At 40.0% G+C, this 144,179-nt stretch overlaps 3 protein-coding genes across 11 annotated transcripts in view; 1 reads left to right on the plus strand and 2 right to left on the minus strand.

Annotated features, from left to right (window-relative positions):
* Window positions 1–13,072, minus strand: part of ZDHHC22 (zinc finger DHHC-type palmitoyltransferase 22) — a 16,368-nt gene extending 3,296 nt beyond the window's left edge. The window contains exon 1 of the mRNA XM_070931425.1: window positions 12,508–13,072. Coding sequence (XP_070787526.1) covers window positions 12,508–13,072 — 565 coding nt within the window. The remainder of the gene's footprint in view (window positions 1–12,507) is intronic.
* A 20,522-nt stretch (window positions 13,073–33,594) lies between these two features.
* TMEM63C (transmembrane protein 63C) lies at window positions 33,595–118,448 on the plus strand. 9 transcript variants are annotated; one of them, XM_070941073.1, is made up of 29 exons: window positions 33,595–33,889; window positions 41,622–41,722; window positions 48,783–48,847; window positions 51,020–51,073; window positions 55,094–55,286; window positions 75,135–75,210; window positions 77,903–78,023; window positions 79,408–79,635; window positions 81,161–81,240; window positions 84,912–84,999; window positions 85,831–85,868; window positions 87,348–87,490; window positions 87,666–87,717; window positions 88,396–88,504; window positions 89,654–89,727; window positions 92,366–92,446; window positions 94,970–95,090; window positions 96,127–96,260; window positions 97,448–97,570; window positions 98,271–98,424; window positions 100,991–101,097; window positions 101,981–102,067; window positions 103,831–103,896; window positions 104,087–104,249; window positions 106,389–106,494; window positions 107,601–107,768; window positions 109,492–109,607; window positions 114,194–114,265; window positions 114,558–118,448. In XM_070941073.1, the coding sequence occupies exons 8-29, from the start codon at window positions 79,438–79,440 to the stop codon at window positions 114,768–114,770; spliced, it is 2,493 nt and encodes an 830-aa protein (XP_070797174.1). In that variant the 5' UTR covers window positions 33,595–33,889; window positions 41,622–41,722; window positions 48,783–48,847; window positions 51,020–51,073; window positions 55,094–55,286; window positions 75,135–75,210; window positions 77,903–78,023; window positions 79,408–79,437; the 3' UTR covers window positions 114,771–118,448. The 9 variants fall into 9 exon arrangements, with proteins under 9 accessions (XP_070797174.1, XP_070797166.1, XP_070797157.1 ...); XM_070941065.1 differs by lacking the exon at window positions 51,020–51,073; XM_070941056.1 differs by lacking the exon at window positions 41,622–41,722.
* A 12,293-nt stretch (window positions 118,449–130,741) lies between these two features.
* NGB (neuroglobin) overlaps window positions 130,742–144,179 on the minus strand; it is a 17,937-nt gene continuing 4,499 nt past the window's right edge. The window contains exons 2-4 of the mRNA XM_070931426.1: window positions 135,713–135,824; window positions 132,797–132,916; window positions 130,742–130,888 (exon numbers count right to left, since the gene is read on the minus strand). Coding sequence (XP_070787527.1) covers window positions 130,742–130,888; window positions 132,797–132,916; window positions 135,713–135,824 — 379 coding nt within the window. The remainder of the gene's footprint in view (window positions 130,889–132,796; window positions 132,917–135,712; window positions 135,825–144,179) is intronic.

Genomic DNA, 144,179 nt, shown 5'->3' on the forward strand with positions numbered 1-144,179 from the left:
CTGCTTGATTGTTTGTCTGGTGTTAATCCCTGCTAATCTTGGTGTTGCCTGGCCTTTTTGTTTCCTTCTTTGCTTTTTTTTTATTGTCTCTTTTGAATGGTGTGTACATAATCCCTACTCATCTGGGTGTTGGCTATTGGATAGGATGTGTTTTGGTCTCTTTATTTCCTACTTAGCTTTTTTTATTGTCTCTTTTGAATGCTGTGTACATGTAGTTAAACCCAGATAAACAGGGATTAGCACCTAACAAACAATCAAGCAGAAAACAATATTCGAATCAAGGAAATACCAAGGAGAAAACCACACTCACACTCACCAGCACCAGTGGTGGGTTTCAAAATTTTTTACTACTGGTTTTGTGGTTGTAGCTTGGTAGGCGTGGCATGGCTTGGTGGGCGTGGCTTGGTGGGCATGGCAGGGAAAGGATACTGCAAAATCCCCATTTCCTCCTGATCAGCTGGGACTCGGGAGGCAGAGAATAGACGGGGGCGGGGCCATTCAGAATTTTTATTACCGGTTCTCCGAACTACTCAAAATTTCCACTACCAGTTCTCCAGAATTGGTCAGCACCTGCTGAAACCCACCTCTGGCCAGCACTGATAATATTACCTAATCAGATAATGAAATGTTGGCAAATAAACAGCCATGCTCCGAGAACACCTAAGACTTCATACTTAGAAATTTTTTTCTTCGCACTTGGCTACCCTAGGGTACTATGTACAGAATCATATTTTACTGTGGACAGTGCTGTATTTAACTTTGTCTTCTTTTAAAACAACTGACTGATCTAAATGGGCATTTTTAAAAAAAGAACCACAAGAAAGAAAATCAGTAATCCTGATTTTTTTTTTTTTTTTTTTTGAGGTTAGCCGCGGGATAGCAGATTCAGCAAAGGGCAATTCTTTGATCACAGTTTAATATTGATACCGATTTAGTTTGTCTTATAGTAATGATTTCTACATTTCGTTATATAATCAAATTCACAACATGAAAACATTCTGCAGTCTTAATGTCCTGACTTTTTAAAGTGATAGGTGTCTTGCTTTTTTTGCATTTCTTTCTTTCCTCCTTCTCTAAAGGATCATTTGAATGGGTAAATAAAGGGGAGAATACCAGATTTACAGATTTTCTACACAAACCCTGTAATCGCTAGAAAGAATTAAATAGAAACGTGTGGCATATGACTTGTTGCAAGCAGCATTATCCCCTTTGAAGCAATCAGGAGATTTTCAATGTTTCTGCATTTAATTCCTCATTTTGGGACTCAGCTAGGTTGCCAGATATGCTAAGCTTTGACAGTTTGAGGTTGAGATATTAATTCTGCTATAGAGACATGTGAGCTAGACTAGAGAGCACAAACAGTTGGGTCTGGAGACATTTTGCACGTTAACACTGAATTATATGTATGGAACAATAAAGATAGAACAGAAATAGACTTTTTCTGCTTGCTTTTGTCATGAAAACCTGTGCTTCAGCATCCTTTCTATGATCTTGCAATAGCTGCATTTCTAATCACTATTTCCACTATTACTGTTGTGGCCCACCGAGCTGGCAGCAGAGCTGGCAGCAGAGTCAGACAGTGAGGAGGTTGGGGAGGAACTTGGGTCAGTCCTGGGGGCTGGGGAAAGCTTGGACAAGGGCTCTGAGTGGGAGGCAGAGAGGGAGTTAGACAGCAGTGAGGCAGAGGAACAGCTGGAGCCCATTCCCAGTGTGTGCATGTGCAGAGCTGCCAGAAGACAAGAACAATTAAGAAAGCAGGGTAGACTCCGGAGTAAGGCCACACCTTGGAGATGATTGGCCCCTCCCATAGGACATAAAAGAGGAGCGAACGGGATGTGAGCTTTTGCAGGAAGCTATTAATTCATCTCGTTTCAAGATTGGAAAGTTCTGTTCGTGACTCTAATAGACTCGGTGCCAAGTTTGGCCTTGCTCTGCATTTGGAAATTGGTTCTCTGGCAGCGTTCCAAGTGAGATAAGGTGGGGGTTGATAAACATTCCTCTGAAAGACTGTTTGTCAAAGCCTTGTTGACTGTGAATGAATGGAATTCACAGTCGTGTTAGTAAAAGAGGTTTTATCGGGTTTAAGACTTTGGTTCATGCTTTCTAAGGAAGCCTAGGTCAGAACAATTACAGCCATTCCAATTCTATCATATGCTGATGCCCCATAGCTCCTTGTTGTTGCACCTTATTTACTATATGTATGCTCTTTTTCTCCCTTCCATACGGGGTGAGTTCTAAAAATTTTTACTACCGGTTCTGTGTGCATGGCTTATTTTGTGGGCGTGGTTTGATGGTCATGTGACAATTCTTTAGGATTTAGCAGAGGTACTGGTCTACCAGGCTTTTAACTGCTTGCAGAGCCATACCGGTCTACCCATTTGTTTCCGGAGCATTCTGGTCTACCTACTTGTTTTTGGAGCGCACCGGTCTACCCATTTGTTTTTGGAGTGCACTGGTCTACCACCACACTGCCTTTTACCGCTGATCAGCTGTAGGGTGGCCATTTGAAGCACCGCGGCAAGAGTTTAAACAGTTTTTTTCCTTCTAGCTGATCAGCTGGGACTCGGGAGGCAGAGAATAGATGGGGGTGGGACCAGGCAGAGGTGGTATTTACCAGTTCTCTGAACTATTCAAAATTTCCACTACCGGTTCGCAAGAACCGGGGAGAACCAGTGGCAACCCACCACTGCTTCCATAGTGAATTAGCTCTTCTTTCAGGTTTCAAGTCTTCTGGAGAACTGTCCTGAGGACTATTCTCCTACACAGAAATTTAAAAGGGAAACTTCACAGTGAAATGTTTTAATTAAGAAGTTTAATTCATTCCATCCAAATTTAAACAGTTATCAAAGTTTCTTGTACCACTATAGCTCTTCATTAATTTAGCAGTGTTTGGAGTACTGTTTTGTGAATGGTCATTTATTTTATCTAAATGGTAACCGATCGTACTGTATATTTTGCAGTCATTTAAATCCTCCTCCCCTTGCCATGATTTTCTCCAAACTATACTCCCAAAATCTTTTCACAAAATCATACTTCTGCCGCCTGATAAAGTCATTAAAGATTACCTCATCTGTCCATAGCTCGAATGGTCTTTTTTGTTTCTTTGATTTTTGCGGTTCTAAACGAACACTGCTGGTAAGGAAACATGTTGTGGTTGGGTACTAACAGAACAGACATAATCAGAATGTCTCTTTTCCCAACCTCATCAGGTCCTGAATATATTTGCTTTGATCAAGGAACATATGCATCTTTCTGAAAGGCATGTAGGCAACAGATCTGATACTTCTATTACAGTAAAAAGGGCAAGCACTATACAACAGGAAATCTCTTTGCACGTGGAAGCTTCCATATCAGTTTAAAACAAAGACTGGGTTAAAATCTGTGCAACCAGAATAGCTATTTGACTAGAATAATATGTTTAAAAAAATTAACATACAGGCCATTCTTGCTTAATGGCCATTCACTCAGCGACCATTTGAATGATGAAGTTATGGCAACCTTGAACAAATGGTAGTTATGGCCAGTCCTCCAAGTTATAGTCGCTGCAAAATGCCTATGGTCACATGATCGGAAATTGGGCACTTGGCAACTGGCCTGCCTTAAAGTATACAGAGTACACTTTAACTCCTCCCACTCACCTATCTGTCCCTCCATACCTGCCTTTTTGGCTGCCTGTTACTCCATTACTGTTGTCTATCCCTGCCACCCAGTTGGCCTGTACCATCTTCTTTCCACCTCTGGCCCAGGATTCAGGAATTGGGTGAGGGTGTGGCTCCAAGATACACATGGTGAGCATGGCAGGGCAGTGGAGCTTCATCTGCTGAAGGGAGCTCAACAGGTCCAACTATGGAGGAGGTAGCAGGATGGAGTTGTCAGAGGAGGCAAGGAAGTGGTATGGACAGCAGCTCCCCAGGCAAAGGCATGGCAGCTGCCACTTCAACCAGACTACCCACACTACCACACTGCCTCCTCCCCAGCTGGGCCCAGAAAGCATCCTTCAGCAAACTAGACTCTGCCACTTTGCCATAGTCACTGCATGCCTGGATCTTCTGGGGCTTTGTCCTTGTTCTTTAATGGATCTTTTTTTATTATTTTGCTAGCATTTGGGGCTAAATTATTTATTTAGTTTATATCCTACTGTTCTTCCAAGATCCCATGGAACCAAGTATATTTTTTCTGTTTACTGGTAATTTCCACAATAATCCATGAGACAGGTTGTGCAGAGGAATAGTAATTGAGATATAGTCATCCAGTGCAGTGGTAGGTTTCAAAATTTTTTACTACCAGTTCTGTGGGCGTGGCTTGGTAGGCAGGGCGTGGTGTGGCATGGCTTGGTGGGCATGGCAGGGGAAGGATACTGTAAAATCTCCATTCCCTCCCCACTCCAGGGGAAGGATACTGCAAAATCTCCATTTCCTCCTGATCAGGTGGGACTCGGGAGGCAGAGAATAGATGGGGTGGGACCAGTCAGAATTTTTACTACTGGTTCTCCGAACTACTCAAAACTTCCGCTACCGGTTCTCCAGAACTGGTCAGAACCTGCTGAAACCTACCTCTGATCCAGTGTAATTCCATGGCTTAATGGGCATTTCAGCCTGTGTGTCTTCTGTCCTACTTCAAACCTCCTCCTGTCACTTGTTCATTTAATAAAGAAATTCACTCAGCCAATAAAGACCTAAAAATTAACAAAAGTGATCTGAAACTTAGGCTCTTAAAAATACAAGGTACACCCTCTCTCGAATAGATGTTCACTGAAATGAAGCTTGATGAAGTATTCATCTTGATGAAGTATTGCTAACTTATGAATATCAAAGCCCCGTATTCTTTCATTCTGGCAAGTACGCCATTTACAAAGACTATGTATCTTTGGTTAAGTAGGATTTTAATTTGATATTTTTGTCCTTGATTATATGAATTCAGTAAAAAATCTCATTTAAGAAAACTGGATGTACAGGGATCAATTGGACGAAGTGAGCTTTATTCACAAAGCTCACACTGACTAAAGATAATAAATTGTCACTTAAAAGTAAAGGTAAATTTCCTCTGTCCAGTCTTGTCCAACTCTAGGGGGCGATAATCATCTCAGTTTTGTAACCTAGGGAGCCAGCATTGTCTGAAGACAGTTCTGTAGTCATGTGGCCAGCATGACTATATGCCAAAGTGCACAAAACGCTGTTACCTTCCCACCAAAGTGGTACCTATTAATTTGTATTTGCATGCTTTTGAACTGATAGGTGGGCAGGAGCTGGGGCAAGTAACAGGAGCTCACCCCATCACACAGCACTTGGATCTCGAACCTGAACTATCAACTTTCTAGCTGACAAACTCAGCATTTTTAACGACTGTCCATCACACACACATCTTCTTTATCACTTTCCTTTCCCTTAGTCTTCCCGGTTATAGAAGAGCAGCATGTACTCATCCATCAATCTGGGGTAAGTGGCATTCCATGCCACCTGCTATCCATGAATATCATGGCAGGGCAGAGAGCAATCTTGTCCCAAACAGCAGTGGGAAAAGCAACATCAAGGAGCCTATTATGTCTACCAAGTCAAATAAATACTCAGCTCTGCCTCCTATTGACAGTTTTCCTGAGTCCAGAGATTAGCACACCTTGGCCACTCAAAGAAAGTATGATCAGTATTGATCACAACAGTTTCTAGATCATTACTCTGCTGTCCCCAAGAAGATCTCATTCTCTTCTTCCCTTTGTCCCACTTCCCTTTTGTATCTTTTCTTTAAAACCCTAAAGCCAAGCTCAACATACCCCCTTCTTTCTCATTAATATCGACCCCTCCAAGAAACAAGTTTTCTGAAAATCTTGATAATATACAGCAGGCAAATCAAAAAGCAATTCCAGGTGTTTTTCCTTATTTGTGATACTTTATATGGATTAGATAAGAATGTGATATTTAAGAATGTAAGCCAGGATGAAATTTAGAGAAATTTAATTATAGCTGCCTTGAATTCCTAAAGGAATAACTGGATATGAATCTAATAAATAAATTATTAAATAAGCATGGAGTAGGATCCCTGATGATTTTCTCTATTAAATGGCACCATAGTAATATAAAAATAGGGAGATCTGGCAGGCAAGTGTGTTAGACTTTGATTTCCACATTTGCCTGGCTGAAATAAGTAGAAAATTATCATTACTTGGACTTTTACCTTTAAAGACATTTTAGTTTAAATTTATGTGCTTTAAGCAACCTTAAGATAACAACCCTGACTGCTGTTTAGAAGGCCAGATCCTGAAGATGAAACTCAAATACTTTGGCCACCTAATGAGAAGGAAGGACTCACTGGAGAAGAGCCTAATGCTGGGAACGATTGAGGGCAAAAGAAGAATGGGACAGCAGAGAATGAGGTGGCTGAATAGAGTCACTGAAGCAGTCGGCGTGAGCTTAAGTGGACTCCGGGGGATGGTAGAGGACAGGAAGGCCTGGAGGAACATTGTCCATGGGGTTGCAATGGGTCGGACATGACTTCGCGACTAACAACAACAACAAGAAGATAACAGAGATTTTTATTCTACTGTGTAGAGTTTTGTGCAATGTTAAAAGTTTCCAATATTCCTCATGAAACTTATAATGATCAAGTAGAGTACCTGCAATTCCTTCAGGGGTTTCTAAAAGGTCCTTTGTAATATTATCATCTCAACCAAAGAAGAGATTGTCAAGAGAATATCAGTAAGAAAGGTCAGAATCAGGCTAATTTAAATTCCTATCTATAAAGGTTGAACCATAAACAGTCTCACTTTCCTCTATGGGCAGAAAGTTCTCTAGAAACGGATGTGTATACTACCTTTTTACTTGTCTGTGGAGATTCTCAGTCATCCAGGTCATGGGAGTCCCAAAGGTGCTTTTTCAAGAGGCAACCAGACTTTCTGGTTTTTCTCTGAAGATGTTTTGCTTTTCATCCAAGAAGCTTCTTCAGCTCTGAAGTAAAAGCTGAAGAAGCTTCTTGGATGAAAAGCGAAACATCTTCAAAGAAAAACCAGAAAGTCCGGTTGCCTCTTGAAAAAGCACCTTTGGGATTATCTTTTTACTTATATCATTTTGGGTACAAGTGACATTTCAATCTCCATGATCTATCTATAAAGCTATTTCTTCAACATTATATCACCAATTTCTATTATTTGTCAGATTGATCTCAAAGGAACAGAAAGAGAAGAGTTATGATGGATGAGATGAAAGTTAAAGCATTTCCCATTTTCCATCTTCTTTTGATGCATCGGATTATAGGCCAGCATATACACAGAGGAAACCCTGCACACAGCAAAAAAAAAAAAAAAAAAAAAAATGACATTTGACATCAAGATCTTGACCTGTTATTTGTGCTCTGTGTTAAGTATTCTGGAATAAAATCAGGGATGAAATCCAGCAGGTTCTGACAGGTTCTGGAGAACCAGTAGCGGAAATTCTGAGCAGTTCAGAGAATCAGCAAATACCACCTCTGGCTGGCCCCAGAGTGGGGTGGGAATGGAGATTTTGCAATATCCTTCCCCTGGAGTGGGGTAGAATGGAAATTTTGCAGTATCATTCCCCTGCCACGCCAAAAAAAAAAAATTTGGATTTCACCACTGGAAAAAATGTCTCTGAACATTAAGTGTCTATTTAGCAAGCATTTCTATCAGTCATTGATGGAATTAGGTAAGAATGAATTTGGAAAATCACATCCTTCTGTCCTTCTACTGATGCTCATCAAGTTTCATCAAGCCCTCTTGTTCCAGTGTCCTCATGAGGGACAGGAGAGTCACACTTTTCATGGTAGCAAACAGCATTCATTAACTGTGACAGCTGTAACAGTGGCAGCTGGCTCCTTCAAAATACTTCTATAAACATGACATTAATTTAACATTTTTTAAAAAATACAGTCTTGTCAGATTGCATCATGAGCAGTTAAGAAAAAAACAGACCAGTCTTTTTTAAAAAGCAAAGAATAGTCGTGTATAATTAGTGTCCTGGAAGATGGATTTGCAGTAGCACATAAGGAATCTGAAGAAAAATATTAATTGGATTCCTGTGCTATCCATTTTCATGCTCAGATTCTATTGGAGGATGTGCAGGCATACTTTCTCCCCAAAAGCTGCAATCTTCATAAGGGGTCATGATTTCTAATCTTCAGCAGCGGGGAAGTCATTTGCTTTGCTACCTCCTCCAAGTACAGTATAAATCTTCTCTACTCCATTTACTGAAAAATACATGCAGCTATTTAATCTTGTTGAAGTAAGCAAATAAACAGATTAATTTTTAAACTGATGACTCATTCTGAGTAAAGTTTATAAAAGCTTGATATGGCATGGTCTGCATAGCTTCCCTACACTTTAATATCAGAATATAATTTTCTTCCAGATGGATACGGGGCGATTTCATGATGATCATAGCAAGTGCTGCTAACAATGGTGTTAGAAATGCCAACTCATGATGATGTCTTTGTATTCCATTCTAAGCTTTGAAATCCATTCTTGGCTACCCAATTTCTAACTCAGCTTTCCTCAGTTTTATGCCCTGCAGTTGAACTGGACTTCAACTCCTACTACTGCAATCTGCAAACAAGGAAATTTTACTTTAGCACATAAGGGGTGTAGGCATTCAGTTGGAGAAAGCTGCTGAAATTTTTCTAATTTTAATTTTCACTTATTGTTTCAGCTGGGTTACTATACAATAAATGCATAAGCATAAGAGATAATGCATAAGCATTATTTCTTTCATTGGATCTAGCTAGTAGAGTGCAGCTTCTCAAGATGTTGCTATTTCTACTATGAAAATGATCTGTATTACTGTTCCTGGAATTTGTCTATGTAGGGAGAAAATCTTGAAAAGTGTGGGCTCTTTTCACAGATTCAACCATTTTCAAGACATTTTTCTGATCATGCCAAGCTTGGAGCTCTGACTTGTGAAAAGTCCCTGGTATGTACTGACAAGGCAGCAATTTATATGGAATTGTTATGGCTGAAGGTGAACAATGTGAAGTCACATGCTAGATTGGATAGTGGAGTGGAATCTCAGTTAGTGAGGTGGATGGCCAGATTAATACATTATTAACATATTATTATGTTAATAATAGTAATGATTCTACAACAACAACAGACAGAGATGCTGTTTGCCCAGAAACCATATCATTCTCATTTGGTTCTGTTATAACTTGGTTAGGCTATCATTCCCTGAAAGAGCAAGTTCATGGTTTCTGGGTCTTTCTAAACTCTTAGCTACTGCTAAATAGGCAATTGAAGACCATGGTTAGGATGGTCTGCATCAGTTGTAGCCCAACCTAAAGCAGGAGGCATGGGTAGCAATTACTCATGTAATTGGTTAGATATCAACTCTTGGTTAGATTACAGCAATGTATCTTGAAGACTATCTAGAATTAGCAATCAGTTAAGAATGCAACATCCTATTTTCTGGTGACTAAGAGTCACTAGAATGATATGAAACCAATGTGGGTGCTACAGTTGCCAATAGACTTCCAAGGGTAAATTGAAATGTTGGTTTTCTCTTATAAAGAACTATATGGTTGGTATCTTAGTATCTTCAGGATTGCATGAGTCATGCAGGGTCAATCACCTAGTGAGTGCTTGCTTCCCTTCTTAGGGATATTAGATATCAGGAGAAAGAATTAGAAATATTTTTCTGTATGTGCTCAATCTCTGTGGGATTGCCGTTCCATGGAATGTGAATGGCACCTTTTGAATGGTACCCTTTCAAAAGGGTACTCAAAATATAATTGTTTCCATCAACATTCAGTCTATGATGTCACTTACAGTGGAGAATTAGAGCAATTGTATTTTATCACAACTGAAGATAAAATAACATGCTTTTCAGATTTTTATAAGTATATAAACAGCCAGAAGCCAAATTGGAACTAATGCTATACAAATACTGTAATAAATGATGACACAATTACATATATTTCTGCATCAGAATAATTCATGTCTCAAATATCAGAGAGAAGGTGCTGTGAAAGAAAGAAGAAACTTTCTAGTGACAGCATAATTTGGTTCTCTTCCCCTGTCAAGGCTCTTCCTGTCATTAGATTCTCGGGGAAGCTACATCATTATTTTAATTAAAGCAGATCCTATAATCTTGCAAGTGTCAGAAAGCACGCTGAAGCCCATAATATGACTAATGCAAGCAGAGGCAACAATAGTGCTATACCGTTCTACCCTCAAGAGAGGTCTGATGAAGAATGGAGAATCACAAGCACTGTATCAGGCAATTACGGTTAAGAAAGATCTCAGAGTAGCCACATGCCCCATTTTGGTAGAAGACATTCCTATTTGAAATAATATGTTTGAAAAGATGTCCGGACCAGCTCCAGTTTATAAACTCTTAACAGGAGAACCAGAGGTCTTGCAGTTGTCCATTAACATTGAGCCCTGGCATTAGATTGAGCAGGCATGCAAGCCATCTGGCCATTATGATAAGATGTATTTACATAATAGTCATAATTTCTAAATTTGCAGGAATATATAACTTGCCTATTTTTTAAGCAAATGTATGATTATTTTGCCTTAAAAATGTAATGGATCATGTCATAGTAAATCTTTGCTTTCTTTTTTCTTCCACTGTGTAAAAGTGAGTAGAGGGAAAACATCACGAAAACTTGGCAAAATGTTAATTTAAGAAACTGATCCATCTTCCTTAAAAAAAGAAAAAGCTTTCTGATCTTCTTTGAGGAATTAACCATAATGCATTCCAGAGTTTACAGAACGGCATGAGTTGGCATGTTAATCAATGTTACATGGGATAGTATAAGGTTCCTACCTTGAACAAGGGGTTAGACTCTGAGGTCACTTCTAGCCCTATGATCATATGATTCAAATGTATTATGGTATCTTAACAACCAGATTGGGACCATTTACTCATGATAAAACAATAAAGAATCCTCATGAACACAAGGTCAATCAGCCAATGGATATCATGTATAATCATGTTATTTCCTGCCATTCTTTATAAGCCTTTCCATTTTCCATCCCTCCGTAAGCTTTAGTAAAATATAGAAAGATTATACAGACAACAAGTCTATCAAAAGAGAAAATATTTTTTTTTACCCAGTTATTTTCAGAACTGAACCAAAATATATTGTGCAAAGTATCCCTTATTCTTCATTATTTTCTGTGCTTTGATTCTTGGAATTTTTTATTAAGAGCCGTGGTTGGAAGAATTTTAGAACAAAATCTGGTACTGGCCATGAAGTTCAAAATCAAAATTTCTTTCATGTTAAAATAGCTGAACACTTCAGTTGATATATGTGCGCTATGCACATCAATCCTGTGCATGTTTATTCAGAAGTTTCACTTTTAAAAAGGTTTAATCCTAACAAATTTATCAAGAAGAGAAACTAAATAATGCCATTCTATATGTACCTCCTCAGTTTAAGTCTTACCAAGTAATTTAGTTAATGGGTTTTAAAGGGCTCATGCAGGTTTATGCTTTTTATTCTTCATTTTTAATACATTTAATTCTGATCGTGTGTAATGGGTAGGTATGAACAGGATATTGCTAGACATTTTGCTATTTGAGGTAATACAATATAATTAGTCTTCACACTCCTCAAGTACATAGTCTCCAAATATTATTGGTATCTGAAGTTAAAAAACACCTCTTATTCCTTTGTAATAATAAAATAAAAACATGTTGCCACGAAGTGGCAGCTGCATGTTGCCTACTTGTATGATAATTCTCTCAATCACACTCTGAGGAACAAGTTCTCCTTGAAAGCAATTATATTGTTAATACTCTTGTCAACATTTGAGTGCTGTGTGGCCATATTTCACCACCTTTCAAAGCTTTCACATGAACAATTGAACGAATACTCATACATTCACCTCAAGGAATTTCATGAAATCTAGGAATTTTCAGTGTTGGCTAAACTTCATTACAAGGTAGTATTATCAAAAGCATAAGAAGAACTCTGAGGGATCAGGCCAACCTTATCCCATCCAGCATTCTGTTGCCATACAGGACAACCAGTGTCTATGGGAAACTCACAGCAGAACATGAGTACAATATCACCTCCTACTCATATTCCCAACCAACTGGTATCAGGAGTTTACTCCTCTGAAACTGAAGGTAGCAAATAGCAATCAGCCTTATCAACCATCAGGAGAAGCTACGAATATTCTTATTCTTCATGAATGGGCCCTTCTTTTTTAACCATCCAAAGTGCTGACTATTACTATAGTTTCTGACTGCAACCATAATTTAACGTCTGAATTATGTCTTCTTTTCTCCATCCTGCATCTCCTGCCATTCAGCTTGATTATATGACTCTGAATGTTATCACTGCAAGAGAGATTGGTGGGAGAAAAAAAACCCCAACATGGTCCTATTCCCTTATCATCCCAATGTGAACATTGCAGATGTGCTCCCCCTTTTTTAAATCCTAAATTTAATAAACAAAGGAACCATGACAATTTTCCATATATTGTTAAAACACACACACACACACACACACTAACCAAGGAATTGTTGCAAGAGGAGAAAAAGGAGTGATGATACTCACCTGAGAAGAACTGGCTAATGGAGTGAGGCAGAAGAGTTAGGAAAGCCAGTGGGCTGGCAAAGGAAGTTGAGAGTGCAGCAGAAATATAAGCCACCCCAGCCACCAGGGAATCAAGGCAAGCCAAGGAGGTGTACAGACAGAACATGATGAAGTTCCGCATATTACTATTCCCAATGCAGTTCCCTGTGAAGAAACAGTGGTGGTCATGCCTCTGGGTGGTTCGGGCACACAGTCTACAGAAGTGAGTGCCAGGCAGGGCTGAAGCAGGGGACCTGTTTCCATCTGGCTGCTCAGCCACCCTTTTGGCTCCTCCAGCCAAACCTGGGCCCTTCCCCAGGTCCTCCTCGGGTGAGTTCTGTATTACCAGGATGTAGTTGCCCAAAGCATTAGCTGAGAGATACAGAAAGAGAGCCCCATGCAGCAGAGCAGAGGAGAAAAGTGGGGTGGTGGAAGGGTCTTTGAACATGCTTGGAATGAAGAGGAAGAGCTGGAGGACGAAGGTCACTAAGGAGATACAGAGGAAGTAGGCTGGAGCGACCACATTGAGAAACCTGAGCACTAGCATTGTGGATTACATTCCTGCAGGGGAGAGCAAGAAGAGAACATGCATTACCACCAGCAACTTCATCCCTCCACTTGCTCTTTCCCAGTCATGTCAGGTTCCACACCTCCTTTGCCAGTTCACTGTTGGGAAGGCAAACCTCTCCCAAAGCCCCTTATTCCCCTTTCCCTCTGCTTGGAGGCCATCCCCTCTCCTGCTTGTCCTCTTCACTCCCCACTCAGCCTGGGGTGCAAAGAGATTCTTTCCAAGGAAAGAAGATCTCTCTGCTATACTTCAGAGATGCCACTGGAGCCTCAGATATGATTCCAGAGTTTGATGGGTAAGACTGGCTCTTCCTCTGTCCCTGCCTATTTTCCTGGCAGCTCCTAGACTTCCTGGCTTGAGTTCTCTCCACAATTGCCTGGAAGTGTATTCCATTGACTAGTGAGCTTACTTTAAGTAGAGACGTGGGGGGGGGATTCATTTCAAAGTCTGTTGTTCCAGAGTCCCTCTTCTGTGCAGGATGTCCTTCTTACTATTACTAATGATTGTGCAATATTATTGAATAATAGTGGGGAGTTGAGGACTATTCTAATCTGCTGCAATAGAGATCATGAACAATGCTCTAATTTAGCATTGAAAGCCACAAATCTTCTCAGCTGCTATCTGGACAGACACATAATTAGGAAATGCTGCAAGCAGCTGCTGAAGTGCTGCCCAGCCTCCAGCAGTGCACGGGGAAGGAACTCCGCCACACAGCCACAAGCTTTTGCTTTCTTCTTTCTGGCTGGCTGGCTGGCTGGCTGGTGTGACTGTGCAGTCAGTTCACATTATAAAATGAAGCTACCAAACGTTCCCTTCCAGACACCCAAACATGGATGCTTTCCTATGACTACTTCTCACCTCCTCCCCACCCCGCCTTTCTTACAGTGTCTCTAGGCTTCGCTCTCTGTTCCAAAACAAATCGATGTACGACACATACATAAAACACTCTATGACAAATCTTTAAAAGACAGGGTTCTTTTTTTTTAAAGAAAAGAAAAAGAATGACTGCAGTAAAGAAACCAATACACAAAGCGTTCTGTTCCCTAGCAGCAGTCCTGGTTTTCATACACGCACACACACACATGCATACTCTCACACACAAACAGACACATGCCACCCGTTCACCATCTCTAGTGAAATGCAAACTTAGGCACTATATTTCTCCAAGAAAAGGTTCTTCTGGCTTTAATTCACGTAGCTTAAAACAGCAAAGAACTTTTCTGAGCCAGCACTTTGATCCTGATGCCAAGTGACTTCCTTCTCCACTTCTGAACTCAGATTCGTCTGGTTACCTGTCTGCCAGGATTATTAAATAACCTTGGAATCCCCTTGCTAGTAGCCTTTATGGATTCCCCCACCCTAACATACAGATACACACGCATACACACACACACACAGAGACACACATAGAAGCCCGCGCACACATTTACACAGACTTACCTAGATGCCTGAAACGAAGCAATAGGTGCTGTCCATTCAGCACCGTCCTCCTTAGATGTTGTGGCGCCCCAGGCCAGTGGCTGCTTTTTTGTCAGCAGTAGCAGCAGCAGCAATGTGAAGAGCGGAAGGACTCAGAGAGCTCCCGTTAGAATCATTGCCGCTGCCACCAGCTCTCCAATGCACAGGGCTCAGTGGGGGTCCTCCCTTTGCAGCCCCCACAGGTTCCTGCTTTGTCTTAACAGGGGAGCTGTCCTCCCCTTCAGCGCCCTGATGTGCGTTCACTTGAGGAGCGCCACAGGGAGCTGTCCCTTCAGCACCACCAACCGCCGCACTCTCGCTCCCTCGCTGGAGAGGCGGGGGTATAAACAGCCGTCTGTGAAAATCCGGAAGAGGTGCACCTCTACCTGGAGCTCTTCCAGGCAGCCTTCTTTGGATATGTAGCTGAGCCTAGAAACTCAGAAAGGCAATGACCTGTAGAATAAGGAAGAAACGACAAGCTTATCACTTGGAGTTCAACTACATTCTCTTCGGTTTCCTCTCAAGCTACATCCGTTTCAACCTCTTTTTTCCTATGAGGGGGGATCAGAGGCTGATGAAAAGCTTCAAGCAGGACATAAGGGCAATCACATTCCAGCAGGGCTGCTGTCTTTAAGTGCCATTTATTATTGAAAGCTTAGTTGTGTTTGTCACTGGGTTTAGCACATATTGTAAATGTCTTCCAGATTGCTTTAAAAAATTAAAGGGATGAGTAATCATTTCTGGACCAAAATAATGACAAAGTTTGAAACTGTATTGTACGATTAAGTCAAATCCAATTTCTGCCTAATAGGGATTGATGAGCACTGAAACACTGTGTGCCTGTACAAATGCTCCTTTCCCAAATTCTAAATATTAGTCCATACTGGATCAGGCAATGCATGGACTTGGCAGTCATGATGGGATTGGATAACTCTCCCTGCACAGAAAACTGATGACTGATGGAGAGACTTTTTCCCTTTAACCTGAATTGAAGCATTCTGAATGTGAATTGCTATATTGCACATACTGTATCTCTTAATTGGTGGTGAAGGCAATTACTGAATTGCAAGGTAATTTTTACATATCATATCTTGGAGTGGAAAACATGAGCATGCTTGGTGTAAAACTGGTTATGCTTGTGATATACTGAACAATACTACTCTTACTATTAGCAAGGAATGCTGCATATACCACAGATATATAGTAACTAAGTTGGGAACCTAGCCTAGACTTTCTCTATTTTTCTAGAAATCATGTATGTATTCATTGACCATGGCAGATTGATGAACAGCAGATTGATGACTATAGTGTATGAAAAATTGCAGCTTGGAATATAAGGGGAGTAAATGTCAAAGAGGAGGAATCTAAAAATGAAATGAAAAAGAAATACAGACACATTGTGTGTCTGTGAAATTAAGAGAAAGGGAAATAATGTAAAAGAGCTGAATAAAGGTTTACGTGGAATGGAGTTGAGTGAAATGTGCAATTAAATATGAATAAAATGGCTAAACCTAAATCAGAAAATATGCAATTGCTATCAGCTGATGGTTGTGAGTATAAATTAAACTAGGAATCCATAAATTGGTGATGGTTGCTTATTATACAAATGAATGGGACAGTAGAATTAAATATCAGTTCTGGTAAAAACTGTAACATTTAAAATGAATGTAATTGGGGTGGGTGGAGAAGATAAAAGTTCTTCTGAGACAGCTATAAATGGATGAATGAGAACAAAGAAAACTGGCCCATTTGTAGACCCAATACTGAATAAAAATTGTGATGTATTTGCTTTAAAAAACTATGCTTATTTTGAATTCATACTTATTGTGGGTCTTTTCATTCTTCACATGGAAAAGGAATAAAGAGAAATCTAAAAACATCATAGAATTGATTGGACACTTGGAAAAACAACAAAACCAAGAGAATTACTGGAATATACAAGGGTGCACAGAATGGAATTGAATGGAATAGAAAATAGAACAGAACAGAACAGAATAGAATTCTTTATTGGCCAAGTGTGATGAGACATACAAGGAATTTGTCTCTGGTGCATAAGCTCTCAGTGTACATACAATAGTGATAGATCATTATCATAGTTATTGTAAAAATACATTCATCATAAAACATTAGATACAACAGTGATAGTCATGGATACTAAATAAGCAATCAACATAAATCATATTATGATACTAAGTAAACAATATAAATTGTAAGATACAAGCAACAAAGTTATAGTCGTAAGAAGATAAGGAGATAGGTAATAGGGAAGATGAGAATAATGATGGTAATTCTGCCTTTCTAAATAGTTTGACAGTGTTGTGGGAATTAGTTGTGTATTGTGTTAGCAGAGTGATGGCATGAGGGAAAAAACTGTCCTTGTGTCTTGTTGTTCTGACTTGCAGTGCCCTATAGCGTTGCAGTGCCCTATAGCGTTGTTTTCAGGGTAGAAGTTGAAACAGTTTATGTTCAGGATGTGAGAGATCTGCAGATACTTTCACAGTCCTCTTTCTGGCTCGTGCAGTATATAGGTCCTCAATGGAAGGCAGATTAGTAGCAATTGTTTTTTCTCCAGTTCTAATTACCCATTGAAGTCTGTGTTTGCCTTGATTGGTTGCAGTGCCAAACCAGACAGTTATAGAGGTGCAGATGACAGACTCAATAATTCCTCTATAGAACTGTATCACCAGCTCCTTGGGCAGCCTGAGCTTTCTGAATTGGCGCAGGAAGAACATTCTTTGTTGTGCTTTTTTGATGATGTTTTTGATGTTAGGTGTCCATTTTGAGTCTTGAGATATTATAGAACCTAGAAACTTTAAGGTCTCTACTGTTGCTACTGTATTGTCTAGTATTGTGAGTGGAGGTAGTGCAGGAGGGCTTCTCTTACAATCTACTATCATTTCTAGTAACAGGTGAATAAAGTTAAAAATAAAAGTGATGAGATTATTTTGGATGAAACTGAAATGAGAAAATGTTGAAAGGAACATTTTATACAGTATATTTGTATAGAAATGATGGTGATTAGTTTTAAGAATGGAATTGAGCTCAGTGGTATAAATGCTATCCAAGGTCCCAAGTAAAAGTGTAGTACTACACTTACCCTGTGATAAGATGGGCAGCCAATAAATTTTATAAATGAAATAAATAAATAAAAGACATGCTGAGAGAATTGAGAAAAATTGTAAGGTTATTGATATAGATTCTAAAATAAATATTATAAAATGGAAAAATGTTTATTTATGGAGTGGCTAGAAGACTCTTTAAATCTGTATAAAGGCTAGATCTATGCCTGCCCCATGAGTAAAATGATCCATTTACAGTAGTGACCAAAATTGTGGAAATCTTTTGGGAAAGGTGTATTTTCTAAAACTAGCTAATAACACCACTTTTTTTAGTAGTACCATAAAATTATATATTAATAGAAAGATAATTTAATCAAGAATGTAATGCAATAACTTTTATGAAGGATTTGCTGTTAGAATAGCAGTTACAGTATAAAGAAGAAAAGTGAAACACATAGAAAAAATGAGATATACAAAAATTATCACGTCAGTTAATACTTAGTTGGGTAACCTTAGCATGAATTACGTACGTCCTTACAACGTCTTCCCATGGAGTGAACCAAGTCTTTTAGTTCTGCAGCTGTTATAATGTGACAGCATAAATGGAGAAGGGCGGCATATAAATTAAATAAATAAAAAAACCCCCAAGATTTAATTATTGCTTCTATTAACTAGGTTTTATTGCTGGGTCGCTTCTGACTAACAAGTTTCTTTAGTCGGCTTCATAGATTTTCAATTGGGTTAAGGTCTGGGCTATTCCCAGGCCATTCCAGCAGTGGAATATGATTATCTTGAAACTCCAAAAAAAGTGATGTTATTAGCCATCAAACCTTAAAAATACACTTTCCCCAAAAGGTTTCCACAATGTTGGGCACTACTGTATATTGTTCATTTGAAACAAAGCATTAACAACTTCACAAGTGTTTGTTGAATAAAATCCTAATCCCATAAATGGTACAAGGGAGATTTCTTTCTCCCTTTTTCATTGTTTCACAAGAAATTTAATCCTAAATATGATGCCTATCAAGTTGGGTTTTGTGATCAATGTCTCTGATGGTTTTATTGCTATTTAGGGACTTTTTACTTCTGAATTGCATGTGGTTTTGCAGTAATTTAATAATAATTTGTCCTCAATTTAATTTTTGCTGTAAGAACCTGCTGTGTTAGGGACATCTTTTGGACATAATATCTTGTAGCTATTCATACAACGCTCTTATATTCTTGATCACTTTGAGAAATTCTATGAATTTTAGATTTATAATCAAATGATCATTTCCTCAATCACCATCTTTCTGTGATGCCTGATAATTGGAAGAATATTACTCTTCTTCCTCTATTTCTAATCATCAAATTCAAAAATCACCAGTTCCTTCCCCCCCCCCCCCCCGCCATTTTCAGCAAAAAAAAAAAGTCCATAAATACCTCACTGGTGTTCCAGTCACTAATAAATGTATTTGTTGTCTTTTCCTTAATCAAACAAATCAATTTGCAAATTCTGTCATATTCACCAGGAATTCCTCCTAGAGGAGGTATATACCCACTGTAGGTAATTCTGAGTCTTTCCATATTTATGCATATAATAATATCTCTTAGGACATGGCTTAAAAGTTTTACATTCTGTTGATAAGGAAGTAATTCAATAAATGGCTGATTTAAGAGAAATTAAAATCAGTAAACTGAACAGAATATATTCATTTTATTTCCATAAGAGGCGCGATGCCTCAGTGGCTTAAACACTCTGGAGAAGGTCTGTGGTCTGGTGGCTCAGGTCCTAGCACCGCATGACAGTTTGAGTCACTTGCTTCAGCTCCTGCCAACCTCGCAGTTCAAAAGCATGCTACATGCAAGTAGATAAATAGGTATCATTCAGTGGGAAAAATAATGGTGCTTTGTGCATAAGTATGAACCCAACTGGTGCCATACCTGCCCAAATGCAATGCCTGACATCGAGATGACATAGATGGAGGGAAAAAGCCCCAGATGATGCTGCAGACTGCTGTTAGCCATTCAGAGTGCAGAGCTAGTTCACCCCGGTAATGCACTTCCGAAGTGCATTTGGTTCATGTGTGAATATGAACTAAGTGGACTAGCAGTTTTGGGCAACCAAACAATTACTCTGTATTAATGCTGTAATCTCTTGGGTAATGTACCATTGTCATACACTGAATATTAATATTTCCACAGTCTCCTCCCTCTCCCTCTCCCTCTCCCTCTCCCTCCTTCTCCCTCTCTCCCTTTCCCCCTCTTTCTCTCTCTCTTCCTCCCTCTCTCCCTCTCTCTCCCCATCTCTCTCTCCCTCCCTCCCCCTCTCCCTCCCTCTCTCTCTCTCCCTCTCCCTCTCCCTCCCTCTCTCTCTCATATACAGCAAATACTCACCAAGATGAACATTCATATAAATCATGTGTGCCATACATACTGTATAACACACACATTAGAAGTAGAAGTTATAATAAAAACCTTTTGCCAACATCATTTGCACATCTGTGCTCATACATCATTCTGGATAAGGTCATGTTAGCAGGCAAAAATACCTCTCTAACCTTGCAAAAGAATACCTATTGTAACAGTTCAAAATAATTCTGGATTAAATGATGATCTAAATCACAAAACAAAAGTGGTAGTAGCTCTAGTCTTCCATCCTGTCCTTTTGACTAAAAATTCTCCAAAATATGCCTTTCAAAATATTACTTTTAAAACCTCTAGAATAGGATTGCTCTACATCTCCATGTAACTTCCTCTTATTATGGCAACATTTTCAGTATGTTTCAATTTTACATGTCTTTTTTCATGCAAGTTCCATTATTTCTATGAATATATTATGGTAAAATGAATGACTGCTTGTTGTTTTTGTTGAATAACTGAAAATTGTTCTTCTCCTATGCAACATAGGATAAGCCTCTGCATGTTGCTTGATTGTTTATTTATTAAAATTTATACCTTCTCAGTTTCCAAGACACCATTGCAGCTACTATAATAGAATGAAAATAACATCTTAAATATTAAAATATGATTAAAATTACATGAGTGGCCGCTGCATGAACCTATGTTCCAAACACTCTACTGAAGACTGGGGTCTTTATGAAGTTGTTACTAAGAAGAAATTTCTTCTGACTTAGAGGCAGTTTACTCCCAAGTGATTTTTAATTTTCTTTTCATTTGGTGGATAATCTATAAACTGTTCAAGCTTATCTTCAAGATATTTAATCTTGAATGTATGTATTCTGAATCTTTCCCAGATTGTCAACGGCTGTATTTTGTCTTCATTATAATAATTCATTATGAAGACTTTATATACAATCTGCCTGGAATGAATGAAAGCTTATCAGAGCAAAGAGAACAATAATTCAATAAATTATAGGAGATAGGTTTTTTAAGAAAGTAAATATATTCCTGGTAGTTACTGGAGAAATTTGCATAATTATATCTATCGTTCTGCTTATATAAACAAGGCAACAAAATGATTTAGGTTTGCAACTTTTCGTGGAAAATTTCTGCTAATAAACTGTAGTACACATTTATGAAGCTTTATAATGAACTCCTACAGAGTGTTGAATATGCAGCACCCAACAGATGATCTTTCATTTTCAGCTTCAAAATGGAAATGACCAATTGCAAAAGATAAAATATTAATTTCCCTTTAACTCTTTCTCCCAAAGGATCTCCTTATAAAACCATCTTCACTTAGATATATCTACAGTAAAACTCTACTCTTCTTTCATAAAGCAGAATCACAAGCTACAAATAAATTCATGTGATAAAAGTTCACCAGCAGTTTCTTCTTGGAAAAAGTAATTTGAAGAGAGGGTGTTTAAACCTCCTACATTTTTCTTTTTTATTTGTATGATTTTTTTTTTCATTTGAATGCTCCATCTTTTGTCTGGAACTATACCATTGAGGGAAATAAGTAGTAAAACAGGAGGTAGTTGAATGATTAAATCCCTTTCCCCTTAATTCTCCTCTTCAAATATCTTATCCCAAAATATTTTTCTCTAGGAAAAAAGCAAACGCGCCAGTTACACTAATCTGCAATGTGAAGTTCTGGCCTTAATTGAAGTTGAAGTAGAAAGGAGTATAAATTCTGCATCAGTCTCAGCCAATTCAGAGACTTGTCTATAATGGCTGCTGTCCTTTAATTACAACAAAAAGTAATTCCTTAGTCCAAAGCATTAACTAACTTTATGATGTCTTGGAGCACCTGACAGTTGGGCACCTGATATTTCAGACTTGTGTAGATTTTTTTACTCAGGCAGTGAGTAAAAAGAGTGTTCCTCTTTGATGAAGGATATAGAAAAGCAGCCATTTGAAGCTGCTATATAAAGCTTCTAAAATGGAAGTATAGCAAAACCATTTTGCCTGTTTTTGGAAGCCTCCTCCAGCAATTATTTTGTGTAGATTATGGAACACCAAAAGCTACTAGAGGGTAAATTTTCAGGTAGTTATGAAAGAACTAGAAGATATTTCTTCACATGCTCAGTGCATAGGTAGAGGCCTTTGAGGGCTATTGCAAAGTGCCTTGTGTAGGCAAATTGTGTCTTTTCAACCAGATGAGAACTATATTTCCCTTAGTGAGCAAGGCACCTTACTGCAATCAGTCCAAGCCACCTAGCACAGGCCTAACATAGACTAAAATCAACTGGAGACTGCTAAATAAACACACAGTGTACATGGATGTAAAGCATTACGAGTCCAAACATCTATTTTGAATGTCAAGATAGAACTCACAATCCTTCCATACAATGAGCTGCTCCTGATTATCCAAGCTTTCTTCATTCCACTGTATATATTTTAAAACCTCATGTTACACAAAGACTAAAATGCGCAAATGAGTTTATAATACAATATTCTATCGTAGTAGCACATCAAACTATCATACTATGTGCTACTTCATTTATAAATACTGCACACATTTGACAGTTTTCACTTTGTATGCAAGTTTGTCATTTGCTTTGCAGCTTTTACATGGCAACCAGTTGAGGGAAACAAACATATAGAACTTGCCTTAGGCACAGGGAAAAAAATATATTTACATACGAGTTTACACTTCAGATGCAGTCTCTGCTAGGTTATTTGTTCTGGTGTATAAAAATTAATAAGAGATTAATTATGAGATTAACTATGAAAAAAATATTGTCAGTTCAAAAGATAATCTTAAAATGATTATGGGAGCGGCGGGGCGCTCCCATATAACACCTCTTTTGTGCGAGCTGCATTGGCTCCCAGTGGTCTTCCGGGTGCAATTCAAGGTGTTGATTAACATCTTTAAAGCACTCCATGGCTTAGGACCTGGGTACTTAAGGGACTGCCTTCTGCTGCCGACAGCCTCCCACCGGCCAGTATGCTACCACAGGGCAGGGCTCCTCGGGGTGCCGTCGGTCAGACAATGTCGACTGGCGACCCCCTGGGGGAGAGCCTTCTCAGTGGGGGCTCCTGCCCTCTGGAACGAGCTGCTCCCGGAGGTACGGAGGATCCCGGACTTGCGCACCTTCCACCGTGCCCTGAAGACCTTGTTATTCCAGCAAGCCGGGCTAGCCTCATTTTAATGGTTTAAATTTTAAATTGGATTTTAATGGGATGTTTTTAATTGTGGGCCAAAGAATTTAATCTGGTTTTAAATTGTTTTTAACTTTTATATTTATATATTTATGTATTTGATCTTGGCTGTTCACCGCCCTGAGTCCTTCGGGAGAAGGGCGGTATATAAATATAATTAATAAATAATAAAAGTACAGTATCTGTTGTACTTGGAGATTTTAAAAAAAGCTAACATGCTGCAAAGCCATGCACTAGCTTAAATGATAAATAATTCTAATTACGCTTCTGAGTACTTAGAGATCCAAGACATTCCAACCATGTCAACATGGTTCAATATGCTTCTCCATTCTGCTGAACCTTTATAGGAAATTATTGGAGAAATAATTCAGAGCTTTATTTCTCCTTGATAACTCCTTGATACCTTAATACTCCATAGAGCTCTTGATACCCTTGGAAGTTGTGTAAGTTTAAAAATGAACTGAATGAGATCAAACTGAAATTTCAGTCCAAACATGATGCAGGTAAGGAAGAACTTAAAATCAAGTTTTAAAACAAAGTATAGTGTTTCCCTAATTTGGGGTGGAGTTTCACTTCCTTTGAAAGAGTACTCTACTGTGTAGATGTGTTTCTTGATAATAAGTTGCAACTGGATCTCTATTTAATAACTGTGGTACATATTGTATATGCATAACTAAAGGTCATGTGCCAACTGTGACCATCTCTGAGGTTGCATTTGGCAACATTATACACATCTTTATTATAGTCCGACAACTGCAATACCTCTACGGAAGGCTACCCTTAAAAAATGTTGAGATGTTTTAGCTGGTACAAAATACAGCATCCAGGTTTTTATTGAAAGATCTATGCTGCTTGTCAATAGCTTTCGAGATACTATTTAAGAGGTTGGCAGTATTAATCTTTAAAACTCTAAACAGCCTTTGCCCTGAGTATCTGAGGACCTGCTCCTACCATTAGGAAACTGTCCAGCTTTTAAGAACTGGAAGAGAATCCCTCCTGACTGTGCTCCCACAAGTTTAAGGCTCATTTATCTGACAAAAGAAGAGAGCTTCTTTGTGTCCTTGTGTAGAATGCCATTCCTTAGGAAAGCTGCTACCTTTGCTGCCTTTTGGACAAGCCACAACGCATATGCCTTTCACCAGATTGTTCTTGTTAATTCACAACACCCTTATTTTCTTTATGTTTTTAATTATATTTTGATTTTTGATTTTTGCTAACTAAACTGTCTCCTCAGCTGACTAGAAAGCTATAGATCAGTGGTGGTGAACCTTTTACTCACTGAGTGCTGAACAGGTCCGTGATTCAGGCATGCACATGCCATCGGTGCTAACGCGCAGCTCCGCCCCATGCACTGCGTGCGCAACTGCACCATCTGTGCTTGCACACACCTTTCACGTGTACCCCCACCGTGCACTGCATGTGCAACCACACCATCTGCGCATGCGTACAGCTTTCGGGTGTGTGCCCCACTGTGCGCTGCACGTGCAATCACACCATTTATGCATGCATGTGGTTTTCACATGTGCAATGCAAGCGTGCGAACGCCACCTGTGCATGCGCATGCTGCGCACCAGTACTCTTGTGCACATGCTCAAATGTGTCGCATGTGCAGGAGAGCTCTGAACACCAGCTGGGTCCCCCGAATTGTGCGCATGCACACCGGAGGCCTGAACACCATCTTGGGGGGGCGCGTATGCACAGCTGCAGTGTAGATATCCATAATATTTTCTCAAAATTCCCAATGTTTCCATCAGATGACAACTGCTGAAGACTCTTACATCTTCTGGCTCCAAGGTATACAATTATGCCTTGGAGCCAGAAGTTATAAAATTCTACATCAACTCCTAAATCAGCTAACATGACTTTAAAGTCATCGGAATTAGTACTTCTTGTAATTATCAATATATCATTGGCACACATCTCTAATAAGGAATTCATCTCCTCCAAAGTAAACATGCACACATTGCATAGTGTCAAGTATGGATTTATGTCCTAATAGAATTACTTACAAATATGTAATTGGAATACACAATAGGACAGGAGAAATTAAAAGCAAAACCCCCGTGATTCATGGTTACAGTGTTGGATTAGGACTGAGGAGTCCTCCTCTTTACCTTCAGCTGACTGTATGAGTCCTCATTGGATGCCTCTCTGGCCAATCTATCCCCCAGGATTACTGTTTTAAAACCAGGAGAAAGAGCAATATATACAGTCTTGAATTCCTGGAGGAAAATGCATCTATGTTTGCACATACACCTGAAATCTAATTATTAGAAATCAATTATGACTTAATTCCCTAGTTATGGAGAATGACAGCTACATCGTTCAAGCAAATCAGACACTAGGTATTACTTTACTCATCAAAAACATTAAACTGGCTTGAAAAAATGAAGAGCTAAAGAGCCGTTTCCAGCCTGGTACACCTGGATCTATTCATATTTCCATGTCCATAATGTGAGAGGGGAAAAATACAGTGAGAAGAAAGTAATTCTCATGGTCCAGGAATTATCAGAAATAAGGAAAAGAAAGAATGAATGGATAGAAGTATCCAAAAAAGTGAGCCTCTGGGGATTGGTTTTTATTTTAGCAATAGCACTTAGACTTATATACTGCTTCATTGTTCTTTATAACCTTCCCTAAGCAGTTTACAGAGTCAGCATATTGCCCCCAACAATCTGGATCCTCATTTTACTGACCTCGGAAGGATGTAAGGCTGAGTCAACCTTGAGCCAGACAGGATCGAACTCCTGCAGTGGGCAGAATTAGCCTGCAATACTGCCTTGTAACCACTGCACCACGATGGCTGTGCAGTTTATATTGATGATCAGATTGCCTTTAGATGGGCAACCATATAGATTTATTCAATAAACAAACAACCCCTCTAGGATGAAATTCAATCCTATTTATTGTCCTGCTTGGGTCTCTATAAATCAAAATGGTACCACTTTAGAAGGTACCAAGCAAAGGTTTAATTTCAACTCTCCCCTCACTGTTTTCATTATCTTCCTCTTTTAATTATTAAATCGCTCACTGAAGAAAAGGTTCCTTTTCAAAAGAATGTATATTGCTTTAGGAATATTGTGTGTATCTAATCTTTTTTTTTCAGTTTCTATAATGGTTATTTCTCACAAATAAACTAAGGGATAGTTAAAGGAAAATAATTTCAAAAATATTTGAAAAACAATTTTAATGATAGAAAAGTAATTTGGAGCATTGGTTGATTAGCCCAGAACTTTCAACACAAGCTGGCAATAATTCTCTCCACGATATCAGGTGGAAAGCTCAGCTTTATTATCTCAAATTTCTGTTTTCTTTCAATGGGACAATCAGAGATAAAACTATTGATGTTTTGCATATGAATCCTAAATTCTGCCTCAATCTATGGCCACTCATCAGAGATGGAAATGCCAAGAGCTCACCTAAAAAGCTTGAGCCATGGGATGAGTGCAGCCAGAAATTCCAGGCAAGATAAATTCTTTGAGGTGAATCATCATTTTCCAGAGTCTAAAGAAAAGCAGTAGATGGCAGTGCTGAATTAACTTTACAAATCAAGTTGTTTTCCTCTTCACAGCCAGCTGCTAATGCTGAGTGTTCAGATATGAAATATGCTGAGGATCATTTCGCTCATGATTTTTTTTTCTTATTTGGGTGGTACTGGAAAGCCACATACAGAGATGCTTTAGGCACAGCCAGATATGAACATTGTAAAAGTGTCAGAACCTGCTGCTTTGATTCTTTCTCCATTTCTCATGTTAAAATAAAAGCATGAGCCATATTGCTTTGAACAATCCCCTCCCACTAATTCTCCTGCATTTTTTTAAAAACCATTTTTTTAAGCCCATTAACAACTTCCTGTTTTTCTTGCTCCCATCCTGCTCCAATTTTTTTTTCTAACCCATGATATTTCGTGGATTTTTACATACATTTTCCTCGCCAGCCTATTTACCACCTTGCTTATAAAGTTTTTCAGGGTTTGCTCATAATCACTAGGACGTGTCATTTAATGGGGTGAACATTTATTTTTGCATTTTTTTTTCAGTGAGGGGTTCTAAAAATATGTGTTTTTATGTCATGAATTCAAATCTGCTGTTATTTTTGCTATTGCACAATGTTTAGCTTGGTATGGTAAATCCATGTCTGATCATATACTGTACCCCACAAATACTCTTAACTTTATCTTCTCAAAATTACACCATGTGCTACAAAAATTTAAAAAAAAATTCTCCATGAATCTTATCTAGCTAAGCAAAAAATAATCCATGCAATCATAAACTAACACCAGAAAGCAATTCTCTGAGTTACAAAAATGTTTAAGCAAGTTTCATCAAGTCTTTTTTGATTCGCTCTTCAACATCAGCCGCTGACTTGCTTCTTGTCCTCTGATATATAACCCTCGTGTTTCTCATGTGTAGACACTCTGCTTGCTGCCTCTGTGACCTGTTTCACACATCTCTCTGTTGCATGACAGAGCCACTGTGGTACTTGCATTGATTCGTCAATGAACTTCTTTATTTTCGCTGTAGTCAGTCTGCACGTCAAAAGTGACTCATATACACCTTCAGACCAGTCAATCAGCTCCAGCAGAGTGGATGCTCTGGCTTGACCTCTACCCAGTACATGGCACCACCTTCACAGCCAGTATTAACATTTGTAGAATTTCCTCCAATGGTCTTCAAGCTTTTGTCAATGCCTTTCTTTTTCATGAAATACATCAGATTATCTGTAATCACTTGAGCAGGTTTTCCTCTTTTTGAGCCTTTCTCTGGAGTGAAATGATAAAGATACCTTCCACCCATTTCACTGCACACAGAATGGTACTGGGTAATTGCTGGTCTGCACATCTAAATTATATTGCTAGTCAAGCATATCTAAATTATATTAAAGGAACCAAAACATCTTTACAATCCCCAAGGCATGTCACACCTTTTGAGCAACCCTAATGTTTGGAAATTGAAAGCTGAAAAATTTGACATGCCCTAATAGTCACTCATACATTGGTCACCTCTCATTGATATTAGTGCAACCAATTGGGATGTGCTTAAGATAATTAAAAGCTGCAGTTGACTCAAGATGCAGCAAGGTGATTATGGTTGCACCACAGGACATTCATGTAGCAGCATCACTATTTTTAGTGGTATAGACTTCTGGAACAATTCAATATTCTGTTTACCACTACAAAGCTCAACATAGGCCAGGCTGTTTGTGGAACTGGCTGTTTTCAGTTATTTTATGCCCATCCCTCATGATCTCACAAGATAGACATGCTCCTGGTCACCTCCTTGAGGCTATGACATCTGATGGGATCTAGAAGGCATGCCCTTTCTGTTGTGTCAACTGCTTTTTGGCACCGTTTCCTCTTTCCCCAGCCCTTTTAGGGTCAGAAAGGCTCCCGGCCTGTTAGTATTTGGAAAACTTTAAAAACTTGGCTTCTTCTCCAGGGGTGTTGGGCCAGGACAATAAATGAGCCCATCTTCTGAGAGATGGAGTATATGTTGTTGATACATTGGTTTATGGATTTATTTTATGTCGGCATTGTAACCAACAATTTATTTGCAATATTGGCTTATTGGAGGAGGGTGTTAATTTGACATACACTAGATTCACAGTTATGTCAGAGGGGCAACTGTATAAATATTTTAAATATACCTAAAAGGGGGTGAAAATTTAGGTGCGTCTTATACACCGAATGTAGCCCCATCCACCCAGTGGCCCCCACCCTTTGGCCTTTGCCTCCCAGCAGTTACCTCCTTGCTGTAAGCAGCAAGAAGAAACAGCTCCTTTCAGCTTCAGCACAGCCTAATTAGCACAAGTTGATTGGATCGGCCTCCCAACTCTCAGCTGTTTTGCTCTCAGCTGTTTTGCCAGGCCTCTGCTGCTTGCTGCAAGGAGGTAAATTGCTGAAGCAGATTTTTTTTTTCTTGTGTTAATCAAGCTATGCTGAAAACGAAAATGAAAGTAAAGCAGGCTGTTTGCTGTTTGCTGCAATGAGGCAACATTGCTGGGAGGCAGAGGTAGATTTCTTTTTCTTGTTTTCCTCACCAAAAAAGGTAGGTGCGTTTTATAGTCCGGTGCGTCTTATACTCTGAAAAATACGGTACACTTTTAACTATTTTAAAATAAAAATAGTATAAAACAACATCATATCCCCTAACCTCAAACCCTAGTTACTATGTTCTTTAATCCAAAAATAGCCCCCAAGTCTATTTTAAAAATTCCGTATATCAGCAATATAACATTCACAAAATATCTAATATTATTTAAGCAAGAGTAATAGAATTTATACTTGCCTACTCTTGCTGTCCTTCAGATATGTAACTACAGCTCCCATTGGCCCTCAGTAATGAACAGTGAATAGTGACAAGTAAGGACAAGCCAGCTGAAATCAACCTCACTTTCTAACCCAAAGGAGGTTGAAAACAAAAGTCTTACAGCTTTACCTAAAAGAAAATAGAATAACAACAGCATTTAAACTTATATACTGCCCCATAGCGGTTTACAGCACTCTCTGGGTGGTTTAAAATGTCAGTATAATTTGCAAATTGCCCCCAACAATCTGGGTCCTCATTTTATCAACCTCAGAAGGATAAAGGCTGAGTCAACCCTGAGCCCCATCAGGATTGAACTCCAGGCTGTGGGCCGTTTGCCTGCAATACTGCACTTTAACCACTGTTAAAGAATAGACTATAGAACAGACAATAGAAAATGCTCTACTTTATTTCATTCCATCACATTCCATTCACCTAAAACACAGGTGTCAAACTCGCTGCGTCACTTTGCCATCACGTGATGTATCGTGACATTTTTCTCCTTCGTGGAGCTGGGGGGGGCGTGGCCAGCACATGATGCATCTAGCCCATAGGCCGCCAGTTTGACACCCCTGACCTAAAAGAATATAAAACCTAAAATATGCAACATTAATGTTGGGGCTTCCCCAGATGTCCACATGAAAGTAGGAAGTAAGGGCTGATGTGGTATGTGGTATGGTATGATATATGGTTGATTGTTGTATAGGAGCGGTGGGGGGGAGTGTGAACTGGCAATCCAGTCTAGGAGATTCTGAATGCAAAAACAAAACATGCCCCTTGTTGGGATCAGCTAGTTGATTGAATGGATTGTAATAATGAGATTCTTTTGAGTTAAGGGAGGCTGGGAAGTTGCATATTAGGGGATTTCATGAGCACAGGGCAACATAGTAGGAGTACAGGAGCAAGTTGCTTGTGCAAAAAGCATCTTGTGGTTTAGCTCTAAAGCCTTGTTCCAGTCCCCCGTGCTGGAAGCACAGCCCAAAACCCCTGCGGAGTAGAGTTTTGATGACTGTAGTTTCTGACTGACTATACCTAATGTATAGCTGACCTGCAATAAAGCTCTCTTTATCCATAATTTAATAGGGAATGAAAGGGTCAGCCTTGTATGTATTAACAAAACTTGGCTGGAGCAGAGAGGTGATTCCTTTCTCCAAGATGTACCGGGCTTATGTATGGCATCAGCTCAAGACTTCAGGATGGGATTAAGATGTATCTATTGTTATTCAAAAAAATTCTGATCACCATATAAATTTTATATACACACACACAAGCTAGGGATATCAAATTTAGGATATTTTGTGTCCAGACTGTCATTGGTTGTTGTTCACTTCATTATATGTTTAGTTTTCTCTGTTTTTTCCTATTTTCTAGAGAGCTTTTAACACCCTCTTTTTGGAAAAAAAGTTGTAAAAGTAATTTAATCTCCATGTTATTACTATTCTTTTCATTATGTACAATGTGGACAACCAATAGTTTATTTAGCTGTGACTCTAAATAGCCTTGACATGATTTTTTTTGTGGAGATACATTATACTTCTTTGGCAGTATTATTCAGAAGAAAGTTCTTTTGAGGCAAATGAGATTTTCACTCAACCCCAATATTTTTTTAGGATTGCAGTCTTAGTGAATATGGGTATCAGTTAGATTACATTTCTTACATCATCTACTCTGAAACCTTTTTGATATGATACACTTTAGAGGTTCATACTGTGAGCAGCAAGCTCTCTCTAAATAAAAATGAGATGTTTCTCCTTATTAAAGAGGCTTGAATATCCCATTGTATTGAAACTGACTTGAAGTTACAAATTTCATTTTTTTTCCTCCTTTGGTTCAACAGTACTTTCTTTCTCTTGGCTCAGGATATCCAGAAATTCTAGAGGTGATAAACTAGAAGTCCCAGATATTTCATTTTATTTCTTTGACATAAATGGGCCTAATGCAAATGGCTTTATAAGAAGTTTCCAAAACTTGAAACAAGCATAGCTTCTTCAGTCTTCTTCTTACACAAGTACAGTTTTTCCAGATCACTCCAAATCAATCCGTTCAAAGCTAATAGATCAACTTTACAATTAGTATGTCTACCTATATTTCCAAAGGAAACCCAATCTACAAGATTCAGGAATGTCACTAGAAGCCCAGCAGAGAATGGAAGGAAAACATAACAACTATGATAGACAAGTTGGCAAAATATTGAGTAAATTCCCCTTATCTTTATGAAACTACCTTTCTTCTGGGGGAAAATTCCACCTTACTGTAAATGCCTCATGCAAATTTGAAAAGAAAGATATATTCTCAAATCATAGGTTTTTGAACAGAACTCCAGACATGTGCATCAGAATACCCTAGCAATACATCATTATCTGTTATCATGTTCTTAGAAGGTGCACATCAGCAGGCTCCAGGTTTCTGAGTGTCCTTTGTTCTTTTCTGCCAAACACAAAAGACAGAATGGAGATTTTAAATCCAGGACTCCCTTCCCTTCTTCTCTCCATGTCTTTTTCTCTTTCTCATTTTGCTATTTCTTCATTTTTCTTTCCTCGTCATGCCCCCTTTGATTCTCCTTCCTCCCTTTTCAACAGGCATCTGCAAGACAAGATGTGAAGAGGGCTTCTGACAGATCTCTTGGCAGATGGCTGCAGATAACTTCTAAAATCAGCTGGACCACCATATGTCATTAAGCACAAAGTGCACGTGGCTGTATAGTCAACGTTTACCTGTTTTTGTGTTATTGTAATAGAAATTTGAGTCACACCAAGGATTGTACCATGCTCGAGAGTCTCGAGTCGTGACAAATAGATTACATCCTTCCTGCCTATAATGTTTGAATGGTATTTGCACAAACTGAGGAATTCTGGGAGTTAAAGTCCACACAGCTTAAACATTCCACCCTGCAATCTTCTCCAGATCTCCATAACAATATGTTCATCTTACTTCCTTCTTCTCCTTCATTTCTTTTCAAATCCTTGAAGAATCATTGCTGATAAGCAAGAATATTACTAGCTAACTGTAAGTAATTTCAATTCAGCAAATGACATTTTAGAGAATGTGCTTCTGAACATAGGCAAGTGCTGGAAGAAGAGGGATCAATTAAGAAGCAGGATGTCCCATTGCAATCAGTGATAAATATATGTGACACCTTGGATGCAGACTCTGGACTCAGCCCAACAATCAGTAAAGAAATATAAGAAAAGCCTTGTTTCTCTTTTAACTACAACTTGAAAAGGGAGAAGGAAGGAGATCAAAGTGGTCTGCTGTGCCTCCTGAACACATTTTTTTTAATTTATTTATTTTATTTAATGAGAAATCCAGAGCAGAGACAGGCATAGAAAAATTTCCTCCTCCTCCTCCTCTATAACCCCCCTCCTTCATTTGTCCTAGTGGCCAAAAAAAGTTCAGGTGCAAATAGATGATGCGATTCCCATCACTAACCACGTTTCTCTGAGTCATGGCTCGCTCAGTCCATTTTTTTTTAAAGGATCACGTGACCCACCAGACCATAAACTAATCACATCGGAAGGAATCCCACAACTTAGATGCTGGCTAGCTTGTTGCCTGTCTAGTTGTCTGGCTTGTCGTCGCCTAGTTAACTGTAGGCACGTTAGACGGCAACGCTTCCTTTTCTCAGCAGCTTGCTTGAACTTTACTGTAAACAGGTTTGCGAGGGAGAACAAGCCGCTCGCCATTCCCCAAGGGAGCGAGCCTCCGCTATGCCGGCAAAGGGAAACCTCCCTTTCCTCTCTCTTTCTCCCTCTGACTGAGTTGATAATTTGGGGATGGTCCCTTCCCCGGGCATTCTGAAGAGGCGAGGAAACTCAGAGGCTCCCGTTTTCTGCTGCAGTGTTGCGGAAGGGAGGGGCGGAGGCGGAACGAGAAGGTCCCTCTTTGACGGCTCGCTTAGCGAATGTTTTCTTCGCCGATGGAAAGTTCGACCTCTTTGTGACATAGCGCTGAGGCGACTCCGAACAGCCCTCGGCAGGGGCGGGCAAAGGGGCATCGCGCATCCCCGGGCAGCGGGCATATGGGCGGTCCCCGCACGCCGGATAAACCCAAGGAGCCGAGGTGGGTGGGGCAGGAGGACGAAAGGGCTTCCCCTCCCCTTTCTAACCGGTACAGCCCTTTGCGCGGGGCTGGTAATTGGCAGACGATCCCTTGGCTTGACAGAGTTGGTTTGTTGTGGTGCCACGGTGTGCTTTTACAGCCCGGCGAGGCAGACCGGGCTCCTCGCGAGAGGCGTAGCCGGCGGCGGAGGTGCAATTGGCCTGGAAAAGGGCGCTGCCCGCAAAAAAAAAAAAAGAAAAAAGAAAAAAGGGCCCGCTTAAAAGTGTCCCATCGCGCAGGCAGCAATTTGGAAGACGGTCCCTCGGTAGCCGTGGTTGGATGATGGAGCGAAGCCCCGAGATCTGAGCTGTGCACCTGCAGGTCAGGTAGGGAAGCCAGTCTCCCTCCCCCCCGCCCCCCGGCCGCGTGCGGGAGAGGAGTAAATCCCTTGCACGTTCTCTGCCTCTCTTGAGAATGAGGAGCAGCGCTTGAGATCTCCGGGGGGTTTGGAGAAGGGGAAGAGAATGCCTTGCCCACGAACTATGTTTCTGGGTGAGGGGTGGAAGGATGGATGGATGGATGGCTCGGGGTCGGGACGAGAAGCCGGCTGGATTTCCCCCTCCTTAGTCAGAAAAGAGAGATTTTCGCCTTCCTTCCCACTCCTCTCTGAGTATCCGGTAAGCAAGATCCGGTAAGGTTAGGTGGAAGTGGGGAGGAGGCCTCAATCATTACTCAGTCAATTGGTCTGGCACAGCTAAGTCGCAGAGAGCAAGCAGGGAGGTCCCTTTGCGGAGCCTGCCCCTAAATGAATAAACACACAACCCCCACCCCCAATTGAACAGAAGGGCCAAAGCCCTACTTTGGTTCTTGGAAGGCACATGTCTGACCAGAGTTGGAAACAGGATGCTGGTGGGCCCTTGGGTGGGTCCACTCAGTGTATCCTCCAGGTGAAAATAACTCCCAACACAAAAGTGGGAGCAATGTATTGTGTTTTTTTTTAAAAAAAATATATATTTGCATATCCCTGAGGTACTTCTGATAAAAGGCAGATTTTTTTTTGCAGGGTAGGCGGGGAGCTGTATAAAATGACACTTTCCAAATGACAATACAGTCCTTTTTTGCTGCTAAATATTTGTATGCCTGGTATGTACCACAATTGCTAAATCTTGAAACTTAGTTGCGCCTTCCATTATTTTTTTTATTTATTTATTTTTTTTAGTTGCTTTAATTTATATGCCTCCCTTCTCCGGAGACTCAGGGCGGCTTACAATGCGTTAAGCAATAGCCTTCATACTTTTGTATATTTATACAAAGTCAGCTTATTGCTCCCACAATCTGGGTCCTCATTTCACCTACCTTTGAAAGGATGGAAGGCTGAGTCGACCTTGAGCCTGGTGAGATTTGAACTTGCAGTAATTGCAAGCAGCAGATGTTAATCTGTTAATAACAGTGCTTTAGTCCACTGTACTACAAGCTCATTTATGGTATGGAATATGGTATACCGTGACTCTGTCTCAGAGTACCTTTACATTTATGATAAAAATGGTACCTTTGAGTAAGCTCTGAATGTATTTTTATCATTATTGGCAGCCAGACCAGATATAGGAGCTGTGGTGGCATAGTGGTTAGAATGCAGTATTGCAGGCTAATTCTGCCGACTGCCAGGGGTTCAATCCTCACCAGGCTCAAGGTTGACTCAGCCTTCCATCCTTCTGAGGTCGGTAAAATGAGGACCCAGATTGTTGGGGGCAATAGGCTGACTCTGTAAACTGCTTAGAGAGGGCTATAAAGCCCTATGAAGTGGTATATAAGTCTGCTATTGCTATATCTGGAATCTTTCTCCTGGAGAAAGAAAAAGTGCTAGCAAAGAGGCCTGGCTAAAGTATAGTACTTCAGTCTATGGGTGGTGATACTGAATTTTTCATATCAAGAAAATATCATATCAAGAAAATCAGTGCCATGTTGGAGGGAGATACACAGCATACACATAGATACACAGCAGAAAGTTTCATCATTGCATCTTGTTTTCACAGCACAGAGATTGACTGTTTGAATTTATAAGCCACACATCATATGTCACCTGAGGTCTCTACGAACCAGGGGTGAAATCCAGCAGGTTCTGATGGGTTCTGGAGAATCAGTGGTGGAAATTTTGAGTAGTTTGGAGAACCGGCAAATTCCACCTCTGGCTGGCCCCAGAGTGGGGTGGGAATGGAGATTTTGCAATATCCTTCCCCCAGGAGTGGGGAGGGAATGGGGATTTTGCAGTATCCTTCCCCTGGAGTGGGGTGGGAATGGAAATTTTGCAGTATCCTTCCCCCTGGAGTGGAGTGGGAATGGAGATTTTGCAGTATTCTTCCCCTGCCATGCCCACCAAGCCACACCCACCAAGCCACAATACGCCCACCAAGCCACGCCCACAGAACCAGTAGTAAAAAAAAATGGATTTCACCACTGCTATGAACCATTTATAATTCAGGCAGATTTTACCATCATAGGCCTTTTCCCCACTGCTTGTTTTCCACCTGTGTTAGTTATCACCAGAAAACCCGTCTCTTGTCCCTATTGCTTCTTTCTACCCTGCTTCTACTACTGCTATTTCAGACCCCTTCCCTCCAAGTTAAAGGTAAAGAAACCTAATAGAGCAGGGGTCTCCAACCTTGGCAACTTTAAGCCTGGTGGACTTCAACTCCCAGAATTCCCCAGCCAGCTTTGCTGGGAGTTGAAGTCCTCAGGCTTAACGTTTTCCAGGTTGGAGACCCCTGTAATAGAGTATATGTACCTTGAGGCTTTCCTTGGATATTTCAAGTTCAAAATGGTTGAGGATGACTTAAGGCAGTCTCACTCATGGGCTGGAGGCAAAATTAAGGCAGTCATGAGGACAAGGTAGAGGAGAGATGTTGCCATGCTTAAATGGAAGTGAGGAAGTATATTACCAAATAATTAAAGGGGTTTCACTGCACAAGGAACATGCCCAAAATTTGGTTTTGTACCTCAGAATAAAGCAGCATGCTCTGAAGTTTCTGCTGAACTGTTTCAGGTTAGCCATAGTTCATCAGGATTGAAATCCAGAATTTTGGGTTATTGGGGGGTATGGATGGAACAAAATCCAAATGGGATAAGTGGAGCAAGGGAGGTGCACATTTGCCCTTCTTTTCCCTCCAGAGCTCTCAGTGTTTTCATCACAGCCTTTCCATCCTCCCCCTCTCCTCAGCTGCTGCCACTGCCAGTCTCCCAGTGGCTCTTTCCCATCACCCTACCTGCCCTTCCAGTCTTCCCAGCAGCTTCATTTCCTCTCTTCTACCATTGATATTGTGGCACAGTATACTCCATCAGTCTACCTGCTCTATCATCTTCTCAGAGTCTTCCCCTTCTTGCCTCCCTTTCCCCCCATGGGCTAGTATCCTCAGATTTCCCCTACTGCCCTCTCCCCACTTCTGCATAGAACAAAATAGACCCAAATACTCCAAACAGGCAGGTTTGGGGCAGGGGTGGGTTCTACTTACCTTTACTACCGGTTCGCAATGGGATCGCTTCTGATGACGTCAGGGTCAGTGGGCGGAGCCTCCCACCAGTTTTACTACCGGTTCTATAGAACCGGTCCGAACCGGGGGCAATCCACCACTGGTTTGGGGCAAGGACCAACTCCAACCCCGCTGTTCCAAACATAAACCCTTCATTAACAGACATTAGATGTCTTTAAAGTGCATTGATCCACAACACAGAAGTTAAGGTCATAAACCACAAGAACATAATTCTGTGATTCTGAAAAACATGGAATAAATTTGTGTGTTGGTGGATGTTGAAGCACGTGGTGAGATTTCTTGTGCACTGTTTTTTTTTGGGGGGGGGGAATGCATTTCATGTCTGCCTGCAGGAATTTTACTCAGACTTGTTCCTTGCTCCTTTTAATCCAAAAAGTAAAGAATTAAACATTGCTTGGAAAACAGGGGCTCGTGTATTGTACAAAGGCAGTCTGCCTTTTATCTCCATGATTTTCATTGCTTTAGGAACTCAGTATAAGAGCATGAGTCGAAGAGATTTTCTGCCTGTTAACAGTGGGGCAGCATCTGGGTTGTGGGTGAGGAACATGTTCGAAATAAAGATTCCACCTTAGTGCTCAACAGCTTTTTAAGAATCAGTGGGTTAAGGATGATCATTACTGTCAGGGTAATTTTTTCTCCTGATTTCCTGTGACCCTTTTTTATTTGTTTTCCATGCTTGTTTCTCTTTGGGAGTACAGTAAAAAGAACTAGCGGACACTTATCATTGTTCTTTGAACTAGAACCAGTTCCAGATTCATGGATTTAGATGGAAGCAGACTTCAACAAGTCCCAAAACCATACAATATTTCCATATATCCCTCTCAGTCTGAAGAAAGGACACACTGGCCATATAGTAATAGTATCCTTTCTCAGCCTCATATTATTTGGCCAACCTTCCCAAGGAATTATAGGAGTTAAAGTCCCAACAAATCTAGAGGGCACTGGTTTTATTTCTTGTTTAAAAAAAAAGTATTTGGAGGGGATAATAACATGAAAGCCCAAAATTCAGCATGTAATAAGCATCCGTGTGGGAATACAGTGTGTCTTACAAAATTGTAGGCCCTTTCTACCAGCCACCATGACTTTGCTGATTCAGAAATACCACCTGCACAGCTTTTAAGCTTTTCTCCTCAGCCATAATTATCAGAAACATTTAAAACACACCAGTCCGTGTTGTTTAGGGATTCCCAGGAAGGGAAAAAGAAAGAGATGCCAGCGTACTCACAGTTGCCCTAAAATGTCAGACTATACTTTTAACTCCGGGCCTCAGATTAAAAAAGAAATTTCTTCAGCGCTGCAACCCAGCGATCTTTCCTTTTACGTAGCCAGAAGCTGCATGACGCTGCTGCAAGGGTCTTTTGTGTGATGCCTTGGAATGAAAGGAGAGTGGCTATTAGCTACAGAAGAAGTGAGAGGGAACCCTTAAGTGCCTGGCAAGCTGTATATTGTGGGATAGGGAGTGCACGGTTACCCAGCAGCAGTATTGCTCTGCTTCTAAATGATACCATGGCAACTTCACTGATGGGTAATATACAGTACATGGCATTTCTGGCCTGATGACAGACAAGTTGGGTGGGGTGTGAGGTCTCATGGAAAGAGTGGTAGAGGATTCTGCTGTTGACTGGAGTGGTGGTCATCCTAATTCTAATTCTTCAACTGCAAGCACAGTTTTTCTTTTTTTTCTTTGCTGACATATTTTTCAGGCTTGTGGGAGTAGGTCACCTCCTGTAGTCTTTTAACAGGGCTGTCACTTCAAGTATAGTTGACTGTTTTCCTCCCTCCCTTGCACAAGGATTCCAGAATTTCTCCTTTTGCCATAATCATTAGATGCATAACAAGTTGTTATGCCAGCAATAAGTGCTCAACTTCTGACAGTCTGAATAGGCATTAACAGTATGATTTGACTGCAGGGAAAAAAAAGATAAATACGGTTTTAGACTGAGTATCTTGTTCAAACAGGGTTCAAGTGAATTTGGAATGGGCTTAGAGAAGAACAAGGATGATTAATTGGACTGGAAATTATCCTCTACAGGGAAAGACCAGGGATAAGTTTTGGGAAAGCTATAAAAACAGAAGGCTTGGGAATGGATGTAATCGCCAAATACTTCAGGTACTTTAAAGTGGAACCATCCAAGTTCTATCTCCAAGTAGTAATGTTAAATAGAAAGAAATCAAATTCTAGAATATTCAGAAACTGACACTATCCTGCAAAGGAATACAAAGATAACTTTGGAGAAGGAATGAAAGTACAGCTAAGGAGACATTAGCTTAGTCCAGGAAAAGAAGAAAGGATGAGAAATAACTCAAGATAATTCTGCTTTTATTCTTTTTGTTTTAAAAGGACCTGGTTTGGGGGGGCAATAAGCTGACTTTGTTTAAAAAATATACAAAAGTATGAAGGCTATTGCTTAACGCATTGTAAGCCGCCCTGAGTCTCCGGAGAAGGGCGGCATATAAAAATAAATTTAAAAAGGTGAGGGGGGCAGAGAAAACTCAAGGTTTTCAAGATTTTGTTATACTCTACTACAATAGAGTGCCAGCATTCCTTACTGTGTTGTCTCCTGACCAAGCCTACCTTGAAAATCTGACATCGCCAGATATGTTTGGGCTATAACCCCCATCATGTTCAGATACAAACTGCTGATAATTATGAAGTTCATAACAGCCAGAAAGCAATACACTAGGGAAGGTTGTCCTAAAAATTTGATGATGAAAAGGGAACTTAACCCAATCCTTTTAATTTAGGAATCAATCATTGCCTTAGAAATGCATTCAGTGTTGGACCCTGTTGGAAGTTGTTTCTGGTTGATTAAAAAAAACCCTAAAAACAACCTCTGGCATTCCAAATACAATGTTATAATATGCTAGTCTTTGACCATAATAAAAGTTTGATTTGGTTTGTTGGTTTCATTTTATTTTGTTTCATCTGATTTGATAGTTATAGAAAGCTTGTTCTGTGACACTGGAAGCTACTGCCTATCAAAATGGGTCTGGATGGACCAATGGACAGAGTCCATATCAGATAGGGTTTTTTTTTTATTAGTTTGTTTAGACTGTAAGTACATCTGATGGTCCAATGAGAGGATTTTATCCTGGACGCTAGTTTTATTTTACTTTGTTTTATTAATGTCCTGCCTTTCTTTTGGGAGCTTAAGCTTGTATTTCTTCCTCCAATTTTTCCCACAGTAACCCTGCAAAGTAGATTGAACTGGAGAAAGTGTCTGGCCTGAAGATCCCTAGTGAACTTCCATGGCTGGGATGGATTTCAGTTGAGTCTCCAAGATCCTAGTCAACACCTTAACCCTTTCATTACATTTGCTCTCTTTTATTACTGATTTATTGTTAAGCTAGCTTCAATGTACAGCTGGTTCTCAACTTACGACCACAATTGAGCCCAAAATTTCTGTTGCTGGGCGAAACAGTTGTTAAGTTAATTTTGCCCCATTTTGCGACCTTTCTTGCCACAGTTGTTAAGTGAATCACTGCAGTTAAATTAATAACACAATTGTTAAGTGAATCTGGCTTCCCCATTGGCTTTGCTGGTCAGAAAAATCACAAAAGGTGATGATCACATGAGCTCCTGGACACTGCAACCATCAAAAACATGAGTCCATTGCCAGGTATTTGAATTTTGATCACGTGAACATGAGGATGCTGCAATGGTTGTAATTGTGAAAAATGGTCATAAGTCACTTTTTTCAGTGTAACTTTGAATGGTCACTAAGTGAACTGTTGTAAGTCAAGGACTACTTATTTTTATATACGATCACTCTTCGTATACGGAGTCTGACTATATGGGCTTCAAAGACAAGTAAAAAATATGTTAACTGAAGTGGGGAGAAGAAACTTCTTCCTTTGGATGTAGCTGGGATTTCAAAACAAACATTCTTACTTGGAAGTGTAAATATGGAGTGTTTGGAGCACTCTCGTAGTGTTGAAATAGATTTCTAATATGTGTGGATGAAAACATGGTTGATAAATCGGCATTCTCTTTCTTCTCAAAGGTTTAGCAATAGCACTTAGACTTATATACCACTTCACAGTGCTTTACAGCTCCACTCTAAGCGGTTTACAGTCAGCCTATTGCACCCAACAATCTGGGTCTTCAGTTTACCGACCTTGGAAGGATGGAAGCAGGGGTGAAATATACTTACCGGTTCCCTACTGGTTTGAACCCTCTGCGCATGCACAAACCCTTCTGCGCATACGCAGTGTAAAAAACAGGTTCCTGGTTTTAACCAGGAAGTAATGACTGGGCCGGTGGGCAGAGCCTAACGCTGCCACCGCTACCGGTTCTCCAAACCACCCGCCGCTACCGGTTCGATAGATAGACAGGCAGGCAGACGGATAGAGAGAGATAGAGATAATGCCTGTTTGGTTGGCTTTGTTCATACAGCTGGAAAAATGTTCATTAAATAAGTTTAAATAATAAATAATCCACAATTAAATTAACATGACATTGTTGATGATTGATAAAAGCAAAAATAGTGTATGTTGCCTTCTGTAACACAGTAAGATATTGAAATGCTGTGGCTGAAATTTCTGATCTGTCTGTGGTCCTGTTCCTCAACAGGTCCTGTGCACCCCCCTGACACCAGGAAGTAGGAACAAATGGTGTGTTCCTCCTGCATGCCTGCGTGGCCATCACATGCTGGCACGACACCTGTGCACAAGGCAAGGCAATGCCCCAGCAGGCTTTGGGCTCCAGCAGCATCATGATTATTATTATTATTATTATTTTTGCTCTAGTGGGCTGTGCAGAAGAACTCAGTGGGCCCTACAGGTTTCAAACCCCTGACATAGACGGAACCCTATAATCTATCTACTCAACGTCCTTTTGCTTGACGCAGGCAGAAATGCCAGTTGGTCCTAACTTCACTACCTTATTTGAATCCAATATTAAAGCTCCTGCTATCTATACAAAGTTTCCTTCAGCATTTCAAAGACTTAAAAGGGCAGGACAGGCATTCCAAATGAATGGAGATTCATTGCAACCATGCATTTCTAATATGGCCTAATATCATTTCCTTGAGATCTGAACTCTTCGTGCACTACCTGTTCCGCGAGGGGGGGGGAGATTGCTTATGACTTAGGAGAAAATATGTAAACCTTACTTTGATCCTTGGCAGGAATACAGGTTTATGAATTTGCACAGCTGCCACAGGAGCAGCAGGATTTTGCACCAGTGAGCATTTAACGAAGTGATAAGGACTGTCTGTGTCTTCCGTGCTTGCTAAGGGGTCTGGAACAGAGCGTGCTCTTTGGAGTTGCACGTTCTGCTTAACGAGCTGAGCTTGTTGCTCTGTTTTTCCATTTTTTATTTTTTTTTAAAAAAAGCTTTTTTCTCTTTTGCTGGAACCTACGTATGATTGAATCAAGCAGGCAAGCAGAGATGACAACTCAGCTGGGTTGCTTCTTGGCAGGCTATAAAAAGGGGAAAGGCACCAAATGTTATTCTGAATACATTTAGCGCTTTGTCCAGAGAAGCCAAAAGTACCTGGAAGTATGACAGGGCTTCAGAGAAGATGGTTGGGTTGCTGGAGAACAGGACACAGCTGCTGTGGTCAAAGTGAGGCTTTTAAAAAGTAGCCTTCCAGTAGTCAAGATATTGTTTCATATTTAAAGTAGTGGTGAAATGTAAAATTTGTTATTACCTGTTCTGTGGCCGTGGCTTGGGTGGGTGGGTGGGGGATAATGTGACTGGGTGGGCGTGGCCAACTTTTTTTTTTTTACTTTTAAAAGCATTTTTTCTACAACCTCTTCAGCCGAAGAGGTTGTAGAAAAAATGCTTTTAAAAGACTCTGACGATCCCAGCTGAGTTGCCTGATCGTCAGAGGCTTTTGTTTTCTTTTAAAAGCATTTTTTCTGATGATTGCACGGCTCAGCTGGGCGGGGGGGGGGATTTATGTTATTGGTTCTCCAAACTACCCGCCGCCATCGCTACCGGATCGGAGCATTTCACCCCTGATTTAAAGGGTAACTATATGAGTAGTACACTATATCCAGCTTCCATGCAACAGGAAGGAATTAGCTTAGTGCAAAAGATTATTATGTTGGAGTTATGTTTATAACAGAACAAGAAAGCATGAAGAAATAAATTAGCAGGCTCGTGTACCAATAGATATTCTAATTCTCAATATTTTAACTGGGAGATAGGAAGGATAGAAGAAAATGGAATTCACCTCATCATCTTCTGAAGTCCGCCATTCTACTGAGTCACAGCAATGTTATAGCTGAATGTTCTTGTTCATCGCACCTGCCCTGAACCCAGAAGCTGCTTTTCCCATTACCAAAGTTAAAGCAAGATTTAGTTGCCATACATTAAAATAACCATTGAAAATGATGTAATGCTTAAAAAATGCAACACTTTAAGCCTGAAACTGAATGCTGGCTCAATATTGCTGCTGTTACATTAGGAAGAATGATGTGAGGATACTTGAGGCAGTGCCAGCCTCCCTGGAACTAAGCCACAAATTATAAGTAATCCTTTCACGAGTTAGCAAAAGCAGCCAACAGACCATCTCTTGAACAGGTTGAAAGCTGCAGTGTCACCATCACTAAAGGCCATGGCAGGGAGCGGGGACTGGAGGAAAGGCAGGAAAGAAAAAGCATTTCAAGCTATAAATGAGAAAGCGGATCCACAGGCAAATGCAATACATTGCTGATGTGCACGTCCTGTCTCTTGAATGCTTAGAGGCTGGACCAGCCCTGTTTGTGAGCTACAGTCATGGAGTTGCAAGTGGACACTTTATGTTCCTGCTGATTTCAATAAGAGATTTTGACACAGATTACTGTACATCTCCTACCACTAAAAGCAATTGGAATGCACTATGTGACTTAAACTTACCACCTAAATAAATAAATAAATAAAGGGGAGGGGGGTGATCATGCCTCGCAAACTACCGGTAAATATTATTGTAATAGGAGTTCTTGCTCTGTGCCTCAGTTGGATTTGGTACATGATAAAACCATGAATGAGTTTAAAATGGTGCCGGGACAGGATATTTAATAGAAAATGCTAATAGGGATCATTATTTCATGCTACAGTGATAATGATTAAAAATGTCAATATGCTGAGCCCTAGTTCACCAAGCAGCCTACAATCACATCTTAAATTACTAAATTAGGTTCAAGATGATGTGTGCATAAAGCAACATTTAGCCATGAAAACTGGCTGGGTGAGTTTGGGCCAGTCATTGTCTTTCTGCCAAAGTTGCTTCATAAAGTGATTGTTATTAAGAAATATTAGAAGAGATAGAGATATGTATATCCCCCTTGTACTGTTGAAGAAAAGATAGGGTATAAATCCAATGAATATTAATCTAAAAACAAAACCAGGAAAACTAACATTGCATAAGTACAAAAGATCAGAACTATGCATCAAAGATTAAAAAGGATCCAATCCTATAAAGGTTCCTGCAATCCGCAAGAATTTTAAGGGACATCTGAAGGCCATCAAGAAAAGAGCAAAACAAATGAACAGTGGGAGAGATTTCAATGTCAAAGTGACACAGAACAGAGAGAAAGTCCATCTACTTTGCTTCTAAAGATTATCATTCTTGAGTAGGTCTACAAAAGATTTAATAGCCATTGTCAAAGTAGAATTTAAAAGCAAAATAATCCTGAAACTTGAGCATCCAAAGAAGGTTCCCAGTGCAAGAGAGTTGTTGATGGGGAATGTAGAAGAGACAAAATATTCATGGCTTATTACTTCCCCTATTGAGGGGCATTCTTGATTCAAGCACCCCTATTCTGAAATCCCACTCTCCCTATTTGGGGGGGAGAGATTCCAGGGTTAGCAAGCTTGAAGTGCCAACTTAAACCTATTTGTTCAACCTTGACTTTGATTAACTTGCACTATGATTCAATTCTGTATATGGCATTGTCCTCTGAGTACAGACTAAATCAAGCTTTTAAAAAATGTTCAGATGAATTGTCTTCCTCATTTGGGATTGTTAAAAATGAAAGCAAATGAAGAGTAGTCATTTTAGAGAAATAACATGGGAACTGCAAAAATTTAATTTCCTTCCTTCCTTCCTTCCTTCCTTCCTTCCTTCCTTCCTTCCTTCCTTCCTTCCTTCCGGATTTTGAATCTGTTCCTGTCCATCTCAATATTTACTGATAGTTTCACTTGTTTATTTAATAAAGTGGCCTGCAGCGTTTATGTAATCTTATAATGGACTCTACTGTTTGAGAATAGGTACCAAATGTACCTACTGAACTCTGTGGTCTTTTTCTAAACTTTGTCTAAATATTTCTGTTGACTCTCATAGTAGCATCCTAGTTAGAAAGCTATCATTCCTAGATAGATTTAACCTCTCAATTTAAACTATTCATTTTAACTCATTTTTATCAGCTTTATCATTTTTTTGTTTTTCAAACTACTTTGCAGTTTAAAAATGTAGAACAAAAGAAGCATCCATAGACATCTGTTCCTTGGTTCCTAATCAAGTTGCCAAAAAAACAATATGTACATTTTCACACTACAATGCAAGCTTTTCCCTTTTGTGCTTGTGTTGCGACAGGTCTTTGTCACACACACACCCCACTTCCTGTCATCTTTGAAAGCAGCTTCCCTTGCATCAAGTTCTTCAGATGGGTTTTGACTACAACTTTCTTTCTATCATACCTATTTATTTTATACACAACCCATTCCGAATCTGTCTAACTGAAAGGGATATCTGTAGTTCAACATATATCCCAAACACATTAGATTAATGTAAACTAATTTCAAAAAAAGAAAAGAAAATTGCATGCTATTGTTTAGGCTTTATGGTCCTCACAACTGCAATAAAACATAGCAAAGCAAAACAAAAACAAAAACACCCCAGGATTTATCCATTAATAATTTGCTTCAGTACTATTTCCCAACACCAAAAGTACCAACTAACAGAAAGAACTACAGTTGTGCAGATTTGGGAGAACATTGCCTGGATTCTGTACAGCCATTAACATTAGCAAAGGGTTTTAATGATATGGTAAATCCTGCTCAGGAAGGCCTAGAGATGCTTTTCAGCAAGATTCCTATCTTCTTTTGAGTAATGAACCAGACTGTTTGTAGTGTCTCAAGCCTCTTTGTTCTCTCAGTTTCTATTGTTCTCAGTCCCTATTAATATTTCTGGGAAATTGTTGATGCCCTACTAAATTTGGGCTCTAGGTATTGGTCTCTGAGGAAGAAACTGCAAAACTTCAGGTATAATATTAAGAACATAACAGTGGTGGGTTTCAAATTTTTTTACTACCGGTTCTGTGAGTGGGGCTTGATGGGCGTGGCAGGGGAAGGATACTGTAAAATCTCCTTTCCCACCCCACTCCAGGGGAAGGATACTGCAAAATCCCCATTTCCTCCCGATCAGCTGGGACTTGGGAGACAGAGTAGATGGGGGCGGGGCCAGTCAGAGATTTTACTACCAGTTCTCCGAACTACTCAAAATTTCCGCTACCGGTCTCCAGAACTGGTCAGAACCTGCTGAAACCCACCTCTGGAACATAAGAACTGGGCTGTGGGGAAGCATATGAAAAATATTATTGTAACAGATGTATTTCTGCTAGGTTTTGCAAGAACAAACATCCTGAACAAAAGAACTTGGCTGTGAATATTTTCTTCAAAAAAACAGGAATTTTTTTTTTATTCCAGCCACCTTTCCCCATTCTTACAAACAGGAATGTTTGAAATGTGCTTAGAATCAGTATTGAGACTATCATGTCTAAAAACAATGCTTTGGTCTTGGGAGTGCTTTTCCCCAAAGATTTGTCTCCTGGCCTCAGTAGATTTTTTTTTTAGAACCAAGACAGTTATTCCATATATATTTACTTACAAATGAATTGCATTAAAATCAGGAGATTTTTCATTATTTTGGAATTTTGATAGTTTTATAGCTTTCAATTATTTCTTTTCAGTTTATTAACTGAAATAAGAGTCAGAGTAACTACCCTGTTTCCCCAAAAATAAGACATCCCCTGATAATAAGCCCAATCGGGCTTTTGAGCGCATGCACTAAAATAACCTCACCCCCAAAATAAGCCCTCCCCGAAAATATTTAAATGCAGAGCTGGAAATCAGGTAAGATAGCAAGAGGAGCCCCATCTTGCTCCACATGCCCCAAAATAATAAAATCTCCCTGAAAATAAGACCAAGCGCTTATTTCGGAGTTCAAAAAAATATTAGGGTCTTATTTTCAGGGAAACACGGTATTAGATTAGGACTAGGAGACCCACCCTGCAAGGTCTATGTAGTCTTAAGGCTTACTTGTTGTCCTTGAGCCAATTTTGCTTTTCATTTTAGCCTACATCACGAGACTATTGTGGGGATAAATTTGACCAGAAGCATCATGCATGCCAATTTCTATTTTGAGTGGAAATATAAGAGATAAACACACAAAATTGTACTTTTGAATAGCAAACTGTTATAGTTAATTAGGAGAATCTTTATAATTGGGTTAATTGTGCCTTCCAGACTCTGCCTATACAGCATATTCCTTATCAGCATATTCAATGCTGAAATGATAAACCCATAATCAGTAAAAAACAACAACAACAACAACAACAACAACAACTGGTTAGGCATCCCTCCACTTTGAGAGAAAGTTTTCTTCTGCAGATACTGACTGGACTCTGATTTCTGCTTTGAGTCTGCTAGATCCTGAGCAGCAACTTGAATGTCAAGGGGTTGGATTAGTACCTACAGTACAGTAGATGGTTTATTGGTGTTGTGTGATAAATTGATGCAGCTGCTATATTAAAACCCTTTGCCAGGAAGAACATGCTGGTACAGAATATAGAAAACTGTTATCTTTGAATAACATTTATGCAATAAATTTATGCAGTCCAGAGCTTCAAATAATTTCCTATAATTTCACAGGAAAATATCTGTCTACTCTAGACAGTTCTTCAGTCCAGAGAAGCTGTACAGAGTCCTAACACATACAGTTGTTGAATTCTTTCTCAATTCCAAGACATTTTTTCCCACTGAAATAAGTTATTGGAATGCTTAATTTACTTGTTCATGTTCTGTTGTAGAATGCTTGACCTATCTTGGATCACATCTTGGATTCTATTTTTATGGTTAGTTGTAATGATGGAATCTGTCTTATTAGAGAAAACTTGGTTTTTCCTAAGTTTATGCACATAGTTAAAGTAGAACTCATCTCTACATTTCATCATCTTTCCCATCTTATTTGTAGAGTTTATTTTTTACTGTAAGTTTTTAGCATTTTAATAATGATAATACTTTTAAACAATTTTTAAAATAATAATGTATTTTTAAATAAGATGGGACATGGTGGCTCAGTGGCTAAGACGCTGAGCTTGTCGATCAAAAGGTCAGCAGTTCAGTGGTTCGAATCCCTAGTGCCATGTAATGGGGTGAGCTCCCGTTACTTTTCCCAGCTTCTGCCAACCGAGCAGTTCGAAAGCACGTAAAAAATGCAAGTAGAAAAATAGGGACCACCTTTGGTGGGAAGGTAACAGCGTTCCGTGCGCCTTTGGCATTTAGTCATGCCAGCCACATGACCACGGAGACGTCTTCGGACAGCACTGGCCCTTCGGCTTTGAAACAGAGATGAGCACTACCCCCTAGAGTCGGGAATGACTAGCACATATGTGCGAGAGGAACCTTTATCTTTTTATTTTTAAATAATGTACTTAAAATGGTAATACTCATGGCTTATTAAAGATGTTATGTTATTGACTTACTTATGCTCATGTTTTAATTTCCTTCTTTATCCATTTTTAGATGTGAAATCTTGAAGATCTTGCTTCTCATTCTGATAACTGCAGCAACAAACCTGTACGGACAAGGTATTAGATTGTTTTAAGGTCTGCCTGCCCCAGAATTTAAAGGGTAAAGCCAGGAATCACAAGATAGATAGATTGATAGATGCATGTCAATCAGCCCACAAATTAAGTCATTGACATAGAAAGGCAGACAGTAGGCCTCCCTGTGCCAGCTTCTCCAATAAGCAACACATAGAATTGTCGTTCCTATCCTTTATGTGGAAATGTCATGTTTTCTGCTTCATACTTCATTATGGCTCTCAGCAAATCCCCCCTCTTTCATACCACAAAGAGTATGTTTAGATCTGTGCTCTATTTTTTCCCCCTTTTGTTTGTTCTGCCTGGTTCTGGTACACCTCAAAATTGTCATCTGCTAATTGTGTTTAGCTTAAAAGAGTTTTAAGAGCTGAAAGTATTCATAAACCTTGCTATGCACAAATAAAATGAAGCAATAAGAAATGTCTCAGGAGACACATGGGCCAGAATATCTTTTTGGCCGAATTTCTGGAATTGTCTGCTTGACGTATGTGTGGTTTGATTGGCCTTACATTTAAGAAGAGCCTGAGGGTTGTTTTTTTTTCTCTTGCTAATTAGCATTTGGGGTGCTGAGTGCTTTTTACATGGCTTTAAATTGTTTTCAAATCCTTACTAATTACTATTAAAAAAAAATTTAAAAAAAAAACTACATTCCACTTCCATAAAAGATTCAGTTCAGTGGATTGCTAGATGGATGGATAATCTGCCAGAATCATTGTTTTAACTGTGATTAAGCCAGAGTTTATTACTTCAGTTGCAGTGGTGATCTGTAGCTTCATAAAGAAGTGCCAAATCAATGTTCAAAGGGAGGACTGAGGGAAAAGCCTTCAGTCCCCAAATTCATTGTAACTTTATAACCAGCACTTACCAAGCTGGGAAAAATCAAAGTAAACAGTGAAGATTTCTGCAGAGTTTGAGCACCAGAACTCCCACGCATTCCATCGCTCAGACTTATTTCATAATGTCTTTTCAATATCATAGAAGAATGATGCTTTGAAGCTTAATAACTCCCCTTCACAGCATCATTTCAGAGCTGATGGAAATGAAGAGGATGGCAAATTGGCTTCAAATAGCTTTTGAAACATTGTAGGTTAAAGTGAAGTGAAAGTAGCCTCTGCCCCTGAAACTTCTTTCCTGTTAAATTGAGTTTTTTCTTTAGGACAACAGCCAGCCTGAATGGAAAATCTTCGAGTTATACTCAAAATCAAACATGTTTGAGTGGTAGTAGGATGGAGGAGAAGGCCGCTCTTAGATAATTTAATAGAGAAATAAATAACCACATTTGTGGATATTGAAATCTGCCTACTCCAGAATGGATTCTATAGTGAGAGTTTACTTTATGGATACATATTAGTCCTTAAAACAAGCAATGAATGGAAGAAAAACACATCTGAGAATGACTGGAGTGAGAGATGGTTTGGTCTGGGCATCTCACTGTGGAGAAATTGCAACAAGGTAAACTCTGCAATCTTTCAAGAGAATGTTTAGGATGGTGACAGTAGGTGCCTTCATATATCACAACAAACAAGGGCAAAGTAATATCGGGGCATTTCAACTTTTAAAGTATCCTACGGAAGACCTCAAAGTGATTACTTTGGGAAACAGAATGTATCGAAAGGTTTCAAATTATCTTAGTAGGGCTGCAACAAATGCCATGAGTTTTTAAGAGGTTACAGTTGTTAATTGATAAGGTACTTTTACTGGTTGCCCTCGACTTACAACCACAATTGAGCCCCAAATCTATGTCATTGATGCATTTGTTAAGTGAGCTTTGCCCCGTTTTACAACCTTTTTTGCCACAGTTGTTAAGTAAACCGTTGCAGTTGTTAAATTAGTAGCCTAGTTGTTATGTGAATCTGGTTTCTCCATTGACTTTGCTTGTCAGAAGGTCACAAAAGGGATCACATGAGCCCAGGACACTGCAACCGTCATAAATATGAACCAGTTGCCAAGCATCTGAAGTTTGATCACATGACCATGGGGATGTTGCAATGCAAGTGTGGAAAATGGTCATTAGTCCCTTTTATCAGTGTTGTTGTAACTTTCAACAGTCACTAAATGAACTGTTGTAAGTCACAGGCTACCTGTACTCTGTCTCTCACTGTAACCTGCATCTGTATAACCAGCCTGTCTTCTCTTTCCTTCCTCCCACCTTTCCAGTTTAAATCCTACATCAGCCTAGCTACTCCGTGCACCTGATGAAGTGATCCAGGGGTGGGTTCTAAATTTTTTTACTACCGGTTCTGTGTGTGTGGTTTATTTTGTAGGTGTGGTTTGATGGTCATGTGACAATGGCTGTTCACCGCCCTGAGTCCTTCGGGAGTAGGGCGGTATACAAATTCAATAAAATAAAAAAAATAAAATAAAAATAAAATAAATTCTTTAGGATTTAGCAGAGGTACTGGTCTACCAGGCTTTTAACTGCTTACAGAGCCGTACCAGTCTACCCATTTGTTTTTGGCGGCACTGGTCTACCCATTTGTTTTTGGAGCATTCCGGTCTACCTATTTGTTTTTGGAACACACTGGTCTACCACCACAGTGCCTTTTACTGCTGATCAGCTGTAGGGCGGCCCTTTGAAGCGCTGTGGCAAGAGTTTAAACAGGTTTTTTCCTTCTAGCCAATCAGCTGGGACTTGAGAGGCAGTGAATAGATTGGGGGCGGGGCCAGGCAGAGGTGGTATTTACCGGTTCTCCGAACTACTTAAAATTTCCACTACCGGTTCACAAGAACCGGGGAGAACCGGTAGCAGCCCACCACTGAAGTGATCTGATGAAAGCTTATTTTGTTTTAATAAAATGTGTTAGTTGGAAAAGGAGCTACCAGATACCATCTGGTACTAAGTTTATATACTAGAGTCTGGTAGCTCTTTTTCCAACTAACAGTAGTTTTACTTAATGCTAGTCATGGGAGAAAGAAAGCAAACTGTGGGACATGGTGCAGATGATCAGTCAAATTGCAACTTTCAGTCTCTGGCAACACTAGAAAGAGCCACACCACCTTCAACATAGCAGGGGCTGAGTGACCCGAGGAAGCAGCAGAGGTTCCTGTAGTTGTGATTGTTTTTTGTGATGAATTGTAAGTACAGAGTGACCCAATTTAGACTAGGTCCAATGCACCCAGATGAAAGAAGCTTGTCACTTCTTTCCAGTCCAGTTAAACTGAACAAATCATTTTCCTTTTCACTTGCAGAACTGGACAATAAAATAGATATAGGAAGTTCCATATTAATAATAAGGTTTAATAATGGCTAGCTAGCGATCATTTGAACATTTTTTCATGACACATCCCTTTTGCATATACAGGTAGTCCTCAGCTTATGATCACAAAAGAGCCCAAAATTTTCAAGGCAGTTGTTAAGTGAGTTTTGTCCCATTTTATGACCTTTTTTTGCCAAAGTTGTTAAGTGAATCATTGTGCTTGTTAAGTGAATCATGCGATCCTTAAGCAAGTCTGGCTTCCTCCACTGATTTTCTTGTAGGAAGCCAGCTGGCAAGGTTACAAATAGTGATCACATAACCCCAGGACTGTGCCAGTTGCCAAGCACGCAAATGTTGATCACATGACCATGGGGATGCTGCAACAGGATTTCTTTGGAAAATGTAGATGTAATATTGCTCTGTTTTTGTTATGTATGCAAAAGACTCCAAGATTGATACCAGACTGAGTACCAAATGAATAGAATTCAAACCATAAATCAATTTCTGCTTCGTCTTAATGGTGTAACCTGCTCTTTAGAGTTTAGAGCATGCATAAAATTGCTACTGAGGGAGGAAAAATTAAAGTTATAAAATATGGTGATCCAACGCCATATATAATAAACCAACCACAATATAATTGGTTTCTTTGTTTTGGATTCAACATGTTCTTTGGATCCAGCTATTTTGGATTTCAAATCGTAGTTTATAGCTTTTAAATAAGGATTTTGACTTATCCAATAAAACATAGTTAAATGAACCATGGTTTAAGTGTTATCTTTAAATTAAGATTACTGACAAGTTGTGAAAAATTGTAAGCCAGCCGTATCCAACCATAAAAAGAGAAAGGCACCCACAAGTTGACCTTACCTCCTGGACACAACTATGTAGGTTTATTAACAGCAGTAGGACAATGGCTTGCCAGTGCCTTTAAATTTCTTAGCATAATTAGCTGGCAACATAAAACATTTTACATTGCATGCCAAAACCTCCCCTGAGCTGGGCAATGCTTTCTGACAATGCCAATATTATTTGCTACTCTTTGTGGTGATGCGGAAGAAAAATTAGCTAATGCTTAGCTGGGTACGCATAGAGAGGGCAGTGCCAAGCAAATATCAAGTTGCTGCAATTCTGGGAAGGGTGTGTGCACACTAATGCTGCGGTCTAATTAACGTTTGCATAGTGCTTTGCAGATACATCATGCACTGTAAACTGAACTAGGAATATGGGTAAAGCACGGAATATGGAGGGGATTATCAACTAAAACAGAGGACAACTATGGCCCCTTTATGACCTATGGACTTGCTAGCTCAGGAATTCTGGGAGTTGAAATCCATAGATTATTAAAAGGGCCATAGTTGTCCATCCCTGAACCAAAAGGTCCTAGAGATTGTCTGCCCCCTCTCCATAGGCCAAGTGGGCCAAAACTTTTCAAAAGCAGCCATTACAGTGGTATTTATCTGGGAGCTACCTGTCCCTAATCCCCTAGAAACATTTGCTTTAATTAATGTCTTTCAGAATATTGTAAAAGAGAAACAACGGATGTGCTCTTGAGTTTTACTATTCCTTGTCCTTGTTTCTCTTTTTCATCGTTTTTGCTGATGACCACTAAGAAAAAGCAGAGCAAGTTTAAATCAGCAATAGCTATTCGATGTTTTTCAATCCTGCCTAGAAAAGCTTGAGACTGAGACTTCATAGATGTGAACCATCATTCTACTACTCTACTGAATATGGCCCTTAGTCTGATTTTGCATTAATGCAGTTTGTTGATGGTCTTTGTGATGCTCAGAAGCTTGTACTTTTGATGATGGTAGTATACTGTATCTGCACTACCATTCATTCACATTCAGAGCAGGAAGGCGAAAAATAAATTTGCAAATACTCAGGAACATAAAGGGCTGGACAACTATAGTTGACATTGATATATACTTAGCAAGTGTGTCTGCCAGTGGAATGTGTGAATTTGGGCTCTTTTAGATCATGAGGGCTTACAGCCTTCCTCTCATCTTAGTTGGGAAAATTGGTTTCAAGAGCAAGCTGCAGTGTGTTCACTGATGAGTTGAGGTCACAATTTCCATAAAATGTCTGTTTCTTTATGACTGGAATTATTTGGCACAAATATTAGATTTAAACATGTCTTTCTTCAGTAGTCAGAGATACTTAATTGAAAAGAAACAACCATGAAATTACATCTGGTCTACACTAGGGAAGGGTCCTGCATTTTCTAAGAGGCAGCAGACTGAATCATTACCCTGTGGTCAATCCCTCCCTTTCCATCTTGGTTTTAAAGTAATGAATCATATTTCCTGCAAAACAAGAGATCAGAAACCCAGGTGGATCTTATTTCTAGGGTTGAGATGGGGTATCTATATCATCTTTTTTCCTCTGATGATTCAGAATCATGCCGATAATGCCAGTTTTTTGGCATAATGATGGATGTGTAACTGTGATATTTCATCATCCCCAGGCCCCGTGACTCTGGGTATCAAGTCTCATCTACATACATTCTTCCATACATGCTTGCCATAAGCAACAATCTTCCTTCTGCAAAAATACAGTAACTAAAAAACTGAATCAAACTGGACAGATTTTCTGCAGCAAGAAGAGGATTGGGCAGTTGAGTGTTTACATCCATGCATTTGTTTTAACTTGCTTTTTGACTTATCCTGACCTATGCATTTCAGCTGAGCATGATACGCAAAATGCAAAGAGAGTACAGATAGTGGTTGCCTTTGGCAAAAAGCCAGCTAAAGTGACAGAGCAGACTGATTGTTTCTCAGGGATGTTTTTCCAGGATGGGGTCACTCGCTGTTTCCTTGACTTGGCTTACAGATTGTGATTAGAAAAGGAGAAACAGGCCTTTCTGGACAGTTGGCCAATCCAACTCTCTGTTGCCTGCCAACACAAGGGAGCTTCCCATTTCCAGATAAGCAAGAGGGAGGGAAAACAAAGCAGCCAATTCTTCATGCATCATGAGCTGCGTCTGTAGTGTAGCAGCCTCAGCGATACTGACACATCATTCCGCTTCTGTCCCCAGGGCCCTCAAGACATTACTGCTGTTTAAAGGCAAGAATCTGCTCCAACACTGATTGTGGGAACTTTACTGAAGCCCACTGAGCTAGAGACATTAAGGAGACCTTTTGCTAATCAAGACCCAGGCATCCCTCCTCCTTCATCCCCTGTTATTCTCAATAGCAGGTGTTCAGGACTGACCCACTGATCCTTGTCAGGTAAGTGGCAAATTCCATAAGACTTGGGTTTTGGAAGGGAGGGAGGGAGTTAAGTTGAGGAGGAGAAATCTGCTGTGCTGTTTAGTATGAGGATTTCCTTCAGCAACCTGTAACCAGACAACCTGAAGAGTTTATTTTGGCTTCTGCCCTTGCAGATTTGATGAAAACCAGGAGTTCAGCTCTTGTTGAGTCTTCAGCCCTCCTTTATCCTGAATATATAGAATAGCAGTCTTTTAGAAATTCTTGTTTGAAATATATGAACTTTTCAGAGCTGAAGGTGGGGAATTTCTTTTCAGTCTAAAATTGAGGCAGTGACTTTCTTCAACAACATGCTAATTTACACCACAGTTAAGAGCTTAGATACAAGGGCTTTATACCAAGTAAACCTGAATTGTCTAAGTTTAGTATCATCTGCTGAGGCTGTGACTATGGCTCAGGGATTTAGACAAGAACCGTTTAAGACTTACCTAGAGATGCATAAATGTATTTTTCCATAAAAAGAATACTTTCTGGCTCTAAAATTAGCCTTTGTCCTTCCGTGAATGTATGGAAGATTAGGAAGATGGGATGAAGTTTTCTGCAAGAATATTTTGTGTGACAATGGCTCAGGGGTCATCTTGTAAATCATGAATGGGGAAAATATCTCTTGGATGTCTTGGAACACCTGTAAGCAGGGGTGAAATCTAAATTTTTTTGCTACCGGTTCTGTGGGCGTGGCTTGGTGGTCATGTGACTAGGTGGGCATGGCCAGTTTGACGTCATTCACGTCACTCACCATTAGAGCCAGGAGCTGCACATTCTGCCTTTCTGAAGCCCCCAACGCTTTGAGTTTCCTTCTGGCTTGACTGCCCAGGCGAACCTTGGAGCCTTCTCTTGCCTTGCTCTTCATCCCGGAGGGCCACACATCCCCACCCCCACCAATCCTCCGTACAAACCACCCATCCCATTTCTGCAAAGGCAGAGCCTCCCCCTTGCAGGGCAATCCAAAGAGGGGAGGGGGATGCTGCTGAAAAAGCCACCTTCCACCTGGGCCGCCTCCTGCAGCCCAACGTGCCCAGCCTTGCTTGCCCTTTCCTCAAATGGGCTGTGCATGGGGCGCTTGGAGAGTGAGCTCTCCAACCTCTGTTTGTTTGTTTTTGTGTGTGTGTGTGAGTGATCTGAAGCCAAGGCATCCAAACTTCTGGCAGCAGCAGGGGAGGCTTCTGAGCAGCCCTGAGTCAGCCAGATTCACCTGACCTACTCGCTGAGTCTCGCTGTTCTCCTCACCCCCATCCCCACCTCACTGAAGCAGCGGCTTCCCTGCTCAGCCCCAACAAGCTATGCATCCATGGTGCCTGCACCAGCATCCTGAGAGAAGCAGAGAAGATCATCGCTTGCAAGCATACAAGCAAAGGTAGTAAGCGTACGCCGTGCTGTAGGAAAAATGAGAGGCCCTGTTGTCCCACAGAGCCTGCTGCTGCTTGAGTGAGGTGGGGGGGAGGAGAATGGTGAGACTCAGGGAGTAGATCAGGTGGATCTGGCTGACTCAGAAGCCACCCCCGCCGCTGCCAGAAGTTTGGGTGCCTCGGCTTCAGATCGCTCCCTCCCTCCCTCACACACACACACACACACACACACACACACACACACACACACACACAAATGGAGGTTGGAGAGCTCTCTTGCTCGCTCTCTCCAAGCGCCCCATGCACAGCCCATTTGAGGAAAGGGCATGCATGGCTGGGCGCATTTGGCTGCAGAAGGAGGCGCAGCGCAATGGGGTTGTTTTGTTCGCCGCGGTGGTACTTTGGGAGGGCAGGTGGATGTCTGCAGCTGACAACTATAATGAATATGTCCATCTGCCCTCCCGAAGCACCACCGCGGCGAACAAAACAACCCCATTACTATGGATGCATAGCTTGTCGGGACTGAGCAGGGAAGCCGCTGCTTGAGTGGTGGTGGGGGGGCGAGTAAGGTGCTAGCTCCTTCCCCACAGCCCTGTCATGTTTGCCTGCCTTCCACGTGGGCTTCTGTTTGCCTGCCTTCACAACCTGGCCACCGGGATGCCAGGAAGACGGCATGGAAGATAGGCAAGCATGGCAGGACTGCGGGCCATGGACCAGTTTGGGGGCATGGCCAGCCAGCCATTGCTCCCAGTTCGGCGAACTAGCCTCAATCTCCGCTACCTACTCACCCAAGCCGGTCCGAACCGGGAGCATTTCACCCCTGCTTGTAAGGCATTTTGGTCTGATGCTTTATAGATCTCAGCAGGAACACCATCCTGCCCTGTTGCTTTAACTTCACCTATGAAGTCACTTCCTTGATCTCATCAATAGGAGGCAAGTCTAGGGCATCTAAGACTGGCAGCCGAGGAATCTACTGTAAAACATCAGAATCAACTCTGGACAGCCCAGTGACTAGATTGTGTTCTGACCTAGACTTCCTGATATAAAGTAAAAAGGACACAATTAGTCCCCAAACCCCCTTTTTTTATTTTAACGGCTGTGAATTCCTTTCATTCACAGCACGTGCTGAATTACCAAGAGTTTATAAATAGTCCAACAAAAGTCTGCCACAGTCCTTCGGATAAGGCCGGTAAACACCCACCTTTATCTTCTTTAACACTCTGCCAAAGACCTAATTGGCAATTATCTTGTCAAGGCCATACGAAAACACAGAGTCAAAAATGGAGCTTCAAAGTACAAACCGACACCATCCACAATGTTGCTTCCTGCAAAGGTGGACGTGCCTTTGCTTTTCCTTTATGTCTTATGGGAGGGGCCACTCATCTCCAAGCCTTACTCCCGAGTTGTCCCTTTTGTTTTAACTGTTCTTGGCTTCTGACAGCTGTGCACATGCGCACACTAGGAACAGGCTCCCCCTGTTCCTCTGCCTCTCTGATGTCCGACTCTGGAGGCTCCGGAGTCCATACATAACTCCCAGATGGCCCTGGCCCCATCTCTGCCTCCAACGCAGAGCCCTTGTCAGAGCCTTCCCCAGACTCCAGGACTGGCTCATGTTCCTCCCCAGCCTCCTCACTGTCTAACTCTGCTGCCAGCTCTGCAGGCTGCTGGTGGACCACAACAGATTGGAAAAATGTCCAGCCCAGTGGTTTTTTAGCCCTTCCTAATGTTGGATCATGACAGCAAGGGGGAGCATTGTGATTTAGAAAGACCATAAACTGACTTCATGATACTGACAAACTTTCTGGTGGCATGCATGTCTCCATAAAGTTCTACCTGCTTAGCTTTCTTTGCCATCACTTGTCCTGCATTTATTGCAGTTTTACCTGTACTTTGGACTGCAGATGTTTAAAGTTGCCTTTCTTTGAAACAGATGGATTGTTCTGCCAGTCTGCATAAGCCTTGTTCTTGGCCTGAAGGGCTGCTGAAATGGTCTCGTGTTTTTCATCAAACTATTCTTCATGTGCCCGGGGTTTCAGTCCAAGTACAGCTGTTGTGGTCTATATTCAGGGTCCCCAAGATGTGGCCACGGCTTATTTGCAACTGGGATGCATGAGTGCACTCCCACTCGTGCAAGCAGCGGATGCACATGCCTGTCACTCAAACAAATGAAGCTGTGCACATGCATGTACATACCTGCCTCTTGCACAAAACCATCCCTTCTTCCACCCCTCCTCCCGCACTGGGCCACCAACCAGGAAATGTTGGTCTATATGATATCTTTAAACTGTGTCCACTTTTCAGGACATGTTCCTACAAGCTGGAGATTTTTTCATTAAGTACATCTTGGAAACGTTGGGTTTTATAATCTTCTGATGTTGAATGACTTTCTTGGTGGTTTAAAATGTAGAGGGACTATGTTTAGGTTGCAGGCCAACCAGACCAGCCTGTGGTCAGTCCAACACTCAGCACCTCGCATGGTTCAGGTAATGGTGCCATCTTTAATATCATGCTGTCATACTATGACCTAGTCAGGTGCCAGTGCTTGGACCTGGAATCCATTCAGGTAGTTTTATACTTTGTGAACATCATGTTAACAATGCATAGGTTGTGCTCGACATATTTACTCAGAAGCAGCAAGCCATGCTATTCAGTTGCCTACCCTGTGTTTCCCAAGAACTCCATCTCAGTTGTCTCTGTTGGTCCCCACTCTGGCATTGAAATCTTCCAGAATGGTGAGTTAATCCAGGTCCTTGTAGAAACCTTCCTTGTCTTTATCTGGACACATGGGAGTTGGTTTGTAGGTCTTGACAGTACTTAAAAGTGCTCATTGATCTTTTAGTTAATGTGGGGTTGTTTTAAACCAATCTAATAAGATTGTCAGCTTTGGATACCTTGCTCCTGACATACTATAAAGCTGTTGAAAAAAAGAGTGAATTTTGGTGAGATTTGGCAATCATCAACAAGATTTCACCCATATAAATGTTTCAGATTATCTTTTTATTTCATTCATCCTACAGGTGCCATAGCACCCAAAGTACTTTGGGTGCTATGGCATCTATAGGATAAACATTTCAGATAAGCCATTATTGCTGACAGTCAGAATGGCCTCCTATTTTGGGTACTATAATCTTCCCTAAAACCAAATGGAGTTGTTTATTTGTAGGGAGATGGACATAATATGAGGATCTCATCTCCTCTAACCAGAGAACATCCAGATCTCCCCTTCCAACATCTTTGCTTTAAAGAAAGTTCCCAAGAGAACTAAAGTCGTTAGACATTAATAGTCTGTCATTTCCAGATGGCCCTGTTTCCAGTCTCACCCTCTCAAAGTATTTTGAAATCTGCTCTTGCTGAGCTCAGAATGCTGAGAACAGGCAGAGTAAATCATTAAACTGTCAAGGCTGCCTCCAGCCTAGGAGAAGGCGATTACCTTAGGTCATTGCTCCACCCTTCAACTATAGCAGCCCCTGACAAAAAAAATATAAAAAGGCCCCTATTCCAGTGATGGCTAACATTTTTGCCATTGCGTGCCAGGAGCGAGGGGGGAATGTCACACGTGCATATCCCCACACCCATAATACTATGTGCCCTGCCCCTGCACATGCGCGCATGACACACACACCCCGCTCCTAGCATGCGATGGCATGGTAGGCCCGTTTTTTGCTCTCCCCAGCCTCCAGAGCCTTTCTAGGAGTCTGGGAAAGGTGAATATGCTCTTCTCCATCCCCCGGCAACCTCCAGAGGCTGAAAAACGCCCAGTTTGCCAACTTCCGGTCTCACCGGAAGTTGGCAAATGGGCCATTTCTGGCCTTCGGAGGGCCTTGGGGGTGGGGTGGGGAAGGTCATTTTCACCCTCCCCAGATTCCTAGAAAGGCACTGGAGGCTGGGGAGAGAGAAAAGTGGGCCTTCTCCACCCACCCACCCCCAAGGTCCTCCGGAAGCAGGAAACAGTCTGTTTCCCCAGTTCTGGTGGGCCCAGAAGGGCTGTGTGTGCTGGAGCTGAGCTCGCATGCTCACCGATATGGCTACACGTGCCACCTGTGGTACCCATGCCATAGGTTCGCCATCAACGGCCCTATTCTATATCAAAGAGGGAAAATTAAACTATTAGTCTTCATTTTATCAATTTTGGGTATTTTCAGTACATGCAGTATGTGTATAGACATTGGTTGTAATAAAAACCCTGGGGTGATAAGTTGTATGGACCTCAGCCCTTATTGGAAGCTCTGTTGGTGTCATGTCCCTGTAGTTTTGCAAGCAGAGGCTTTTCATGAGAGCCATAATAACGGTTGTAGGTTGCAGGGTGGAATATCTATGTGAATCGTGCAGAGAGATAGCAATGGCCCACTTGAGCTGAGAGGCAAGATAAAGCAAGCATTTAGCACATTGTGTTCATATAAACAGAGACAATCAAACACAGCAGTTTTGTTTTTTTTTTACCGGCAGGGATTGTGAAATTGACTAGGAAGTGACTGGAAGAATCATTCACTAAGATTGCTCTGAAATCCACCAGAGAACTTCATATTCAGATGGAGTTTTTCATGAATGGGATAACGATTTACCCCTAAGCTTTGCAGCACTACAAATTGCAAAATAGAAATTTAATCTGCAACTCAGACACATTGGGGGGGGGATCACCTCGACTGCACAAGGAGAAGGAGAATGCAAGAAGTAGGCTGCCTGGTACCATGCTAAATTAGCATAAATGTCCCTTGTGGAGCAGCCCTCCATTTATAGAGGTGTCAGTTTGACCCAAAGCATTCAATAGCAGCTTTCTGTTCAGTAGACACCATAATTCTGCAGGGGGAACCGCCCTGGATCTAATATCCCTTATTTTTTCCAGTAGTGTGGAGGTATTGGTGCCCTTGCTGTTCTTTCTGTGTACTGAAACTGCACTGAAATGATCTATGCCTGCAAAGATGAAAGCATAATGATGTGAAAACACTCTGTACTTACATTTCTATAATGAGGTCTGCCTTTTTCCAAAAGATGACACAGCATTAAAACAAGCATGCTCAGCAGTGATAGATTTGACAAGCCCATGGAGAGTGTGATTTTCAGAGCAGTGCAGATGGATAAACTCTGGGTCTTCTTATCTGATGGCCAAGGAACTGCTTTGTCCTGTGAATTTTATGTTATTTTTTTTTTTTCAAATACAGGCAAGATCAGATACTGTAGGTCTTCCTGGCAAGCCTGCCTTTTATTATTGAAGTGACACATTTCAGTAACAAACAAGAAACAAAGTACTGAAATTACTGAGATCATCTTTGTAATACAAAACAATATGAATTACAGATAGTTAGGTGCATTCCACTGGTTAGTCAAGATAGCCAAGAAATGTACCCCTAAGTTCAGAGGTACATTTCAGTATAAAAGGAATATTGAAATGCCAGTTTTGACAAGCATGAATAGGTACATAATGTTGAACTTGTAAGGAAGATGGTAGGGCTACACACTCCTTCTTCTACTGTTTTTGCCATTTGCAGTAAAGGTCTAGTATAAGGGTATGTGAAACTCAAGCAGTATTGATCTGTCAAGAAATTCTATCTTCAAAAATCTCTCCGTTTGAAAATAGGATAGCTGGCCTTTTCCTAGTCTCAGCATGTGCTCTAGTGACATTTATGTTGCTGAAGGAATATGATGCAGTTTTCCATAATTTTCTTCTCTCCAGAGATATTGGGTTTCATTTCACTCAAATTCTGTAAGTTAAAGTCCAACATATGTGAAAAGCATTGGGTTGAGGCCAGCAATGTAATATCTGCAGAGTCGGGGGAAGACATATTTTATTCTACAGTAGTTCTTTGCTGCTTCGGTTGCAGTGGAGATGCCAGTACCTGTTATTGCAAAGTTTTTTTACAGAAGACGGAAAGATTTTATTCAATGGAGAGATTAGTGTCAAAATCTGTGTCAATTGGTAACTGGATTCTCAGTTGGTACTGTAGTGCTGTTTAATCTAGAAAGATCTTGCATTTGTGGAATTGGGAAAATGAATGGAATAAAGACCCAGGAGATTTGCTAGAATATTGCAGGTGAAAAGCTGAGGTTTGTTGGATAGTAAAGGAGAAATTATTTAAGTAAGCAAGTTTGTTTCGGCTGAGGGGAGGGTATTGATTGGAATTCTAATTAAACATATTTAGAGAAATGTCACTGGAGAAAATTGGGTTAACTTGTGGATACTGAAATGGTTGTGGTGTTGTGATAAAGCCCATGTAGCTGGCTGTGGCATAGTACTAGCTTGCCATCTCCCCGTGCTGAAGTTTTGCATGTTCAGTTGGATAGAGGCCAATGCACAGCAAAACACAAGAGAGAAGACTTTATATGTACCTTGGCACGTACTGTGTCTCAAATTTTACTTATGATATGTGTACCAAAAATCTTGGCCAACAGACTTGGATTCTTTGTAAAAACACTATGTGCAATTGCATTATTTATATTCTACTGTTATGCATGAATACAGTACATGGAAGAAGTATATAAACCCCACACTCACTCACAGTGATGATGTTACCTAATTGGGTAATGAAGCATCTGCAACAAACAATTAAGCTCAGAACGCACCAAGAACTCCACAGTTCAATCCTGAATCACACATATTCTCTTCTATTGGTGCATATTCTCCTTAGAGAACAAGAAGCAAGATAAAAGGAAATATTCCCCAATAAGAGTGAGTGGATAGTCTAGAAACCTTCTAAAAATATGGTTCTTGTAGCTTAGTCAAGTGCACAGATGTGTTATGTCAGTAGTAATAAGCAGAAGCTTCCATAAAAGAGGGCTGCTTTCTTCTAAATGCATGGAAATGAAAACACATTCATTTTCTGATTACTGTTTACTGTTACCAACTTTTTAAAAAAGCTGCCTTATCTCACACTCATGCTTCTTTTCATGCATGCAAGAAACGAGCCTTAGATCAGTAACACAGAATATTTTCCTACCTGAGGGTCAAAACTAGGTAACATCTTAAGAAAAGCAGACCTATATAGAGGCTGATCTGATGGCGAGAAATGAGGAGGTGAGATTTAAATGCTGGAACCAATTTTTTGGTCATTAGAAAAAGAAAACGTTTAACATAATTAAGCAGAACGCTGTTTCTTCTCAGAGCGCCTTAGGTTACACAAGCTTCTTTTTTTCTGTTGAAATACTCTGTGATTAACCTTCTTTATAGAAGAACACAGAGGAGGACTGAATCTTAAGAATTACCATTCTGAAATGGGAGTTGTGTAGTTCTAACAGAGTTTCACTCCCTAACGAACCCAAAATAGTGTATTTTAGGATCTAAAATTGGTAATACTCTAAAATGGATAATACTCCTCTTGTTTCTTGGACATCTTCTTGAAGGATTTACTCAAAGCCCCTACTGTATCCTTTCTTAACACATTTGATGGGTATCTACTGGCTTAGGCATGTGCCTATTTATTATCCTAAATATTGTAGTTTTTTATTCAAATTCTTCTACATTATCTTCCGGTAAAATTGGGGGTTGCATGTGGGATAATTTTATTTATTTATATTTCATACTTCTTATCTACCTATCTCCCTTTACATAGTCCCCTGTTTGAAGCACTTCAGCCTTTGATTACTATATACAGTTTAGAATGCTTTAATAAGCATTGGGCCTTATATTGGCAAGCAGAAGTATATTGGTAAACAATTTTGGATCCCTCACACACACACACACACACACACATATGAACTTTACCAGGCTGGGAAAGCTTAAGTGAAAACATTAAACTTTCTTTCTAGATAGATTTAGTGCTCTTTTTTGTTCTTCATTTCAGATTTCCATATGCATGTTCTTTCATAAAATGCTCAATAGCGGACTTCCGCTGGCTCCGCGAGCCTCGAAAGACGTTCTTTTGAGAGCGTCTGCTCCCTGGCTCCGTTAAAGCCCCAGAGCAGCCGACAAACGCTGTCTGGAGGCTTGAAATTCTCTCCCCGGGCAAAGGGGAGAGGGAAGAGCAGGCAGGTGGAGGTAGAACCCCCCCGAACGCCTAGGGAAAATCCTGGGGCGCGAAGGATGCGCGCTCCCTAAAAGCCTGTCAAGCCGCTCCAGACCAGGGACGTCTCCGCTAATTAGCTAATTAGCGGAATTAGAAGCCGCGACCAATCTTGCTGAATGGAAATGAGGGAATTAACATCTTGAACTAACAGCAGGCGGAACGAGCAAGGAGAAATCAGACTGCAAGTATTTTTTACCTAACTCCAATGCTTAGAGCCTCCTTCGGAAGTAATCACTTAGTACTTTGCAACAATATGGCGATTGAAGCTTGAAAGGGCGGGGGAAACGGAAAGTTACAGGAAAAGTTTCGTTTTGCTGGCAGCCCTTCGCTTGGGAAAAAAAAAAGCTTTTGTGCTGACAGAAGGAGGATTTTAAACGTTAATTAACATTGGGAAATCTTTTGAGGAACTCTTCTTTTTGACTCTGATTAAATATAAAGACTAATTTCAAACAGGAAATGGCCTCAAAGTCTGTAAAAACTGTTCCTACTAAAGGAACTGGGAGTGCTGGTAGCTCCCCAGCTCATATTCCTAGATTACAAGTTTCTGCTCCTCCAGCGGATCCACAGACCTTAACGTTGGAGATGTTGCAACAAGCTCTCCAAATCACCCAAAATAAAATTGTTGATGTGATTGATGAAAAAATTAAGGAAACTAATGAAAAAATTAAGGAAACTAATGAAAAGATACAGGCTGTGTCAGACGAGATTGCAATTCGCAATCAGGGGATTAGGGATGATATATTAATGGCATTTAAGTGTCTGGCAGGCAATATTGAGATGGTGGATGACAGAGTTGAGGAAATTAAACAATCTTCTGAAATTTTGGATAGTAAAATAGGAGAAGCTCAAAACAGAATTCAAAGGGCTGAAGACGATGTAACAATGGTACAATACAGAGATATGGAATTTGCATTAAGATTCAGAGGGGTGAAGGAGAATAAACAAGAGAATTTGAGAGAAATGATGTCTGAGGCATTGGCACCGCTGGTGGGGGAGTCCAAAAATGATCTGGGCTGGCAGATGGACAAGCTGTACCGTGTTAATTCCTGGATTGCTAGACAGAAACATCTACCAAGAGACATTGTGATATATTTTACTACAAGGAGAGTACGCAACGAAATTTTACAGGCTACTTTTAAAAACAAGCTTCGGGTGGAAGGCCAGGAAGTAATGACAATGAAAGAAATCCCCCCTAAGATCCTGAGAGCTAGAAGGGAGTATGCCTTTCTGGTGGATGAATTGAGAAAACGTCAGATACAGTACAGATGGGAGGTGCCAACTGGACTAGTGGTGACTTACTCAGGAGAGAGATATCGGCTTAACACAATTTGGAAAGCAAGAGATTTTCATACTAATGTATTAAAGGCTGGCACACCCAAATCAACTAAATCACCAGAAGGCAAAAGAAAGAAAGAAGTAATGGAAGCTGAGACAGAAGAGCTCTTGACAGTAGTTCAGGGGGGAGCTTTGGCTGATCAAGAAGAAATTCAAATTCAGATGGCTACTCAAGAGTTGGCGCTGATTGATTTCTCGCAGTTACCAAAGGATCAAAGACAGACCAGATCGGTGACAGCTAGACTCAAGGAAGAATTAAGACAGCAACAATCCCAGATGGCAACTCAAGAAATGATTCAAGATACTACTAGAACAGGAGCAGTGGGGGGAGCAAGACCTAAAACTCAAATGAGATCAGAGCATCAGGACTTGCTTCAGAGGCTTCAAAGGCCCAGAGATGGGAACTAGATTTTTGACTTGGAACGTTAATGGCTTGAATTCTCCACAGAAAAGAAGAAAAATATTTCACTATCTTAAGCAATTTAAGAATGAAGTAATTTGCTTACAAGAGACTCATATAAGAATACAAGATCAAAAATATCTGATTAATGCAAGACTTGGTACATCTTACGTAGCAGCAGCACCAGAAAAGAAAAATGGTATAGTTATATATTTGAAAAGAGACTTAGTTGCTAAATTAATTGAAGCAGACGATCAAGGAAGATTTTTAGCGATAGAACTTTTAGTAAAAGGAGAAAAAATACTTGTAATCGGAGTTTATGCCCCGAATCAACAACAAGAAAACTTTTATAATTTACTACACTCAAAATTGACACACTGGGCATATAAAACTTGTATCCTGTTAGGCGATTGGAATGGTGTTTTGGATGTTAAAAAAGACAAAATGGGACCTAAACAAAATGTGTCAACAAGAGCAAAATTGCCCAAAGCGTTTTGGGAAATGATGGATGACTGGGAGTTGAGAGATATCTGGCGTGAAAGAAACCTGGAAGAAAAAGATTTTACTTTTTTTTCAGATAGACATCAATCCTTTTCAAGGATTGATTTTATATTAATTACTAACGATCTTTTATCTAGGGTGAAAAATACGAAGATATGCTCAAGAACATTGACAGACCATAGTCCAGTTTGGCTGGAATTGGAGTATGAGAAAGGGCCTAGGAGGTCCTGGAGGTTAAATGATAATTTGTTTAGGTACGAAGAAAATGTAAAAGAGTGTAAAAAATTTATGAAAGAATTTTTTGTTATGAATATGCAAAAGGGCACATCGATGGAAATGGTATGGGATGCAAGTAAGGCATATATGCGAGGAATTTTGATATATTTGAATAATAAATATAGAAAGAAACAGGGGACAAAAAGAAAAGAATTAGAAGATGAGATTAGTAAACAGGAACGGGCTTTAGTAGCTAATCCAACAGATAAGAAAATTAAAGAGGCAATCAATTTATTGAAAGGTCAATTTAATATGTTAATAGCAGATCAAGTGGCAACTAATTTAAGATATGCAAAACATAATACTTTTTACAATGCCAATAAACCAGGCAGGTGGTTAGCATATTTGTTAAGGAAAAAGCAAAAATCAAGGACAATAGAGAGAGTAAAATATAAGGGTAAAGAGGTTTATGAGCAACAATTGATTAAAAAATCTTTTTTAGAGTTTTATTCGAGGCTGTATACTGGTGATAAAATTAAAGATATAGATATAGATAGATATTTGCAGAAAGAGAATATTTATACAATTTCAAATGAGCAGAGGGATAGTTTAAATCAATCGATAACTTCTGAGGAAATTGCGTTAGCAATTAAGCAATTGAAAGTGGGTAAAGCTCCTGGGACGGACGGTTTGACGGCTATTTACTATAAAACCTTACAGGAGGAAATGATAGAACCGCTGAAAGAATTATTTAACAATATACAACAGGGAGGAGAGGTACCTCCAACTTGGAAGACAGCATTTATTTCGTTGATCCCAAAAGAAGGGCATGACGATACAGATCCTAAAAATTATAGGCCAATTTCATTATTAAATACAGACTATAAGATATTTGCAAAAATTTTGGCAAATAGATTAATGACAGTCATGCAGCAAATGATTCACCATGATCAAACTGGTTTTATAAATGGTAGACAAATGAAGGGTAATGTAAGGCAAATTGTTAACTTATTAGAGTATTTGGGAGGGAACAACCAGGTCCCCGCAGTGCTTGTGTTCTTGGATGCTGAGAAAGCCTTTGATAGATTGAATTGGCAATCTTTATTAAAACTAATAGAAAGGATGCAATTTGGAGAACAATTTGTACAATCTATTAAGGCAATATATCAAAAACAAACAGCACAAATAATAGTTAATGGTGGTTTAACAGATGTTTTTAACATAGAAAAAGGAACAAGGCAAGGCTGTCCCTTGTCCCCGTTATTGTTTATTTTGACGCTGGAAATTTTATTAAACAAGATACGTGAGATGAATACAATTAAGGGAATTAAAATTAGACAGCATGAATACAAGGTACGAGCATTTGCGGATGACCTGGTTGTTACCTTAACCCAACCGGTACAATCGATTACAGCCTTGATGGATATAACCTGCTTATATGGACAAGTATCTGGTTTTAAAATAAATGCAGCTAAAACAAAAATAATAGCTAAAAATATGGTTAGGAGCCAAAAAGAAGAGATAGAAAGGTTAACAGGATTTGAAGTAGTTAAGAAGGTTAAATATCTGGGGGTCTATATTATGACTGCAAATACAAAATTATATCAGTATAACTATGAACCATTATGGCATAAAATACAGAAAGAGTTGGACAACTGGAAAAAAACTACAACTGTCTTTGCTGGGAAGGATAGCTGCTGTAAAAATGAATATTTTACCAAAATTTCTATTTCTTTTTCAAATGATACCTATACTTAAAAAAGATGAGAACTTAAAGGAATGGCAGAAGGGCATAAATAAATTTGTGTGGGCAGGGAAGAAACCACGAGTCAAACAAAAGATATTGCAAGATACTAGAGAAAGAGGTGGTCTTAAGATGCCCAATTTAAGATTGTATTATGAAGCTGCTCCCTCTCAGCAATCACAGATTGGATAAACTTAACGGAGGAAAAGATATTGAATATTGACGGATATGGTTTGGTTTATGGCTGGCATGCTTACTTAGTGTATGATAAGAAAGTAGATAAGACTTTTAAAAGTCATATATTAAGGAATGCTCTATTGCGTGTCTGGAAAAAGTATAAATATAAACTAAATGATAGGTTACCAATATGGACAGTACCCAGACACGCGATAGAGAACATAAATTTAGAGCAAAAGCAAGACAAGATTACATATAAGGAACTCCTTTATAAGGAAGGAGTCAGACTACAGTTAAAATCCATGGAACAATTAAAAGAAGAAGGGATTATTAAGACTTGGTTTCAATATGGACAGCTGCTGGCCAGATGGAGAAGATCAAAAAATTGGTATTTTGCAGCAGGATGAGAATTTGATAAAGCAAATAAGAGATGAAGGTCAAATGCACATAAAAAGGTTGTACAATGCATTATTGGAAATAGATTCAGAAACAGACTTAGTCAAGGATTGTATGATAAAATGGGCACAAAATGTAGGTGAACCAATAATGATGGAAACATGGGAAAAGATATGGGTTAGAAATGTAAGATTTACACAAGCACAAAATGTAAGGGAGAATTTTTACAAAATGTTTTATAGATGGCATTTAGACCCAAAAAAACTAGCTTGTATGTATCCAAATTTACAACCCAAGTGTTGGCGATGTGAGTGTGAAGATGCTACATATTTTCATATATGGTGGACATGTAAAAAGATTAAGGCTTTTTGGATAAAAATATGGTGGATTATTCAAAATATTTTGAAGAAAAAAATTAAATTTACACCACAGTTTTTCTGTTGGGAATAGTTACGGATTGTACTGTAATAGAGACTAAGCTGGTTTTGAACTTAATAACAGCTGCCAGGTTACTGGTGGCACAGTACTGGAAGAAGGAAGATCCACCTACTATTGAAGAATGGACATTAAAAGTTGTGCATTTGGCGGAAATGGCAAAAATTTCATCATACCTTAAAGACCATTCAAATGAGAGATATATATCGGAATGGAGAAAATGGATTGATTACATACAGAAGAAGTATCCGAATAAGAAGATTCATATAGCTTATGAATGAAATAATATTAAGTAGTTTATGTTTGTTTTTTCTGAGTTATAAGGAGTTAAGGACCTAGGGAGAATATGAAATGTAATAATTTGTTAGCACATTTTAGCTCTTGGTTTGTGAATGCTATACCCTGTGCTCGTTCTGGGAAGTCTAGGGAGGGGGGTGGGGGGAGGGAGGGGAAGGGAGGGTGGGAAGGGGAGGGGGGGTTGAGGGGGGAAGGGTGGGGGGGTGAAAATGTTTGTATTTTTCATAAAACTTTTCAATAAAAAAAAATGCTCAATAGCAATAGCACTTAGATTTACATACTGCTTCACAGTGCTTTACAGCCCTCTCTAAGCGGTTTACAGTGTCAGCATATTGCCCCCAACAATCTGGGTCCTCATTTTACCCACCTTGGAAGGATGGAAGGCTGAGTCAACCTTAAGCCAGTGAGACTTGAACTGCCGAACTGCTGGCAGTCAGCAGAATTGGCCTGCAATACTGCATTCTAACCACTGCACTACCACAGCTCATTATACAAATTATAATTATTAAATACTCATTATTAAATACTGTCTGATGTTAATCAATTTTGTTTTTGGTTGCCCTGATTTGTTTAACAATAAAAGATTATAGAATAGAGATAGGAAATAAACAAAACAGAAGGGAGACATGGAAACTAGAAACTAAATGAGAAAGGATGAAAACAAACATATATTTGTGGGAATTTTTATATTTTGTATGCATATTCATGCATTAATTGTTAATGGTGGGAAACAAATAGCAGGATCAAAGGACTTCAGAAATCATATATTGCTTTCCAGAAAAGAAAAAAAAACCTTAAGGATTTCCTTTTTCCACATAATCTGCATATAGTCTTTCATTTCTAGAGAAGTTTTATGTCTTTTTTCAACTTCAGCTGCAGCAGATGGAATTACAGAATAGATTCTTCTTAATTGTGGTTCACAAATCAGATAATTATTTTGGTGTTTTCCTTCTGTACTTCCTGGCACAAAATAAGAATAAGGTTTTATAGTTCAGAGCACTATGGACAGATTCAGCTGGCTGCCCCTATTTTAAATTAACCCGATTGTCCCCTGTTAATTTAGCAATAAACTGGCTAGTTTGAAAGAAAATGTTAATTTGAAACAGAAAAATAAAACGTGAAAATTTACTAAATTTACTAAAAGGAGGGGGAGCCCAAGGCTTAGTCGTGCAGTTCACATAATGCAAGCCAGTTTTACTTCTGAAAGGAGTTTAGCCTCACATCCCCTTCCTGTCATTTGAAAGATAAAAGAGTACTGGCCCCATGACATTGGAGATCATCCATATTTTTTCTTCCCAATTGACCCACAAGCCATGAACTGATGCTTGTGTACAGAAGCATTTATTGATGGGTCTTTCCTAGTTGATGCTGCGTATTGATTCGTCTGGTAAGCTGACTCAGTGCCTCTGACTGCAACTTCCCCCTCTCTTTCCTGGGAGATCTCCCCTGACCTTGCACTCTCAGCAGCCAAAGTCACATATATGGATAAACATCATTCATTTGTCTAGCAAGTAACAGCTAATTGGACACAAATCTTAAGTCACACCCTCCGCTTCTGCAAAAACAGAGGCAGGCCTTTCAGTCCTGATATGCAGGATTCAGGAGCTGCAAGAGCAGTAGAAAAGGGTATAACAGAAGAGACAACCTAGTTGAATATTTAATATTTAGGACTCCTAAACAATCTTCACATTTGCATTTTAAACTGCCTCTCCATTAAATCCTACTTGATCTGTCATTGATTTAGAGTTCATCTTTTCATATGATTGCAGGGAAGGAAGGTTTATGAATAGATCTAAGTAAATAAAACTATACCTATGCAAAACAAGCTTGGTATGGCTTTTAAAGAATGTAAATAATCACCTTCGGAGTCTTCATGTACATATTTTTAATCATGCCAGTTGGGAATAAAATATAAATTTACATCCATTCATATGTTCATATGTTAGTCCAGAGCCGGCTAATTTATGTTCACTGAAAAAGAATATCTTATTAATCTTTGGAAATCACAACAACCAGCTATTTTGAAGAAGAATGAGATGCACCTGCTCAGAGTAGTTAATGCTCAACTACATAATCAAAGGCTTGCTTTGTGTAAGATAGGTTTCTGCTTTTATTGTCCAAATGATATAAATTGCACAGAATTCTGTAGCACAAAGGACCAGCAAACTAAGGTTTTACCATACCTCTAAAAGCAAGAAAACAAATTTGTTTTCAAAACTTGTAGATTTCAAAAAACGGGACAATGCCAAACATACTTATTTTGGTTCCTTACACTTCTAAATACTATTGGAAGCTCAGCTACAACACAACAGTTGGCATTCAGTATGCATTATTCCAGGCTCACTGGTTTAGATATTAGATATTACAGGATCCAATTTGGATCGGTCATAGGAACCAGATATTTTCTCTTCCGAGCTTTAATTTAGATATTAGGTCATAGTATCTAGATTCCTTTCTGTGTTTTCCCTCTTAATAGATTTTTGTAATGAGAGGGGGAAAAGGAACAAAGTGCTGGAAATCATAGGAGGGAATGGCAAATTATCATAATCTGGATTCTTTTGTTGCTTATGAACGAAACAGGTTGATTACATTAAGAAAACAGTGTGATTGTTTGACAGCATGATGAAATATTAACATGTTGTTCTGTTAAAATGCAAGAAGTCACAGTTGGCAGAACTGTGATTTCCTGCTAGCCGGTCTACAAGACCTGAGAATAGGAGTGAGCAGCACCTAACTGACCTTGATGGATCTCAAAAAAGCCAAGCAGTGTTAGGACCTTCAAGAGAAGCAATCTATCCTACTCTATACAATTTATTGATGCATTATTGTAATGCAAAATTGTAATTGCTCATGATTCACTAGTCCTGTGAATAAATGAGAAACAGAATTTGTTTATTTTCAAGTGACTTTTTGGCACTGAGGTCAAAATACCAGCTCACAAAACCGATATAGAGGAAGAATAAGAAAGTGTGCAGTACATACATCAGTAACAATAATAAATAATAAAAAACAACGATAACCTGTATAAACCATTTCTCCATCTCTTAAGACCTTCAAGAAAAAACTGGTAAGAGGCAATTAAAGCTCTTAATTTTGTCATTTTGAGATGGTGGCAGCAACGTATTAAGGATATTTGCCTATCACCAAAATAGAACAAACTTCTTTTTAACAGTATTTATTTGTCAAAGTTATGTAAATCAGGGTGTACCACATAGTCATATTCTGCTTGGTTATAGACTGATTGACTGATCTTTGTCAGTAGAGTTTGAAAATTGTTCGCTTGAGCTCTTTTAGCTTCTGGAATTTGTTGAGATCAGTAAAATGATTGTTGGGGGCAATATACTGACTGTAAACCGCTTAGAGAGGACTGTGAAGTGATATATAAGTCTAAGTGCTATTGCTATTGCTATAGTGAGGAGGTTAGGCCTTTTCTCTCTCTCCCATTTGCATTCCTGTTCCTGACTTGCTAATAACAAAATCTCTGGTTCTGGTTGTTTTCTACAAGCCCTGTTTCTCCAAGGTCTAGAATGAGAGAGACTTTACAGTACAAAAATGAAAGAATCAAGCACTTTGAAGAGTGCTTATTGTTTAGTCAGACCTTGAATAAGGGCAATAGGGTGAACCTAGCATATAAAATAAAGGCAATTTTATGTCTGTGCCATTCTTACTGCACATACCTCTACATACTTACTTCCCATGTCAGATATTTCTGTATAAGCAATCAGTGGAATTCTGAAATAAGTTCCAATTCAGGTGCTTTCACATGCTTGTTTACACAGAGCATTTATTTATTAAATTGATATGCCACCCATCTCACTGTCTATATGAATTAATAGTAACACTACATTACAATAGTAATGTACACTTGCCTGCTACTGCCTTCACATGACACACTGCACCATAAACCAGCCAACCATACTTTAGTTCAGCGTGTTTTTTTAATTGCAGGACATATTTTTCATTCATGATTTAATATGTCATATGAACCCAGAAATCAGGCAGATTAAAGCTGACAGTGGGGAATGTATTGTGGGCTTACACAACCTGGCAATTGAGAAACTCCTAATTCAACTAAAATGGGAAGATTGCAATGCCATGATCACTTTAAACTGAGATCTTAAACAAATCTCACAGATTTGTTGTAAGGTGAACAGAGAGGCACCACGTTTGCTGCTTTGATCTGTTTGAAATAGAAAAGAGATCAGTCAGATAACCCTGCACATGGCTGAAAACTCTTGCAGGCATGTTCCACTTCACTGCTTACAGATATATGCTTTTTGTAAAGGGAAAACATAGAAACAGGCTGAATGCTAGCTGACCCTAAAAATGGTCCTGTCATTAGCTCTTGGAAAGGTAACAGAGGACTGAGCTACTGGTTGCTAAGAGCCCCTCTAATTATTTGCTGATGGTCCAGAGCCATTTTCCTTGGTAACCAAAGGGAGATGAATTATTAAAAGCAACTGGCAATGTCAGATGGAATTGTTTACATAGGGAAGGGAAGCAAAGGGAGGAGGAGGCAAGGAACTGCACTCTCAGACAACCTGGAGGTAGGAGTATAGCTCAGCTGGGCAGCCATCTGGCTTCACGTTCCTCTGCTTCCCCAAACACAGGAGGAAACCCATAACGTCTTTAACTTACTCCCAACCATTGTCTTTCTAGATAGGTTTAGAGGTTTAGAAACGAAAAAAGAGCCAGTACTGAAAGCAAACTCTGGCTGTTGCCCTGCTGCAGAATAATAATAATACTAAATACACAATGTAATTGAAGTGTTCCAGCAGTGTCACAAGGAACAAGAGATTTCCACCTCTACCCACAAATGTTTACTTTGTAAGGGATGGTGAGGTGTGGCAAGACAAGTTACACTGGATTCTTACAAAGAATAAAGCTGGAGACACAGAGCCTGTTCACCTTTGGTCTGCTAGAATTACTGGTTTAGTTTTGTGTTTCTTTTTTATAATGGCACAGACTGACTACTATACAATGGCAAGAGTCGACCGTGGTGTCTGGAACCAAGCCTGAATCGTGGGATGACCCTTTGTTGGTATGTATCGTGAGTCTGCTGTTCAAGAAAGGTAAAGAGGTGCTTTGTAAAACTTGTCGGAACATAAGGAGGAAGTGATCTCTGTTGCTGGGAGAACCTTCATTCTCAAGAACAGCTGTTCCAGGTGTGATGCTTTCTAGATGGGTGATTATTACACTTGCTGCCATTCTCAACCAGTCAGAGTGGGAGATGTGTGCATTATCATTCAATGCATTTGAAAAGTACTAGATATATCTGTGTGTGGGTGTCTAATTTAGGAGTGGATGGAGCAATGAATGAATGGCTTTGCTGAGTTTGTAATAATGGCTTTGAATGAACTAAAGGTGGACACATCCATCTGTTTAAAGCTACTGTAGGTTGAGTTCTAGGAACCATCAGAACCAAATCAAACAGGCTTATGTCTGTCTGTGTCAAGGGCGTTAAAATGCTACAAGTGTCATTTAGAAAAAAACCCTGGTAGATCTCTTTGGAATGATGTGGGAACATAAGCCAACATATGTTATTCTCAGGTAAAATAACTGTGTGTGAATGCCCAAATCTGAGTGCCCCCAGGCTAGCTTTTTGCCTGATACAGGATGTGACCATGCATGATAGCTCCATCCCCAGTGTCACCAACTTCCTATTTTGAGCGGGGTTCCTGCTTAGATGGGATTTGTATTTGCTTTAAACATAACTAGAAGACAATTTTCTCAACATGGGAGAAAGGGAAAAAGTTGACTAAACCTACAAGGCCACACGTGGAATTCTGCATCCAGTTTTGGCCACCACATTATAAAAAAGATGTTGAGACTCTGGAAAGAGTGCAGAGAAAGAGCAACAAAAATGATTAGGGGCCTGAGGGCCAAAACATGAAGAACGGTTGCAGGAATTGGGTATGGCTACTCTAGTGAAAAGAAGAACTAGGGTTGACATGATAGCAGTTTTCCAATATTTGAATGGCTACCACAAAGATGAGGGGGTCAACCTATTTTTCAAAGCACCATAAGGCAAGACAAGAAGGAATGAACGGCTTGCCTACAGAAGTTGTGGCTACTCCATCACTGGAGGCTTTTAAGAAAAGACTGGATAACCACTTCTCTGAGATGGGATAGGGTCTCCTGCTTGAGCAGGGGGGTGGACTAAAAGACCTTCAAGGTTCCTTCCAATTCTGTTATTCTGTATTCTGAGGCTGCCCAGAGCAGGGAAAGTGTACCTAGTACCTGTGTTATGTCCCTTTGGACCTAGTGATAGGATAAATGTTTGACGAGGGAAAAAAGGAAGAATGGAGGAAGAGATGGATTGCACACTCCATTGTTTTGAATTGTATCTGTTTAGAGGTACAGGACTACCATGTTTTCCCGAAAATAAGACCCTGTCTTATATTTTTTTGAACCCTGAAATAAGCCCTTGGCCTTATTGCCATGCGCTCAAAAGCCCGATTGGGCTTATTATCAGGGGATGTCTTATTTTGGGGGAAACAAGGTATCTGATCAATCTGAGCATTGTGTTTCTAGTGCTTTCTGCCATTAAAAGGTTTTCTAATCATTGGGAGGTTGGCAGAGAGTCAGCTAAATTTCTTACAATTGCCTTTTACACCATCCTATTTGAGGGAGTTGGGGCATACTAGACTAAAAACAGGAATGGAGAGGATGGCATTCCATTAGCTGGAAGCTAAAATCATTTTGAAATACCAGACGCCTTAAGAGACAAGTCAGAATATTGCTGCTTGCTTCCACTTATGGGCTATTATTGGCATGTTGGCCAATAAAAGATTGTTGCCTAGAAGCAATATATTCCCTTTACAAAGGTAGCCCAAGCCCAGTGAAGCTGCCCTTATAATTTCTCATCTCACAGGAAAGTAGTGTACATAATATATCTTTCTTTTTAAAGATTTCTCTGGAGTTCCACATTTTGATCCCATGCTTTCCCAAGCTAACATTTGCAATTCTCTGAACTAGATTTATCTAATTTAGCACCTTCCAGTAGGCTTTGGACCACAATTCTCAAATTCCTGTCCAATATGGTAAATCCACTGGTGCTCCATTTTCACAAGGCTTAGTGCCCATTCTTAATTCACCCACTTTACTAATGTGCCACTAGCTGACTGACCCATTCATATATCACAATGTAATGTTTTTCTTCATGATTCTTTGATCATTTGAAACTAGAAATCCTTTTAACACCAATCTACACAATAGAAGCAATTAAAATAATAGAGCTGCAACGGGCCATTTAAACCATCAATGTTCAGTGCAACAGTCCAAATTAAAGTATCCCCAATAGATGTCTGTCTAATGAAAGTCAGCCACTGCCCCTCTGGATAAATTGGTTTATATAATTAATAAACACAACATTATCTTTTGGGGGCGTCACTTGTTTTTCAGTTTCCCTAACGTAACATTTTTTTCTGTTAAGCTCTGCAATCTGAATACAGTGGTTTTATTTTTAATTTTAAAGATCCAACCTTTCCTAAAAAGTGAGCTGAAAAGGCAACATCAAAAATAGCAAAGACAAAAGATGCCAGGGTGTGTGTGAGTTTAATAGAAAGAACATCACAAAAGTGCAATCTTATTTAGAAGCCAAAAACAAAATAAAACCCCAAAACCAAAATTAATATTAGTCACTTTGAAAATACAAACAGAGAGACAACCTAAACAGCCCTGTGGTTCAAAGTGCTTTCCCCTTATATCTTTCCTTTTTCTTCATTTTGTAGGATGAAATGCCATTAAAGCGAGCACAGAGGTTTCTGGGGATGTTAATTCCAAAGCCTGAAGTACTGCTAGTAAAGAAAATCTCTTCTAATCTTCACCTTCAATTCTTCAGATATTGATGGGGTAGGTCTACTTAATAAGTGGCTGTCATCATTGCCCTGGGTTTTTCCTTGGAGGAGAATGAGGTGTCAGGATGAAGATGAGAAGCCCTCTTTGCAGGGGGTAGAGTCTGAAGCAGAATCAGGTATATCTGGTGTATCTTTAGACATTGATCTGAAGTCCTAAACAGGGAGTAGGGAGTCCTGCTAGCTCACCTCTCTGACCCACAGCTTTTGAGCTCTAAGTACTGCTGCTATTACATGGAGAAAAGGTTAATGGGAAAAGTGCCAGACTACAAGGTCAGGCTCCCCTGGGAAAAGCAAACACCTTGGAAATCAAAATCACAATGACTTACAGCTGAACCTGGGATGAGCCAGTTTCTGGATACTACCGTATTTTTGAACTATAACATGCTCCGAAGTATAAGACACACTTAGCTTTTGGGAAGGAAAACACACACAAAAAAGCTGCCTCTGCCTCCCAGCAATTTGCCTCCTTACAGCAAATAGTGGGGATAGGTGGAGGTGATCCCCACCGCCTGGAACAGGTCGAAAATGGGACACATGGAGGCCGAAAATGGGGTGCGTGGAGGCTGAAAACAGGATTCATGGAGGCGGAAAATGGGGCACACGGAGAAGGCAATAGGTGGCAGTGGCAATGGGCGGCGATGGTGCTGATGGGTGGCGGTGATCCCTGCAGCCTGCAGCAGCTGATAGGAGGTATTCCGGGAGGCAGTTCCAACCGCCAATCAGCTGCTCGTGTTAATCAGGCTGTGCTGAAACTGACCACGCTGTTTGCTGTTTGCTGCAAGGAGGCAAATTGCTGGGAGGCAGAGGCCGAAGGGTGGGGGCCAGCAGGTGGGCGGGGCTTCAGCAACATTCACTTTATAAGACGCACAGACATTTCCACCCACTTTTTTAGAGGGGAGTGCATCTTATACTCCAAAAAATATGGTATATAAGGGAATATCAGAGGCTGATACATTTGCTGAAAACAGCATTCTTTTTAATTTGCCTTCCACTCTCAAAGTTGGCATTAGGGACCATGAACTGTTCTTGGGTATATTAACTTTCCATCTGGACTTCCGGCATCTAACTCATCTTCTTAGAATAGTATATATATTTTGGCTTTAGCATTCAAAAGATAATGTTAAAATACCACCTGACAACTCTATAGGCTGTTTTAGCAAGGATCTGACTGTCCTCTGTCCTCTATATCTCTGTATGACACAGCAGAGAACAAGCTTATAGAAGGATAAATGTATCCTCAGATATGAAAGTCTCCTTTGAGAGGCCCTTTTCAGTCTCAGAAACCTAGTGTCCAGAGCTATGGACATGGCCCCTTTCAAAGCCTGCTGAAGCCTAGTTTCTCTCTTTTCCCCTAACTCACTCTTACGTATTTTACACAGCAGAACTCCCTAAGAGACGACTGATTTGAGATGGACAACATGATCATGACCACATCTTCATCAGAAGATACGAACTCCGTCTCTCTGAATGTTCTCACATATCTGGATACTCTGACCAACATTACAGAGGAGCAATGCTTCAGCGCCCGTTCCCACAGCACTGTCTTGCAAGGGCTGCCGTTTGGTGGAGTGCCCACAGTACTTGCTCTCAACTTCCTCCTTTGGATGGTGAGTGAGAAGGAGAAAAATTATCTTCCTTTATTATCTGTTCATAAATCATCACCCATAACAGGTAGGAATGACAGACAAGCAGTAACATTTGGACAATTGTATATCTTTACATCAAACACATTGCATGAGATATGGCAGTTTTCTCCTTCAGTCCCTGATAATAATTCTCACTGGTTTCTTCCTTAGATGTTTCTTGAATTCTTGAGAAAAAAAAATCTCCACTGATACAAAGAGAAATATTTTCTCTTGAATATTAAAGCTATGGCAAACATATCATATGGCCTGTAGTCAGAGTTGTATGACTTCATATTGGTAATGAATAGGAATAACCCAGTGGTGGGATTCAAGTAATTTAACAACCAGTTCTCTGCCCTAATGATTTCTTCCAACAACCAGTTTGCCAAACTATTCAGAAAGTTAACAACTGGTTCTCCCGAAGTGGTGCGAACTGGCTGAATCCCACCACTAGAATAACCCCATTCATTCAGTCAGGTGACAGCAAACTTCCCTCTGCAACATTGCTTCACCCCAGCCAGTGTTCCACATAGGCCAGGTAGGTCTGCAACCAGCCATCCAGTATATATATTTTATCTAGTGCAGCGGTCCCCAATCTTTCCACCTTGAGGCCCAGCCCAGGAAAGGGGGCTGTGAGTGGTATGCGCACACGTGCACATAGCTCCATTTGTGTAAGCAGTGGTCATGCGTGTCCTCCACTCACATGAATGAAGCTTCATGCTTGAACGGAGGTGCTTGCACTCATGCAACCCCGCTCATGAGAATGGAGGACTCACAAGCAGAGGGCACTTGTTCTTGCACATGAAGCTCCACTCATGCGAGTGGAGAGTGCTCACATGCAAAGCTCCATTTGCGCAAATGCTTTCCCATTGCTCGCGTGGCCCAGTTTGAAACAAGCTATGGGCCGGTAGTGGGCCACAGCCCGGGGGTTGGGAACTCTTGATCTAGAGACCACCTCAACGAACAAGCAGGAGAATTCATAATTTCTTGCTCATCTTTACTTTGTACTGTTTTACACTTTTTCTCCAGTTTAACTCAAGTTCAGAATTCAACTGAGAGGCACATTTGTATCTTAGTGTGAATTCCACATATATTCATGCTATTCAAGACAGAATTAGCATATAAAAATTCCTGCCTGTTTATTTTTCCATCTTTAATTTATATTGGCAGGGTACATGCAACATATAGATCTGTTAAAAACTGAATGGATGCATTTGTACCACAGGTTAAGCTTCATTAATGTTAGTTTCTTTGGTCGTGCTGTGGTCATATGAATGCAGCCTGGTTACACTTCAGTCAGTTGTGCAAACCCAGAAAACGATTCAAAAACCAAGTTTTAATATTTAAGTGAGCTCTGAAAATCTACGGAAGCAGAAATCCCATTCTGCAGCTATTATTGTTGTTTATCATTTTTACTGCTATTTCTGTCACAGACAAGGGGAAAAGAATGGAGTATTTACATAGTGGAGAAGTTCATTAAATCGATAATGCTTCTCTCCAATTGCAGGTACTTCTCTTCATCTTCTCCTGCCTTCGGAAAGCAGCTTGGGATTATGGGCGCCTCGCCTTGCTGATGGATAATGACAGGTAAAATCTAACCTTTCTAAAAGGATGCAAAAGCTGAAAGGCACAGAAAATAATGAAATATTTTGCTGTTTACCAGACTTTTCCAGTTTAATGCCCACAGATATGTTGTGACTGCAACTCTTAAGAATTACCTGCCCCTAGCAGTCCAAGCATTTTGCAGGGCATCAGATTGGAGATGGCTGCTGTACATAGTCCAAAATTATCAGTACTGATGGGTGCTCTGTTGAGAATATAATGCACAAGGGCAGTATTATTAAAGCTTCAAAACTGGCATAATAATAGAAAAAATGTCATTAACTCTACATGACTAGTAGACAGTGAAAAATGTTTGCAATGTCCCTTAATTCTGGTAGAAGAAAAAATAATTAAATTCCCTTAAATTTTCCTTTTAAAAGAGGAACAATCCAAAGCACCTCCATAACATTCATAATATAGATGAAATCCCAGAATTGTGGAGTTGAAATAATCTAGTCCATCTCTTTCTAACATACATGAAAATCAGTTGAACCACCATTAAAAAGTAGCTGTCTCACCTTTTCTTTGTAGCCTCCAGAGATGGAAAACCCAGAACTTCTAAAAATAAATTGTTTCACTGTTGTATAGACCTTGCCACCCAAAATGTTTCTATATTCGATCAATATAGTAAAACTGCACAATTGGAAAGAAAAGGAACAGCAACAAAATCAGACGGTGACAATACCAAAGAACTGGCTGAAATTATACCACTGATGGAATATGGGGGAAAAAATTTTAACCTCTTACCTTATCCATTGATATGTGGTACTGAAAAGTTCAACTGAGATTGCCACCGGCCCAGGTTTTGAAAATTAAGATATCTGGAGGAAGATTGTGGACTTAAAAAGCATATTTTAGTAAATAAGAATTAGAAGAGCAAGATGTAAGATACTTTTGGGCAGAAGATCACATGATAGTTAATTGGTGAAATAAATCAGTGAACCATGAGCCAAGAAATCTCTGGTTGATAACTTGCCTCAGGAATGATTTCCCTAAGTGGTAGCTGTATGTTAGCCTTAATAGGCTTCCTTCTATTTCCTGTAATGTAGGAATAATCAAAACAGCTTTCTTGGAAGAAGAAAAAACACCAGTGCAGTTCTCTAATTCTGACCCTTTTTGAGATGTTTGTCTGCATCCTATACATCTCACTTAGTAATATTACTTGTTATTACTCTCTGAAGGTTTCCCTCCCACTGACTACTGTTGTTCTTCTTTTAATCAGCCGTTTGCCTCCAAGCACATGGAACTCCTACGAGTAAATGATACAGTGGTGATAAGGGAATCGAAGGCTTGGGGAATTGAGAATTCTTGTGAAAGAAAAAGAATCGCCACTGCTTTTAAAGGAGCATTTGACAGTCTATCAATTCTACCCAGGATCAATTAGCTTTCCCCAAATCAACTGTTTGTCAAGATGGAAAAGGTTTCTCCATCTGTGTTTCAAGGAGTTCTTGGCCTTGAAACTAAAAAGACCCAGGGTAAAACAAAATAAAATTATATCAGTGATACTTTTTCTCTTCCAGAAAAGGCAGAAAAGAAGGTGGGTTGAGTGGTGGAGGCAGATTGGATTAATTTTATTAGAGATGTCAAGTAGGGTGGATCTGCTCCTAATTGTCCCAAAGGTGATTTTTCAAAAAGCAACTGGATTTCGGGTTTTTTTTTCCTTGAAGATGTTTCACTTCTCATTCAAGAAGCTTCTTGGATGAGTAATGAAACGTCTTCAAGGGGGGGGGAAAATAAGAAAGTCTAGTTGCCTTTTGAAAAATCACCTTTGGGACAACCATGACCTGGATGACTGAGAATCTCGATAGACATTCTGCTCTATGTGAATTGTTTTAATTCACTTCCTTCCCATTTTGCAGTGGCTTTTCTTCCTTCCACAGGATGTTTGAATGTCATCTGGTAACATGGGTAAACTTTAAAATATTCTCTTGGTTGTTAATCTATAATATATTGTCTGTCTGATAATGATGGGTTTCATTTGATTGTTTAATGTTGGGTGAATGGGAAGGTTAGAGTCAGCATCTAATACTTAAAATACTGTTTCTTCACCATTACCTTAAAGTAGAATTTTCAAATATCCATGCTTTTAATCTATTCTAGAGGATCACATTTTTGTAATATGTAGTGGGTGTCCTTTTCATGAATGCTTACAGTTTTGTAATTACTCTTACTGAAAATTCTGATCTGGCCATTCTTAATGCTATTATGTAAGATTGATTAATTCTTGGTTTGTATAAATAGTCTGTTACTTTTCCACTGGTGATTTGATTTGGCTCTGGGCATTGTTCCTTCTCCTATTTATGGTACATCTTTTCCAGATATAATTTTCAAGTAAGTGCCAAAGATTGCAGATATCAAAATGGAGTCTAGAACGAGGGCTTTAAATTCTGGTCTTAGTCTAATCATGAAATGCTACCTATGAGCAAAGGGATGTTTAGGTTATGAGTACTTCCATAGGTATCTTGCATTACCTCAGCCATGCTGCTATGCAGGGAGTATCACTGCACAATAGCAATGCTTAACAATATTTGGTGCACTTATTTTTTTCCCTAACTAATGGACCAAATGCCTAGTACAGCGGAGAGCATGAGCTTCAAACTTGTCAAATCATGGTCTCCATGTTGGGGTTTGGTATACCTTGGTAGATATGAATATGGTCAACCCTAATTGGGAGGTGGGGACTATGCTTCACCCACAGAAGTTCCCAAATGTAACTCCCAGCATCTTCAGTTTTTTTTTAAAGCAGAAATTAATTTTAGATGGTATTGTACTAGATAAAAAGTACTTTCAAAGGACTATTAGGAATTACAATTCAGCAACATCATCCTGGCCATTATATACACAAAGATGCTAAATTAGTATAAGGCTGCTTCTGCTTCCTAAGAGCAGAAAAATTAGAGCCAGGAGTGGGATTTGGGGGTTCTCCAAACTGCACAGAATCTTAGCTAGTGGTTCTTCTGAACCTCTGCAAACCCCCAGCAGCCCACCCCTGGTTACAAAGCAATAAAGATAGAGAAACCAGAGCATGTATCAAAATCCAGTAAAGGTAACCAGAGGCTTCTGATTTCTCAGCTCCAATAAGATGCCATAGAATATTATCGAAGATAGTTTAAAGAATTCATATGACTGAATTTTCTAGCAATCAATCATGCACCTAAGATTTTGTTCCCTCTGAAGTTCTCCATCCCTCCCCACCTAAGATTAGTAAATTCTTACTTGAAGCAAAAAATTCAAGTGGTTCAGGCAAGAACAAGGATATATGTGTACAATCCCAAAGTCCTTAATTCATTAAAACGCTTTTGGCTGCATATGTTCTTCTGGCTTCTAATTCCATACTCTCTACAATGGTACCTACATACTTCTTCCAAGACCACTAAAGCTGTAACATTTATTGGAGAAGGGCACACATCTGTTTTCTTAAACTTTCTTGAGCATCAGTATCTTCTTGGAATATTGTCACTCTTCTTCTTTTAGGCTTGTTGGTGTCCTGAGGTTGTGGAACTGTAGATATTTAAAAGTGGCTTGGTTGGAATAATATTCCTCTCTCCATTCTTTTTCTTTTCCTCCTCTATATCTAATTTACACTGTCTTCCTCTTATCTTTCTCCATATTCCCCCTTTTCTTTTCCCTGTCATTTACTTCCTATATATGGGAAGCCTGACATCCCTCTTCTATGGAGAACAAAGTGAAAAAGAGAAGTCCCCTTCTGAGAGCAGCCCCTTGGATGCTGACAACAAAGATGTGGTAAGTTTGAGAGGGGCTGCGGGGAAGGGAGGGTTAGAAAAAAACTTTTATGACAAAGAGAATTCCTATCCCTATTTGCCCATTTCCATCAACTTGATATAGGAAAGCAAAAACAGGGTTGCTGATGACTTGAGAGTGAATGATGTCCATCAGCTTTATGGACATGTGAATTTCCCAAAAAGGCAAAGTGATTGTCATTGCTGCCCTTGTCAAGCTGCTATTTTCTGATATCAATTTGATAATGTTGTTAAATCAAAAGAAATACCAAGCTCAATGAGGAAAATGGTCCATCTGCTTGAAACTCCTGCTTTTGATAATTTGTACAATATTTTTTCCTCAAAAATGTCTGGAAAAGATTAAAAACGTTTGGACAACCTGTCTTCATGACAGTTTATTTCAAACACAGTAATCAGTTTTAAAATATTTTTAAGTCTGAATAATGATGATAATGATAATGATAATAATAATAATCATTAATAATAATGATCTCATGGCCAAGTCCCTTACTGTATCTTCCTTATTCCAAGCCAAGAGTTGAGAAATCTATGTCCTTCCAGATGTTGTTAAATTTCAACTCCTGTGGTCCTGTGACCAATGTTACTTGGCATTAAAGGGGCCTGGAGGAACATTGTCCATGGGGTCGCAATAGTTCAGACACGACTTCGCGACTAACAATAACAAAGATTTTACCCTTGTTTAAGACAAGAATAATAATACGCTCAGTTACTTTACTCTTACACCATATTTAGGGGGAACAAATAGACATAGATAATAGTTTCTTCTATAATTGATTTTAGCTAGCTCATTGAAATTCTCCAATTTCCTTCCTAGGGATTCTGCTCCTGGCTTCTTTCAATTTACCAGATGAAGTGAGTACATATCACTGTGGCGATATTGATGAAAGTTCATAATCTGCTCCATCTTTTATGTGATAGAGTGATTACTGTGATGATATTTTCCTTTCCATGCTGGTTGTTTTTTAAAAAAAGAGAGAAATTGGAAATTCAATAAGGAATTAATTTTTCCCCCCACTTAGTTGCCTCTTCAAACAGAAGAAATCATCCCACTCATTTAGCTATTGCTGTGTCATAAAGATATTATTTTCAAGTTTGTTTGTTACAAAAAGCTGCCTTTTACTGAGATCTAGTATGTTTATATGGTTTTTATGTTTTTAATTACATACTGCCAGACTAATTCTGAGAGTGAGATCGGTGGTCTCTAAATTTGATTTTTTTTAAAGGCTCTCACTAAGATAGAATTTAAAATAATAATAATAATAAATAGTAGTGTTGAGAAAATAATTTAGTTCCCGCTTCTTCCTAATCAATACCTCAGTATTTAATATGCAAATTGGAACATCATGATCTTTTGGGCTTCTCATGGAACTGGATTTTATAACATAATGTTCATTTTTAAAAAAAAAAAATCCAAAGGCATGTGAAATTCATGTTCTAAAACATATTTGGAAATGCCAGACTTGAAGAAAACCTGTACATGTTTTTTTTTAAGAAATATGTCCCTCATCTGTATTTTTAAAAAAAAAAAAAAAAGAATGCAGGTGGCTGCATAAGAGGAAGAGAATAATTTATGTATGAAAACCTAGAAAAGAAACAAAGGGGTGTGTGGGGAAGTAAACAGAATAATTTTTTTGAAAGCAAATTAATTAATGCTCTTTTCTTATCACCCTGACCCATCCTTCCCCAACCTTGTGCCCTCTAGATGTGTTGAACTGCAGGTTTCCTGCTGGCTGGAGATAAGGAGGGTTGCAATCCATCACATCTAGAGAGCACCAGGTTAGGTAAGGTGGTATTTGAGGTGTCATATGTGATGGCTCAGAAAAACAATTTTACACTGAATTATTATTATATATTGCTATTTCACTTTATTATTGTTTTATTTAAGGGGAACTCCTCTCAAGCCCTTTCCATCCTTTTATGCTAAAAAGATTCCACTTAAAAACTTGTTTTAAGGTTTTAGGCGGGATACCTGGATTTCGTTTGTTTTATTGCTTTCTTTGATTTGAGGATACTCAAGATAGTAAGGAATGGAATTCCTCTGGATATGCACACTTACGGACTAAAGAGCCCTGCTAATACTTTTTTTTTTGTCACATAGGCCTAATTTTATAAAGCATAAAGCATAGAAATAAAATCCCTCCGTTGAGCATGTCATCTATTTTATACTGGCAAGAAAACTACATAGTCAATGCTGTTCTTTTTTTTTTTTTTCCATTTCTGGATGAAAGGTAGAAGGGGATCTTATTGAGTTGACATGTCTTTCTTTCTTCCTTCCTTCCTTCCTTCCTTCCTTCCTTCCTTCCTTCCTTCCTTCCTTTCTTTCTTTCTCAGAGATGAAGAAATTCAAAGCAAGTGTGGAATTGATGCCACAACCTACCTCTCTTTCCAGCGGCATCTGTTGGTGCTGCTCTTGATTGTCTGTGTGCTCTCTGTGGCTGTCATCCTTCCCGTCAACTTCTCTGGTGATCTCCTTGGTATGTAGCTCTTCAAATTCACTGGACAATTAATTGTTGAGAACACCAGCATTCTAAAAGCTTAAAAATACCACTCTACAACTTTGCAGGCATTATGAGTACAATGCTGTTCTTAGAAGAATAAAATGCCTTTTGTTAAAAATGCACTAACTTCTGTCTCCTTTCTCTCTTTCAGGAAAAAATCCAGCTAATTTTGGCCGAACCACAATTGCAAATGTTCCCAAAGAGTAAGTGATTCAATTTCTTCAGAGTTGAATTACTCACTATTTATAATGATGGCATTGTGGACCATTTTCTGCAAATACATAAATAAATAAGTTTCAATAAATCCTTATTTATTTTGTCTAACTTTCTGAGTCCAGTACATATGTGCATAAGTGGGTTGCAATTTTGTATCTTACAGTTGAACTGTAAGCTACAAATAATAAATATAAATGTATGTCCAACTGTGCTTCCCCTCAAAAAGAGCTACTGTCTTTGACAAATTCTGCACCACTGATTTCTATAATGTAGCTTTGTGATTTTGAATTAATGCCAGGTGAAATTTTTATTTTGGTGCTTTATTTTGGTTGCAAGCATTAAAATGATTTGTTTTCCTTCAAGACATTGTTGACTAAGGCTTCTTCCATGCATTAATCATGATTCTATGACAATATACAATGGTGAAGCCAACTTTCTATATTACAGATAGACCAATAGCAATAGCACTTAGACTTAATATACCGCTTCAAAGTGCTTTACAGCCCTCTCTAAGCGTTTTACAGAGTCAACATAAAATGAATCAAATCAATGGCTGAAAACAAGGAATGGCTGGCATCTTCTAGGAAATAGTAGTTATCTTGTTTTCTGATAAAGATACCTATTTTTCCCATGTGAAAATGTCTCTCTTTTTTGCTCTATTGCAGTGACCGTCTCTTGTGGCTGCATAGTATCTTTGCTCTCCTCTATTTCATCATCACTGTTCTCTGCATGACTCATCATTCCATCCAATTAGAGTATAAGGAAAATGAAAAGGTAATAATTGCAGTGGCCTCGTTGACACCTACCTTTCTCACCTTTCAGAGATGGACACTCTCTAGACTAGTGTTTCTCAACGTTGGCAAGTTTAAGATGTGTGGACTGCATACTGACTGAAGAATTCTGGGAGTCGAAGTCCACATATCTTAAACTTGTCAAGACTTAAAAATACTGATCTAGACATTCATCATTCATCCTATGCTCCATGGCATAGGACCCGGGTACATTTGAGATAGTCTTCTGCCACCAATAGCCTCCCACCGACCAGTCCGCTCCCACAGAGAGGGTCTCCTCAGGGTGCCATCAGCCAAGTTATGTCGGCTGGCGACACCCAGGGGGAGGGCCTTCTCTGTGGGAGCCCCAGCCCTGTGGAATGAACTGCCCCCGGAAATACATAAGATCTCCGACCTCCAGGTGTTTCGTTGCGCATTGAAGACCCTGTTGTTCCGCCAGGCTGGGCTATCAACATAATAATTTTAAATTGGGGTATTTTAAATTTTTGGGGTTTTAATCCGGCCAAATCTATTTAATTATTTTAATTTTTAATCATTGTTGTGTCTTGTGTTTTTAAATTGGCTGTACACCGCCCTGAGTCCTTCGGGAGAAGGGCGGTATAGAAATAAAATTATTATTATTATTTATTATTATTATTATTATTATTATTATTATTATTATTATTATTATTATTATTATTTGTTGTTGTTGTTGTATCAGGCCAGGGAAGAAATTTGTCCAAATATTAGTTTGAGATTGTTTAAATGCTGCGATTCAGTTTGATCATACAAATTTTATTCTGAGAGGAGTAAGCTTTCACCGCATAAGCAATTTGTTACCTCAGGGTCATAAAATAGCAGTAGATATGCAAAGCCCTGCGTGATGCAGGATGAGGGTGACACAGCAATATTTTAATTAGCCATTTCTATTATTAAACTGTTCTTACCACTAAATATTTTCTTGCAAAGTTTAAGCCAAATATATCTTCTTGTAATATAAGTCTGTAGTCCTACACTAGAAGAAAATAATGAGTACAAATAATACTAGAGAATACTAGAGTTTAGAGTTTAAGTGGCAAAATATTGGAAGCTGACAAATGTTACAACTATTAAAGTGTTTCCATTTCTGACCTCTTCCTTTCTTGTCTTTTAGCTGGCCCGGACATTGATGGTTACCAAGATTCCCAAAGAGATCACAGATACATCTCTTGTTATCAAACACTTCCAGTAAGTACAACTATATGCTCAGTATTATTATTTTTTTTTCAATAAACATGCTCTTTTAGCTAATGATAACCATGGGTGAGGAGTCACTAATAAATACATTCAACAGTACAGGTAGTCCTCAATTTACGACCACAATTGAGCCCAACATTTCTGTTGTTCAGTGACACATTTGTCAAGTGAGTTTTGCCCCATTTTATGACCTTTCTTGCCACAGTTGTTAAGTGAATCACTTTGGTTGATAAATTAATTACCGGGTGGTTAAATGAACCTGGCTTCCCCATTGACTTTGCTTGTCAGAGAGTCACGATAAAGTGATCCTATGACCTTGGGACACAGCAACGGTCATAAGTATGAACCAGTTGCCAAGCATCTGAATTTTGATCACATGATCATGGGGATGCTGCAAAGGTCGTAACTGTGAAAAACATTCATAAGTCACTTTTTTTCAGTGTCATCGTAAGTCACTAAATGAATTGTAAGTCAAGGACTACTGTAGACAGCCTAGCATGGAGCCCTGAAATATGCCACTTTATACTTTCTTCCAGCTTGATATGAAGCTGTTGGCATATATTCATAAAGTAGGATTAGTAAGCTCATGTAGCATTGCTTCCTGCTTAGAACTTCTCATATTCTTTAAGCTCATCTGGAAGCTGTTTGAACCATTTGTCAACTGCAGTCTCATTTCTGTGCAACACACTAGTAATCTTTATGCTTTGTCGTCATATCTGGAATTTACTTCAACCATATAATGCTGCACACAGTATTAGAATTTAATTTCAACCAGGATATTATCCTCTTTATTGTATTTCTCTCTAACCAATTGGAGAGAGATCTATATAGAACATTCACATTAGCTTGGATGGGACGTCAGCCTTTTGCAAAGAACCCATTTCCATTATGCTTCATTTTGAAGAGTGAGTCACTGCTATCATATGGATTGTGCCAGATATCATTAGAGATCAGTTCGCCTGAATTATGTCAGACTATCACAAACATCCAGTTGCCAGACAATGCAGGCATAACTATTAATGTCTGTGAAGCATTACAGGCTGAACATTTGATTCATATGGATGCCGCTTTAGGGAGAGTGGTTTCCTTGTTTCTGACTCTCAAAACCTGCCTGAAAATAATTTAGCTTGCTATCTACCCATATATGTGATTCATAGAAACCGAGTGAAAAATTGATAATAAAATTATAATTAGGGCGTTATTTCTTTATTTATAAAATGTATTGGTTGCCCATCTGGGTGGCTTACAATTATGAAAATATACTAAATATACTAAAAACATAAATAAATTAAAAATCAGCCAAACGCTATAATCCAATTAAAGATGGGAAGGGTGTAGGCAGGATGGGAGGGGAGGTTGGATCTGTTATTAATCAATCAAATGAGCAACTGAGATTTTGTCACCCCCATCCACCTTTCTTTCCTAAGTGGAGTTCTATTTTTTTTTAATTCTAAAAATATGCCAACTCAAATAACATCAGTTACAATAACTAACCATTATTTTCTCTTTTCATGAAGCATTTTCTCTTGTGAGAGTTGATTTCTGAAAGCTGATTTGGACATTTTGATTAATTATGACCCATCAAGTCTTATTTGCAGATTCAAATTAGCGTCATCAGCATAGTGAAGCTATTAACATTTCTTCCTCCAGTTTTAAAGCAATGCTCATCTTCTCCAATCTTAATATATTAACCTAACCCTAACCCTAACCCTTAATATACCAGTGATGGTGAACCTTTTTTCCGTTGCGTGCCAAAAGCGGGGGGAAGGCGGGGAGGTCATGCATATATGCCCACACCCATAATTCAATGCACCCCGCGCATGCGCGTGTTCCCCCCACTCCCCCCACTTTTGGCACGCAATGGCACAGTGGGCCCGGTAGGCCCATTTTTCATTCTCCCCAGGCTTCAGAGCCTTTCTAGGAGCCTGGGGAAGGCGAAAATGGCCTTCCCCACCCCCGGAGGCCAGAAACAGACCTTTTGCCAACTTCCGGTGGGACCGGAAGGCCCATTTTTCGCTCTCCCCAGGCTCCAGAGGATTTCTAGAAGCCTGGGGAGGGTGAAAATGGCCTTCCCCACCACCCCCCGGAGGCCCTCCGGAGGCCGGAAATGGCCCGTTTGCTGGCTTCCAGTGGGATTAGAAGTCATGCCATAGGTTCGCCATCATGGCTATATACAGTGTTATACTATACTGTATATTCATCATGTAGGTCAGCAGTCCCCAATCCTTCCAATTCGGTGGACTGGCAGCAGCAGCAGGGCAGCAGATATGGGGGAAGAGAGGATGGTTTTGCACATACACCTGTCACTTGTGCAAATGGAGCTTTGCGTGTTTGCCTAGCACTTGCACAGCCAGTTCCCAGTGGACCATGGACTGGTACTAATTCACAGACCAGGGGTTGGGGACTCATGATATAGATTGAATAAATAAGTGGAAGATATACAGTCTTGTTTCAATTATCCTGCTGGAGCCAGGCTATTTTGCCATATTCTGTTCATGCTGTGACTTCTTAACTGGTATATGGGTTTTGTGTGAGAATAATGTTCTGGGATGCCCATTTTTCCAAACACATTCTACAAGGAATATTAGATTTTTGTTCAATTAAAGATTTTGATTATCTCTTCTGATAGTGAGGCTTATCCAAGTTGCACAGTGACTGGTGTCCAATTTTGCTCTGATGTTCGCAGATTGATGAAGCTGGATTCAGAGAGGTAGGCTTTCAAAAGTCTTGCTTACAGCTGAGTTATTCTGAGCCCCTCAGAATGTGTGGAGGAAAATGTTCTGGTGTCTCTGTGCATCGGGATCATGCTAGAGGGAACTATGGTTAAAAAAAATATGACTAGATAATAATAAGCACCACTATAAAAAAGTGTCATCACCTTTCTTCATCTAGTGAAGAGACAAAAAAGAAAGTAGTTTCTTGTCCTTTGCTCAAGAAACAATTTTTATTTAACCTGGTATGCTTTATCCATTTATTTACTCCCTTAAAATACAAGCGTCACAATAGAACCCATTAATTCTGTTTCTGCTGCCTGTCATTTTTGCATTGGTTTTAATCCTTGTAATCAGTGGTGGAATTCAAATAATTTAACAACCGGTTCTCTGCCCTAATGATTTCGTCCAACAACCAGTTCACAAAACTTCTCAGAAAGTTAACAACCGGTTCTCCCGAAGTGGCTGAATCCCACCACTGCATGTAATTCACTTCAGTTTCTATATTAATCTGCTATTTTGAAAAACCTTATCAAAATATGTATTTAATATAGTGGTTCAGTTTATTTTATTGTTCTTTTAAAAGAACCTTGCATTTCAGGTTACACTTCACTAGATTGAATACTTCATAGTTAAAGAATACCAATTTCATAAAAAGAAACAGCTTGGTGTAGTGGTTGAAGGCACCAAGCTAAAAACAGAGAGTGAGGAGCTAGTCTTGCCTTAGGCACGAAGCCAGCTTGGTTGACTTTGGACAAGACTTCAGCTGTCAACCTGAGAAACTAGGAAATGGCAAACTGTTTCTGAAAAATTTTGCCACTGAAATTGCAGAGATTTAAAGGAACAAAAAAAATGATAATATATCTGGTAATGCAGTTAAAGCCATAAATCTTTTATAGTTTTCTGAAAACAGGGCTACAGAAGCAATCAGAAGTACTGGTCGGTGAAAAGATGTGTCAAGCTCATTTTGGAAAATTAAAAACCTTGGCATCAAACCTGAATTCTGGAACAGGGAGAGAATGTCATAATTTAAGACATTTGTTTCAAAACCAAGTCGAAGCCCTTTTCAGGGCCCAGTCAGTCTTTTGTTCTGTGAATAAAGGCAGCTTCCAATTTTGAAGCTGCTGCCATGAAAGGAAGGTTGTAGTACAAAAAGCTATTCCTAATTTCCTATAGGCTTTTAAAGTTTTTTCAATATTAATATCAGTTAGTAGTAGAAAATGAGGTGAATCCAAATTAAATATAAGAATCTCCACTAAAATAAATCAGAAATGTACACTTCCCCTTATTTCTCATGTAATATAACATTTCTGAAGTAACAAAATGTGACAGTTTCATATGTAATTAAATGTTGTTATATTTTGAAATGCATTTATAACTACAGGTTTTAATGCTGTGAAAGGTTTTTCAATACTCGGGAAAATATAAAATCCAATGGATAATTAAATAACGTACTATTTTCTTATTGGAATGTGAAAATATTGAATTCTATAAGTGTTTTTGGGTTGAAACTTTCCCCTGCCCCAAATAATTTATCTGTCTTGCTTACATATACCCTGAGCACCAAGGGACTAGCTGAGGTCTTTTACAATATTAGGAAAGGAATGCAACTATATGGCTCAAATATTCAATAGGCATATATTGTCCCTGTATGACAAAAGAAGGAAAGAAGCAACTTCTTTAATTTAAACACATAATAAACACAATAAATCAGATCAAAATTTGCTTGCCCCAGCATTTGGCTCTCGCAGTGGCTAATCATATGCCTATCAAATGGCAGCCATCTAAACTGAGAACGAGAGTATCTTCCAATAATACCATCAAAACCAACAACCAATGAGAGGGTCCATGAATTTATCTTACTTGCCTTTTAAAGTCAACCCAATTGGAAATCATCAAATTGGGGTGCTCTAATCAAAGGGGCCCTTCCTACCAGTTGACATTATTCATCGGCTTTCATGCCCTCATCAAATACACCATTTTCTGAATGATATCTCCAAACATTATTTTTAGTATAATTATACATCAGCAAAAGAGAGGACTCATGAGATCCAACCTAGGAATAATGGAAGCCTCATTCAACTTGTTTTGGCCTATTATGGTCTTCACCATTGTTCCTAGAAAATATTCTTACAGTTTCAAGAGACACGGTGGTGCAGTGGTTAGAATGCAATACTGTAGGCTACTTCTGCTGATCACCAGCTGCCAGCAATTTGGCAGTTCGAGTCTCGCTGGCTCAAGGTTGACTCAGCCTTCCATCCTTCTGAGGTCGGTAAAATGAGGACCCAGATTGTTGGGGGCAATATGCTGACTCTGTAAACCGCTTAGAGAGGGCTGTAAACACTATGAAGCCTTATATAAAGTCTAAGTGCTATTGCCATTCATTCCAAATCAAAAGTGCCAGAAATTTTCATTTGTAAGAACATGAAATACGAGATTTGGAAAAGTGTCGTAAAGGTGTTGTAAAGAAATGGATGGCTGCATTAACATTTCCCCTCCCCCCCTAATTTTATACCTTCCAGGCGCAAGGCAATGAAAGGGAGGCTTTACTTCACAACCAAGGCTCAAAAGGAAGGGAAGATTATGATCAAAATCCATCCTTGTGCTCGAATTTTCTGCTGCCGTATTTGTGGTTTTGAAGAGGTACAAAGAATATAAAGATATGAACTGATTGTAAAAAATCTGCACTGGGAACTTTGGGTCTCATGTTCCCTCCCGTTGCTATGTATATGCTGTCAGTCATTGGCCTGGGCGAGAGACAGCTTCCTTCAATATCACATATTGACCATAAAAGAAATAATAGCCCAGCTCAAAAAGAAAGCTGAATGCCCAGTTCTACCATCCCAGTCACCTAGGCTGAGCTCATACCAAAGATAAGATTTCAACTTTGGACTTTGAGAGCATTCTTTTTAGTGCAGGGATCTCCAACCTTGGCAACTTTAAGACTTGTGGACTTGTGGATTTCAACAAGTCAAGGCTGGAGGCCCCTGTTTTAGTGGGTAGCTGGGGTCAGTTAAGCTCTGAATGAATTTTTGTTCTTGTTTTAAAAACGAAGATTGTAGCCATGCCATATTCTCATCACTTACATTAGCGTTTCTCAACCTGGGCCATGTTCATACAAATAGAAAATCTGACAATAGAGGGGACTTCAATTCTGGGAGTTGCTCAGTGATTGTCTCCTGAGAACATTATCAAGGGATCATACACGTCACTTTTCAGACTGAAAAGAAACCATGATGGGTCAGGTTTTCTGGAGATAGTTACAGAGAAAAGGCTCTCCCCTGCCTTTTAATCCCCATAACAGTAAACGTATCTGGAGAGTTAGCCAAAAGGAATGACTGATGACAAAGTTGGCGACCTGAATGCCAGTACTATTCATCTGTTTAGCAAATATATAAAGGGAATTATTTAAATATCCTGATAAGGGGAAAAAACAATAAAAAGCAAAAAAAAAAAAAAGAGAAAAAGGTCTAATCAGTTCAGGTACTTTTGGTACTTAAAAGTGGCCTTAAGTTTCAGACTTTTCTAAGTTTCCCAATATATTATTTGGAGAAACAACCAATGAAAGCTGCCTCTGGGAGAATATAGGAAGTTGGTTGACCCCATCTAGCATTTATTCTAGCTAACATTTTAAAATCAATGACAAAAAAAAGAAGTAAATTTATTTCTTTTTGACTAGGTGGATGCTGAGCAGTACTATGGGGAGCTAGAGGAGAAACTGACAGATGAGTTTAATGCTGAACGCAGCCGGATTGCTCTCAAGCGCCTTGACATGGCCTTCGTCACATTCCAGGATGAAAGAATGACAGCCACGTGAGTCTTCTTACTACAAATCTTTGTTATCTGAGGCTAAGAAGCCAATGGATGGGAGTGGGATCCTTACAGTACTTCAAAATTAGCAATAGGCCTCTACCACAGTTGAGACCGAAGGATAATTTAGAGAAGGTTGTTTTTTTCAAATTTGACAACTTTAGGACTTCAACTGCCAGAATTCCCAGCTGGCATCTTAAAGTTACCAGATTTGAAAAGCACTGATTCAAGGGTTCCATTGAAAACTTTGTGGCACACACAGTTCTCTCCTTGAAAGGAAAGAAATAGCTGTGTTACTGAGAGGTAACTCAAATTAACACTACTGCTCTCCAGCCTATTCTGTTTAATTGTTGCTTTGTTTTTTCCAGTGGTAGGGCCGACCCTGTTTAAAAATCATTTCCAAAGATAGAAGTAGATAATTCAATTGCTATGAAAGGCCTCATTCTCCCAGCAAAAAAATATTGCAGGCTGCTCTCTTTCAGATGGTCCTTCCTTTTCCCTCTCCTATTTCTCCTTCACTTAAAGGCTGCCAGATATGGCATCAAATCAATTCTGAACACTAGCTGCAGTGGGAAAGGGGCCTTATAATTAGGTGGCCATCCCTGCTCTTAAGATTTGTTGACAAGAGGGTGCTTTATGTTTTTTTTTTATTCTGCTGGTTCTTATTTTAATATCCACCATCTGTTTCTTCCCATCAATAATGTTTTATAATCCACATATAGCATTGGACAGTCTTGTATACAAGTTACTTTTCTTTGGAGTTTTCTCCCTCCACACTGCCAGTTATTACATATTCAAGACAAAAACATTTTCTTTGGAATGGGTATCCCCATTCCTATTGTATCTGCCAAAAGACAGCAGGTGAATAATTTAGTTTTTTCAAACCGAAGCATTGCGATTTGGGGATATTAAGCTGCTTCTTAAATATTTTAGTGTCATACATTAAAGAGCATAATTTATTTCATATTATGCCTGAATCTCTATAAATGTGTAAGTCTGTTGAGTGACATTTGCGAAAGATAGAAATGATATGTGTTAAACCAAAAAAAAAAAAAAAAAGATTTGGTAGCTAACCACATAAATAAAACTGTTGGGCTGGATAAGGCAATCAACATGATTTTTTTCTTATTCCAATACAAGAGGAACCTGACTAGTTAATTCCAGCTCTTGATTCTTCCTTGGTTTCCTAGTATTTTGAAGGATTACAGCCGCATCCGCTGCCGCAAGCACCCACAACAGTCATCTGTTACTACAGTGGTGAAATCCCATTGCTGGAGTGTCAGCTATGCCCCTGCGCCCAATGACATCATCTGGTAAATTCTCTTTGTTCTTCCCCCCAGCTTGGATTTCTGTAGTGTAAAAATTTGTAAAAAAAAACATTGAAATGTTAAGTTCTCCCATTATGAGTGCTATATGTTTCTTTATTAGCCACGGAGGGTGTGTGATTGTTATAAAATAGTCTAGCATATTTCAGGAGAAATACATTGTTGAAAGCATGCCTAAGAGTAGCACCAAGTACAAAAGAAATATTGAACAAATCTTCTGTACTAGTTGTAAATATTGGTGAATACAGTGTTTGGTACAGGAGTTAGTAATACAGCAATTACAATTTTAGATTTTAGGCAGTATTATAATGGTCATAATTTTTTTGTGTGTGGATGTTCATCTGGCTTTGATTGTTATTTTCTTATATTGTTAAAGTCTACAAATTGTCCACTGGTGGGCAATGCACAGTAAAGGAATTACATAAACAAATTTTGCCCTCAGACTAGTTTAAAGTACTAGTTTAATAAGTACTTAATTCAGCATCTAGTCCCAATTTGTTGTGAAAGATTATAAATTTTCAAATGCACAATTTGTACTTTTTAAATGTATGTTGTGATCTAGGTACAAGTCCCAAAAGGACATATGGTGGAACCTTTATCTTGAGTCAAGCCCTAACATATTGATATTGGTCAATGTTTCCTTGCTTTAGCTGTACACAACCTACAACCTCTACTTTCTTTCTCACAGGGAGAATTTATCCATTGGTGGTGCTTTGTGGTGGGTGAAATGTATCCTGCTCAACATCTGCCTTTTCATCCTCCTCTTCTTCCTCACTACTCCAGCCATCATCGTGAACACCATGGACATGTTCAACGTTACACGGCCTGTGGAGAGCCTCAAGGTGCAAAGCAGAGCTGTAGTTCCTTATTGATCCTGAAGCCTTATTGCAGGCAGGATAACATCTCACTCCCAGTCCTTTGGGTCTTCTTATTCCATGCTTATTCTTACTCCACACTCCATATCATTGTACTTGCCTACCTGTTAGGTAGACAGTGATAATTGCTCTAGCCAGATTTTTTAATAATGAAATTCTGCCTGGGTGGATAACTCTGTCCGAGAGGTCACCAGCAGCATACAAGACAATAAGGCATTGCAGGAGGTCAAAAATGTATAAAATTGGAAATAATCTAATCTCCAAATGGGAACAAAGGAACCCTTGGGTACAAAACATGTAGTCTATAGAATAGCTTCTCCTTCTCCCAGGATCAGCTGAACATCCTGACCAGTTCACAGGTGAGGAACAAATTAGTGTTGCCACTAATCTGTGCTGCTTGTAGGAATAAGAAAATGGCAATTACCACTAGGTTCAGTAGAAGGAAGGAGAAAGCTCCATAGCTTCCCTTTTCTTCCTGATTACTTTCTCAAGAACTAGAATTCTGCCTCCCCCCCCTACACACACACACACACACACACACACATACACACACACATACAGTTTAGAACAGAAAACTGGCAATCTACAAATGGGGTGGCTAGGATGAAGAAAGATCTCGTGACTTGTCCCTCACTACAGCTCTGCTCAAGACTGCTACAAAGGAGGAAATTTTGCTTTCTCTCTCTTCCCCAATTATGCCTTGCAGGGGGGTATGTGTCAGTGGTGAGTTCCTCCCGGTTCGGCCCGGTTCTCCCAAGCCGGTAGCGATGACGATATGATGTCACCGAACCAGTTTTGTCCCCCTCATGCCCACCCATCCCCCGCACCACCCCACCCACCACCCACGTTATTCTTACCTTTTATTTGGCCTGACCCCCAATCTATTGCTGCCTCCTGAGTCCCAGCTGATGGCTAGAGGGGAAAAAATTGTTTAAACTCTTGCCACGGGGCTTCAAAGGGCCGCCCTACAGCTGATCGGTGTTGAAAGAAAACAAATGGGTAGACCACTGCCTGCAAAAATACATGAGTAGATCAGTGCCTGCAAAAATACATGAGTAGATCAGTGCCTGCAAAAATAAATGGGTAGATCGGTACAGCTCTGCAAGCAGTTAAAAGCCTAGTAGACCAGTACCTCTGCTAAATCCTAAATAATTGTCACATGATCATCAAGCCACACCCACAAAATAAGCCACACCCACAGACCGGTAGTAAAAAAATTTAGAACCTACCCCTGGTATGTGTAGTATAGTGCAAAGGACATATGTGTGTACACAGAGGCTCACCATAAGTTTCCATCTGAGCAGATGAGCGCCAAACAGCAGGAAAGAATATTCATCCCAATTTAGAAACTCCCTGCTTGATGCTGCCTCTTCAATGCAGGCTATAACTTTAGTTTGGAGTAGCAGAATGACTTAATAATGAATTTACTGTTGGAATGGTATATGTGATCTTCTCCTGTGTAGAAAGAAAGAGAAAGAGCTGTGACCGAAGCCATTCAGCATGAATCTAATCCTCATCCTTTCCCCCTGAATTTGCCTTTATTGCATCACAGTTGTAGGTAGTCCTTGACTTACGACCATTTGTTTAAAATTACGACAATGCTAAAATCAGGGATGCATTACTGGTCCTCACACTTATGATCATTACAGCAGCATCCTCATCTAATTTAGGCACATGATAACCTGCATATATTTATAATGATTGCCGTGTCTTGCAGTCATGTGATCATGATTTATGACCTTCCCTGCTGGCTTCCGACAAGCAATTGGGGAAGCTGGATTTGCTTAATGACTGTGGTAAAAATAGTCATCAAATTGGGTCTGGTCATGTTTTAAAATAGAAACAATGGAATTTAGTTAGTTGTTGTTTTTTAAAGAAACCTCATTTTGAAAGTTCTTTAATAAGAAATGGATATCAATTGCAAATACAGTGATACCTTGGTACTCAACTGCTTTGAAACTCATCGAATTTTGGATGCAAAATTTTTGTCCTGGTACTCATTGTTTGTCTGATACTCAGCACACAAACTGGAATTGTCAGTGTTGGTTACCTTTTGGCTCACTACATTATTCCTTATGGGGGGAAAAATTATTTGGTACTGATCACACCTCCCAGAACCAATTAATGATGAGTAGCAAGGTACCACTGTACTGTTAGGCAACTTTATTTATTCAGAATATTTTTTTTCCATGTAACCCATAGCAAATAACATGAAGACAGATGTTATTGATCAGAAAATTTTCCAGTGCAAACAAAACGTCATGGTACAAGCTGACATTTTTCTCTAGGCTTGTTAGGGTCTGTGACAAGTAGTTTAATTTCATCAGAACATTTTCCACTTCAAAATATTCCAATAAATCAAACAGCATTAGTTGTAATCCCCAAACCAAAAACAGAGGAAGAAAAGAAGCCCAGGGTGAGCTACCAAGCAAAAGAAAAGACATGTCTTAGAACTTTCTTGGAGGTTGTATGGAGAAAAAGTTCCTGTTTTTGAAAAACACTCAACTTGTCCCCTTTTTTTCTCACTTTCCAGAACCCTATTGTGACTCAGTTCTTCCCCACTCTGCTGCTGTGGGCTTTTTCCGTGTTTCTGCCTTTCATTGTGTACTACTCATCTTTCTTTGAGTCACATTGGACAAGGTAATTCCAGTTTCCTTTATCACATTGCTACATTTTCAGAGTTTGTCTGGGAATCTATCTTGCCATGGCAATAAATAAAAAAACTGATAAATATTCAGGGGACATAGAGGATCCAGGTATTTATTGCTTTGATTTAATTTTTGTCATCTTTCCATTGCACTTACATATATTTGGAAACATTCTGGATAAACACTTACTCAGCATTGAGGCATTTATTTTATTTCTGTGACTGAGTCTTCCTTTCTGGGAACTGTGCCCTCCTTCTAGAACAGGGGTGTCAAACTCGATTTCATTGAGGGCCACATCAGGATTGTGTTTGAAGCCGGGTTGGGTGTGGCCAACTTGACGTCACTTGTGTCAGGTGCGCCTATAGTGGCCCGAGTGCTCTGCCAGCGAAAACGGGCTCCCAATCTCCATTTTCAGCTGGGATGGCCTCCTGCAAACCCGTGTCCAGCCCTCCCGAGCTCTGTTTTCGCTGGCAGAGGGTTGCAGGGGGCTATACCAGCTGAAAATGGAGATTGGGAACCCATTTTCACTGGCAGAGGTACCACGTGCCCGATCCTTCGCTGTTTCCAGGGTGGCCTCGTGGGCCAGATCTAAGCACCCTGTGGGCTGGATCCGGCCTGTGGGCCTTGAGTTTGACACCCCTGTTCTAAAACAAAAAGTAAGCAAAACAAAATTGTTTAACCAAAATTAACTCTGCAAAGGAATACAGGCACGCGGGTTAATAATGCATATTAGTGACAATTTTGTACCGAAAACATTTGGGAACATTTTCTTGATCATGTAACATTTTAAATCCTCTCCTCAAGGATTTTTGAAGTTTCTTTTCATTGCTGCTCTCTCTCCATCTCCCAAATAAATGCATTTTTGTTTCCTTTAGGTCAAGTGAAAATCAGATCACAATGCACAAGTGTTATTTCTTTCTGGTATTTATGGTTATCATCTTGCCTTCACTTGGACTGACCAGGTAAAAAGCAAAATTGCAAGTGCTCCATATTGAGCTGGTTTTCATTATGAATAGCTCATGATAATTCAACAGAATTGTGGATTTTTTAAGCACAAAGCTGGATGTAGTGGTAAGTGTAATGTGTTAATTGGTCCTGGATGCAAGCCCTCCTTCTGATAATCGTCCCCTCTCCTCTTTGATATACTGCCCATACAGGGGTGAAATGCTCCCGGTTCGGACCAGATCGCCCGATCCAGTAGCGATGGTGGCGGGTGGTTTGGAGTACCGGTAGCAAAAATTCCTGCCCCCTCCCATGCCCAGCTGAGCCGCGCATTCATCAGAGGCTTTTTTTTTACTTTTAAAAGCACTTTTTCTAGAACCTCTTTGGCCGAAAAAAATGCTTTTAAAAGTTTTTTTTTAAAAAGCCTCTGATGATCGCGCGGCTCAGCTGGGATTGTCAGAGGCTTTTAAAAGCCAAAGACGTTATAGAAAAAATGGTTTTAAAAGTAAAAAAAAAAAAAAAGTTGGCCACGCCCACCCAGTCACATTGCCCCACCACCAAGCCACGCCCACAGAACCGGTAGTAACAAATTTTACATTTCACCACTGTGCCGATATCAAATTACATATTATTAAATTAGCTGAGCAGTAGTTTAATGGATACTTTCAGACAAGGGGTTATTTCTTGTTATGGACACATTACTTATACTGTAATGGAGTGTGATATCAGAAAATGGGCTTAATGGAAATCAATGGAAACTGTAGCAGTCATATTTGCCTACAAAAGATGTGGGTTTCTCTCTGGGCTAATTGTCCATCCTGCAGTTTCATTCATCACATAGTATTATTCGATGGGTTTGTTCAAGTTTCCAAATTAACCATTGATATTATTTTAACTTGTAACCTCTGTTCAATATCATGAAAGCTTATGCCTTTTAATAAAATTTGTAGTCTGAAAAAGCACTGTCAGATTCCCTCTGATTTTTGGATATCATGGCTCTCCTCCCATAATGTTTAAATGTATGTCTGACTGCTGGCATTACAGTCATGGCCTATATTAAAAACGCTGTATAGTAATTGTGCTCAACCAACTGGGGAATAAGGAACACAAGCACTTTTAAAAATGGGAATTGTAACATAAACAATAATGTGCCAGCAAGTAATAGATTATTAAATTAAGCAGCTAAAATGATGCACTAAATGCTTTCCTAAAAATTAAAAAAAAAATCACCAGCTTCTCAAAGGCTATGAACAAGGTCCCACATAAATATTTCACCTACTCTAAGCTATTCCATGTAGAGTAGCTGATCTGCTGCCAAGTTGATATCATCACCACAACACAATCATAATTTCCTGATCCGTGTCTTCAGTCTTTGGAACCTGATTCCATTATATTCAGAGGGAGTATGTGTGCTATGTTAGAGATGACATTACAATGAGAAGAGAGGCTGCTTGCTACCTTCACACCATCTCCACAAACTCATTCATCCCCCAGTTGTCCCACCTGTTCTTTCAAATTTGTAAGAACTACATCTTCCTGCACCGAAATATTCATTGCTACTTTCCATTTGTTCACAACGTCATGTCTGCTCTTGCCAATTGAAAAGGGTTAAATTAGCTTGGTTGTGCCTCTCTGAAGAAATTGTTCCCATCCTCAAGCTTCATACACTGGAATATGCCCCATTTTTATTGAACCAGCAGGTTTCAGGTGTGGGTGTTCATTTAAAAAGAAAAAAGTAACAAGCTTATGATCTCTTTGATTCTTCTCTGTTTCCTCTTCCCAGTTTGGATCTCTTCTTTCGCTGGCTATTTGACACTCACTTTGTGGATCAAGCAGAGATAAAATTTCAGTAAGTATTACTGAACATTTTTAGTGTGTTGCCAGATAGGTCACCAATTTTAATTTGTGGGATGGTTGTGTCTTGTTTGCACATAACACATGAAGGCTGCATATGGCCTTTCTCAGGATATACTTCTGTTATATCATGCTCTCTCTCTCTCTCATGCACACTTTCCTGGATTCTTTTTTTTTTAATGCAGGTGTGTTTTTCTCCCTGATAATGGAGCTTTCTTTGTCAACTATGTTGTCACTTCCAGCCTGATTGGGACAGCCATGGAACTGTTGCGAATCCCTGGGCTCATTGTCTATGCCACTCGGCTCTGCTTTGCCAAATCTGAACCTGAGCGGCTCCACATCAAGCGGGTCTGTTGGGTTTTCATTTTGGACATTTGAAATCTTGCTTGTAGGATTAGAAGACTACGTAACCTCCTGCATGACTAGGATTGTGTACGAATAGATCAAGGGTCTCCAACCTTGGCAACTTGAAGACTTGTGGATTTCAATTCCCAGCCAACTTTGCTGGCTGAGGAATTCTGGGAGTTGAAGTCCACAAGTCTTCAAGTTGCCAAGGTTGGAGACCCCTGGAATAGATTATATCCAGCAATACTCTTAAAGTGGTGCCATAAATCTCTAGGAGATTTCCTCTAGTGCAGGGGTCAGCAACATGCGGCTCCGGAGCTGTATGCGGCTCTTTGGGCCCTCTGCTATAGCTTCCTGTCAGGTGATCCCACCACTGGCTGGCCCTCCCCTCCCAGTCACTCTTCGCCTGGCCTGAGAAGGTAAGGGCGACGGCAGGGATGGAGAAGCGGCCAGGGCAGAGACAGAGAGATACAGAGAGAGGGAGGGAGGGAGGGAGGGGAGAGAGAGAGATGTGTCAAAAGGATTTTGTGGTTCCTGGTATTTTTTAACAACTGGTTCTCTGCCCTAATGACTGGCTGGGTAGGCATAGCTAGAGAAGTCATGTGACTGGTGGAAGTGAGTGACATCGAGTTGGCCATGCCCACCCAGGTTTTGTGGCTCCCGGTGTTTTCTTTTCTGTGGGAAACGGGTCCAAATGGCTCTTTGAGTATTTAAGGTTGCAGACCCCTGCCCTAGTGAGACAATGAGAGTTTTTGTGGAGCAAGAACCTCATGAAATGTTTGAAAACAGACAGTGTTTAGTCATGACTTGTTTTCTTTAGCCCAGTAAAATCCCCCTCTCATTCAAACATAATGCTAAGCCATTAGTGCATTGTTTACGTCTTAGCAAAATGTATCTGATCTCTCCCATCATGGATTAGTATTATTGCAACTCAATCTTTGTAGCATGGTGTCACAAACCATGAACAGAAACATCCTACTTTAGTTTTGGGTGTGAGTGTAGCAATGACATAATGATACAATTTACAGGAACTACTTTTCAAGCAAGTTTGGCTTAGGGAAGGCATGGAGTCATAGTTTGCTCAGTGAAAAAGTTAGGTTTAATTGTTTTTCATTGTAAATCACTAAGAGCCATGATTTTGAAATGGTTTAATAACAGAGTTGTTATCAAGAGTTGGTAATATGTGCCCATTAATATCCACAAATCCCTCCCTCTATCCTAGATAGTATGTCTGGATCCCCTAAAATTAAATAATTTAAAATGTTTAGTTAAATTGTTAAAATCTTGTGAAATTACTAAAAACCAAATATATTTTTTTAAATTGTGTGAGAGTTGTCACCTGAAAAAATGGTAAACTCTGCATAAAGAAAACAAACTACTGTTAGCAGCACTTATGGGTGTGAGGGGGAGGATACAACACGCAGGGATTGGATGGGGGTGATAAAGGGTAATAGTGGGCGTGGGACAGCTCACTGCAGCCAACTCGCCACGGCTAACTTGCTCCAGGATATCTCACCACTGCCAACTTGGCACAGGCCAACTCGCCGCAGGACAATTTGACAATTTCAATTTAATTATTTAAAATAAATAAAAAATATTTTAATTTTTGTCATCCACATTTTGTTCTGTCCCTCCTTTTTCATCCTGTCTTTTATGCTTCCATTCCACCATTTCTTTGATATTAGTGTAACTCTTGTCCTGCGGCGAATTTTCCCACGGCCAGTTTATTTATTTATTTATTTATTGGTTCGATTTATGTGCCGCCCTTTTCCAGAGACTCAGGGCGGCTTACAATGCGTTAAGCAATAACCTTCATACTTTTGTATATACCTGCTTAGTAGGGCTTTCGCCCCCCCACCCCCCAAGCAGTGTTCTTTTTTATACAAAGTCAGCTTATTGCCCCCACAAACCGGGTCCTCATTTTACTACCTCGAAAGGATGGAAGGCTGAGTCAACCTTGAAGTTGGCCGTGGCAATCTGTCCTGTGGTGAGTTGGCTGCGGTAAATTGGCCATGGCGAATTGGCCACAGTGAATGGTCATAGACTCCAGGACCTGTGAGACTGCTCTCCCATCCCATCACCATTTATCTTCACACATAATAAAATTAAAGGTAAAGTGTGCTACTGTGTTTTTTCCCCCAGAATCAAGCCTATGAGTTCCAGTTTGGACTGGAGTATGCCTGGACTTGCTGCATATTTGCTGTGGTGATGACATACAGTATCACCTGCCCCATTATTGTCCCCTTTGGTAAGTAGATACACAATTTCTCCAAAATTCCTGCTGTTGCCAATAACATCTTTCTAGGTCTGGACCCTGGCTGATTGCAATTTAAGGCAATAAAACAAACCCCAATAAAACAAACAAATACAAGCCATGGCTCTTGTCAGCCTTTGGGATGATATCTCTTAATGGATTTCTGTAAATGGAATCAAATAGCTATTGATGTAGAGACCTGTTGGCCTATAAAATGGAAAAGCAGTGAAATGTACTGCTTTTATTCTGTTCGTTTTTAATAGACAGTAGCCTTGTGAAATGATATACAAAAGAATATAGAAATGATAGCTGAGTAGCAGTATTTTCTCCAAAAAAGAATTTTTTGGGGCAAAAAGTGGGATTTCAATACATTGCAATAATTTTAAAATATGTTATTAACAAACACATTGCTGAATTTCAGTCTGCTGACATTTATACCTTTTACGCCTTCTTTTTTAAGCCACAGGAGATATGATAGGAACAGGGATTTTTCTTCTACCCTTTCTCTCTGCCATTTTTCTGCTAGCCTATCCTACTCCAGAATTGCTATTTGCTACGAAAAACAGTAGCTATTTCTATAATAGTTTTTATGGGCATGGAGGGGAAAGGATTGATATTTTTGCCAAGAAAATGGTATAGTAAGAAACAGGTAAATCCTTCCTCCTAAAACAAAAGCCCTGATAGAAAATAAATAAAAGTACAAACATGAAACCACAAATTTATCATATTCTCTAGGTTGTCCCTGATTAATGATATAATTGACCCCGGGGAATGAATTCATATGCAAGAAAAGAGCTACAGAACATAAATACAAGATGAGGATGTTGTTGTGTTGGTAGGGTATAATATAGCTGTTGGAGTCCTTTACTCAAGATTTTTTTTCCAGCACAATTCCTTGATAATCTTTCAAATGTCACTAATGAATAAATCTTTTGCATGCAAGCAGAGGTTGTACTACTGCTGAACTATGGTCCCTCCCAGCCTTTTTTTTTTCCTGTAAAAAATATCTGGGCTGATCTCCTTGTCATCCTCCGAGCTACTGCTGTCTCCTTTGAGTGGGCATTCTCCATGCTCCAATTCTTCCATCTCTTTTCACACAGGTTTGCTGTACATGCTACTGAAGCACATGGTTGACCGCTACAATATTTACTACGTCTACATCCCGACCAGGCTGAACCACCGCATCCATTTGGCAGCAGTAAACCAGGTGGTGACAGCACCCATTCTCTGCATGTTTTGGCTGCTCTTCTTCTCCATTCTACGTCTAGGCAAGTGAGGTTTCATTGAGCCTTCATTGATCTATACTTGGGTTAGTTAGCCTACACCAATTGTCTCCAATCTTGTACCCTCCAGTTTATGGGATTGCAATTCTAGCGAAGCTGGTTTGGAGAATTGGAGTCAATTCAGCTCGAGAAAAGCAAGACGGGAAAGAGCCATGGGTTTCTTCTGTTATTTAAGCAGGACTATTACAGCTAAGCTCTTGGACTTCTTGAGACTCTGAATCCAGAGTTTATTGTACTTCTGAGAGTGGAAACTCTTCAGTTTTTCTATATGAATGGTTTAGCACTAAGGTGGCAAATTCACCAGCTATCATTTCACACACATTGAAAATGTAAGGAGTTCATGCCAGATACATCCTTATGCATATGCCAAAAACTGATTAGTCTCTGTGGACTTGGTGGTGAAAAAGATGTTCTACTATTACAGGGAACTGCACATACGTAGTACAACTGATCCCAAAACGAATTAAGGCAATTGAGAATTAGATAGAATTAGATTAGTTAAAGGGAAATTCATGCATATAATATGGAGCAGAGTTGCATTGTTCATTTCTTGTGTTCTTCGTGGCATGCTGTAATGGGCACTAGGAATAACCTTGAGGAAGAGGAGAAAGAGCCACAGCAAGTCAGTGGCCAGATAAAAGAAATCTGAGCCTGGGCCAGAAATGTAATTTAAGTAATCATCTCAGACATGACACTCCCTGGTTCTCATTAAGACTGTTAACATACAATTTTGACTTTTAAAGAGCCAGAGTGACTAGCATAACCCTGGACCAACTCTTTGAAGCACAAAAAGGAGAGCACAGTCAGCAGCATCCAAGATGGTCCAAAACTAAGCATCCTGTTGACTTGGGTTGGGCTGACGGCTCATAGCAATGAAATTTAGCATTCACGCAGAAGATGCAGAAGGGAAGCCAGTGTAAATATTGGGAAAAAGTCAAGATTCTCAGAAGCATACAGGCTCATATTTCCACTACTTTATTTCTAATATACTGGCAGTCCTTCTTTAATGACTGCCTCATTTAGAGACCATTTGCAATTACAACAGTGATGAAAAAGTAACTTTATAACCAATCCAACATTTACAACCATTGCAGGTCTGAAAAGCAAAGGAAAGCCAAGGTGGATCTTTAGCAAAATTGTAGTTTCACTAGCGACCACTTTGTTTAATGACTGAATTGCCATTTCCCAATTGTGGTCGCTAAATCAGGACTACCGCTAAATGTTTAGATATAGAAATTCCTAGTAAGTCCGCAGCATACAAAGGCACCTTTTTAAGTGAGGTCTGCAAGTCTGCATTTCAAATAGTTTATTAGGAATTGGGGAAAATGGGAATACAACTGATCTGTCCATTTGCAGCTCATTTTAGTGAGCAGCTAAAATGGTCCTGTGGTGCAGAAGGAAGCACTAGTTCTTAAATGGTATAATAGTCGTACATGGGCATATGAACGCCATATTTAAAGTGGTACATGAATTTGTTACTGGGCAGATTTGTACAGAATAGGGAGGTAACAATCATTCCTTGAAGTTTAGTTTTAGAAGCAGTAATCAGTAGTATGTAGAGAGCCCTTTTGCAGATGGGATAAGCTTTCATCCTAACACAAAAGGCCTCTGGGCTCCCAGCTGCAAGTCTACCATGAACTGTAGGCAGAGGCGGCAGTGAGAATGGGTGCATTGTGCCAATCTGTTTCTCTCTTCCCCACTGCTATAGGTTCAGTTCGTCCCATTACCATTTTCACCTGTGTGGTTCTTCTATCCTGTATTCCCTTTTCCTTCTTTGGTCTGTGCCTGAAGAAGTTTCATCCAAGGAAACCTTCCAGCTATCAGGTAACAGTGCACTCATTTCTTGGCTTGTATCCCATGGGACACCTTCATGGATCAGTCTTTCTTTACCACCACAGTCCCCAAATCTATTCCAGACCTTGAGAGAATCTCTGGAGCCAATTTAGTGAGACATGAAAGAAGGAAAAAAAAACAAAGGAAACTTTTATTGTGCAAGTGGAAAATCAGCTGACACGACATTGGATCTTTTAGGCTGCTTCTTATCATTGTGACAAGTTGCCACTAGAGAGTCAAAGCAGGAAGACATGGTTCTAATTTTAATTTCTGGATGTAATATCACATAGCTAACTATTATTTTATAACTATTCTCCTCCTGCTTTTCCCCCTCCGTTTTCATATAATGCAGTTCTGGGATGAATGCTCCATCTATTCCTAAAAAGTTAGAAATCCAGTATTAACAAATGTATGCACTGAGTATGCCAAATAACACATTGATGATAAAAATCTTTAAAGACAGAAAAGCGTCTACCAGTCCAGAACTCCCACTGTTTCCATTCTAAGAAACAATTTTTGATCTACTCAATAAAATAGTCAAAGTTCAAACAATTATGTGTTTTTCTTGTATCTTCGTAATTCCCAAACATTTCAGAAACTTAATGGAGTTCCAGCTAATTATAAAAAGTGTAATATAAAGTATCAGACTTATCTATATGTATAAGTCAATAGGCATTACTGTTTCTGTGGGAGAGTTATTGTTTACCTTCTATCATTCCTTTTTAGCTTTAGTTTTCTGGACATTATTTTTGTCATACTGCATAAAGCATAGATTGAATCATACACAAGTTTTCCTTTCTTTTTAAATTTCAAGTCAGTGTAGTATTCCTAAAATAGATACTTTCCCCAAAAAAAGTTAATGCACTTTCTTCTTTCACTCTGTTTATCTGCTTTATCAGAGGTTTAGAAAACAACATGTCAATGATAATCCAGTCCCATTTCTTCCTCACAACTATTTTTGTGAGGCAATTGATCATTAAAACTAATAAGTGTCATGAATTAATAGAAATTTGAATCTGTGAGTTCATACATTAACCATGGTTATTTGATTAAACCACAAGTAGCTGAACTCCTATAACATACTAATCCAAAATAAAATAAATCACATTATGGATTAATGTAATATATATACTATGTGCTAGTTTATACTGGGTGGATCACGCATAGTCCCCAACACCTGAGATGTGCTGGCCAAATTCAATGGGAAAATGAGCAATTTTAAACTGTTTTTCAAATGATTGCTCTGGGGCAGAAATTCTTAAGGACCCAAATGGTTGGACTAGAAGGCCTCCTGGGTCCCTTCCAACTCTATTATTATTCTATCCTATTCCATTTCACATCCCCACCACCAAAGGGCCCAAAAAATTATTCCTGTTCCTTCTAGTGACAACATATGGTCTACTCTGGTCATCCAAACCTTCAGAAATTGCCTACACCTGACATGCAATTTTTTGTCCAAAGGAGGAGTTTTCAAAAGAACACAAATCTAAGATTATCATGCTCTGCTCACAGGGATTGTGAAATGGCTGCATTTATAACTTATTGTTAAAGGTGATGCTCCTTAAGTTCGATCAGCATTCTAGTATAGTAGCATCCATCCTGTAGTATTTCAGTAGAAAAGTTGGAACAATTCTCCAAGTTCCTCGCAACATGGCCAACAGCCATAGTGACTGGACATCTGGTAGTCTGAACACATCTGGACTGGCTCATGTAAGGGGACGCTAAATTAATGCTAAAGCAGCAGCGTCTCAGAAGAAAATGTTGCCATTGGTTTCAGAAATTATCCTGCATTTTCTGGCTAAGTATGAGCCGAGGTGGCGCAGTGGTTAGAATGCAGTACTGCAAGCTACTTCTGTTGACAGCTGACTGCCTGCAATTTGGCAATTCAAATCTCACCAGGCTCATGGTTGACTCAGCCTTCCATCCTTCCGAGGTGGGTAAAATAAGGACCCAAATTGTTGGGGGCAATAGGCTGATTTTGTAAACCGCTTACTGTGAAGCTGTATATAAATCTAAATGCTCTTGCTATTGCTAATAGATGTTCCATCATGATATGTTGCAGGAAAGCAGTTATTGGAGTGTTTAACAGATTTTAGATGGCCCTCCACAAAAGGATGTTTATTTAATAATTTTTTAATGTTCTCTGTTTAAACAATTCTCCCGATAATTTATTTTTATTTTATTTTATTTTGAATTTGTATACCGCCCTTCTCCCTGAGGACTCAGGGCGGTGAACAGCCAAGTAAAAACATCAAGTACAAATATTAAAATACAGTTAAAATATACATATATAAATTTGGCCCCATTAATTAAAAACAATAAACAAAACACTTAAAAACACTTAAAAAAATTAGGCCAGCCCGGCTTGCTGGAAAAGGAAGGTTTTAAGGGCACGGCGGAAGGCACCGAGGTCTTGGATTCTCCTTATCTCTGGAGGCAATTGATTCCAGAGGGTAGGTGCCCCCACAGAGAAGGCCCTCCCCCTGGGGGTCACCAGCCTGCACTGTTTGGCTGATGGCACCCCGAGGAGGCCCTCTCTGTGGGAGCGCACGGGTCGATGGGAGATTGTCGGTGGCAGCAGGCGGTCTCGAAGATAGCTAGGCCCTATGCCATGGAGCGCTTTAAAGGTGATAACCAACACCTTGAAGCGCACCCGGAAGACCACTGGGAGCCAGTGCAGCTCGCGCAGGAGCGGTGTTACATGGGAGCGCCAGGCTGCTCCCGTCACTACCCGCGCTGCTGCATTCTGGACCAGTTGGAGCCTCCGGGTGCTCCTCAAGGGGAGCCCCATGTAGAGAGCGTTGCAGTAGTCAAGGCGAGAGGTGACGAGGGCATGAGTGACTGTGCACAGGGAATCCCGATCAAGAAAGGGCCGCAACTGGCGGATCAGGCGAACCTGACAAAAGGTCCCCCTGGTTACAGCCGTCAGATGTTCCTCCAAGGACAGCTGCCTATCCAGGAGGACTCCCAGATTGCGAGCCCTCTCTGTGGGGGCCAACGACTCGCCCCCAATAGTCAGTGATGGAGTCAACTGACTATATCGGGATGCCGGGAGCCACAGCCACTCAGTCTTGGAAGGGTTGAGCCTGAGCCTGTTCCTCCCCATCCAGATCCGCACAGCCTCCAGGCACTGGGACATCACTTCAAGGGCATCGTTGGGGTGGCCTGGGGTGGAGATGTACAGCTGGGTGTCATCAGCGTACTGGTGGTATCTCACCCCAAAGCCACGGATGATCTCGCCCAGCGGCTTCACATAAATGTTGAACAGGAGGGGCGAGAGGACCGACCCCTGAGGCACTCCACATATAAGAGGCCTTGAGGTCGACCTCTGCCCACCTGCCAACACGAACTGCGACCGGTCGGAGAGAAAGGAGGAGAACCACCGTAATACGGTGCCCCCCATCCCCAACTCTTCCAGCCGGTGCAGCATGATACCATGGTCGATGGTATCAAAAGCCGCTGAGAGGTCTAACAGGACCAGAACAGAGGAACAACCCCTTTTGCCTTTGTGCAAAATTTTGGATTATTTTTTACTATTTGAGTGAAAATAACTGAAGTTCAACCCTATTATATTTTACTCACTCACTCCAGTATAGCACTTAGTTACTATGCTATTTTGGGCTACCTCCCTCTAGTTACATGCTGATGGTAGCCGATAATTACTATAAATTACTTCACAAATGTTCCTATACAATTTACTTTCTGTTGGCTAAATTCATTATTTCTTCATTTGTTGCTTAGGGTAGTGTGCAAATAAAACAAATTTATTTATTTATTTATTTATTTTATTGAATTTGTATACCGCCCTACTCCCGAAGGACTCAGGGCGGTGAACAGCCATGGAATAAAACATATAAATACAAAATTTAAAATAGATTAAAACGAATTAAATAATTTGGCTGAACAAATTTAAAACCCCAATAATTTAAAATCAGATTTAAAATTTCCATTTAAAAAGGGGAAAGACTTAGGTCAGGCCGGCTTGGTGAAATAGGAAGGTCTTAAGCGCGCGACGGAAGGTACGCAGATCCGGGATCCTCCGTATCTCCGGGGGGAGCTCGTTCCAGATAGTAGGTGCCCCCACAGAGAAGGCTCTCCCCTGGGGGCCGCCAGTCGACATTGTTTGGCCGACGGCACCCGGAGGAGCCCCTCTCTATGAATAAATGATATGAATAAATGAATAAATCATAGCTTGCTTTAGACAGTAATCTTCAATTTATTGATTTATTCATTTTTAATCATTGGTATGATGAGGAAAGGGACTATGGTTTGCTTCCTTATTTTGGTTTCTTTTTGTGGTTTGTCCATGCCTCCAGTGAATCCATAGAAGTGCAAGGCAGGAGCCACTGAAAATAGGAGGGAAAAACAGGAATTGGACAAATCAGCTGGAAATACTTCGCTATATAAATAGAAAAACATTGGATTAATCTAGCATTCTGGGACTGTATTTTATTATTTAATCACTCTCAATTTTAATTCTAAGATTGTTTATATTTGGGGAGGGACTTCCAAACAGAACAAACATTCTTGCTTTTTTATCCTACATCCAACTTACATTCTTCTCCATCTGCAAACAGATGTCAGAGCAATCTGATGGAGCTTTCAATGATACAGAAACAAGTAGCATCTCTTCCACACCCAATTCAAATGTAAGTACATTCATAATTTGTCATACACACCTATGACAATTGCAATTAAACAGATTCCAGACAGTTGCATTTATTAAGTTGCACTTATACAGATTCCTGTCAAGGTATGTGCCCCAGAAGTTTTTAACATTCCAGAGATGCTTCACAAGCCACAAACAATAATTGCTGCCATACAATTGCCAAATGTGGAAAGGAGCGGGGGAGTCTATATTAAAAGAGTGATCTACCTTGTTAGCCAAAGAGATGAAAGCCAAAAGCCCCAGAATTTAACTGTCTTGCTTTTGCATTACAGATGTTTGTGGCCACTGTGCTTCAAGAGCCAGAATTAAGTCTTACGCCAGCAGCTTCCCCAGCTCATCAGTCTTATGGCACGATGGGCAGCCACCTGGACCAAGCAGAGAATATAGAGGAAGGTGGCCTGCCAAGTTTTGAAGCAGAACTGGAAAACACAGAAGGCAAATATAGAACCGGACCCTTGCTGGACACCCAAAGTCACTATCATTGATTTTGTCCTGCCAAACCAAAGACAGATGGACAGAAGTGTTGAATCTTCAGAATGCTGGAAAGAAGCATCATAACCCAAAATCTTAATTCTCCCGAGCTGCTATATCAGATAGTTTGGGGAAAAGATCTGAATTTGGACCAGAACCAGTCAGGCAGATGGATGATGGGCCTTAAGTCCTGACATCTCTGGTCATGCTGTTAGAAAGATGGATATAAAATATTGAGATGTTGAGCACATCTATTGAGATGTTCTGAAGAGATAGTGTTCTTTCTATCCTATACACCAGCTGCTTGGCAGCATGTTCTATATGTTACCTCTGTTCTGCTCCAGGTTGACAGACTGCCATTGCTTGGCTCTTTCTGCATCTTCTGGGTAAATAATCTGAATTCTCAGTTGTTCCATATTCTCTTCCCCCCTCTCCCGAGTATTTTGCTTTTTAAAAAGAAATATTTTGGCCATATGAAAATATTTCTCTAGCTTGAGCAATTTTCTCACGGCAGCAAAAAGAAAGAAAGGACTATTTTGATTTGATCAGCGCAATGTCCATAATACCTGTGGTCCTTTCTATAAACCATTAGTGAAAGGGGTAAAGACATATGGAATGTTGTGCATCCTTGGATATACATTCACAATTACTGCAAGTCTCCATATATTGCCAGCTGCAGAACCAACGGCCTATATTTCCTGATAATGCTTCTGCTGCAGTTACTGCTTTTGTCCAAATCCATTGCCTCTAAGAAAGACTTCCCGTGCTAATTCGGTTGAAGTGACGAGCCTAACTTGTCTTTGTTTTTCTAGGCCTGCATTTGGCTAGTTGCTGGCTTGGCAAGCAGACGAATGCTATGTTCCAATTTTGCATTATTTTGGATCAGATGAGGTGGAAACTTCCCCATGCCTAGTTCGACAACAGATTTCAATATGGGAGAAGAGGTAGAGCTATGTATATAAAAATCTGGCCCAGTTTCCTATAAATCAGGGATAGGAAAAGATTATCAGACAATTTAAGGAAAGGTGAAAGGTTTAGCTTATGTCAACCACATACTTTTTCTTTAATAGGGGATTTATTTGTACGATTGAAGAAGAACCAAATTTAAACACAACTGTTTCCTAATCACATCTAGGGTGACATTAAGTTGATAGTAGACACTGGAGTGAAATAGCAGGCAAAGGTGAAATCTCTGTCCTTAAATTACACATTGTCCTTTTTGCACCAGCATGTTTGAGGTTGCCAGTCACCAGCTGGCATGATGTCACATGCCTAAATTTGGAAAGTCCCAAAGAAGACAACCAAATAACACATATGCTTTTCAGAATGGCTTTCTGTGTAGACATGTGCATGGGAATGATTCAGTTTTGTTTCAAAGCCACCGCTATAATACAACTCTTCTTCTAGTTAAACTGCATCCAAACGTTAACCAGCTAGATCGTGGTCAGGAATTTGTGTACCTTTCCTCCAGCAGAAATGTACTGTAATCCCAGAACGTATCATCGAAGGTGAGGGACACTGGAAGCTGGAGACACACAGGTCCTTCAAACTGCATTAGGCAACTGTTTCTCACAGGATCTTCTTCTAGTTCCTGGGTCTAATGCATTGTGCACTTTCCTCTTGAACTGTGTTGTAAGACCTACAATGGAGCAGTCTGCAAATTTCTGAGAGATGAGTAACGCTATTAAAGAATAAGTAAGAGGGAGAGTTCATAGGTGATTTGCAGAAAATCACCACCCTCTTTTTTCCCACAGGATTCTTATGCTTTGAATAATTATCAATCCTGTAAGTAATAAGCAAGTGAAATGTTCCTAACTTAATGGATGTTATAAATGGAGAAAACACACTGCATAGTTCTAAACTGCTCTGCTGAACAGGTTTTCCCTGATAAATGTTTTCCTGTTCTACAATAGTAAATGAAACAAAAAGACAGAAAACAGAAATTTGACTAAATGTGGATTTCTCTTTCAAGTTTAATAGAAAGCAGTCCTCAGGTCAGGATGACATCTCCAGTTGGAATAAGCAGACAAGTGCATTTCTCTCCAATGCAAGAGCCACCTGGACTTTTATGTTCTTCAGCCATTTCTGAGATAGCAGAATTCAAAAACTGAAGAAATATTGTCACCGAGAAAAAGAGACTGGTGAGCTCAGTAGAAGTTCAGAAAGAAAAAAAATCAGAACAAGGACATAATATCTGCCACGTAATGTTCCTACTGCCTCCACATGTGTAAAACATTAGCAGAAAAATGTAATGTGCTAACGCTGGACTAAAAGGTGGCTGGTTAGTGTAGAGAACAGCAATTAACCACAAACCAAAATGTTCCTTTCTCCTGAGCTTCACCAAGGATATTCTTTGTCTCAGTAAATATCAGTGCAACGGAGCAGAATTTCCAGGATCATTTAACATTATCGTGTTTGGCAGGATTTCATAACTCATGGCTTTCTTTATCTTTAAGGAAACAGGAATTATACAGTAACAAATAGAAGACATAGTTTTTGGATCATGGATCTCCACTATGTCTAGTTGCTCTACTCAGGCTGGATCAATTCAAGCATTCATAAGAATGCCTGATTTGCATAAACCAAGGCTGGTTTAGGGCAGGGAGGGAAAAAAGCATCCTAAACATAAACCTTATAAATTAAACTTTCACCTAAAAATACTCTTAAACAAAAATATTTTTGAAAGCACAGAGAATTGCTGTTGAGAATCTTCAATGATTGATTCCATTATGGTATGATCCTACACTTCAGAATTGCCTGTAACTTTTGACACTTCAGAGGCTATTGGTCTATGATGGTTATAATTTTTCCAAATTGGTCATGCTGTCTAGACCAGGGGTCAGCAATCTTAAACACTCAAAAGAGCCACAAAGGTCCTAACTGGAAGCCTCCGTTCAATTCTGGAGCCAACTGGAAGTCCGGTTCCCCCACCATAGCCGCCTCCTAGCGTGGTGTCCTTTTTCCTCTGCTGACTAGAAGTCCGGTTCCACCACCATAAAGCCTCCTCCTAGCGCGGCATCCTTTTTCCTCTACCTGTCCTAACCAAAAGCCCTATCAATTGTGGAGCCGACCAGCAACAGAGCCGCAGCAGAGGGATGAAAGAGCCACATGCGGCTCCAGAGCCGCGGGTTGCTGATCCCTGGTTTAGACTCATTAGGAAATGAAATTCAGCACCATCCAAAGGCACACATTAGTTGTCCCTACTCTACACATTTAACTTGAGATAAACCTCATTTAAAAAAAACACCATTGGATGTTATATTAAATTGTATGATAAGTGTATTTTCACTTATAGTTATGCTACATTTAGAGGGGGAGAAATTGTACCTGAGGAGAACCGAGGATTTAAAGAAGGAAGATTTAATCCTTCCCTTTTTCCCATTTAAATATGGTAGGCATAATACCATAATTACTGTTAGCCTGAGAGGAAGAAGACTGCTTCTCATAAACTAAGAAACCTTATTTGCAAGGATTTGGCAGACTTACTGTAGATCTTCTATCGTAAGGACGTGTTACTTGAATTTTACCTACATATGCCCTACATAACTTGGGCGCAAGTATATTAAAATCAGCCTTCCTTGACTTGGCATTGTGACACACTAGCTGGGAGTTCAGCCCATTCCTATTTGGAATATAACTCAATGGGGGAAAGCTACAATAAAAAAATACAGATGTGTGTATTTTGTAGAGTATCCATCAACTCCCAAGTCTGAATCTCAATCCTTATGTATGCAATGTTCATGTCTCTTAATGGCTTGCTGAATTTTACCAATGTTCTGCATTTGTAGGGCTCACTGAACTATAAACTAGTCATAAAGACTGGGACTAAAAACTGCCCCCATTTTCAGTCTCCTCCTTTGGGGACCCTCAAGTGTACTGGACTAAACCTCAAAGAAGCAGAAGACACCACTTCAACCTGCTGCTTCTGAACCCTCCAAGTTAACAATCCATGCAGCAATCTCTTATATCAAGTGAGTGCATAGAAATTTGATCTCATTGTAGAAGGACCGTGAATAATCCCATATCTCTCATTTAGACATGCAAGGAAACAGAGACATCATTGCCCATTTTTAGAAGCGGCAGAAGTAGCTGTATGTTTTTAAAATGTCCAGATCATTAAGGAATTCAAAATGTGTCTTGAAGCAAAAGAAGAAGAAAAATTTTTAATGGCAAGCTGGGGTGGGGGCAACAGACTTTTAAGACAGAGCAGGGAACACGTGGAGATGAATTCTCTTACTCCGGTACGATTTCTCACAGCACAGTAAGGAAATATGTCATACTGATTAGTTTGCCCTATTCACTGAGGGCATTACAAGTAAGACCATCAAATTAAGTGTTTCAGGAACCACTAATACTGTAATTCTACAGTATTCCAGATTGCCTTAGCAGAAAGCATACAATTGTCAGTATACATTAATCTTCCTTATGCTGGGATTTTTTAATAGGCCCAACATTATTATGCCCCAGGACTTCAAATAGATATTGTTAAAGGTAGAATGGAATAGGAATAGGAATAGGAATAGGAATAGGAATAGGAATAGGAATAGGAATAGGAATAGGAATAGGAATAGGAATAGAATAGAATAGAATAGAATAGAATAGAATAGAATAGAATAGAATAGAATAGAGATTTGGAAGGGACCTTGGAGGTCTTTTAGTCCAACCGCTTGCTTACTTCAGCACTTCAGACATGGTTATCCAATTTCTTAAAAATTTCCAGTGTTGGAGCATTCACAACTTCTGAAGGCAAGTTGTTCCACTGATTAATTGTTCTGTCAGGAAATTTCTCTTTAGTTCTAATTGCTTCTGTCCTTGATTAGTTTCCACCCATTGCTACTTGTTCTACCCTCAGGTGCTTTGGAAAATAGCTTGACTTCTTTGTGGTAGCCTAAAAATCTACATGGGTGAATGGCCTAAAACTGAGTTCTGAAGTAAGACTCCCTGCACCAAACAGTTCTTATGTGTAGAGCCATTGAGTAGGTATGCCTATGTTGCTGCCCTTGTTTGGTTTCTACATTTTCCACATATAGAAATATTAGCCTTCACTCCCTTGTAGAGATGCACTAGACAACTTATCAGGTCTGCAAACTAAGATAGTACTTTCATAATGACATTTTCCAGGATGGAGAAGAAAGTTGTTTGTGCTTCTATTTGACCATGACAGGTTAAAAGTAGCATAAAGTGACCCAATGTATCCAAGGAATCCAGGCCCTGCTTTTCTTTGATCCACTATTGTGCCATTTCCTCCTACTTCCAGAGAGGCCTTCCAGCATGGTCACTTTCATTTCCCATGAAATGAACTTTGCCTGTTCACATGTTAAAGTAGCAAATGTCCAGTCATCTCCTTTCTTAGCTGCTCTTATTTCACAAATGTCTGAGGATTAAAAAAAAAGTCTTCAGGAAAGAGATCTCTTGTCATTTCCCGGACCGACTTCCATTGGAATATAGCAAGAGTTCTGAATGCTGTTTATATTTACTGCTATGACTGTGCCTTAAGTTACTTCACCTATGGCCCTTGAACTACACCTTTTAATATGGGTTGAGCAGTACATTTTAACACAGAGTAATACATGAACAGAAACCTTTCTGAAGCTGTTTTCTTTGGAGAATCTTGTTTTATTCAGTAGGATACTCAAACATCAATGTATCAAGTATAACAGCTCCAATAGTTCTGATTAGTTCGCTCTTTAAAAATCAAACATCTGATTCAAAGGAAATTATTGAAAATCCCAGTCTAATCCATAAATGAACTGTGGTAGAAAACAAATATAAAAGCAGTAGTAGAACAATCTGTTCTCTATGGTAACTGGCTATGTTAAAAGGTTTTACATAACCAACAGAACCGGGGTGGGAGGGAATCGCCAAAATATTGCAGTGTAGATATTGTAGATGTTGAACTGTTGCTGAGTTCTAGCCAATGATGATGTCTATCAAGCTATTACATTCTATCCCCTTTCTTTCTCACTTTCTATTAACCTTCCTGTGTATGATTTGATAGGCACCATGTAGAGTGCCAAGCTAAATGAGCTGCAAAATCAGATGGCTAGAATAGGTCAAAGTTGGGTCAGGTACGATACCCATCATACAAAAAATTGAATAGTATCTTTCAGCCTATCATGAACCCATGGTATCTGATCATAAACATCTCTCATTTATTGATTTCACAGTAAATTTCTAGCACCAACTTTGATGGCCTTATTTCAGCCCCATCCTTTCCCACTTAAACTTCCTTGTAAAGGGAGCAATCTCCTTTCTCATATCCATGCTAAAGAGGAGAAAGCCTTTATATAACCATTTTTCCTCATTCAATTAATGAATCAAGCTAGAAATACTTCTATAATGAACAGCTTTATTAAAATTTCAGGGCTGCCAAGAGAGTCTGAAATTTCCTGAAATGGTTCTCATAAATAAGACAAAGAGTTAGGAATTAGGAAGTTCTGTATTCTCAGAAAGCAGAGATAGGAGGAAGATTGCACAGAGAAATTGTACAAAGGGAGGAAAGGGTAGAGTAACTCTTGCAGCATCTTTCAATTCTTGCATGCAGCTGTAACCCCACCCTAGCAATCTTACACAATTCTGTCTTTAGCCAAAGTGTGCCCAGAAAGGTTACAGACATGTAACCTTAGAATACAATTTACAAGGAAGAGCTACAAGGGGTTACATACTTGACATAACAATCCCCAATTCTCCCATACAGTGCTATTCTAACACCACTAAATAATTGAAATAAGCAATAGGAATATATTGCCACTCCCATTAACTTTTATGAGATTGAGGTCAAATATCTACTGCTTTAAATCTTATTTGAATTCCCCAAACAATATGGAACCTTGGGTAAACACATACTCAGGGATGAAATCCAGCAGGTTCTGACAGGTTCTGGAGAACCGGTAGTGGAAATTTTGAGCAATTCAGAGAAACGGTAGCGGAAATTTTGAGTACTTCAGAAAACCGGCAAATACCACCTAGCTAGCCCCAGAGTGGGGTGGGATTGGAGATTTTGCAGTATCCTTCCCCTGGAGTGGGGAGGAAATGGAGTTTTTGCAGTATCTTTCCCCTGCCATGCCCACCAAGCCCCGCCCACCAAGCCCCGCCCACCAAGCCACACCACACCCACCATGCCACATCACAGAACCAGTAGTAAAAAAATTTAGATTTCACCACTGCACATATTGTATATATAAATTCTAAACTTGCTTGACTCCAATAAGAGCCGAGACATTCCCTATTGGAAAAGGTATTCTGTCACACTTCCAAGGGAAGTGGACAATTTAATTTACTTTCTCTGAAAAGCCAAAAGCTGGAGATCCCAAATGCTTCCTAGAAGTCAGCCCAGCTGGAGAAGGGATGGAAGTAGCAACATCATTAATCTATATTGTTTTGATTTTAAGACTCCTTAGATCCTCTAAACTTTGTGAAGCTTAAATTATTAAGTACAACTTATGCTAACCTAATAATGTAGTGATTATAACACCCAATTAGTTAACAAAGGAACAATCAGAATCCAATTACACTAGAAGGGAGATCTCTAAAGAAAGAAACAAAAGGCTGTAAAAAAATGAGGTGAGCTATTCACAAGCCTGCGGTACAGTAATTCTACCAAAACAAATGGGAAAAAATCAGACAATAAACCCTTGTGGACCCATGAAAACAAGCATAATTAATGCATCAAACTCTCTCATCAACTATGCATAATGCCTGGGAGAAGCTCAAGCACAATTCAAAGAGTTCTCTACTTCGGATGGTAACTCGGAGACGTGCCTGCAAAAGTGTATTCCCGTTTAGAAGTTCTTACCTTTGCAACAAAGGTCTGGGATAAAGCCTGATGGATATTAGACAATCTTCTCAATTTAGTAAAATGCTCTTCTGAATATTTAAATTGCTGTGTTATAAAACCAGAATCGCCATTAAAACAATCCTTTGCTTGCTTGAATCTGTTGTGATTCATATTGTCAAATATGAACCATGAAGGATGTGAAGGTTTTGCAATTTCTGTAATCCAATCAAAGTAGCCTATACCTTAAGACTCAGGGCAAATATGGGGCTTTAATTCGCTGGCAATCACTATCTATATGGCTAATCAAGTACAGGTAGTCCTTGACTTACAACAGTTCATTTAGTGACCAAAGTTACAATGGCACTGAAAAAAATGACTTATGACCATTTTCATACTTATGACTGTTGCAGCATCCCCATGATCACATGATTTACAAACAAGATGCTTGACAACTGGTTCATCTTTGAACCAATTTGCAATTTGAAACCACCTTAATGCTGAATAATTTCTTTTATTGCAATGTCAATTTTCCATATGTCATGGCTGCATCTCACCTATCCAAGCTTCATGAGCTGACAGCCTGACATTAGCATGGGGGAAGAGAGGGAAAGATTAGAATGTAAGGAAAGTGGGGGATGGAAGCCCAGCTGAGCAGAGGTGGTATTCAGCAGGTTCTGACCAGTTCTGGAGAACCTATAGCAGAAATTTTGAGTAGTTCGGAGAACCGGTAAATACATCTCTGACTGGCCCCGCCCCTATCTATTCTCTAGCAAAGTCCCAGCTGATCGGGAGGAAATCGGGATTTTGCAGTAACCTTCCCCTAGAGTGAGGAGGGAATGGAGATTTTACAGTATCTTTCCCCTGCCATGCCCACCAAGCCACCCCCACCAAGCCATGCCCACAGAACTGGTAGTAAAAAATTTTGAATCCCACTACTGCAGCTGAGCCATGTGAGAAGCTCCAGCCAGCCAAGGTCAAGTAACGAAATGCAGAGCTAGGAACCAAGCACCTGTTTCCTGAACAATATAGAAGCATCTGGTGGATATTTGCAGATAATCGGGGGGGGGGGGGGTGGTGGCCTGGGGGGCAGGGGAGAAGGAACTTTCCTTTGTGTAGCTTACAGGGGAAAAACCTCAGGTTCAGCTTTCCCTACTTCTGTAACCATTTAAGCTTCAGTATTCTCTTGGCAAAACAAATGGCCAGGAGTCTTTCTTTGCTAAATGACTGAGTTGGACGGTTGACACAAGGTCACAATTAATCAAACAATAAATGCAATTACTCCACGAACCTTAACTCCACCGCTGAGTATAGCTTTTATTAAAATTGGTACGTAGTGGCAATTTCACATAACAAAGTTGTTACATAACGAACATGGTTTGTTTAAACTCTTGAGGTAAGCAGTAGAGAACATTAACAGCATCTTATGAGGTCAGATCCAGCATCCATTTAGCACAGCATTCACACACAAATCCATTATAGACAAAAGGGAAGGAACACAATATAGGGAAGTGCCTTTCATTTATAGGGACACTAAAAGTCCCTGCTCTATATTCTTAAATCTCTCACCATCAGATCAGGCCAATACTGCTCTAATTTAAATAATAATATGCAATCATCTGTTCTGTACTATTAGCTTACTCTCACCTAGAAGTCCAATGACTCTCAGGCAATGAGGAAGGGCTACCTGCTGCTGCTGTTGCCGGCAACCATCTGCCTTGGCAAATTCCTCCTCCTGTTTCTATGGAAATCAGAGTTCCCAGAAAGCCAGCTTGCTCTTGCCAAAATTGTTGCTATAATATAAGACGGCAGAAAAGATTTAGATCGGACAAACGCTGTGGAGGGATACTAGTGATTCCTGTTGCTTTTGTCTTAGGGAAGCATTAGCCTACAATGTGGGTTTCAAAAGGCAGATTTTGAATCCTCAGCAAATCCAGGTCCATCTGTGTCCACACACAGCACATCCCAGAAGAAGTGTGAAACAATGGTAGCACATACTTTTGAAATCAGAGTTGAACATAGGGAGAATCCTATGTTCCTTAGTGTTAAGCACCAGTCTGCAAACTGGAAATACATGAAATATTTTAAAAAGTTTATGCTCCTCAGCTTTCATCTGTCAATATCCATATCGCTTATTCAAAATGGAGATGAATGTAGAGTAATATAAGACATATAGCATGGCCCAATAAGTATCCCTTCTGGAGGTGGGAAGATCCTAGAACTGAAGAAAAATAGATGCTATTTTTCTTCAACTGCTATTGCAATTCTTCCATCTTGACTTGAACTGCAAAACTTGTGACACTCTGGGAGAAAGGTAATAATTTAGTGGGAGAATATATAGTTTGCACATAGAATGGCGATTCTAGGGACTGTCTTTGGCATTTAGTGGAATGGCAGTAATTAAATTTTGAATGAATACCTGAAAAACCGAAGGAATGTTTTTCAAATTATAATTATATAATTTCAGATTAGATAAAATTGGATGGAATGGTTAATATTCTGGAAGACAAAACTCAAAAGAATCACTTGAGTAAGAGAAATCAGCTGTAAATAACATGCAATTTTTAATAGAGACAATGTAATTTTTTTTTCAATTGGTCAGAATCCAGTTTAAATATTTTGTCATTTTCTAAGCATCACATTCTAGGAAATGATTCAGACAAATTGTAAGGCTCAATTTGTAGCAAGGAAGAAGTGTAGCAAGGAAGATTGGGAGACTAGAAATCAAGCCCTACGAAGAAAGATTGAAGGAATAAAGAATATCCAGTCTAGAGACTAAGGAGGAAGAGTATGGTGTACTCTTTATAAATCTGAAAGGTTGCCATGCAACGGATGTTGAAGACCTATTTTCTATTGTTCTAGAGTGCAAGACACAGAACAATGTTAAAGTTAAAAAAAAAAGTATCCTGAAGGTAAGAAAAAAAAACCTTGCTAACAGTAAGAGCAATTGTGTAATAGAACCAATTATCCCAAAAAAAGTGGGTAGGCTGTCTTTATGGAATACAGTCAACCAGTGAATGAACAGCTAGTGATGCTAGAATTTGAATTCCTTCATTAAGCAAGTTATTGAACTCAAGCGCACAAACGGCCTTTCCCTGCAAAAATTATAGAAGTCCAAATTGATACTACTAGCCGGATACATGTTGGTTTCGTATAATTCCAAAACAGAAAACAGAATAATCCAGTTATGTGGCCATGATTTATCTTCCTTCTCTTCCGTGATAGCAATCAAGGAAGCAAGAATGGCAGCATTCTGTATGGGCTGAGAGAAGATATACTTGGACCCAGGGGTGAAATCTACTTATCTTCCCTACCGGTTTGGAAGTGCATGCGCCGTGCGCAGACCCTCTGCACATACGCAAGCCCTTCTGCACATGCGCAGAGGGTAAAAAACAGGTTACTTCCTGGTTAAAACCAGGAAGTAACGACAACCGGGTGGGTAGGCGGAGCCTCACACTACCATTGCTACCAGTTCTCTGAACCACTCGCTGCCATCATTACCGGTTTGGCCGAACTGGTCCGAACCGGTAGCATTTCACCCCTCCTTGGACCTAATTCTATTGGAAAAAGCAGGCACATTCAAAGAACAAAGTAAACAACATTTTTGTAAAGTGCTGATGACACAGTACTAAATTCCTAGTGCAATGGCCCCCAACCTTTTGGGTGCCAGGAACTGTTTCTGTGGAGAAAGTTTTTCCACGGACCAGAGGGGGCGTGGTTGTGTGTGCTGCCTGCATCCCGCGGATGGGGCTTCGCTTGTTTGAGCAACCCAGTTTCTGACATGCCGTAGCCTGGTGCAGATCCATGGACCGGAGGTTGGGGAAACCTGTCCTAGTGGATTAAATTTACAGCTAGAATAGTCAGTGGAGGACTGACATTCCCCAAATGTTGGTTTTTATCTCTATAGAATTTAACAAAATATGGTGTACATGTATGTCATTGCATGCAGACAAACAAACAAAAAAAAGCAATTAACAACTAGGAGAGACATAAAATAGCTCTGGCATTTCGGGTGATATTTGCAGTCCATAATTTGCACTGCCACTTCAATTGGAAGCAGTGCATTCCAGATCCAGATGTGTCTCTCTCTTCTGTTTCTTCAAGGGAATAAAATTCAATCATAATTATGAGCCACTTGTTTGCAATTATCTAATATGATGGGATACTAATTGAATAGGCATAAGAAAGAATCAAGCCCTGAGGAACTGTGTGAAGATTCAGTGGGGAACTCTTTTTTAAAACAAAACTATATTTATGCACAGCTAGGAATAGGAAAATATATTTCAAAAAAATATTTTTGATGGCCAACAGAGAATCTGATCATATATTGTACTATTGCTAGTAGCCATATTCCACAGCTATCTGCAGTCATATTCAGATACTGGTATATCTCTGTTTACTGGATAATGATGATGGATTGAGGAGAAGAAAAAATAGAGCAGAACACAAGAAAACTATTAGAGAAGAGAAAGAAAACAGAGTAGTTATCATACAGGCCAAGGGACTGTTTTTGAGCTTTTGTATCCCATCAGACTGGATCTGTAGATGTGCTAAATATGTTACATGAGCCCAATGCTAAAAATCTATAATTCTATTACCTTTAGAGCAGGGGTGTCAAACTCAAGGCTCAGGGGCCAGATCTGCCCCAAGGGGTGCTTAAATTTGGCCCGCTGGGCCGTCCTTGAAACAACGAAAGTCCAGCCTGCAGTGCCTCTGCCAGCAAAAACAGAGCTCAGTAGAACTCTGTTTTTGGCCGGGACGGTCTCCTGCAGCCCTCTGCCAGCAAAAACGGAGCTCGAGGGGTTCCATTTTTGCTGGCAGAGGGCTGCAGGAGGCTGTCCCGGCCAAAAACAGAGCTATGAGGGCCACATGCAGCCCACCCCCCGAGCTCGGTTTTTGCTGGGAGTGGGCTGTAGGAGGCCATCCTAGCTGAAAATTGAGCTCATGAGCCTGTTTTTGTTGGCAGAGCACTTGGGCCACAGGCACACCTGACACGAGTGACATGAAGCTGGCCATACCCATGCCCACTCTGGCCACGTGCACGCCCACCCCCAGGTCAAACACAACCCTGATGTGACCCTCAATGAAATCGAGTTTGACACCCCTGCTTTAGAGGGACACACTGACAAATAGCCAACATAAATCTGCTATTTGGTCTAAGACTTCAATCCAAAAATAACATCAACATCTGTATTAAGAGAGAAGCCACTTGAAGAACCTAGACAGATATTTTATTATATCAATACAAAATCTGATCAGTCAGGAGGCATATGGTGCATGTTCCTCCTTTATGTTACTTTGCTTCAATTATTCTATTTTTCCTCCCCAGAGAGCTTATCCGATCATTCCTGCTGGTGCCTGCGGTTTCCCCACACTATCAAATAAAATGTGATTCAATATTCCAGGAATCCCCCATTGGAGTGTCTTGAAATAAGGGAGATAAAAGGAGACTTTGTTCACTGGGATTGCTCAGAAATATTCAAGATGATGAGATGAATAGGCAGTTATGGGGAAATAATTAGAAAAGAAGAGTTAGGGTAGAGGAGAAATAGGATGGTACATCAGGAAATGAATAGCACTTCTATCACAGAAATGAAATACACACACCAGCTAAAGCAGCAAATGGGCTTTCAAATACAGTTAATGTTTGTCATTTCATAAACAAGTGTATTCCACACATGTCAATTCCTGAGCATCTGTGGACCTCAGAATCACAAGCTGACAAAATAATAAGACGACGAATAAACCAATAAAAAGCATATCATTTCCTGTCATTCCAGTATTATGCATCCATGTTCTCACACGTATTATGAATGTTATGCTACATTCCTTGTCTTCGAAAGAAATATCACCACCGCTTCACAGATGAAATAGACTCCACTGAAGATTCTGACACCATCATTACATTCTAGAATACATGGCATCCTCTGATAATTTCTGACATCCTTCAAAGTAATTTGGCCTGGCCTGTTTGGAGGGAAATGTATGTGTGTGCATGTGTGTGTTACACAAAAGAATATATATCTCTCATAATGATACTGCAATAACTAAATAAATGCCAAGGTGGGACTGTAAACTGATTTTTATAGGCAAAATTTCAGGCATGAAGATAAAGCATAATAATAGGCAAACAACTGTTTCTATTTTATTTAGAAAATTAGCCATGTGTTATCATCAAAACTATATAGTTTTAAATATTAAGTAATATGTCAAGATATAATTCTACATTAGCTGAAAATATTTCTATTAATACTTTCCAAACGAATGGTTGCATCAGTGTTTTCCAGCAAAAGGAACCAAAAGACTTTGAGCACCTCTCAAAGTCTAACTAATTTGTTTGGCAAGAAGCTTTTGTAAGAGTTATCTTTTCATGATCTGCAAAAGAGAAGCAGGTCTTTCTTAATCCTAGAATGATTCCAATGGTGTTTGTGGAATAATTCAGTGTAGAACTATATTTCCAAGTTTATATGCTTAGCTCAAAAGTTTGGTAAAAGGATCTCAAGCCAATATTGTCATGTAATGCTCTTCCCCTACTGTAAAGAAAAGCACATTGCCTCTTTATATAGTAAGCCCAGAGTTGACCTCCATGGATTTTTTTTTTCTATGAGTCAATTTACCGCTGGAGAAAGAACAGAAAAAAAGGGAAGAATGCTGCACTATTTTAAATGCTCCCTCCCTACTCCAAAAATTAAGAAATTGATACTTACTTTCAAAACAGGCACTAGACTAGATCAAGAACTAGAAAGGTAGTTTTAATTAAAACTCAGAAAGGTAGGTTGTCTTATCAGGTACCCATGCTTGGTTGTGTGCCATCAAGATACTGTCAACTCTTAACACCATATAGATTGATTTTCTCCATGATGATCTGTCCCTATTCGTTCAGGTCTTCCATTGTTACTGTAACTGAATCCACCCACCTGGCTGTTGATCATTCTTGTCTTCTCTTCCCTTCCATAGGCACCCATAGAGTTGTAAAACAGTGCCTTGGGAAGAAGAGAAGATATGAGAACCTAGCAATTGACAAAAGTTGATGTTATGGGATGGATCTCTTCAGCTAGAAATCAGGACAAAGTCCAAACATTCTCCTAAGCGTTTACTTGCATCAGTTATAATTCCACTTCAAGATTTTATTTTTGCACAGAAGGAACTGGCTGTACTTACTGGTTTTTAAATTGTAACTTGAGACTAAGCATTTGAAAAGCCCAACTTTTTTCCAGCCCCATTGTATAGTGTATAGAATTATTAGTGTATAGAAAGAATTCCACTTTTTTGGGGTGGAGGGGAACTGTACTGCTTATATAATCCCAAAGAAATGCCCACAATTTACAGAATTAATTTCTGTAACCTTTCTTTACTAAAAAAAAAAAAAAAAAAAACCTGGCTAGCCTTTGTATGCTTAAAAAATCTTTACAGTTGATCTTTATAAACAGAGAAAATAAAGAGCTTTTGAAAATCATGCATTCAGCTCAGAGATTTAAAAAATCTTTAAAACCCTTTTTTTTTATTAAAAATGACAATGTATTTTGCTTTTTAAAGCTAACCCTTTATCAATGCTATACTCAGTACTAACTGTACAATGTTTGCATCTCTGTTCAGTTACTGTTACTATAACACTGTATACTTTTTTTTTCTATTTGTCCATTGTCTTGTTTAAAAAATGATTGATTAAAAAAAAGTGCTTAAAGGCAAGAAAGCCACTGCAATCAACATACAATTGGAACTCCAGATTTCTTCACTTTCCTTACCTGCAAACAGTCTAGAGTTATGCAAAATTTCATTTTGAATCATTTCATCTTCACAAAATTTCCCAATTTGAATGTTAATCTGTTCTTTTTAAAAAAAAAAAATACAAATCTGGTTGTTTTGAGAATTCTGAAAATATTTTTAAGGTCAAAAGAACTGTTTAGAGCTCGAATCAGTTCCAAATTACTCAAAACAGCCTATTTCACACGGGGTGAGGAGAATTTTGGTACTTAAAACAGTTTGGAATGAAATGTTTTACACGCCACTCACTACACGTGGACCTGCTATGCTGAATTCTAGAGCATACTGCCACACAGAGAGACAGGGAATGCAAAAGTAAGCAACAGACAGAAAGAAAGCTGTCGAGATTACTCTGAAATACATCAAGCTGAAAAAGTGAGCATGCTCTTTCATCATAGCTGTTTCTGACACAGAACAGCAAAGCGCTCCAAGCATCTTGATCAGAGATTATTCCACCTTTCTGGGAACATTCCAGCCGCAGCTCATGGCTTTGACCACAGTGCTATACAGCTTTATCCAGGCTTCACGCACATTCATCTTGAAGGCAGGACCGTGGCATTTCTCCAGCATATAGAGCAAGGAGTCTCCTACAGCCTACAAATCATAAAGAAGATTACAGAGTTAGTATTCAAACAGCAGACTTCTCAAGGCAAATATAATTTATTAATATTAGAAAGAGATGATGATCTACCACAGAAATATGGTACTTAAAAAGAAATGTCACCTTCCCTCCACCTGCTACTAATTTGACTTTTCTTGTTGCTACCCATCACTGAAAAGTAATGCCCAATCTATAAATATAAAAGACAACTTAACTAACTATACTCATACAAATAAACTGAGTTTTGTTGCCAAATGTATTAGTGATTGTATTTTGAACAGGGGGAACAGTGTGAGTTTCATAAATGTTTACTACCGGTTCTGTGGGCGTGGCTTGGTGGGCATGGAATGGCTTGGTGGGTGTGGCAGGGGAAGGATACTGTAAAATCTCCATTCCCACCCCACTCCAGGGGAAGGATACTATAAAATCTCCATTTCCTCCCGATCAGCTGCAACTCGGGAGGCAGAGAACAGATGGGAGCAGGGCCAGGCAGAGGTGGTATTTACCAGTTCTACGAACTACTCAAAATTTCTGCTACCGATTCTCCAGAACTGGTCAGAACCTGCTGAAACCCACCTCTGAGGGGGAACTACATTAGGACAGTTTTCCCACTGCCCTGCACAACCTGAAAATTTTTAGCATCTAAACAGAGATGTATTTATTAAACTACAACTGCAAACATAACAATAATCGAAAAGCAAATCCACTCTTTATCTCCAAATATGAAATAAAAGGCACATTCCCAGATTTTATCTGTTAGCTGTAACTTATGGATAGAAGATCCCACCTACACCCCATTTATGTATTGGTTCCTTCCTTAGCTAGTTTTTTTGTTAATAGTTTAAATGTCTTAAAGTTCTAATTGTTTTATATTCCTGTTTTATGAAGTTGTAAGCCACTAGAGTCGCTCAACAGTGAGATGAGTGATATATGAATTTTATAAAGAATTAGAATAGAATAGAATAGAATAGAATAGAATAGAATAGAATAGAATAGAATAGAATAGAATAGAATAACAAAATATCATCCCTCTTAGCAACAGCAGTTCTGATAATTCCAGCTGTGATCATTAGGCAAGAATTGCACTGTCCTTAGGCAAGAATCTCATGCTTTTCTGATCTGCACACTTGTCTCCACATAAACTCCCCCCACCTTCCTATCTCCTCCCCATCTTGCCCATTTAGTCACCCAGCACTCCACCTACCCCTGCCAGCCTTCACTGCTCCCAACTGATCTTCATGGTCTTCTTCCTCCCACCTGGTTGAGGCAGCTCCTTGTCCTTGAGAGCCTTAACCAGTCACACCTCATTAGCAGCAGGAGGAAGAGGTGGCAAAGATCAGTTGAGGGTGACATGAGATGACAGGGGTAGATGGCAGCATGCAAGATAGCCAAAAGGATAGTGTTGGGGGGAAAAATAGGTAGGTAGGAGGAATTGAAGTGCATGTTGCAGCTGTAAATGCAGATGGGCTGCCAAGAATCTGAAAGTTGATGACATAATTCCATGGATGTTGCAACGGAACATAACTTTGAGGATTAGTTGTAACTATTTGTCCAGCGCTGCTGTAACTTCAAACACTTGCTCAGTGAATGTTAACTGAGTGAGAACTGTCTGTAATGTGGAATGGGACAATGAGTTGGCCACAGCCAACTCACCAGACCATCTCGCCTTGGTCAACTCGCCATGGAAAATTTCATGCAGGATAACTCAACAGAATGTTACCTACCACTGTTTCTTCAACATTATTTCCATTTTTGTCAATGGAAACACTGGTGAATAACATTTATTACTTTGGGTTATCCCGTGTGGAATTATCTGCAGCAAGTAGATCCTGGGGAGTTGTCCTGCAGCGAGTTTGCTGCAGCAACAAGCAAGGCACAGCATACCTGCTGTAAGTACTTACCTCAAAGGACTCAACCTTTACCCCAACTGCTTGGTGTTTCCTGCCAAGATTAGCGAGGTAGTCCTCCAGGCAGTGCAAATTGTCCAAATGAGTTACAGCTGCATCAATTACCAGCATTACCTACCAAGGAGAAAAGATACTACAATAAAAAAACAGAAATCTGCAATTCTATTTTGGATGACTGTGTCCTTTTCTAAAAAGCCTTCTGCAAACATTACAAGCAAAGGTTTCTGCTACTATTCACCACTGTGCAAAGACCAGCACCACAGGGACAAAAGCATATTTGAAAGAAATCTGTGACCTTCCTACTGATGTTTCCTTTCTCCTTCAATTATTTATTTATTATAGTATTTGTTGAATTTATATCCTGTCACCATTTCACAATTCTTGATGGGTTACATGATATGTAAAAAAAAAAAAAAAAAAACCATCCGGGATTTGATTTTTTAAAAAATATTCAAATCAAGAATTTAATGACCAAAATACAGCAGAACAATAGATGGTCACTTTTCTGGCCATTCCTCACAATAGTCAGAATGAGCAGCAGTCCAAAGTACATGTGACAGAAGACAATCTAGACACCTATTCCTATCCAGCTCTTCAGGGTTCACAAACTAGGAGTGCCAGATAATATGCAATATGGCGGCTTAGCCAAAAGATTATTACCAAGTCTATCTGTAGATGTAGAAAATGTTTTTATATTGGAATAATAATTGAATTGCATACAGATCACTAACAGAACATACAAATACCGTCTGTCTCTACATGTTCAAAAAAACATGTAGATACACTGATGGTATCTTAACAGAATGCCAGAATAACAGAATAACAGCAAAATAACAGAATAACAGACCTTGGAGGTCATCTAGTCCAGCCCCCTGCTCAAGCAGGAAACCCTATATCATTTTACACAAATGGGTATCCAATCTCTTCTTATAAATTTCCAGTGTTGAAGCACCCACAATTTCTGAAGGCAAGACATTCCACTGATTAATTGTTCTAACTGTCAGGAAATTTCTCCTCAGTTCTAGATTGTTTCTCTTCTTAATTAGTTTCCATCCATTGCTTCTCACCCTACCTTCAGGTGCTTTGGAGAATAGACAGCCCCCCCCCCTTCTTTGTGGCAGCCTCTTAGAAATTGGAACATTGCTATCATGTCCTTTGTTCCATTAAACTAGATATACTCAATTCCTGAAGCCGTTCTTCATATGTTTTAGCCTCCAGTCCCCTAATCATCACTGTTGCTCTTCTCTGCACTCATTCTAGAGTCTCAACATCTTTCTTCTATCACGGCGACCAAACTGGATGCAATATTCCAAGTGTGGTCTTACCAAGGCATTATAAAGTGGTATTAACACTTCACATAATCTTGATTCTATCCCTCTGTTAATGCAACCTAGGATTGCGTTGGCTTTTTTGGCAGTTACAGCACACAGCTGGCTCATATTTAAGTTATCCACGCATATTCCAGTTATTATACAAGCAGTTCTGACTCATGGATAGCCATAAGTTATCTCATAGAGATGCTATCAAATTAATTTATTATACTTTTACCTTCTTGCCATTCTTCTTGAGTGTTTTTTCTTTCTCAAAGCAAAAATTAAACAAAAAAGACAAGGGTTTTTCCTATGTATCCATGAAGAAATACCTTGATCAGAGCACTTTGTAGGCAGTTTCAAAAGGAAAAGGCCAAAATGGCTGCAGTGATAATAGTTCCCTTCAGGAGGATCATCTTCTCTAGGTAGAGTCTGCCCGCTTTTGCAGTCAGGCCAAGAGGAAAGGCTCCAGGTGCCTAACACTCTGAGAAATGGGAGTGAAAGAGGCAAGTGCACGGAGGCTGATCTTCCATCATGATATCCTTCTGGCTCAAGGAAATGGGAGTAGGAAGCACTGTGTAATAGTGATTCTCCTCCTTTCTTCAAGGCCAATTCCAGTTTGTGTTGGAGCAAGAAATATTGAGGCTGAGGCTCCTGTTTGTGGGTTGCCTCTAGACTGCACCTTTGTGCCATTCCTCTTTAATATCTACATGAAGCCACTAGGCAAGACCATCTGTCATCATAAGGTGTGGTATCATCAGTATGCTGGTCATACCCAGTTGTACATCTACTCCACCCTAAGCCAACTAAGTAATGCCTCCATGTTACATAGCTGCTCCATGAGTTGTCCTAACTCCCACCAGACCTTCAGATGCAACTTATCTATAAAGCCATGCATATGTCATAGGGCCAGTAGGGTTACTACCTTTTTCCTATGGTTTCTGCTCACTTGCCTGTTCTACCAGGATGGACATCCTCTGGATCGCTTCCAAAAACAATGTCATCTTGTTTAACCCAGGAGTTGTGTATTCTGTCCAGAGGCCTCCCTAGTGGAACAGCATCCCCTGAACATCTGGGTAGCCCTAAGACTTTCATAATACTCTGAAGACATGATTCTTGCCTCAAACTTCGGTTAGGAAATTAGGCAAGCTCTGCTGTAGATGTGGTTTTATGAATGGGATACTGTACATTGTTTATCTTGAACATTATAGGTCATAACCTTTGGGTTTAATGCTGTAATATGGGCAGCCATATAAATTATTTAAATAAATAACTTCAATAAGTTATTATAGTTTACAGAGGATTAGGTGAAATGTCTTCATAAAGCCACCATGGGCATGATAAAAAGATTTATATTGAAATACTTATTTGTCACAATGTCACATGTTTAAAATCCTCATCTTTTTTTAGAAAATGAGAAGCTAAATGGATGACAAGAATACCCAGATTTTATGTTCCTGGGTTCTACAGTTTGGAGTTATGAATTTATTCTGATCCACTATAAATAACCATTACATTTATCCGATCCTCCTTTACACTAGCTGTATACCTGCTAACACAAACTTTACCAGTTGGGATAATTTATTTAATAAACCCTCACCTTTCTAATGTGTTCCAGGAACTCAGGTGATGAGAGGCATTCTTGAGGAGTAGAGAACTTCTTGCAATTGTACTTGAAAAGGGGCAAAAGGTCTGGATCCAAATCAAAAAGCCTAAAATATAAGGAAGGACATCCACCTGTTAATTATTTGGTCTCCATGCAAATTAGGTGGTAAGACTTCAGTCTCACTGTTTGAGCTCAGCTCAACAATTGCTCTCTTCCATCTCATGGGCTATCCATGGACTTCTTCTGGGAAAAAAACTCACTCACAAAAGACAAGAAAACCAGAAATTCAACCTCAAAAGGAAATAAGAACAGGGGCCAACCACTCATCTCTCTTCCTCACCCACTAGTTTGTTCAGGAAAGCAAACCAACTCAAAAGAAGGTAAAGCTTCCTCTTCAACTTTCAGTATAACTTTAATCTGTGACATCATAACAGTCTTCGTTCTCTGAAAGTATGTCAAGCTGGGCTGGATTTTTGGGCAATACATTTCCTTTATGCTAAGGCACAATGACTTTAGATGCATTCCTTTCTCCTTCCTCAAGTCAACCTAAACTTGAAGAAGACAGTGCACCATTTACATTCTTCCCTATCCTTGTCCTGACTCCTGTCTGCTATTTACTTATTCAGCAATATTTACATAGTTACACATAAGCGAGTTTACAACAAAGCAAAAACAATATATGTAAACAATATGCAGTATATTAGAAAACAGAGAAGGGAATGAATTCCTAATGAAGCTCACCTCTCTTTACCAGATCAAAACTTCATTTGTAGTGTTACATGCTTGAGCATATCAGGAAAAGGATGTTAAATATAAAGTATATTTCATATAGAGAGATCATATCATCAAATGATAAAGCTCTAGAGGCAAAAATCCCTGAAAATCATAACATTTATTCATTCAAAGAGCTCTTTTTAATTCTGTCTCTCACCAAATGGAAATGAATTCTTCCATTTCATAGAATCATAGGATTGGAAGGAACTTCTAGTCCAACCCTCTGCTCAAGGCAAAAGTCTTATACCATCCCAGCCAAATGATTGTCCAGTCTATTTCTGAAAACCTCCGATGATGGAGCGTCCACAACCCAGGAGGCAAGCTATTCCATTGATTAATTCTTCTTACTGTCAGAACATCTCTCCTTATTTCTCTTTGACAAGATCTCTTTACTTCTTGTCCTGCCCTTTGGTGCTCTAAAAAATAAATCAATCCCTTCTTCTTTGTGACAGTCTCTCAGATATTGAAAGCCAGTTATCATGTTCCTCCGATGCTTCTCTTCAATAGGCTAGATATACGTATGTCCCACATGATTTAGCTTCCAAATCCTTTATCGTCTGTGTTGGTTCTCTCTGTACACTTTACTGTGTCTCAATATATTTTTGGTGGTGACCAAAAGTGGATGTAATACCGGTATTTCAAGTATGGTCTCACCAGCATGGTGTAAAGCCATACTATCACTTCTCGTTGTCTTGACACTATCACTGTGTGGTTGCAGCGTAGGACTGCATTGGGTTTTTGGCAGCTACAGCACACTGCTGTCTTGTATTTAAATTGTGGTCCATTTATATACCTAGATCCCTCTCACAGTTACTACTATTCAGCCAGATACCACCTATTTTATACCTATAGATTTGGTTTTTCCTGCCTAAGTGCAGGATCTTAATTTTCTCACTGCTTATCTTAAGGCCCAATGCTCAAGTCTGTCAAGATCTTTTGGGATGTTAAACATATCTTCCAAAATATCAACTATTCGCCGGTTTGGTGTTGTCTGCAAATTTGATGAGTTCCCCTTCTATCCCCATTTGTGAAGATGTTGAAGGGTACTGGGCCTAAGACAGAACCTTGGGGTACTTCACTGCATACTTGCCTCTGTTTAAATGTAGTTCCATTGAGGACCACCCACTAAGTTCACTTAGACAGTTTGTGAATCCATTTAGTGGTGGTAGTGTCTATCTCATATTGATATGGATCTGCTTTCTCTCTGTTGCCTGTCACCTTCTTGCCATCCATTCCCTTTAGTGGGCCTATCTTTTCCTTCACTTTCTTCTTGTTCCTTATATACTGAAGGAAACTTTTCTTATTATTTTTGGCATTGGTTGCTAATTTTAGTTCATTCTGGGCCTTGGTTTTCATGACTCCCTTCTTGCAGATTTGGGCTGCTTCTTGGTATTCCGTTAGTTATATGTCCCTCTTTCCATTTTTTATATCTGACCTTTTCATCCCTCAATTTGTCCCTCTTTATGCAACCATGCTGGTCTTGTTTGGTGTCTTTTTTCTTTCTCCATGGTATTGTTTTTGCTTGGGCCTTCATTATTTCATATTTCAAGGTTTCCCAAGTGTCTTGAACTGTTTTTCCATTTAGGATAGCTGTCCATGGAATTGTTCCTAGTCTCTCTCTTAGCTTATTGAAGTCAGCTCTCTTAAAGTCTAAAACACTAGTCTGACTTTGTTCAGTTACCTGTGGTTGCATTATGATGAATTCAAGTATGCCATGGTCACTCTCCCCCCCCCGCAAATCCCCATAATTTCTACTCCCTCAACCATTTCATCCCTTTGCATATCTCATCTGCATACTTCAAAGTCAATGTGGATGTTAAAAAATACCCTGGAATAGGCCCTGGAAATGATACAAGGAGCTCCTGTACTGGGGAGATGAACATGAAAAAGTCCCCAAATGCAAGTAGAAATCTATTAATGACATTGGATGAAAAACTTATCCTCATCCTCATCCTTCCCCGCTGCCCTGAAAGAGGCGGTGGTGAGGCCTCTCCTCAAGAAGCCGTCCCTGGATCCAGCAATATTGGCTAACTATCGTCCTGTCTCCAACCTTCGCTTCATTGCAAAGGTTGTTGAGAGTGTGGTCGCACGACAGTTTCCGCAATTCCTGGAGGAAACATCTTATCTAGATCCGTTCCAGTCGGGTTTCAGGTCTGGGCACAGCACGGAAACGGCATTGGTCGCGCTGGTTGATGATCTCTGGAGGGCTCGGGACAGGGGTTGTTCCTCTGTTCTGGTCCTATTAGATCTCTCAGCGGCTTTTGATACCATCGACCATGGTATCATGCTGCACCGGCTGGAAGAGTTGGGGGTGGGAGGCACCGTGTTACGGTGGTTCTCCTCCTTTCTCTCCGACCGGTCGCAGTTTGTGTTGGCAGGGGGGCAGAGGTCGACCTCGAGGCCTCTCATTTGTGGAGTGCCGCAGGGATCGGTCCTCTCACCCCTTCTGTTCAACATTTATGTGAAGCCACTGGGCGAGATCATCCGTGGCTTTGGGGTGAGATACCACCAGTACGCTGATGACACCCAGCTGTACATCTCCACCCCAGGCCACCCCAACGATGCCCTTGAAGTGATGTCCCAGTGCCTGGAGGCTGTGCGGATCTGGATGGGGAGGAACAGGCTCAGGCTCAACCCTTCCAAGACTGAGTGGCTGTGGCTCCCGGCATCCCGATATAGTCAGTTGACTCCATCACTGACTATTGGGGGCGAGTCTTTGGCCCCCACTGAAAGGGCTCGCAATCTGGGAGTCCTCCTGGATAGGCAGCTGTCTTTGGAGGAACATCTGACGGCTGTTACCAGGGGGACCTTTTATCAGGTTCGCCTGATTCGCCAGTTGCGGCCCTTTCTTGATCGGGATTCCCTGTGCACAGTCACTCACGCCCTCGTCACCTCTCGCCTTGACTACTGTAACGCTCTCTACATGGGGCTCCCCTTGAAGAGCACCCAGAGGCTCCAGCTGGTCCAGAATGCAGCAGCGCGGGTAGTGATGGGAGCAACATGGCGCTCCCATGTGACACCACTCCTGCGCGAGCTGCACTGGCTCCCGGTGGTCTTCCGGGTGCGCTTCAAGGTGTTGGTTATCACCTTTAAAGCGCTCCATGGCATAGGGCCTAGCTATCTCCGAGACCGCCTGCTGCTACCGATGACCTCCCATCGACCCGTGCGCTCCCACAGAGAGGGCCTCCTCAGGGTGCCATCAGCCAAACAATGTAGGCTGGTGGCCCCCAGGGGGAGGGCTTTCTCTGTGGGGGCTCCCACCCTCTGGAATCAGTTGCCCCCGGAGATAAGAAGAATCCAGGACCTCAATGCCTTCCGTCGTTCCCTGAAAACCTATCTTTTTCAGCAAGCCGGGTTGGCTTAAGAAGAAATTTTTAAGATTTTTAAATCCTTTTAATTAGTCTGCGATTTTTAATTTTTTGGGCCAAATTTTATATATATTTTTAAATGTTTTAATATTTGTATTCTATGTTTCTTATCTTGGCTGTACACCGCCCTGAGTCCTCAGGGAGAAGGGCGGTATATAAATTCGAAATTAAATTAAATTAAATTAAAAATCCTCCTTCTCCTTCTTTTCTTCCTCTCCTTCTCCTTCTCCTTCTGCTATATCCATTTGCATCCCTACTTCCAAAACGATCCTGAAATGCCCAATATCTGCAACAGAGCACTTTAAGGATCATCTTCAAAATGTGTGGAGGATGTTTCCTTTTTCATTCTATGAAATAGCCTCAGATTCTCATTAGCTTTTTATTGTCAGGTTGGATTTTACACATGCATGTCATCCACAGTGGCCTTCTAATCCTGTCTCCCTCTCTAGTTATTCAGCCTCTAAATAGATAAATTAACTAATCTCCCAAGAACATTCTTCCTGTTTACATAGCAGGCATCCCTCCCAGTTATTGAGGGTGTACAAGAAACTACAAGATCAGTATACAGTTATTATATACATAGTTAAATAAATTGGCACAAAGTCAAATAAACTGGAACAAAGAAATTAACACCTTTGATGAGTGAGCTGCGTTAGATACCAGTTTACCTCTGAGTCCAATTCAAGGTGTTGATTATGGCCTTTAAAGCCCTATAAGGTATTACCTATGGAACTGTCTTCAATCCATTACCTCAGCCCCGTGATGGTGAACCTTTGACATTCGTGCCACAGATGGCACACGTAGCCATATCGGTGGGCACGCGAGCACAGCTCCGGCACTGGCCAGCTGATTTTCAGGCCTTCTGGGCCCACCAGAAGTAGGGAAACAGGCTGTTTCCCACCTCCGGAGGACCTCAGGGAGTGGTGAGGAAGGCCCATTTTTTGCTGTCCCCAGACTCCAGGCCTTTTTCGCAAAAAACAGGCCTTCCGGTCTCACCGGAAGTTGGCAAACAGGCTGTTTCTGGCCTCCGGGGGGTGGGAAAGGCCTTTTTTGCCCTCCCCAGACTCCTAGAAAGGCTCTGGAATCTGGGGAGAGAGAAAAACGGGCCTTCCGGTCCCACTGGAAGTTGGCAAATGGGCCATTTTTGGCCTCCAGAGGGCCTCTGAGGGGGGGAGGCCATTTTTGCCCTCCTCAGACTCCTAGAAAGGTTCTGGAGCCTGGGGAGAAAGAAAAACGGGCCTACCGGGCCCTCACGTGCCAGGAGCAAGGGGAGCGGGGGGGGCTCACACGCACATACATGGGGGCAGGGCGCATAGAATTATGGGTGTGGGCACATGCACGCGGGGGGGCCACTCCCCCCGCTCCTGGCACATGATGGCAAAAAAGTTAGCCATCACTGCCTTAGCCCATCCCAATAACTTTTCTGGAAGTTTTATTTTATTCATCTTAATTGGGGAGAGGGTCAGTGTTGACTCTTGGCTACTGCCTGGAGCAGTCCCTGCAGTGGTCTTGGAAAGATTTCAGAAGTGCCATTGCCTCCTTTTTAGGGCTGGGAGGGAGTAGACCAAGGTCACCCAGTTGGTTTTGTGCCTAAGGCCTAAGGCAACATTAGAACTTACAGTCTCCCAGTTTTAGCTTGGTGCCTTAACCACTATATAAAACTGGTACCTTAACTACTATATATCATTCTCTCTTCAAGGTACTAACGGAAAACTGGAAATCATTAATGAGCAAAACTGGCAAGAAGGTGATGAGTAGCAGGATGAAAGTGGAACTGATTAACTCTTTTTTAGTATCTTTTACACAAAAAGAGAAAAAAACCAGTCCAACTGATCAAAAACAGCATAAAATGCAAATTAGGAATGCAAGTCAAAACAAGCAAGAAAATATCCCAAAGATGCTTTTCCAAGAGGCAACTGGACTTGTTTTTTTCCTTGAAAAGGTTTCACTTCTCATGGAAGAAGTTCTGACTGAATGGTGGGGAATGGAAGGATTAATATTCTTTACAGTCATCTGATCGTTAGCACTCTGCTCTGAGGGTCAGTGTTAGTTCTCTGAGACCCATTGAGGCCACTTGGGGTTTTTTGTCAGGGGTGAAATTTACTTACCTTTGCTACCAGTTTGCAAATGTGAGTGTGCGCTTGTGCGTGCCTTCTCCACGCATGCGCAGAGCCTTCTGCACATGCGCAGAGGGTCAAAAATGAGACGTGATGACGTCCGGGCAGGTGGTGCTACCGGTACGCCCAAGCCGGATAGAACTGCCTCAATTTCACCACTGGTTTATGTGTATCCTCAGAGTCACCTGAATCAGAATGCAAAAGGAACCTTCTTGGGACCCCTGAAAAGACTGTGTTGTAGATAGCAAATAGGTGATGTCATATCCCTCCCCTTCTGTTGACAGACGGTTCTTCAATTTTAACATAGATGGCCTCTTTGATCTATGTTGTGGCTTTCAGAAGTTGTGGGTGCTTCATGTTTGGAGGTTTTTAAGATGAGATTGGACAACCACTTGTCTAAAATGGTATAGGGTCTCCTGCTTGAAGAGAGGGTTGGACTAGAAGACCTCCAAAGTCCCTTTCAACTCTGTAATTCGGTTAAATCAGGTGGCCAACTTATAACTCATAGTCCTCTTCTGTGGCACCCACTGGACTCACACAGTGGCTCGGAGCAGTCTTTGTAGAGGATTTTGGTAATTTAAAGATGTTTTAAATTTTAAAGCTCCCACTTTATCCCTTAAAAATTATTTATCACCCCAAATTGGTCTGATCTTTCCTGATCTTTGGGGTTTTTAAAGAGGCTTAAAGCATTCAGCTGGCCCCCTAATATCTTTGATACCGCCAAAACTAAAAATTTGGGCCCAGGGCTACAGAACATACCATGTTGTTACAAACATGTAACAACTCTACCACAAGAAAGTTTCTTCCTGTGCTCTAGATCATATTGCAATCTTACTTTCAATATTTCCACATCTATTATCACTAATCATGGAAGCTGGAGCTGTCTTCACTGCATCTGTAAGGCCCAAAACTCCCAAGATCCTTTTTTGTGCATTCATTGTCAGTTCAGGTCATTTTGATATAGAAATGCTTAGATTTTAGAAGCTAACACGTATCTCTCTACACTTATTTACCCTTAACTTGATTTATGTTTTGAGACTTATTTACCCCCCTTGATGCAATGCCCTTAGACCACTCCCCAATCCCTTTTTGATTTTACCACATTGAAAGATGGGTTAATGCATTTATTAAAGGACAATAGATTAAATCAAAGTCAGTAAACCACTTCTGCTCATTTAAAATCTTTTTACTGAATGTTGAAATCAACCTCAACTGTTTTACATTTCCAGAGGTCACATCCCACTTGCTTCTTCCTGTTTTCTACTTCTTAGCCTTCAGGTTACAAAATGTGACAGCGTTGTTCGGCTTGCTCCCTTGTATGCACCATTTCCTCTGCTGGAGAACTGGTTCTGGAATTAATTGTGCTTACCCCCAAGGCTCAGGCCTGGCATCAGTTCGGGTGATTGACATGTCACAAACAATTAGAAACATCGCCAATATACTTTGCAGTGCTATGCAAATGTGGAGGGGCTTGGGACTGCTCCCTCGAATTACAGAAGCCAGACTTGGTAGGAAGAAAAATCCAAAATACAAAGTAGAGCTTATAGAAACATATTCCATGCATATTTGTCTTGCTGGCTGTTGATATTGAATTTCATCAGATCTATAAAGTTTTCTTTTTATGGATGTTTACTCAAAAGCACATGCTGTTATCACTTAAAAGATAAAATACTGTTTAAAATCCCTCCTTCTCTGTCCAATATGCCTTAACACCTAAGCTTTCTATGAATTAGCTGTAATATTTAGTGCTACAAAAGAGACATTCCGAATACAATCAAGAGCATTTTGATATTTTATAGGCTCCATAAATACTCTGGGAAATTAAAAACAAGTTCCTCTTCTAAAACCTAACTTAATCTAAACCTTGGAGCATCTGAGAGAAATAAAATGGCTTTTCTGTATGACCCTGATCAATTTATATTAATCCTAGATTTCTGTACCCTTATTATAACATGTTTTTGTCTTTCACTTTTTTCCATAAATTACACAAAAAGACATATACTTTTATCAATATTTAAGACAACAGACGTTTCTAGCAAAAATCAGTCCCCATCCTTTAAGATTAGAAACTGAAAAAGTCACTTAATTATATATAATTGCCTTGCTAGAAAAATGCTTCCACCAATATGAAATCCATATGTAAATGTGCTATATATTTTGATATTCATGGTTATTGCCCATGGTTTCCAGGATGTGTGGGCT

The sequence above is a fragment of the Pituophis catenifer genome, unplaced genomic scaffold (genome assembly GCF_029215685.1).
Source record: "Pituophis catenifer annectens isolate HBS135680 unplaced genomic scaffold, rPitCat1.0.hap2 SCAF_1, whole genome shotgun sequence".
Classification (NCBI taxonomy): Eukaryota; Metazoa; Chordata; class Lepidosauria; order Squamata; family Colubridae; genus Pituophis; species Pituophis catenifer.

Excerpts from the sequence above, each read along its gene's own strand:
- TMEM63C (XM_070941073.1), top strand. The coding sequence starts at position 79,438 with ATGGACAACATGATCATGACCACATCTTCATCAGAAGATACGAACTCC. Across the intron at positions 85,869-87,347 it reads CTTTCAATTTACCAGATGAA|AGATGAAGAAATTCAAAGCA; the intron begins GTGAGTACATAT and ends TTTCTTTCTCAG. Across the intron at positions 89,728-92,365 it reads CTTGTTATCAAACACTTCCA|TGAGGCTTATCCAAGTTGCA; the intron begins GTAAGTACAACT and ends CTCTTCTGATAG.